Source organism: Odontesthes bonariensis, chromosome 21, assembly GCF_027942865.1.
Source record: "Odontesthes bonariensis isolate fOdoBon6 chromosome 21, fOdoBon6.hap1, whole genome shotgun sequence".
NCBI lineage: Eukaryota > Metazoa > Chordata > Actinopteri > Atheriniformes > Atherinopsidae > Odontesthes > Odontesthes bonariensis.
Window position 1 is genome coordinate 14413552 of NC_134526.1, and position 141852 is coordinate 14555403.

The 141852-nt window shown below is 41.5% G+C and overlaps 9 protein-coding genes across 17 annotated transcripts; 3 read left to right on the forward strand and 6 right to left on the reverse strand.

The window, feature by feature from the left end:
* Positions 1 to 3257: 3257 nt before the first annotated feature.
* On the reverse strand, positions 3258 to 40316 carry cyth1a (cytohesin 1a). Of its 4 annotated transcripts, none has more exons than XM_075454874.1 (13): positions 40068 to 40316; positions 16659 to 16741; positions 14744 to 14808; positions 13517 to 13583; positions 13302 to 13420; positions 12049 to 12129; positions 11659 to 11771; positions 10791 to 10939; positions 10580 to 10692; positions 7053 to 7131; positions 6906 to 6974; positions 6585 to 6739; positions 3258 to 5182 (listed from the first exon to the last, which is right to left on the reverse strand). In XM_075454874.1, the coding sequence occupies exons 1-13, from the start codon at positions 40084 to 40086 to the stop codon at positions 5104 to 5106; spliced, it is 1191 nt and encodes a 396-aa protein (XP_075310989.1). In that variant the 5' UTR covers positions 40087 to 40316; the 3' UTR covers positions 3258 to 5103. The 4 variants fall into 4 exon arrangements, with proteins under 4 accessions (XP_075310989.1, XP_075310987.1, XP_075310988.1 ...); XM_075454872.1 differs by lacking the exon at positions 40068 to 40316 and adding an exon at positions 35339 to 35834 and having other exon boundaries at positions 7053 to 7129; positions 10581 to 10692; XM_075454873.1 differs by lacking the exon at positions 40068 to 40316 and adding an exon at positions 27824 to 28070.
* A 1079-nt stretch (positions 40317 to 41395) lies between these two features.
* Positions 41396 to 57616, reverse strand: usp36 (ubiquitin specific peptidase 36). 3 transcript variants are annotated; one of them, XM_075453487.1, is made up of 20 exons: positions 57525 to 57616; positions 53844 to 54109; positions 53520 to 53741; positions 52240 to 52350; positions 50754 to 50856; positions 50607 to 50674; positions 50066 to 50136; positions 49870 to 49952; positions 49624 to 49735; positions 49393 to 49533; positions 49187 to 49287; positions 48952 to 49090; positions 48456 to 48818; positions 47170 to 47394; positions 46635 to 46759; positions 45828 to 46517; positions 45384 to 45592; positions 43825 to 44013; positions 43572 to 43687; positions 41396 to 43443 (listed from the first exon to the last, which is right to left on the reverse strand). In XM_075453487.1, the coding sequence occupies exons 2-20, from the start codon at positions 54094 to 54096 to the stop codon at positions 43312 to 43314; spliced, it is 3453 nt and encodes a 1150-aa protein (XP_075309602.1). In that variant the 5' UTR covers positions 54097 to 54109; positions 57525 to 57616; the 3' UTR covers positions 41396 to 43311. The 3 variants fall into 3 exon arrangements, 2 of the variants coding, with proteins under 2 accessions (XP_075309602.1, XP_075309601.1); XM_075453486.1 differs by having other exon boundaries at positions 48456 to 48836; XR_012767930.1 differs by lacking the exons at positions 41396 to 43443; positions 43572 to 43687 and adding an exon at positions 44340 to 44571 and having other exon boundaries at positions 43935 to 44013; positions 48456 to 48836.
* A 676-nt stretch (positions 57617 to 58292) lies between these two features.
* On the reverse strand, positions 58293 to 65894 carry timp2b (TIMP metallopeptidase inhibitor 2b). The gene is made up of 5 exons (XM_075454128.1): positions 65547 to 65894; positions 60435 to 60535; positions 60241 to 60349; positions 60009 to 60133; positions 58293 to 59887 (listed from the first exon to the last, which is right to left on the reverse strand). The coding sequence occupies exons 1-5, from the start codon at positions 65674 to 65676 to the stop codon at positions 59690 to 59692; spliced, it is 663 nt and encodes a 220-aa protein (XP_075310243.1). The 5' UTR covers positions 65677 to 65894; the 3' UTR covers positions 58293 to 59689.
* Positions 65895 to 73461: 7567 nt separating this feature from the next.
* Positions 73462 to 77130, reverse strand: LOC142372197 (galectin-3-binding protein A-like). The gene is made up of 6 exons (XM_075455071.1): positions 76916 to 77130; positions 76605 to 76711; positions 75580 to 75783; positions 75301 to 75435; positions 74885 to 75176; positions 73462 to 74791 (listed from the first exon to the last, which is right to left on the reverse strand). The coding sequence occupies exons 2-6, from the start codon at positions 76687 to 76689 to the stop codon at positions 73690 to 73692; spliced, it is 1818 nt and encodes a 605-aa protein (XP_075311186.1). The 5' UTR covers positions 76690 to 76711; positions 76916 to 77130; the 3' UTR covers positions 73462 to 73689.
* Positions 77131 to 77210: 80 nt separating this feature from the next.
* Positions 77211 to 84178, reverse strand: cant1a (calcium activated nucleotidase 1a). Of its 4 annotated transcripts, none has more exons than XM_075455074.1 (4): positions 84035 to 84178; positions 78511 to 79179; positions 78211 to 78414; positions 77211 to 78130 (listed from the first exon to the last, which is right to left on the reverse strand). In XM_075455074.1, exons 2-4 carry the CDS (start codon positions 79154 to 79156, stop codon positions 77760 to 77762), a joined length of 1221 nt encoding a protein of 406 aa, XP_075311189.1. In that variant the 5' UTR covers positions 79157 to 79179; positions 84035 to 84178; the 3' UTR covers positions 77211 to 77759. The 4 variants fall into 4 exon arrangements, with proteins under 4 accessions (XP_075311189.1, XP_075311191.1, XP_075311187.1 ...); XM_075455076.1 differs by lacking the exon at positions 84035 to 84178 and adding an exon at positions 83891 to 84023; XM_075455072.1 differs by lacking the exon at positions 84035 to 84178 and adding an exon at positions 80220 to 80425.
* A 1240-nt stretch (positions 84179 to 85418) lies between these two features.
* syngr2a (synaptogyrin 2a) lies at positions 85419 to 88344 on the reverse strand. Its single transcript, XM_075454382.1, has 4 exons — positions 88154 to 88344; positions 87009 to 87246; positions 86724 to 86860; positions 85419 to 86613 (listed from the first exon to the last, which is right to left on the reverse strand). The coding sequence occupies exons 1-4, from the start codon at positions 88250 to 88252 to the stop codon at positions 86413 to 86415; spliced, it is 675 nt and encodes a 224-aa protein (XP_075310497.1). The 5' UTR covers positions 88253 to 88344; the 3' UTR covers positions 85419 to 86412.
* Positions 88345 to 89940: 1596 nt separating this feature from the next.
* Positions 89941 to 100556, forward strand: LOC142371109 (transmembrane channel-like protein 6). The gene is made up of 20 exons (XM_075453714.1): positions 89941 to 90150; positions 90884 to 90999; positions 91251 to 91382; positions 91468 to 91581; positions 91863 to 91980; positions 92126 to 92213; positions 92312 to 92578; positions 92671 to 92876; positions 92963 to 93107; positions 93526 to 93669; positions 94230 to 94384; positions 95729 to 95819; positions 95960 to 96057; positions 96155 to 96250; positions 96345 to 96420; positions 96528 to 96661; positions 98910 to 99083; positions 99182 to 99260; positions 99894 to 99975; positions 100102 to 100556. The coding sequence occupies exons 1-19, from the start codon at positions 90095 to 90097 to the stop codon at positions 99972 to 99974; spliced, it is 2370 nt and encodes a 789-aa protein (XP_075309829.1). The 5' UTR covers positions 89941 to 90094; the 3' UTR covers position 99975; positions 100102 to 100556.
* Positions 100557 to 101455: 899 nt separating this feature from the next.
* LOC142371561 (heterogeneous nuclear ribonucleoprotein A0) lies at positions 101456 to 103117 on the forward strand. Its single transcript, XM_075454252.1, has 5 exons — positions 101456 to 101521; positions 101639 to 101727; positions 101838 to 101933; positions 102063 to 102209; positions 102294 to 103117. Exons 1-5 carry the CDS (start codon positions 101512 to 101514, stop codon positions 102405 to 102407), a joined length of 456 nt encoding a protein of 151 aa, XP_075310367.1. The 5' UTR covers positions 101456 to 101511; the 3' UTR covers positions 102408 to 103117.
* A 29544-nt stretch (positions 103118 to 132661) lies between these two features.
* cenpx (centromere protein X) lies at positions 132662 to 134762 on the forward strand. Its single transcript, XM_075454401.1, has 5 exons — positions 132662 to 132745; positions 133732 to 133783; positions 133872 to 133925; positions 134010 to 134098; positions 134631 to 134762. The coding sequence occupies exons 1-5, from the start codon at positions 132710 to 132712 to the stop codon at positions 134643 to 134645; spliced, it is 246 nt and encodes an 81-aa protein (XP_075310516.1). The 5' UTR covers positions 132662 to 132709; the 3' UTR covers positions 134646 to 134762.
* Positions 134763 to 141852: the final 7090 nt, after the last annotated feature.

Sequence of the window (141852 nt, forward strand, 5' to 3'; positions counted from 1 at the left end):
AGTCTTTTAAGTGAGAATGTCCACCAGGCTGTGTTGCACTTTTCATTGCGCGACTGATTGTATATGTCCATATCTGTGCACCCAGCATTCTTTCCGTGCATGAGCCCGTACAAGAAAAGGCTCCTCTCATTCCAGCTGAGGTCATGCCCGGACACCGTGGGGTGCGACCTTCTCACACAGCAATGCGCTGAGAGGCAGGGGGGAGGACTCGGGCGCTTCTGGGAAACAGTCTCGGCCTAATTGGAGCCTGACTGGTCTCACATGTCTCCACTTACTGGAGGCCTGAGACAGCTACCGTAGGGCTAGGCCTCTCCTCTTTATCAACCACAGAGAAGTGAATTCACCAAGCAGGCCTGACATTACACCCCAGCTGAGTGGTAAGGTCTTGCATGTTTTAGAGCAAAGCGCTCAGATGACTTGTGCCCTTTTATACAGTGTTTAAGAAGAATATTCGAGTTCACTGGATGCCCTCGGGGAAAAGCTGTTCCTGGGATCTTCTTTCTGTACAGTATGTGCACCCTCCTGTTTTAGATCAGCTTTTAACTCATTCTGAGTAAGGACTGACGTAACCTCCCCTTGCATGTATCGTGTTCCAGTTCTCACACACAAAAAAGATATGCAAACACTTTCTATTCATGTTTTTCCCCATGCACGCTGCAGTGAGAACAGTGCAGAAAATAAAAAAAACAAAGACTTTCCTGCTTCTGTTTTTGTCTCTTCACAACCACTGCACATTCACGCTTCTTTTTCTCTTCCTGTGGCAACATACCTCTCATTTACCATCAGTCACAGTCACCTCCTCAGACCTCCTGTGTAATTATCATATATATCAATACCATCCTGTTTTGCAATGCAAAATATTGTTCAACTGTTGTTACTCAGATGATTTCAGACGATTTCGACCACTTTTCGTTTTAAACAGCACTATTTCGACTTAGAAATCAAGAACCTTGTTTTGCAAATGTCTTACTGTCATGTCTTCTCAGTGCACATCTGGAACAATTTTTTTCATCATTTGTACCCATGTTCTCAAAAAACACTGCAGGCAATGAGCTGGCTGGAGGGATATATTATACAAAGCAGTCAATCATTTAGGTTTTATTTCAGGCATAATTTGGTGTTGCAGGGAAAAAAGAAGAGTTTAATCTCTGACGGATCTGGATTTACTGCCTTCTTATGTTCAGATAAACACGTTTCAACTTGAGTAAAGTCAGGTATTCATACAGCAACTGATTGCGATTTAACTTTATCAACACATGACTTCTTAAGAACTATGAGTTAGCATAGTTTAGCATTTTTCTGTGAATCTCGAGCTGACCCGAAACAGAATTAGTCTCCCTTAAAGATTGTGGACGCTTTTGTGGCTGAAATATACTCAAATTGCCTTTGTTAAAGCAGTCAACTTTGTTAATTACACAAGAGAGCTGGAAGAGTTTTTCGTCAACAGATAATGTGCAGACATTTGATTTGGACAGGAGAATATATATATATATAAAAAAAAAGGTCATTTTTTAACTGCTGTGAAAAAGTACTGACAGAAACTGTTCCAAGATTTCTATATTTTGCTTTAGAACAGGCACATTCAAAAATGATTTCAATCCAGTTTCTCTCCTAAATTTAATCAATACTCAGTTTTTTGGAGTGTTTTGTATTAGTAAAAGACTGAAACAGCATCTTTTTGTGAGTTCAAACATTTGTGTGGTTTTTTTGGGGGTTAACAGAAGCAGCAGTGGCATTTAAGCCCTCTTGGATCTCCACTTGAAACGCCTTTTCTCTGGAAGTTTTCCCCCCATTGTTCTGTGCAGTATTGTTTAAATATTTTCAAGATCTTTGGCGAAATGCTCAGCTTGGTTCAGCTGCAGACTGATTAGTTTTGAGTAACATACTCAAAACTAATCAGTCTCCTGGCAGTGTGCTTTGTGTATCACTCAGCTGAAATGTATTTTTCCTCAGAAAGTGCTGAGGAAGAGGCTTTAACGCATGGTTGCTCAATGCCCTCCGTGCCCATGATACAGAAAAACATCCGCACACACTGATGCTGCTATTATGTAAAACTGTAGTGGTGTTGAAGAGGTGGTGCTCTGTGGCTGGTCTGCCTCACTCAATCCTTTGAGAATAGTTTGGAAATGTGGACCAAATAGTTCAATCTTTATTCATCAAATAATTTTGCTACTCAGCTGACTGTCAGGTGCCTCTCAATGAGGACTAGCCTCAGTGTGACAATTCTATTGTCATGTCCATTTATAAGGTTTACCCTCATCTACAAGGGAACCCTATTTCATAGTGGCCATTGGTTTGTTGGTTACTGGTCTGACCAAGGCCCTTGGTCTATGATTACTTTGTTTGCATTGGTAGCTAAAGTCTGTTGTCATTTCCAAACGTCCTTCATTTGAGAATAGTGGAGAATTATGAAGTTTAGGGCAGTTCTTTCATTAATATAACACTAAAAAACTGACGAGGACAAACTTTTGGTGCATGCTCTATTTGAAAATTGTTTTATTTCCCCCTCCCCCCCAATAGTAATGCAAGATGACTATAAAGATATAGTTACTTTTCTCCACAGGTGAGGTTCGGGTCATTTCTTTTTCACACAGTAATTTAATACAAATCACAACATGAATCAATCTTAGTAGACAGAAGCCCGTGTGCATTTTAATATAGTATTCATTATATCATGTGCTCCATGACAGTAACACACTCGTGCCCTGTTGTTTCCTGCATACCTAGTCCATTGAGAAAGTCATTTCTATTGATTGCTTTTCCAGGCATCATTGAATATGATACATATTCACTTGTAAATATCGACCTTTCCCTGCTGCCCTGACATTTGTGCCATAAATACTTTACAAGGCGAGCTAGTGAAATAATACGAAATGCGGCTGTAAATAAAGACTGAATTTAAACAGTAACCAGAGGAGGGCTGTTTTGTTTTTTTTTCTTTATAGAGGACAAATGTGGTCGGGGTAGTGCATACTTAGGAAGAGCCTTGTCAGAACAGAAAGGGCATGACTCAGTTTCAAGGCTGCCCTCAAGTGGAACGAATATTCCAAGCTTAGCCCTCAAGTTAATTAGGGACTGATGAACAAACATTGGGATAATCACAAAGGATATTAAAGTCATTTGCTATGAGTGCGGTCGCAGAAGAATTTCTTGGAAGCCCTTATCATATACTGCCACCTGCTGGAGGAATTTGAGAACTGCACCATGAGCTCAACGTGAGCTTGAAGTTGGGTAAATACACTCCATAATAGTCAGTGTTGAGAGAAATGAGGCTTTATTTCAAATTGATTAAATGACATTGATAGAAATCTGAGGTCAAATAACATAACTGACTATCAAATGAAATTGGCAAAAACTAACAAAAATATTAGGATAAAATACCCACTATACATTTAAATATGTACAACTTTGATAAATAAACCAATACTGTCAAGAATTATGATTGTTTTGCATTCTTACTTAGTCCACTGGGAGCAGTGCCTTGTGAGAAGCAGAGAGTAAGAGAAGCGGGAGAAAGAGCAGGCGGGGAGTGATGATTATGAACAGCAGGGACGTATAAAAGCCAGCTGCAGCGTGAGACGTCAGCCATCCTGCCTTCTCTCTTCTGGTTTATAACAGCACATTCCTGATACAAAAAGTAGTTCTTTGTTAATTTGCATTAAACACCCTGAGACAAGGGACAGCCCAATCTTTTTCAGGCATAGTTTCAATGCTCCTTTAAAGCCTCTACAACAATATGTCTTGAACATAAACAACCTGAAGCATACAGTATTGTACAATAGTCAGAGAGCTTGGTTTTACCATATTAAAAAAAAAAAAAAAAAAAAAAAAAAGAGCAGCTCTCTACACAGAAGAAGGGTATGAAAGGCAGAAACAAACATATCTATGCTTGGCTGGGCAAAAGAAAAACTCAGTCACACTCGCTAACCAGCAGCAATTCTCACCACACGACAGAAAGAGCATCAGGCACTGTGCAGCCGTAAAGAACATTTTCTAACATTTAAATGACTTTTGTATGACACACCAATAGTGAGTGATTTTGTTTGAGACAACAAGGCGAGACAAGTGTGGGAAGGAAACAAAAAGGGGCGGACAGTTTTGTTTTCCAGACATCCTAAGACCTCAAAAGCCCACAGTGATAAAGACTTTTTTTTTTTTTTTTTTTTAAATGACAAAAATCCTTAGGTTTCATCTCCAGGGCCTTCAGGAAATGAGCTTTGAAAACGAGATACAACATTACGACCCCATCCAGACAAGCAGACACCCTCACTTTATTTCACATTTCCAAAAACAGCCAAGTCTCAGCTGAGCACTTCATTCCTTGCATTGTTGTCCTGATGTCAACAGGATCCAAGTCAATCCGACATGAAAAGTTTCTGAGCTTCTTTTTTTAGCAATCTCCTGAGTGGCAACTCTTGTTTTTAAACAGTAGATGATTGTTATTTTCCTATAAAAGCACAAACAGTTGGCAAATTATTCCCACTCACCCTCAAAAAATGGCCTCTCTGCAGCTTCTGCGGCAAGACCAATTTATTTTACAAAACCACGTCAACAAAGAGGACTCGAGACGAATCAACAGTAAAAGCTGTAAAAATAGACACGTTGCCAGAACATATTAAAGCACGTCAGAAATTTTCTTAGCTTTTCTTTCAGACAGTGAGGAGTATTTTGGTCAGACCTGCTGAGTTAAAACGACGTGTGCAACAAGGGACTGCATGGGAGTATGCGTGTTTTGTGTGTATACAATGTATATGGGAACTGAGGTTTATCTTTTTTTCTATTAAAGCATCTTCAAGAGGGATTTTGCTTGGTTTAAGAGCAAGATTCCCTTCCTTCCTCTGACAGAGAGAACACGCAAAGCTGTGAGAGAAAGAGAGACATTCAGACGGGGGGATAAGAGATGGCTTGACTCTAAAACAGCATGCTTCCTGTTTTTAAAGGTCTTTACAGGCCCAGAGCCGATCCTGGGATGAGTCTTTAAGAAATCTCTTGAGGAGTTCTGAGGCCCATCTTAACCGCGGCCTCTGCACCAGCCCAGAAAGGGTGGGCAGACACCTGGACCCCCTGCTCTGTCAAGTGCAATGTCAGCAGAGCTGAGCAGCTCTAGTGCCTCTTCATGGATGACACCTTCTTCTTCCTGGCAGCCAACATCTCGTAAAAGGGGTCCCTGCTGATGGCAGATCTGTGAGCACAGAAGCAGAGGAGAATGTCAATGAAAGGAGTGTAATGGAATAAATTGTGCAAATTCATGCACTCATACGTCGCTCTAATGTTAGTGCATCTGCTCGTAAGTGGCTCATTTACGTGAAATAAGCCAGCATTCAAATGAGGCTGTATGAATAACAGCTGGAGGCAATTCATTTTTCATTATTTATTGTCTCAAAAACTTAGAACTTAATCAAAAAGTAACTCAAACTACTAGTTTTGATCATTCTATCTTTTAATTATGATATGAGAAAAAAATGTTTCCAAGTGGCATGAAAAAAAATAAAAAATCTAATTTACTGTATACTAAAGTAATCTGCATGTACAGTGGGTGCTTTTGGAGGATAAAAGTCAGTTAAGCTCACAGCTAAGTTTTTTTTTTTTATTATTTTTTTAAAAAACAAAAATACATTTATATATGAATTTTTTTCTAATATCCAGGGGGGAAAAAAAGGGGTTTCCTTAGAAATCAAGAACCTGAAAGAGCAGACTGTCAAGTTAAAATGAAAATGTATGCTTGTTCTCATCCTGAATGTTTAGCAGGTGCTTCTTATTCCCCAAAACTGCAGAAAAAGCGGACGTGATGAGATTATATAACTAACTTATAGGCTGGATGCAACACATGCATGTATATACTTATCAGGAACATTTTTTTCTTTGATCGTGACAAGGTTTAAACTCTGAAGTGATTTTATTCTATTTAATATTCAAAGTTTCTTCAGCTGGTAAGAAACATGGGTCTCAGTGGACTACCTGGTGACAGACAGCACAGTGAATCAATTTAGCTAAAATTGAAAACCAAGTGATACAGGTTGGTCATCATAAATTCTTTAAATGTGTTTCCATTGCACTTGGTCACATTAAACTTTTACAAAGCGCTTCACTTCTCTGACGTGTAAAAAGATTCTTATATCCATCAGTTTTGAATTATCATTGAAAACAGTTGGATGAAATGTGACTGTCAAGCGAATGAAAATGGTAACCATGATTCACCACATGATTCTCTATAGTCAATTAAGATTAATTGGAATATGAATGGAAATGAACCCCTTTTTTCCAAGTGCTTCATACAAATGTATTGTGAAGAAAAGGTAACATGGTTGTTATGTTGCTGTTTTGGAAAGTAAGAGAAGAATTGGTGGTGGTGGGTCAGTCTCTCTTCCTTACTGAGCTGGTCCAAACTGTAAAAGAAAACCACTGCAGCACTTAACATTCTAAGTTAGCCTGTATGAACAGTGCAGTTGGTTTGCTGCAGATTCACAGACTCACAATTATAAAAAAGAAAAAGAAATCTTCTGTCATAAGACTTGCATTCAAATAACAAAGATACACTGTATCAGGACGGGTCTCTGAAGAGAAATGATTCAATAAATATTTACTTAATGCTGTTCATCCATTCTTCTTTTTCCTCGGCAGTGGGAGCGGAGATGCGGTAGAAGGTGTGGTTGCCCTCGACAACTCGTCCGTCAGCCTCAGTTTTGCATGCTTTTATCACCTGGTCCTTGTTGTCAGGGATGAAAAGCTCGAAGCAGTTCTAAAGATATCAGATATATAAAGGTCAGAAATTACTGGAGGGGTAATATGTTACTGATAAAAAATAAAAAATAAAAACTTCTGATCAAAACGGATGCAGAATCTAAATCTCAGCACTGATTCTGTGTGTAATTCTATAATGAACCAACAGAGGAAGCTGTACATACAGGCTTCTTATCCTCCACCTCCTTGATGCTCAGGTTCTCCAAAGGAATGATTCCTCTGGGCTCTTTGTCCTGTGCAAAAGTAAAATGTGTAAATGACAGAGGCACAACGAGCGACAGCGAGCTGAAACAGAAAAAGACAGTACTCACCGTTGTGTACTCGAAGTAGTAGAGACAGTTATCTGTAAGTATGAACCACCTCCTCTTCCAGGTTTTAACTCGCCCCCCTGTGGAGCAAACAGCCAGCATCAGATCATCTCAACAACAAAAGCAGACAAGGAGAGAGGAACGAGCACCAAAGCACCGGGTCGAGCAGCAGACAGGCAGACAGATGAATGGGAAGACAGACAGATGACGGCTCCAGAGGACTCCTCTTATCCAATGTACTTTTCAACCATGTGCTCCCCATCACCATATCATTTCTTGACTTTAAATCCATGTTAATTTTCTCTTTCCATTTCATTGCCAATTCAAGGACTTAAAAAAAAATATTCTTACAGACATTAAAATACTAAATGACTCATATTTTTGAAGTTGCATATGGAGGGTACTTAAACATGAGAGGAGGATGTTAAACGACGACACTAAGTTTTCTTTAATGACTAATGAATCTTCACATGCCTGGAAGCTGGAAACTAATCCTCGCTTGGCCCTATTATTTTCCCCTATCTGCTAACTTAGACAAATACATCTTGAAAACAAGGATCAATACAAAGTATACAGATCCATGTGCTTTGTGCTTTTGCACTTAAATCAAGTTACCTGAAGACAGTTCTAAATGAGAAGAATGTTTTGGTTTGGAAATGAGAGTTGAATTTAGAAAGTAAGGAGTGGATTAAATTCTGTACTTTCTCACACCCACTGTGGGCTCTTTGGTTAACTCAGAGCTCACCGATCTGTGGCTGACCTTTCGCCCCTTTGTCACCCCTGATTTCTGTGAAGGGAAACCTGATCACAGAAGCAGATGGCAGCTTAACTATGTGAGGATGGGATGCCATCAAACTGAGTAGGACAGGAAGCTCGTTTCAGCTTCTGTGAAAGCATATCAGACTTGAATTTCCTGTTTGGGTTTAGTTGAGCAATTTCTAAGACGTATATAAAAAGTGTCCACTTAACTGCAGGGGGACAGGGCACATGGGTATAAGCCTCGTCTAGACTAGACTATCCCACCACCAATGTTAGTAAAAAGCTGCATTGTGAAACCCACTCCCCGTTTCTGTACAAACATGTGGAACACACTTCCATTATCATATAACAGCAGTGGCACTGTATATGATAACCCATCATATCACAAACACCATGATAGGTCAGACACTCCAGTCTACACTTAGTATCTACAGACACCATCGACAACTGGCAGAAATGAAGATCTGTGGCTCCTCGCCACATTTTGGCTCACCAGCATGTTGCGACAAAAAAAAACAAAAAGAAAAGCAGACCAACAGATAACAAAGACCAATGGCAGAATCACACAGCTGACGGCCTGAGACTTGATTGGGATAATTCAGAGCTGTGATTGGTTTGATTGTCACATCAGTTCTGGTCACTCAAGAGAAAAGAGAGCCCCTGTGCAGTAATGTTGATTGTTGCAGGGGTGATGCTGGGTTGCATTGGAGGGAGACACCCATGCAAGACAGGACCGTGGGAGCATGGACAAGTGGAAGTCAAGAGGGGACAAATTTTTTTGAGATAAATCATATTAGGACTGTTGATGGATTTAATCTTTAAAATCTAGTTCACCGCAATTATTTAGCAAGTGACAACACTTTTTGGGACAGACCATTGCTTTGTAATTAGTACAAAAGGTGCAATCATTAGAAGAATGCATTGTCAAATTAGGAAACTATGTGCACTTTAAGAATTTATGGCTCATACATAAATCAAAAGTCCCTTTCGGCATACTCCTCTGCCCATGCTTTCCTCCCATGGTTTGGTCCAATTCAATCCAGCACCTCAACAGGCCGAAGCCCCAGTGTTACTCTTTAAATCCATTTCTGGCATGAGATAAGAAGTATAGCTACACTGATAAAAAAAAGGTGCAGTATTCCCTTTCCACGCAAGCACAGAACAAAAAAACAATCATCAAATAGTTAATTGGTTCATGATCAATTCTATACGTTCTCCGTTGTGCTTGCTGGATGGAAAAAAAAAGAGGTATACTGCAGCTTCCCAACAAAAAAGGAGATCAAACAGTGTGACCACCAGAGCATATAGAGAGAAAAGGGTCAAGTTGCTCAGTAAAGTGGTCACAAAGCGGCAACTGCCTGAGTCAAGCGCCCAGGGTTGCAAAAGCACCTGGACTGCCCGACACAGTTTGGACAAACCACCAGCTCAATGAGACACTGAAGAGACAAACATCTTAAGTTCAAATGAGCCAATGGAGACACAAAAAAGCAAAAAAATTAAATAAAATAATAAAAATTTTAAAAAAATCTACATACCGAAAAAAATTAAGATAAAAAAGCCATTTTGAACATAATTTGAAATATGACGAAAGAGAACAAAAGCATGGCAGACCACCAAAAGCACCTGAGAGCTGAGAGATGGGCTAGCATTGGAGAGAGCAGGTGTACATACCTCCTGAGGAAAGACAACAGCCAAAATCATGGGAACAAACAAACAAACGAAGAGGAAAAGAAAACATAACAAATCAAATTAAATGATAAGGAATTCTAGCACCACAGTCATGTGGTTCATCTGCTTCAAGTGAGGCTTCAATTGCACTGCTTTAAAACTTTCATGAGCAAGCCTTTCTTTTTCCGTCCACAAGAGGGAGCTCTACTCAACGCAGACATGAATAAGCTTCTGTAAAACAGTTGATGAAAGATCACCTCCACTTAGGTCCATCTCTGTTATTTCAGACGATTGACCTTTCACCCTGATTGTTTAGCTTAAAACTGAAAGTAAGGGGTAAGTATAGAAAAGAGAGATCCAGTCCCTCTGAAAATCTGTTGTAAAGATTAACAGTGATTAGAAAAAAAAATTCTTTCACAACTTGATCAATGTTTTAAATTTCATTGTGAATCTGTACAACGGAGCAAAATCTCAGGGGAAACCAGTTAGAGAGTTGAGGTGTCTTTGTGTTGGCTGAGATCCTGTGGAACATTTCAAGTATGCAGCTGTAGGTTTCCAAAAAATGAGCTTATTTGGAAATGAGCAAATGGTCATCACAAAGTTCAGAATATAAATAGGTAAAAGAAAAATATGAACTAAACATTCTCTGTCCATTTGGGAGTTCCTATAACAAGATAAACTATGACCACCACATCAGCTTCTAAACTTTACAATTTTGCTAAAGTTTGTGCATACATTTGATCTTACAAGTTTTCAAAGTAGGTATTTGTGTGCTAAAGTGCATGTCAGTGTGTGTCTTAAATAATTAAAATGCCTCTACATGTGGTGGTCTGATTTCAAGCCCACATTCACAATACATTAAAGCAGGCTGAAAATGTCTTCAGATGTCACAGGGAGGATGCACACCTATTCGCACATGCTCACGGACATTTTAAAACACCCACACAAATACACACTCACTCTGGAGAAACTTGTTATCCTCCAACATGTGATGCAATAAAGACACAACATAGTCTTGTATCTGAACAGACGTGATAAAAAGGTAGCTTTCTCATTACAGTATGTGCCCAAATAGGAGTCAACATACTAGATACTGTCACTCACCCAGCTTTAGCAGCCAGCCCTCTCTGTCTGGGTTGAAGAAAGTGTGCGTGAGGTCGTTACCGTCGTCTTCCGGAATTTTGAAAGGTTCGTTCTTGATGCTGTCGTACAAATTCTACAATGGATAGTGTTGGACAGGAATACAAAACATGTTTGAGATCAAACAAAAAACGCCAAAGGCCACCAGGTGCAGAGTTTAGAAGTGCTGCTTACCCTGAGCAGGTCTTCAGGTAAGTCTCCTCCATCGTTTATGCCTCTGTTCATAGAGATGAATCGTTCCACTGCTGGCTTGTCCTTCACATTTGGATTGTGGAGGCTGGTGTTGAGCATGATGATGGCAAATGACAGGATGTAACAGGTGTCTGTAACAGAAAGTGTAGGTTTACAAGATAGTATAGGTGTTTAGCATCATTTTATTTATTTTTGTTAAAAAGCAGTGCCAATTTTTAATGTGTTAAAATATGAATGTGAATGTGAATGAGCTGAGCTGAAAGTGCTGCACTTTCGGGACCAAAGTCAAGCAGAGAGGAGCAGACAGATGTTGCTTCGTCAGTGGAGAGAGTGGGCAGACAGCACGTGGGCAGTTAAATATGCATACGCCTTTCTGCACATGCACAGAAAGACACGGCTGACGCAGCAGCACTTTATAAGTACTGTTAGGCCCGAGAAGTTTCATGCAATATTCATATCCATCTGCATCCATGTCAGACTCACTGATAGGAGCATAATATTCCAAAAGCTAGATACAGAGCAGACTTTGTATCAGCTAAATAGAGCAGTTTTGTTATGACTCTCATTGACTTACTATTAGATCTCAAATGCAACATTATGAACTTCAGAGGCACATCTGCTTATCATACAATCTGCATTTTGTGCTGCCAGGGTACACTGTATACATTAAAAGTGCAGAACCCGTAAGGGTTTGGACGTACCCAACTATTCATTTTGAGTATGTGAAAGCGTTTCAATGGTACTGTAAATCCATTTTCACGTTTAGTTTTGGATACTTTCTTTCCCTCTCTCGTGCAGACATCTGCTTGAGGAGTTTATTGAAAAGGTTGAAAGACACTGCTGAAAGTACCTGTGGACTGGAAAACACCAGGGTTGCATTGGCAGTAGCGCTGAGCAAAGGCCTCCATCATACGGTCAATCTTCTGGGCTTCTCCAGGCAGCCGAAAACTCCACAGAAACTGTCTGTCATGGGACACAACTGTCGTCAGCAACAGTATCACTTCCAGTTTAATAAAAAAAAAAAAAAAAAAAAACTATTTTCTCTGCTCAGACACAAAACTGAAACTGACAGCTGCATCCTTGCAAACAAATGAGGTGACTCTTGAAAATGAACTTACTAACACGGTTTTAATTTAATGAGCGGTTAATCTGTGGGGATCAAGCCACAGCTGTATGTTACCATTACCTGCAGCTGAGTGTGTAGCTGCGTATGTTATGAGATGCTTGGAAGACGTCTTACCTTAGTGCCTGCACTAGGTTGAGGTCTGTGAACTCATGAAGCTCCACAAAAGCATGGAGGACTTGGATATTAAAATCATCTCTGAAGGAGACAAAACTTGACAAATTACTAACCAGTAAACATATTCAATTTCTAATCCCATAAGAAAAAGAGACACAACAATTTCTGACGACAACGCTGCGAACAGAGTAAAAGAATACAACTTCAATTCTGTTTCAGTTATTGCTTAAAAAAATATTAATCTAGCATTACAATAGAAAAAAAAACAACTGGATCATCTATGAATTGTTGTAGGATCTTTTAAGTATTCTTACTGACAAGCTAATTGCTGAAAATGAATTTTAGGCAATGATTTAATTTTTGCTAAGGAAGGTTAAAGAATGCTCATGCAGTAGTGGTTGGCCTAACATGGTGTGCAGATGTCAGAGGACCTAATAGAAATGTGTTGGACATATCAGGTTTGTGATCTGGCTCAAAAGAGTTAACGAGGTCAATGATACAATAGATGCTCCCCTCAAACACCCCCCCCCCCCCCCCAAAAAAAAAAAAACCCCACCCCCTCATACTTATCATCTAATCTACATCATGAGATCATCCGCGACCTTTAAGTCCTTCAGAGTAAATGATCTGTCCTATGGGATCATGGGAAGGCTCTGTGGAGCTCAGAGTCATATCCAGTCACCACGCTTTTTAGTAGACAAATAGCCACGCTAATCCCAAGGCTCCCTTGCCGTTATGGCCCCTCCTTACAGAATCTAAATCATCTAGAGAGCTTGATAGCAATCCAGTAGAGAGCATCCACTTCCTGGTCTGACCTTACAGGAGAGCACACCCTGACTGTACCAATGACCTACCCTATAGTCCGTCAGCAGTGTAGACTGTACATCAAGTCCAATATTTCCTGCATTATGTGTTCAACACAACACAAATGATGAGTGCTCTCCAGTGGAATCCATGCATTCCTGAATTGTGAGTCTCTTGGTCATGTTACTCATGAATGAGTAAGATAACCAAAGACAGATGGAGGCCTTTGAGTAACGGACATCGTCTTGAAAGGATAGTTTAGATGTGGAACCAATAATCCTTGTTTGGAAAAGGATGGGCGTGTGTCTGACCAAGAGGAAACAGCAATAGGGAAAATATGCACCCTCCATTTGATGCTTTCATCAGCCACGTGGATGGGTGCTCATGAATGAAGATGGGGAGTATAAAACAGATAGTAAGATAGAGGAAAAGAGAATTGTTCTCCTGACCTTTCTCCGAGGTAATCTCCAATTGCTGTTTTATTGAGGCCCTCGCCTTTGTAAAGGAATTGAGCAATGTCATCACTGGTATTTTTCAGCAAGTCATTCTCAATCAGGAACTGGATCCCCTGAGAAAGAGAGCAGGCGGATGGTTACACACTGGCTATAAAAATAAGTGTGACAACTCACATTTCTGGAGAGTAAAAAGCATTACTTCCACCTACCTTTTTGGGGTCCATGTTAAATTTCTTACGACCCATGGCCACCTGTTTATTCCTCTGCATGTTTTTCCTGTAGAGTAACAATGTAAATGTTAAAAATGAAAAAGCACATAATCATATAATATTTTGTTTCATATGTCACAATGTTACAAGCATAGGAATTATATGTCAGGACTCCAAATATGAATTATAAATGTTATCAATCTAACTGGTGATGGGATACTCGATGTCTCATTTGGGCGATATGTCAGAAAACTGTATAAAACACCTTAAGGTTTTGGGCTGTTACAATTAAAAACAATCAACAAACATTAGCTAAATGCAGGTTTATCTCACACATACCATACATGAGTGAGTAGGAACAAGAAATTGCAGTGAAAATATGGCAGACCAGTTGAAATAATTTGGAGGTTGGGGAGATAAACTCAAACTGTCAACATCAAAAACTTTCCTGATCAAAGAACACGGACTCTGATGATAAAAAAGAAAAATATGTTAAAAAATGGATTCCAAAACTGGCCTTAAATCTAATATAAACATGAAAGGACGTTGATCAAGTGAGATGCTAAACAGTTGAGATGTATGTAGGAATGTTTAATTTCTCAGGGCTTGAATAATTCAGGGGTCAAAGAGCACCCCTAGAGTCTGCCATTGCCATGGTTACATTCCCAGTTGATAAGACGTCACAAGCACTTCCCACAGACACCCGCGCACAAGCATTCCATTGGTTTTTATCTGCCAAGTCCAGCAATCATCTGGCAAGTGATAATACAAACAACCACTTGCTGTATTCAATAAATGGATCACATGAAAATCCGATCACAAGCAGGTACTTGGACCTTTAATGGGCGTTCAGATGCAAGTGAAAGAGTGTTTCTGGACATTGCAGTAGAGGATAGGATCCCTTTGCACTTGAGTAGGCCAAACCAAACCCAAGCTCTCCCTCTCCTGAGACCATCTATTGTCTGGCTCTGCCAGTACACCCACTGCATTATTCAATGAGGCCTCCCATCATCAGGGTGTGCCTGATGAAAGATTTAAACTGCCTTAAAAGCAAAACCAATTTGGGCAGGGTACTTGGTGTGATGGAAGGCTCAGTTTGGCCATCAAACATGAATAATTGACAGCTACATTTTGCTAAGTTAATAGCAGGGAAACAAAGAGCCAACTTAGGCAAAACAGAGGGGGAAATGTGTGAGCAGGGAAGGGAAATCTGTCCGGTTTTGTTACCTCTCCTCAGTGGAACCCAGGTTCTCAATCTCAGTGGTCACTTCTGCTATCTCATCCTTCAGCCGCTGCAAAGAAAACCAGTATGTGTGTTAAAATGTTATAAGAATGACCAGAAAATGCGTGAATCATCTGTCCACAGAGGGTGCAGCCACAGCCAACAACGAGCAAACTATTCACATGAGGAAAAAAAGAGGGAGAGGTTGAATCACCTGTTTGTTTGTAAGCCAGGTGGCTAGTTTAATACGCAGAGCTAACAGTTCAACAAAGAAAGAAACCATTTCTGGTTTCAAACAGTGCTGCACATTCAGCACTACCCAGTTCCTTTTAACTTAAAAAAAAATGACAATGACTCATGTTGTTAGCATGTGTACTCTCCCCAACAGTCCTCTCAATCTGAATTTCACTTGGAAGAGCCCATTAGGGGAATAACCACGATACAAATGGCATAAGACAGCGTGTAAGTGGATTATATTTTGTGTGGCATTATAGTGATTAAAGGCCTTCAAGCCAGATTTAGTCGATAAAGCCAGGCCTGATGGTGCCAGTCTGGTGCAGTAAGGGTATTGGGAATGAAAGGAGATGAGGAAAATGACATAATCTTGATGAAAGTGTGAAATAAAAAGCGAGAAGCATCAGAAAATTCTTATATATAGAATTTAAAATTTAGGCTGCTGTCCAGTGATAATCTATAGTACTTAAGTACCCCTTTTCTTACCCTGATACAGTGTCTGTGTATCATTTCTTGTGCACAATACTAACTTACTATAGACAAAACCACAAAGAAAACATCCATCTTTTCAAGGGCTGTGCAATCACAACACATTCCTCAGATGCTTGCCTCCACAAACAAAGACTGTGCTCATAAAGAAAAGAGGGGGGGGGGCTTGACATGCAGCCCCAGGAGAGGAGGGTGTGGGAGTCACAGAGGAGAAGAGGGGTCAGTATGCAGACCACTGTGGAGGTGAGGAGTGGAAGATATGGGCATTAGTGGTGGTCAGAGGGGGGGGGGGGCAGCAAAGGTGTCCCAGGCTCATAACAAAGTGATGGATCGCACCACGAGAGTCCATCAGGGCCAGCGGAAGTCGAGTCATGCACAGTCTGTGCCCTGTGTGAGTTACTGACTTACTACTGCCGGTTACTGAGTGACAGATCTAAACTGAGCAGCTACCTAGAATAATCAGCTGCGTTCTGGGATAAAGTCAACAGTCAAAAGAGAAAAAAAAATATCTCCATGGATTATGGACAGGAATCACATAAACCCCTTTCAGAAAATTGAGCAGCTCTGATTTGAATCCAGGGCTTTGCTTAGACAGTGAAGGGGATGTTCCACTGGCTGCTTTCATGCATGCAATCACAGGGGCCTCGTCATGTTCTGTATGAAGAGTCTTCTGCTTGTCTCATTTTTACAGTCGCGAATATTCAAAACTTCATTTAAATCAAACACCTGAAAAAGATCAACTTGTATCTACAAATATAGGTCTCAGACTTTTGGCACGGCACACTTTGAGAATATAAAAGGCAAAACAATGAGCAGAAATTATTTGTAGAGGAAGTGAGCACTTGATGGGAAATACCTCACATTCCACTCGGAGTGCAATGTTGAAAAATCTCCTTGGAAAGGAAGAATTGAGGCACAAACAAAGCCACAAAGTCTCATGCTGAGACAAACTGAAAAGATTTTTTTTTGTAACTGTGATAGAACGCCTTTTTAGAGCCAAGCAATATAGCTAATATTCTATTCATTAGAGTTTATATTCCAAAGTAAAAGCAACATTAAATGTGTTTTCACAATCAAATACAATCATATTTCTAATATTATTACACGTTTGCTTTTTGTACCCCTTCTACCATTTGTTGCTTTTCAGATCTGTGCAATTATAGTTACATAAAACCACATATTCTCCTCCAGAATTACCTGAATGTCCTCCAGCAGCTCTTGCTTGCGCCGGCGGATATTCTCCAGCTCCTGCTGCTCCTCTGGAGTGAGGTCGTCTGGCACTGGAGAGAGATAAAAGAAAAGATGAAGAGATAGCACCTTTACTCTTGTCTGTGCACATCTATTCTTGCAGCATGTCCCAAAGGGGGTTGCAGTGCACTGAAATCTGATTATACTTTATAATATTACTTAAAGTGTAATTGCATGCTCATGACAAAGGATGTGGACAACGCCACAACAGTACAAAAGAGGTTACAGCAAGAAAGAGTAGAGAAGGGTTATCTAGTAAAGAATTATTCCAACACATCTTCACAAACATTTTAAACACAAAGGCACGCAGGACACCCGCGGAAACTTTGACCCAAGTCTGCCGCAGCCAGGTGCAACCAAAACTTTTAAGTGACTAAATTAAAACGCTCAGATCAGCCAAGACTCTCTTCAGAGCCTGAGCAGCACAAAACGTGACAGATCTCGACGACGTGCTGTCCGTGTTCCTGTCACTCACACAATAGGTAGTTATAATTAGCTCAATCTGTGCCAACCACTGAGGAGTGAGCAATGTGTCCCGGTTGAAAGATAATGTGCTAGCACAGGCCCTTCCTGCTCTAAAAGCACAGGGGGGGAGGTGGGGGGGGGGGGGGGGGGGGGCATCAGCAGAATCTGCTATGGCAATGCAACGATAATTTTGAAAAATGTATTCTGCTAATATTTCAGTTCAGATTTTTTTTAAGCAGGTTTAGTCATTGGCTGGACTGCATCTGACACCAATCATTCAGATGTAGTGCATCAAAGTGTTTCTTGGGAAACACTTTGAATTAATGGAATTACAGAACTTATCATGTGAAGCATTTTCTTTAATTACCCAAGTGGCCAAGCGTAGGCTTCGTCCTGTGACCTCTGCTCCTTTCTTCTTTACCACAACGGCTGAGCTTAAAGGTTAAAAGGGCTTGAACAGAAGGTTAACTCTGTGGAACGCCAGAAACTATTAACGAGGTATGAGTTAAAGAGTGGAGGAAGCTGAGAACAGAGAAATCTTCAACACCAGAGCTCCACAAATTACTATGATAAAAGACATCTCAGCTCTCGTTTCCTCTGTTGGTCTCCATCTTTTAAATAGAAACTTATATTTGGTATTTACCCCATGTCGTCTGAACATAACTGCAGAGTAGTCGCAAACACTCACACCTGCAGTTATCCAGTGCTATCAAACTTTTCCCATTCTGTGTATTCTGCATAATAGATGTCAATTACTTTATTAACACAGGGCATATGGGCTTCAACATCTTGAAGCAAATACCCATGCCATTCTATGGAATGTCTGTTAATATTCAATGCTGGGATAATAGACAATGGAGGCAAAAGCAGGAGCCTTACGGCAGCTCGTTGAGAAGCGCCAGAACAAAGCAATGTTGTCTTCCTATCTTGCTTTCAGACAGCTGGGGGAACACAGCAGTCCACTCGAGGTTGACCTTTAACACATCGTACCTCACCGCCAACTGCATCCCTTGTGAACCAGCAGCATCCAAATGTTCAAAGTATCCATGGAAACCATGGCTGGATCTACAAAAACCTTCTTGCTCAAGTGGGAGAGTTGACAGGATGGTGCTGAGCAAAGACAGACACCAAAATACATACGCGTGCAATTTTTTTTTTTAAATATTTGTTCCCTTCAGGGCATTTCATCAGGGAAGACATGAATGTTTTGGAATAATACACCACAACATGCACACAGAGAAAGCGCTGAAAGCCCAAATCATTCTGATCTCCTGGACAAGTGAATTCAGAGCGCGTCCCTGTGACGAACAGTGCAAACAAGAGAAACAGGGAGGATGAGCTTAAGACAGGAAGTCAATTCCTCTTTCTGGAAACATAATATAAATTTGGGTGGTTACAAACACTGAGGGGAGCCCCACCACCCAACGCAGGACAGCAGGGACCAACACAAAACAACCACAGCATTCCTGGCTTAAAGGAGGACCACAAAGTGCAGGGACTGAGTGAAGGGACGAGCTGCATAAAGCACTATAATTTATCTCCAAGGAGGAGATAGAGAAGAACTGAGCAAAGTGGTCATTTAAGGATGGAATCTGTTCATTTGCCATCTGTTCATTCAAGAGCACAAACAAGGAGCTTGTGCAAACTCAGTTGGACAGATGGAAAAAAAGCACCAAGATCTTGCAATTAAAGGCCTAGGTTTCGACTTAAATGCCACCCTGCATCCCCGCACATCATCCGACACGATCAGAATTAGTCAAGAAGCTGGCCCTCCTTGCTCCAACCAAAATATTCAAGACCAGATCAGGGGAGGGGAAGACCCCACCCACAAATGTGCCAGAGGTGGGCACAGAGTGGGTGTCACTTTCAAAAGAAGAGCAGAGGAGGGGGGAGCCCATCCACTTACACAAATGCTGAGAAACGTCTCCTCTCTGTTTTACAGTGTTGCTCGACTCATTCTGCAAAACCTTGCCAATGGAAAGTGGCTGTCATCAGAAAAAGACAGGAAATGAAAGAAGAAAGAAGAAAGGTAAACGAGGCAGTTACAGGTTGATTAGGAGTATCCGTTTTTAGAAAAGCCACAAGACAAATTTTCTGATGCAAGATTATTAATTATTTTTTTTAATGTTTATTTAAGGGAAATTATGGAGTTTTCTGTTCCGTTCTCAATTCTGATTTCATGTGACTCTCAGATGCCTGAGATGGAGAATAGAGTGAGCCTACGTGAAGTGATTCCCACAAGCTGAAAGAGAAACAGCGGATTGCCCCATCTTCAGGGACTGACACCGGGGAATTACATAGACATGCACATGAAGGCGTGCATGAGCGTAGCCATGCACATAGACCAGGTTACAGTCACATTCGCTCATGTAATCCTTGTGTGGCGCCCATACACTGATGCTGGCACACTGCGTTTCCCCACTGTTCTTGACACTGACATGAATCAGCAACTTGTTTTTTGTTTCACATCTAACCATCAACACCCACTGTGTCCAAACTCTAACGTTCACTGAGAATCTCTACTACAACAAAGGTCACTGGACCTATTTGTTTTCAATTAACAAGCTTATTAAACCAAAATACAAACAAAAACAAAGTAATAGATTTAATGAAATAAAATAAACAGGCACTTTAGATAGGCTTTGCTGACAAAGTCCAGTTTTTATTAGGTCTGTATGAATTGGACTAATCTGAAATTTAATGAACTGGATTTGATTGTGTTTGGATTACAAAGAATTGGACTGTAACTGGCTTGAATTCAACTGTATCTTAGAAGTGCCTCGAGATGACATTTGTTGTGATTTGGCGTTATATAAATAAAACTGAATGGAATTGAACTCAATTGAAACTTTAATAAAAGATTGACAAATATAACAAAAACTTTGCGAAGAAAAAAATAAAATCTGATCTGATAAAACATTGGCACAAGCATTCATTTGCTAAACCGGGGAAAGTATAATCCAAGTTGTGTCCTGGCCTCCATCACACACGTCCTCTACTAAATTCAGATTTATGACTCAAACAATCAATACTTTCCCTTTGAGAGTAATGAAGGTGCCTTCTTCAGCACTGCAGCACTCTGCCTGCTTTAGACTGCTTTCTACACTGAAATTGCAGTACTTTTACTGCGCTTTTGAACTTTTTAACTCACCCAAATACCCCTCCATTTGAGCCGTGAGTCCCTTTTGTCAAACAACTGTATACATGTCCTTATGTTTCGCCTCTGTGAGGATCTGAGGAGCTTCTACAAGGACAAAGCTGTTTTTAGTGAAGGCTGGATCAGCAGAGAGCACCAGGGAGGGGACATCAAGGGAGATAGCAATTAAAGTTCCCTCTCCCACAGCGGCAGAACCCACAAATACACATACTGATTGCCATCCTGGCATAAAAGGCAGACATCTCATTTCCACCTAGATCACTGAAGAATTCTCCTTGGAAAATAAGGAAATTAGAATTCTCTGTGCTTGTAGGATTTAACAGCCCCTCCTCCCTGCAGATGTGACCCAAATTAGGAAGCACCTCTCAGCACTCAATAACTCAAGAATATTATATATATCTAGTGATAGAGATAGATAGATATGCATACATGCACTAAGACTAGATGATTTCTAGCAGACACAAACATCAGAAACTTAGCTGAAAAAAGACAGTTTGTTCCACCATAAACATCTATGGCTGTGTATCTTGAAGGGTTAAAGGACTGAAGATGCATGAATAATTTTTGTTTTGATGGTTCACAGCAGCAGATGGAGATATGAGTGAATATGTTTGCATCGCAACACTGCCTAAAATCTGCTGAGGGAGCGAATATGCAGAGACACAAATCTACTCTGATTACGTTTGCTTCAAGTACACACAGTGATGGAAGCAAATAAATGACAATGGAAGAAACAATTGCCCCACTGTAATCATTTGTTTTGCGTCTTAAATTTTTTCTTAATATATTTCTAAGGAAACACCTCTGCCTGACCCCCAGTGCACTATCCATTGAGCTTGATTACCCTCCTCCTCTTCCTACTTTATCATGTTTCTTGACTCTTCCTCCCGTCTCCCTTTTCTATCCATTTTAATTCCCACTTGAGCCAAAATTATCATTAAAAAAAGGTAACTGAAAACATCACTTCATCAAGCTTTTGAAGCAGTTAATCAAGCCTTCTCTGCGCCTTTAAGGCAGTTGATGCAGATTTCTCTATAGTGGCACTAATAGTTTCTTTAAAACTTGCTAAAAGGCACCCTCCATCTCCAAGGTCCCTGGAGGCTCCAATCAATCGACCCCCTTGCCAGAACCAATAACTAGCCCAACAGTAAGAAGAGGCAGTCTACTTCATGATTAGGTTTAATGCATTCAGCGCAAAACATGCAGAATTAATCAATACTGTTTGCTGTGATGGACGAAAGAAAAAAAAAAAAAAGCTTTCTGCTCCTTCTAGCTTTTAGCTGCTTTAACAGCAAACATATTACTTGAAATATGAACTATAACTACTGATCTCTGATCTAAGATTGAATCTCATTACTAAAACAAATCCCAAGGGTGCTCTCTAACATACAGACTACATACAAACACACACACATGCACACACATACACAAATATAAAACTCTTGTACCACAAATCATAGAACAAAGCAGAGCTAAGGAATTCCAGCCATTGATGTGGTCACCCAGAGGAACTTGTCCATCTATGACCTCCCGATTCACTACACCACAAACATATTAAAAAAAAAAACATCCATCGCCATTCTCAAAAGGAGCACCAGTTATGGATCAAACTTCTAAGGAGCATCCAACCTGTGGGCAGGAGAAGGTGAAGGGGGTCTGAGGGAGGAGAAGGAGCCTTGTGTTTAGCCAGGGAGGCGTGGGAAGGCGAATGGCAGGGGAACACAGAGACAGTGGGAAGAGTGGTGGGATGATCACAGCTCTCCCTTTGTGTCTGCAAGCAGCATCGTTCCTCCACAAGGCCCAAACACAGAGGCTGAGGTCTACGGCATGCTCGGTTTTAACTTTGCTGAGTCCTTGCTTCCTGAAGCTATGATAAGTTATCATCCCATTTATCCATAATGTATCCTTATGATGATAAACTCCTACCTTACTTCTACATGCGGGCTTAGTCGCTGGGACAACTTATGCACTTATTGCTAACATGCACGATCATATGAAGTCAGACAAAATGCATCTGCGCCACCACATCCCCATTGATGACACACTGCTACACCAATACCCAAGTCATTGAAGCTTCATTCCCTGGACTTCACAAGGGTGCAACATGCATCATCTCCAGCATAATTCATTTAACACGGTCTAATACAATGAAAGCATACCAAGGTTGGGGGGGTCTCAGAGTACACAAACAGTGTTTTGGGGGAGTAAATGAACCAAACAAATAAAATTCAGTGCAAACCTGAATAAGAAACTCTCCAGTCACTTTCTTTCTTTCCACAGAGCTCCTCTTCTTCTTTTCACTCCACCTTGATGTCTAAAAAAACATAGACCCAGCTGTCCCCTCTTCTCTTAGGTCCCATCGCTCATTGTAAGCCAGTCAGACATCCACATTTCAAGCAGCAGAGGGAAGGAGCCTGCTCCCCAGCCGGGAAGAGACACTGTTGAATTTTCCTCAGCTGCACAGCTATCAGCCTGCTCGCAGCACACTGACACTGACACAATCCATTTGAGAAGGAGCCTTACTCACTTCCTCACTCCCTCCTCTCCCTCCCTCCCTCTACACGCTCTGAGCTGTCACAACCATTAACATGGAGGCTCCACCCAGCGGTCATTCCTTTCTCTGCTGCCTCCTCTCTAACAAGAACACACATCACCAAGGCTAAACAGTATGGGACAACCATACAGGCAGATGTAGCTATAACATCATAGCTTTTCTTTGTGCCAGTGATTACATACATTGCACTGAGGCTACACAAGCAGCATGTTTTCAAACTGTGTTCAGATTTTATTTCTTTGTGGCAGAGTTGCACTTACTGATTTATATCACAGCTCATGAATGATATGATACGGTGGCGATCATTTATATCCTCAAACCATTAAAACCATTGATTACACCAGCAAACATTTACTGATGCTGTGGCCGACCCACAGTTGGGAAATATTTCAAGATAAAATGTTAAACCAAATGGCCAACACTACTCTTCCACTCATCGAGCAAGTCATAAATTCAAGTGTGAGCTGTTGTTATGAGTCAGCGATTCAAGCTCGTCTTAAACTCTCCTGACCAGTCATGTGGCCGGTCATACTGACACGATCACCTCCAAAACTTTAGTTTCTGTGCTGGAGACAATTCTGTGTTTTTATTATGGCAAGTGTGTGAGTGTAATCCTGAGGATATTGATACTCATTAAGAGACAGTTCCCAGCTTTCCTCCTTGTAAGTCTGTGTTTTTGGAGCATGACTGTACACTTGTGCCGGGTGTGTCTGCTGCACAGAGCAGACGTAAGAGCTCGCCTCATGTCTGAGTGGAGTCAGATGAGTCAACGTGGAGCCCTCTGCTGTGCTGGCTAGACTCTGCCACCCTAGAGTTACAGAGCTTCCTCCACCTGGTGTCAGCATGGGATCCAGGCATTAGAGAAGTTATAGCCAGCTCTAATGTCAAACACTACTTTATCCGGCATTATGTGGGATATTTATGTGGTAATAGCAACTGTCTCGAGATGGTCTGAAAAAGTCATCGGAATAATAAAGACGCTCACCTGCATATATTTTCCATTAAAAGAGAAAGAGGTTCCGTTTTCCATACAAACAACTGTCTGAAGAGATAATAATGAATTCAGATGTCGAGTGAAGTGTTAAAAACAACATATACAATTCGTATGTGCTGTGTATTTAAAAAAGAAAATGCAGTTCAAGATCAAACATGCTTACAAAGATTCTTTTTCTTAGGAAAACACAGAACAAAGTGCGAGCCTAAATATCAGGATCAAAAAGTAACTATGTATAAAGCCCCTGTTCATTACACAGTGTGCTTCCCTGGCCTTTTTTAGCTTGTGACCCCTCATCAAAGGGTTTAAAAGACACATTCAGGGTTTGGGGACATATGTATTTAAAAGCATAAACAAAATTTTTGAGGTTGTTTAAGTTGGATACTTTTTTTCAGCAATGACCTGAGGTAAAAGAAGGCAGCATTTCATAAATAAGCTACAATAAAGACTTAAAAAGAATTGCCACAAAAGAAAGCTTCTTCAACAGAAATGAGGCCGTGCCTCCTCCGACGTCATATCCCAACGCGGTTTAGAGTCAGCGCAGGAATGTCAGGACCAGAGGATGTGGGTGGGTGGGAACTGTTCTGGTGAATGTATAGTTAGGCCTGCCACTGTACAGCTCCAGTCTAAAGCAAACACACAGATGGCTCAACAGCACAAACATCCTGCAGAGGCATACACACACACACACACACACACACTTACCTGAACAATACATCATTAGAAACACAAAGGGGCAGCTTTCTTTATTAATCTGCTTTCTGTGTTTTTGGTAATAATTGTTTTGATGGGCCGCAGTCTAAGGCTTCACTATGTTTTCCCTCAGAAGCGGAAGTGCCGTTTCTTCCCACAGTGCATGCCTTTGTCTTCTGATGCCGTTAGCCTTGATTCTTATCGGGGCTGTCCTATTGTCAACATCCTCTCTTCCCAATTGACCACACGTCCTAAACACATGATGGGAAAGCTGAGAGAGCTACACAACCTTTGCGTATTCAACTTCCATAAAAATGTAGTTGCAGTCCTTTCGGCATCTTTATTTTTGTCTCACTTTTTGTGTGTGTAGGATGTCACTTCCTTTCAAGCATACCGTCGAACTCTTGGCTTCCTGTTTGTGAGCTGCTCTCTTCGATAAGTGGAGGAGTGAAAGCTTAGGTTTGACCTACTAAAGCTCAGAGAAAGGCAATAAAATAGCCATTCTTTCTTCTTCCTGAGGTGAAAGAATGGATATTTTACACAGAATCCCTGCATCCATCTTCCACTGCATGTTCGAAACAATGCACCAACACCAGGGGCTGCAAAACCCCTCAAGCAAAGCAGCAATGCACCTCAGCATTGCTCAACTGTTTGTCATGCTGACAAAGTCTCCATGGTGCAAGCAATTTCTCAACGCCTTATTTGTCACTAAAAGAAACAATAGACTCAAATACAGACTATAACTATCATTTGCTAAAAAAAATAATAATTAAATCAGTGCGAGAGATCACATCTGCAAAAACAACAAAAAAAAAACAACAAGCTTTTCCCAAGTAAGAAAGAGCATAATGTTGAAGAAAAGAGCCATGGCTGAAAAGTTATGAACAAATAATGCTGAACTGCCTCAGCGAGCAGTACTTGAGTCTTTATAAAGCCTGATCTGCTCCACAGCCATTTTACTCATAACCCCGACAACTCCTTTCAAATGCTTTTTCTTTGGAGTTGCTCCCAGCTGCCGTTTAAAATTTCTAACACCTTATCAACAAAAGATCACGGGGTGTTTGGTCTCGTATGCGGAAAAGAACGAGAGGCATGTCTTTACCTGCTGATGACAAACCTGAAAGTCAAGACACATAAATGCTTTGAGAGATGAGTAAAGTAATCAGCTGTATGCAAAAAAAAAAAAAAAAGGTGCAGGACCAGAAGACAAAGACAGAGGTGAAAGTGACAGATTTTCATTCCTGGAGGAAGAAAAACCGAAGCTCAGATGTATGTGTGTAGATTCAAAACCTTTCCGACTATGAAAAACAGATACATGCAAACTTAACACCAGTTAAATGCTTCAGACCAGGAACATGCACTTCAGGACCTCTCACAGATCTGCACGTTGACATTAATGCAGTGGCACGAAGAGCTCGGCCGGTAAATTCTACCGTTGTTGCTCTGACACTGATACATGCCACTAAATTCATACTTCAGTCAGCTTTAGACCCGATTCAGCTGCATAACTACAAATAACAATCACGTGGGGGCCCAGTTTAAGAAATAACTTTCCAGACTTCTTACCTCTTGACATAAACACCAAATAATTAGACCAATTTTGAACTGTTATTAAAAAATAAAAAATAACTGGGGAAAATGTGTTGGTCGTCTCGTCACCAAGGTTTCGTGAAAGGTGTCACACATGTGAGAGGGTAAAAAAGATTTCAGGATGCGTTTGAACCGGGATGGGACTATGAAACACTGCAAGGAATAACCCGACAACGTCCTGTACCTAATGCCAGTTTTGGGTGTGAGCTCCCAGCATCTTTAAGATCAGACATTTTCCAGGTTGATATCACATCATTTGAACAAGCATAAGGCTTTCCTGACACATAACTTGAGATTTTTACATATGTTGTGCTCTCAGCGAGTGCTTCCAGGTGACTTAAATACTCTCATGTCACAGCGGTCGGCTACGCCTCTGCCCTGAATATGTATTACTGAGCTGTTAGGCACCAAACTTACAACAATACCCCACTGCTCTGTACTACAAGTCCAATTCCCATTACATCACTAACTGCACTGAGTGAATGATGGTCTGACAGGAGAGAAAGGCCGCAACTGATGCAGAAAGAAGGCTACAATATGATTATGGGGGAGATGATGACGATTATCAAACTGCCAAGGCATCAGTGCCAGGCAGGGTGCACCGTACAACTGGGCCCATTAGAGCTTTCAGCACCACTCATTAGGGAACCATTAGTGACAACTACTTTGACTTCCCAGACCACCCACCTCTAAGTGGCAGAGACAAATTAACTCAAAAAAGGAATCGACTTGCTCCTGAGTCTCGCTGCCTGCGAAAACAAGGCAGCAGTGTGCCAGCCAGGCCGAGCCACGACCGCTGAGGGAAGAGATGTTCAGCAGAACAAAGGAGTGAAGGCAGCCAGACCACCGTTATCCAACATGATTAACAGTGACGCAAGTCAAGGGTGCTAATTAATGCTGCCAGGCCCAGCAACACAGGCCTTCTGTTTCACACCAAAGGCTGCACGCTCATTTTTACTCTGCAATAACACTCTCAGCTATCATCCAAAGTAAGAGAACTACAACCAGCATGCAGCACAGTTGTGGCATTAGAGTTGTGGAATGAGCTTCTGGGGGTAACATTGCCATCTTTTCAACAGGAGGGACACTGAAAGTCGAACTGCAATTATGCTGACACTGTGGGTGTCTGTCTGCTGTCACACCTGTTGCTCAGTATCCAGTGAAAGAAATGACAGTGAAGACCTTCACTGAGGTTCAGGCTGTTCAACATAGCGCTAAAACAGAATCCCAAAAGTATAAAGCTACAATTCTGTAGCTTTATATCTATAATATTTTATAATTCTGTAAAAAATATGCGCTCAAATCTGATCATGTCACTGGAAAAAGGGCGGGCAGGCATGAATCGGACCACCTAACTGTACATTGACAACACAAGAAATCCAGCTACATTATGTTCTTCAACCTCCTTTTTTAGCATGTGCTCTGAAACTGGGCAAACAGAGCAATGAACACGGGCCAAGTTGACCCAAGACATAACGTGGTCGCAGTAACACTGGCAGAGTGATGCACTGTAAACAAGGCCAGAAGCAGCAGTCTGAATATTTGGAGGTTTAAGTCTACAAAGTCAACAGCAACTTAACCGTGTTTCCCCAACAACTCATAGGGCCCGGCAGCCGTCGGATCGATGCGGGTCGAAGTAAGACGGTTTCTCCTTCACTCACCCACTCCGTCTTCGGATTTCAACACCATGCTGACTGCGTCTCAACCGTTCTCAAATAAAGTTTCTGGAGGTTTCCACGAGCCGAAACTTTGTCGTTTACTGCCGTGCGATGAATGTACTGGGCTTTAGGGTTTTCACGTCAAAGTTTGCGAAGTCTACAGCGATACAACCGCCTCGGCAGAGGAAGCGCGTTTCTACTGACAAGCTCAAGGGAGTGGTGTGAAAATCCTGGACGGACTTTAACCAGCCTTCCCTCGGATTGAGCTACTGTCAAGTCAAACAAGATGGAAACAACGTGCTTCCGGCTACGCCTTTCACACTAAAGGGCGCGTTTCAGCGCGACACTCCAGCTGACTTGTTGAAACTGGTTTTAATGAAATAATGGCTCAGCACATCTTAGTTTGAGGGTCGGATGCTACTCCGGCGTTTTCACAGGGACCCTAAATAAAAAAATGCAGAGCTGGTTCCGAGACTGAGGACTTTGTGTCGCTCAAAGCAACATTAACGTGGAATGTGGATGAGGAAACAGTCACAGCAACAGAAAAAAAATGAAATAATGACATGACATGCTTTCCTTTAGAGATTAGAACTTTTCACATAGTCTGCTTCAAAGCGGGTCAGATGCCCCTTTATGCACGTCGCGTCTTGTGTGAAAGTACAGAGGTGGAATGGTGGGGTTCAAGTCAATCCACCACTGGTGTGCCTGTGTGCGTAAGTGTCAACAAGCTGATTTCATGCCCCAGTTTGCCATCTTTGCATGCACGCTGATGCAGCACTGAGCCACCTCTGTTTGGACTGTGTGTACCAAAGGAGAACAACAGCATAAATAAGAATGTCTTTCTTTTCTTTTCTTTTTTTTGCATCTAAAAGGTGCAACCGCTGAGTGAAAACAGATATAGAACGCAGGACATTGGAAACGGGACATGTTGGCTTTCGGTGTACACACATGCAGTGTTGACAGCCAGCACCTCAAAGTTAGCAGAAATAGTCCCCCCGCGAGAAAACCAATGGTAGATTCATGTGGATTGCATGGAAACAATAAAAGGGCAGATAGCACCGGAGCTTTTTGATGAAGAGCTGGAAGGCAGGCTTGATTATGAATCAGCCCTCACCTAAAGTCATGAGGTTTGGGTAGTGAGAAAAATAATGATGAAAAAAAAAAAAAAAAAAGATCATGGAATCCAAACAGATCAAATTGTCTGGTCTCAGACAAGAACAGCACAGCAAGGTTGTTACATTGAAAGGTTTGTGGGTGGAGTTTCAGATGGGAAAATGACTAAATTGCATTCACTTTGTTCTCCCACCACCGCTTACTCACAGACTGCAGAGCAGTGGGGCTGTTTACTGAAACATGGAAGTCTAGTCATTCTAACACCGTCATATTTGACCTGACCTGTCCTTTATTTTACCCAGGTTTGTGCACGTTAGAATTTGCAGCTTTATAGTAGCCCAGCTACACTGAGTACTGAGGTAACAGATAAACCTCTCTCAGACCTGCATTTCTGTCAGTTTAATGTAGAATCTGTGTCTTTTTCTATACTTTTCAAAACTAAATACTCCAATCTATCTCTTTGGAATATTGTAGTCTATTCACGATACTCACTACAGTCAAGTCATCTTCATGACCAAGACTGATCCACTTGGAGTGCACCCTGGGGTGCACAAAGTGGTGCGATCATGCATCTTCTAAGGCCTGGATGTAACAGGAATAGAAATGCACGTAAATCATAAAATCCTGCAGAGCATATATTACATGTAACACAACTTACTGCAAATAAAAGACAGCACTCATTCCTTTTCAACGATGACGATAAAGCGTGAGGCCAAAAAATGAAAAAACGCAAATAAACCATGTTTTATAAGCTAGACTTTTAATTTGAAGTCAAGGTTATTCTATTTCCGGTGCTGGTCTGGGTTCAGAAATTTTTATGTAACACTGAAACTGCAGTTAACCGGTGAGAACGCCCCCGCATTGCCACCCTGTTGCCTTGAGCTCTGTCACACTAACACACGCGCGCGCACACGCACACGCACGCACGCACACACACAGATCTGTTGTCGGGACAGGCTTGAGTGGGGGCAGGGAATTAGTGATTGACACACACAGACATAGCAGCTCACTGCTGCTGAGCTTGCTCGTGTTGTTGCTTTTGATTCACCACATCCGCCAAGAGCAGACGTGGGCTGTGAAAGCTTCAACCATGAAAACAAATGTAAAACGTTGTGGAGAATATGGCAGCAACACCTGTGTTGGGCAGGGACAACACTCAGTGCTTAGAAACACTTCTGAACACCTGTTGAATATTAAATCCCACTGGACAGCCTGATCCATATGATAGCAACTCTTTAAAGTCCCCCTCCGCTAACAAATCAAGTTTTAAACCTTTTTAACTTGTCCATAAGATGCTATTTATGTGTACAAGACACATCAGGAGCAAATGTTACAAGTTTCTGCTTTAATCTGAGGAGCACCACTGAAAGTCTCACTTTGGCACGGCCATGCAGCCCATGTGATCTACCTAAACTATTTGGAACCCGCACAAACCAATCCTGACTTGAAAAGTGGGGCTGCACAGCTAATTTGATCCTTCCATATTTTGAGATTTCATTAAAAGGGATTGGTTCAGGGCTTCTGCTAAAATTTGAAAGCCAGTTATTATTACTCAGATAAATCCAGCAACACCCCAACCGCATATTGTTTGGCTTTGTTTGTAGTGGTAAAACTGGCTCCACGAACTCCTGCTGAGAATGACCAACACGCTGTATACCTGGCACAACTTTAAAGTTCCAAATGAAAGCTCATGAATCATCAACCATCAACATACGATACATTCAGGTTCTTTGCTGCCTGTGATCAAAGATGGAGTCGTTTCTTATTCCACTAGTGGGAAAACTTTGAGGGCTCTCCATCCCCTTCTTAAAAGTGAATAAATCTGTCTTTTTTGTAATACTTGCAACACTGTACTGCTCTCAGATTGGAAAGAGTTGAGCTTGTCTCTGCCTGTTCATGAATACAGGACAGCCAAGAGGAATGCAGCTCTCACAGCCAATGTGAGGCCAGGTAGAGGTAGAAAATAGCTCCTCTCTGTTTTTGTTCCCCTCTCTCAAGCATTTGATGGATCAAGGTACTGTCCTGGGGCAACTGAGTTGTATTAACCCAGGTCTCAAGACCCACTACTAATATTTAACCCCCTTTCCAAAGATGAAACTAAAACTCAGCATGGCATGGTCAAGCTGTGACCCATGAATGCCTCAATTGTGTGTGTCACACACTCAACAACTGACAATGCAGCCTGTGTCAAATGAACTCTGTTCACACAAAGTTTCAATTCATTGTTACTAGTTCATCCATTCCCCCGAGCACTGCAGTACATCTGCCTTTAAGAACCCAGAACTAATGAAACCAGAGAGCTATTTGACCTTTAGATCAGGAGTTGATATCAACACACAAAGTGAACTGTTGTCTGCAGATTCCTGATTCCTAACACAGAAGTGTCCCTCGAATAAATGTGATGTCAATGCAGTGTTTAATGAAAGCATATAATCAACATAATTCTGCATTGGGATCAAATAGGATATTGTTCAAACAAGTTCAAAGATGTAGCTTGTTTCTTGTTTAAATTACTAAGAGGCATTCCTCAGAAGAACTTTCTTTTTGTTTAGTTTTTTGCTGTCCAGGGTCCTTGGTGTCAGCCAGCATCCCACAATTCCTCTGTCTACGTACTACGTGGAACTGAAAGTGAGCTTCACTCGCTTCTTGGCAGAAATGTAGAATATATTGGGGGAAAAAAAATCGCATACTAGGTGCTAATTCTAGGAAAATCAAGACGGAATGTTGTTTAACAAATTTACAGTAGCAGGGAAATACTCTATGTGCTTGCATTTCTGTATAAGCATGGATTACAGTGTGGTGTTAGAGTGTAGTGACTCAGTCGTCTAACAGTAGTCTATTTAACTGATGACAGGCCTGTGATGATGCATGTCAGTAGTAAGTTGAGGAAACATTTGCACATCTATCACTCTGTCCAGCTTATACTAGTCAATGTATTTACAGAATATAACAATCAGATCCAACACTTACAAGCTTTTCTCCAGTGGTGGTACGTGAGAAAGTAAATTTACTCAAGTTAAGTGTGTCATGTTGAGATTTTGACATAAAATCAGTGAAATGGTCATTTCTTGCCTAAGATTGGGTGTGCCTAAGTATTGATTTTCAACTGAAATCACATGTTGTTGTGCAAAGAAACTGATGCACAGGCTGTTCCTTCCTATGTGCATTTGCATTTGTCGTTAAACTAGCTTGAAATTGGTGGGAAATTTTTCAATATGAGAAAAGAAAAAAAAAATGCCAACTGTGACCCCTGCTGATCATTTCTATGAATAACAGGAGGACAAAGAAACAAACACACAAACAAACAAACAAAAAAAACGTGTTAAGTGTATTGTAAATCATTATTACCCAACTGCTTACATATCTGCCTGATAGTTCCAGACATTTGGAGGTTATTATGTGATAAATGATTACAAAATAATTATTTATTCATTGCTAAAGGGAAATCATGGTGTTGCAGTGGTATTATTAACAGAGACCCTCTTTTTACCAATATAGAATGAAAACCTGTGGCAAAGTCTTTGTATCTCTCTGCCTGTAGCTTCCAAACAAAATCTCCAGAAACCTCCAGAAAGGTGCTTCTTGAGAAAATACTTGAGAAACAAGTAAACACCAGGCATGAAAAATAATCCTGTTACCGTGACGATTACCACATGCACGAGAGACATTCTTTGGTATTAGCTCAGCCTGGAGCAATGCGGCCCTGCGCATGACTCACTGCACAAGTTGATTTTGAAACCACTGTTCTGCATTTGTAAGTGCAGGCGGTGGTTAATGAGACCTTTGGATCAATGTATCCTATAATTTTCTGGGTGAGAGGGAGAGCAGATCTGAAATAAGAGAACACATCTAACCCCAGTATGAGTGTCACTTAGGTGATTTCAAATTGCACAATGTGGGCGACCAGTCACATTGCAATGAACTTAAATATGAAGCTCCCAACACATTACAGAAGAACCTCATCGCACAGCACAAATATTCAGAGGTACCAGGGGTACCTCTGAATATTTTACCCAACTGTGGGTAAATTATATCAAGGAGGAGGGTGTGAAATGCAGAGAGCTCCAGCTAAAGCACCTCAAATGTCACCTCGAGTTTGCATTTAAATGGTCTCTCCAACAAGCACAATCGAAAGTGGACAATAGAACTGTTAATATTTAATGAATAATTCATGAGTCTGACTAATAAACAGACTCAAGAGAAGATTAAATAAACACCTGACTTGTTGCAGATGGATTCGGTGCAGTCATAAAGACCTGATTAGTCTGTTTCTCTCATTAAATTTGTCACGACAGAAGTGTCTACCAGGGAAACCAAATCCATCCAGAGGGATGATATGTTGCTAGAGCTGTGTGGATTTAATCCATTTAGATACCCACACACTCCTCCTCCTACGTCTCATTAATAATCGAAAACACGTCAGACTAGATGTTAACAATGAACAAATGTTCTTTGTCTTGACTCTCCAGAAGAGGAAAAATATATGCGATCTGTATGGTGACATCATCGTGTCCTTTAATGTAAAGTAATGCGTGTGCACAAGCTTACTGATTAATATGCATTGGATTTACTGAATCATTAAGAAAATTTAGGAGTTCATCTCCAAACACTTTAAGAAAATGTGAAGTGCACTTTAGGACAAATTAACAGAAAGTAAAAAATATACTTTTTCTTGGCATTTAATGTTAATTGAAAAACAACAAGAGGTGGGAGCATCACCTTTTTTTTACCTTCTCTCAGCTCGTTCAGATATGAGGCCTGCTGCTGTTTTTCGATTGATGAATCTAGCTTTATTGCCATATCCATGTGAAAGATGATATTTAGAAACATTTATATCCAATCTCTTTATGAAATTAACAGAACTTTTTAAAGAAGTATAGCTTATGTTTGAGTCACATAACTACAGTGTTGGACCAACAGTAGCATTTACAGTTAGAAAGGGCGTGAACACACTGTATCTGTAATCAGTTAATATGATGGAAAGGGGAAGTTAAAAAGAAGATTGAGACATCAGTTTGATTTGTCATCCAGCAAAATAACTTTGTTTTAGCTACTCTGTTATGTTTACTATTAGCTCCTTTCACAGCAACGTCCATTGGATGTAAATTAAGTGATTTTATAGTGTTGCTCATGCAATTTGAGCTCACTGGACAACCATTAGATGAGTCACACATGAATCATTTGTGTGATTCATGATTGAAAAAAAGAAAAAAGAAACACAAATACTTACAGTACCCCAATCACAACATAAGAGACCTGACATGTGATGCCTGCCATCACGGTTTAAGGTCAAATGTGTCACAGTGGAGGTGCATGGCAATGTGTTGCTTTGCTCTCAGCCCACATCTCTGAGAAAAGGCTGAAAATGTAAACGGCAAACCTGCAATAAAGCTACAGTAAGTCACTAAAAGGCCTGACATGTTTTTCGGTTTTGTTGGCAAAAATTCCTGAAACTCAGCAGAACAATCCAGACGACTTCCCCCTTGAATATCCAAAGCGAAAAAGAAAGAAAGAAAAAAAAAAAAAGACATCATCTCTTTTCACACATAACCCTGTTGCTGATTCAGGGGCTTTGAAATCACTGAGACAGCACTGTTTCCCCTTGGTACACACTCAGTCAGCTGATTCACCACAACCCAACAAAGCCAGCACACGGTTTAAACACTCCCAATGGAAACCTGCCCACCACCCTGAAGCAAAATCTAACACAGCTGCAACACTTAACAACCGATCCAAAACAACACATCAGCTCCATCACTATTCTGATCGTGTTATCACCGAGGATTTAAAGTAGAAATGTGAGCTCAACATCAGGGCCAGTGTAACGCCATCTCTCTCCTTTATGTGTAATCAAACTAGAAAGTACTGAGCCATTTGTCCAGGTTTAGGACGCAATCTCCTGTCAACACAACACTGCACTCCTGTTTATCACAGAGGTGCGAAGACGTGACTGAAAAGCTGTATTTTCACTTCAGGTGTCAGCGTTGTCAGACAGTGCGAGGATCCGCTATCTGCTATGCGTTTTCATGAATGTGGAGATTGGATCTGCACTGTAAGTGGCTTATGTCACACTCTCGGCATATGAGAGCAAAGGGCAGAGGTTTAAAAGGTGCTAAATGAAAGCTGACTTGAGCCACAGCAAGCTGCTTCTATTTCTGTCCAACTGTTTGTTTCCGTCTTTGGTGGAGCCCTGTGTTCATGCCAGGGGTCACACAAGTATACTGTCAAACAACAGGATACCCGACAGATAGAAGGAACTAAGAAATATTGTTGGGTTTTTTTAGTGTTCAGTGTTAGAGGATTACAGTGATGAAGGAACACGTATTAACCAACCAGCAAAAAAAAACAAAACACTACGTTACTGCAATCCAGCATGCAATTCAAAGTTGACAGTTGTGACTTTACCTGGAGGTTGCTTATGTGTCTCCACAGCTGGACACAAGAACGTCTGAAGGCTCGATACACACAGTTCACTCACTGTCCCCATAGCTCCAGCTCCAGAATGGAATTTGCCTATCTGCGTCTGAAGGCACGTCTCTGTTAGATGTTGAGTTAAGTGGCTGAGTTACTCCTTCCTCACGACGCACTCTGAGCTGAAGGGAAGTTGCGGAGTCCCAGGCTCCCCACTGCGGGTGTTTACAGTCACTCAGCCACTGAGACTCCCGACTGTGAGGTCCCGCTTTCTTGAGTCATTTGGATGACTTCTCAGCTCCCCGGCAAGTCTCTCGCGCATCTCACACACCTACTTTCTCTTCCCCTTTGATTAGAATGTGCAACTTGCTGGGATGCTGAAATCACTTCTGCTTTCCTCCCTGTTCCCCTTTTTGTGCTGTCGTCTCAGCCTTCTCTCCTCTCTCGTTCTCCTTCACATGCGCTCTCCTGCTATTCCACATACTGTTTTGTAGCAGCCAGTCCTCAACTTAATAGACTGAGCACGCGGAGAGAAACGTCAGGAATATAAAAGCATATATGCATCTGTGACATTCACACAGAATCACCATGAACTGCACCAAGTTGGCGTTTTCTCGTGCAGCGCCGCAGATTTTGAATCCCTTTCCCTCTCTCTCAAAGCTTCTAGCCACCCATACATTTTTAGCTTGAAAAAGCTTTGTACAAAAATGAAAATAAAAGACGTTAAAAATTCAAGATTGCATTGTTGCTTGGCAACAGGAGAGAAGAAAAGATCTGCTCCCGGGCAAAATATTGCAAGCCATTTGTTTTGATTAGGCTATATTGACTCTTGGTGAGGGTCATTTGCCACAAAACAACCACACGTTGGGGTCTTGGCACACAGGCTCATAAACTCTTGAAATCGCAACAAAACAAACAGGTCTGATTATTCCTCTAATGTTGTTACAATCAGCAGCAGTTCATTTCATTTTGGATTTTCACTTCCTCCTGTGGATAGCTGAAATGTTTACCTTCACTCTTGAATTGGCATTACATCACCTGCCACTGTAATTTAGCCCACTCGTCAGTCACACAAAGTGCCTCTCGCTCTTTAACAACTGCCTCTCTCTGCCAGTGTCATTCGTTAATCAGTTCTTCAACTCTACTTTCTTTGTCAATCACACTTAAGTCGAGGGTCCCACAGCAGAGACCAGAGTTAAGTGGCAATTACTGGTCACAACATTTGTATTTGTGAGGTTTGCATGGCTATGACATCAGCTTTGATCTACCAAAGCACCACGCAGCTTATTTTTCACAGGGTCAAACGCTTCAAACTGACCGTTCTGTGAAGTTCAGTGTCAGTCATGGCTGCTTTAAATGCTGCAGCTGCACATCACCCAGAGGGATTACCCTGTCTCTGGAGGAACAACACACAGCAGAGTCAGCAATTATGTTTAGACTTTTTTTTTTTCCTAGGGTGCACATTAGTCATTACCTTCTCCAAAGACAGCGTCAGCAAATCACAGTACGCCTGGAAAAAGTAAGCAGATAGCTAGATTGATAGTTATTACACGCAACTGTTTCACAATTACTTGTGAATGATCCCTCAAGTATCAAATGTAGTAATTTAAGGGTAGGGCTCATAGCCACCCAAACTATTCCAAAAAAACCTTTGCAAGTGATTTTTAAAACATGTAGTTCTTGACTAATCACTGTTTTGGTGCACACAACACGTTCAGCCCATTATCATGCTGTATTTATCATAAAACTTTGCTAAATCAACACTGTGGAACAAAACTCAACTCAAATTCAGTCTGTTTTTACAGATGAAAAGTAGGAAGTAAAGACTCCTCCCTGAAGAAATCCCCTAAGTTTCACATTATAAATGTAATTTGATGCAGCCGTGCCTTTGTAACTAATGTGTAGCTGCACTATAAGACAACCGTCTTCATTAAGCTAGATCAGCGGTGACTAATGTGTGATGGAATGCTGTGTAGGGTGTGAAGGCCCCCTACTTGAACCTGACTGAGAGTAGAGAGCAGCTTCCTTGAGCGATATATGCCACCATGTGGACATTGAATGCAACAGCACCTTTACTCTTGGTACACAATCAAGCTAAATAGCCTCTGAAATGTAGCAGGTAGCTTGAAATGGGCTATAAATATTAGGTGGGTTCAACATCCTACAGCAACTTCCATTACAAGCAGAAAACTGCTGTAGACATTCTCTGTAGTCTTTCTACAAGAAATTCTGATGAAAACCAGTCATGCGTTTGTCAAACAGTCACGCAGGTATGGAATTTTCTTCCCAAGCTGAATATAATGTAAAATCTACAGAGAGCTTACTGACAGGAACTCCTACACAGCAGGCGAATTTTAGCATCACCTCTGGTGACTAACAACAGGCAGAGAGAAGGCAGCCCTTCTGCTGATAAAACTAACTGAATACACTCACCACAAAGAATAAATCTCTTGCACCTAAATATAGACCGAACGTGCTTCACAGAATTTTTTCGTGATAGTAATTTGAGCTGCCTTAAAGCTTCAGATGCTGTTTTTTTGTGTGTGTGCTTCTCTTTATCTGAATCTTTTTGAGACTGGTGAAGATTTATCAACGGACAACAAAGGGAGCGTGTTTTCTTAATCACGATGAGGATCAAGTTTATTTTTACAGTTTTATCTGACATGACTAAGAAAGATTTGCTGAAGCTACAAATCATTTGATTATTCATGTCACGTTTTTTTTTTTGTTTTTTGTTTTTTTAAACAATCCCACAAGATGTGTCTGCTTTATTCCTCTGAGATTTTGTTGCTGCTGCAGTGACAGGCTGAGTATACTTTGAACTTGAGAGGAGCTCAGAGCTGGAGAAAACTTTCCTTATCATCACAAAGATAGACAAACAGCAGGAGGACATCATATTACAGAACAGTGGAAGGATCTATATTTCTCACATGCCAATCACTTTGCCAAAGAGGAGGGATCAAACTGAGAGAGATCACACCCATAACCACATCAACCTGCGGATGTAGAGCACCACGCCTCTGAGCAGATGCACTGCTTCCTTTGTTAAATGCACATCTGATTGTGCAAATAGAGACCAAGCTGCACTGAGAGGTGCAGGGAGATTGAGAAATGTACCAAAAAAAAAAAAAAGAAGATAAAGAGATTTATACACTGTGCAGTTTAAAGCCTTCAAAGTGATTCTTGAAACAGAGCCGCACCCAACAAATCCCCAGATAGCAGGTTTAGGGCACCTGCATCTAGCAACATCACTCTAGAACAGAGTGCAAAAACACTGTATGGTAATCCTCTCATAAATTTTAGACGGTGACTGAACATATGACTGCAAGGTTATAAAATTTACAGATTGCCCACATACATATTGCAAGCCTCAAAACAGTTGTAGCATTGGTCTTCATTAAGATTCAAGTGTTTGTTGAATTTAAAGTATGATGCTAGAGTTATGACAGCAGATGGATTACTTCCAACCTGTCCTCTCTGGCTTTAATTATGCTTAGCAGTCATGGTGCAGGGACAGAAGAGATGATATGGCTTGCACTTGCTCGTTCAGATCCACAAGCTGTCGCTTTGATGAAGGAGGTGTCAGGGTCCTGAGTGAATCTCTTTTCTTGTATCAAACACTTTGTCTGGTAATTACAAGATAATCAATTGATTCCTCAGCTGCAAAGAGAAAATGAATGGCAAAGGAAGATACCCGGAAATGAAAGTTATTAGCCTGTTTTGAGGCAAACCCCACCCCTCCAAAAATAACCATGTTGTATAGGGTGTCACTCCTAAACCATGCAGGGAAACGCTAAGCGGCAAAAAAAAAAAAAATGTATGCATGCAAAGATCACTCTTATAAAAGTCACACTTCTGCCTTATATTTCACCAAAGGTTTCTCTCATTTGTGAGAACCAGTTGTTGATTCCCATTCTTCACTCCTTTCACCAGATGAAATCCTGCAATGAGGCCACCTCTGGAGGTTCTATTTTGAGATGCATTAAGCTCTCAGAAACTTTAAATTGCTAAATAATTGAGATGAAGCCTCAATCAGAGCCTTTGCTGAGACATCAGCGGGCTCATCGTTGGCCTGACATCATCAGAGAGCTCATCTTATAGATGATGTCAGGACTTCAATTTCCAGTAAGGACTATACATTTTCTGGCAGTGAGAGCGTTTTGGAAAACTGTGTCATCTAATAAGCCAACAAGGCCGCACATGATGTCAACATGGTCTGGATGATGTAAATTCCCTTAAGAGAAAAAACTTTTTTTTATGGTTTCTCACTGCATTTTTTGAGCTAAACACGTCGAATCCATCATGTTGTCATAGCTGCGGTGTGATGCTCAATAATTCATCATGCTGATCTTTTTATATCTCCTTAGCTTGCCAGTGAATACCACAGAGGCCAGAGGTTTTAAAGCAAGCTTCTGGAAAAAACCATCATGGAACAGTCTGCCATGAGAGTGCTTTTAACTTTAACACACCCCATAATACAATGCAGACAACATGATTAAACGAAGACGCAGACTCAGTTTTTAGTATGTCAGGCTGGTTTCTATCAGTTCCACCAAGCTCTCAGTCTGGCTGCAGTACGAACACAGCTTAGACTACAGTCTGGCATATATTTGGCATCGCATAATAGGCTACGCACACGGAAATACAAAAAAAGAAAAAAAAGCATGCACTTGTGTTAAGTGTTTCAAAGTGTCCGCTAAATGCCAAGCAGTCAGAGACAAACCGTGATTCTCCCCCTCCATTCTGGTGGTCCTGATGCTGCCGCAAGCGTGGCTGGTCGGGGATGTTTCTCACCGAGCGCCCGGTGCAATCCGGATACCTTCCTTCCTTTTTATCCTCCCTTTCCTCGTCTCACTCACCTCCCAGCCGCTCGGAGATGCAAGCTCACTTCTGCGTGCTACTTTTCAGCTTGTTGCCGTTTCGATTGCTCTCGCTTGCCATTTGAAATGGAGATGCGAGTGTGTTGGCTGCTGTCGGCTGGTCACAGATAAGCGTCCAGAAAAGCCGGTGCACATGATGGCCCCTCCCTCCCTCCCGTCCCAGGTGTGATGTCACGGTCCAACTCACCTTTAACTTTGCTCGGTAGTTTATTGCTGAGATTTATACTCATTTAACTTATAAGCACACATTATAAAAACACATTTTGTATTTGTAAAAGACGTGGGAAATCTTATTTTACAATTATTATACAATTATTTTTTTTTAAAGCAAGTATACACCAATTAGCAAATATATACTAACCTTAATTTAAGATGGTCATTAGCAATAGCACTATTTTCCCACTTTTGAGACAGCAGAGAACAAACCTGACACATCATAACCTGATTGGTTGAATGTCTCACATTCACTACCTGTTTACTGCAACTTTGTCTCTTCCAAGTCCTAAAAAAAAAACCATACGAGTCTTAAGCTGCAAAATGCATCAGCTCCCAGGTGCCGAATTAAAGGAAAGACTAAACACAATGGATGCAGACGTTTCTACACGTGTGCACTGCAAGTAGTAAACATCCGGTCGTGCTCTGTGGAACGAATTCAAATTCAGAGCAGGCGTAGCCGATTTTGACTTCATGTTGTCCAGAAGAAACCCGTCTTTGACCGAGGATTCATTGTTGGGGCATAGATGGAGGAATCTTGAGCTGCAAAGATTGCTCAACTAGCTCTTTGTTGAGGACAAAGCACATTTGCCTGTGCACGCTTGTGCATTCGTGCAACGTTTAAGGAAAAACCCTTCCTCGGGTTCCTCATACCACAAGTGCAAGATGCAGTCAGACAAGAACTGGTTAACAATACCTGCGAAAGCTAAGACAACAGGGCAGGGCAGAAGTGCATAAACTGCTGGTAGAAACCCAGCTGAGATCATATGGGGGAGCATAGATGAACCTGTTAGATAGCGCTCTCAAAACATCAGTCGAGTTGAGTTTTTTTTTTTTAGAGGATGTTGTTGTATAGACCATAAGAGTCAATAACCAGGTTAACCCACTAATTTCCACAATGGAAACACTTAAAATTGCTAAACTGAAGCAGAACAAGACAGAAAAGTACACAGTCAACTCACAAAAGTCACAACTTTATTGCACCTTATAGTTAACTATAACATGGCAAGAGCAACTTTCACTATGAAAGTTCTCTCCACTGCTCAGAAAAGATGGTGCAAAATACAGAATCGTCAATGCAAACATGGGAACTGTCCATTCGCTCTAGTAAGAGTTCCTCTGTTCCACTTTGAGAGTCACACCCTAGTTTCAGTTTAACAGTCAACGAACCTCCAACGGAAATTAGACTGCCATTTCCTCTCTTGTACTGTACACACTAGTGACGCAGAGGTCTCGCGTAAAAACAAACAACTCTCTTATACACAAACAAACACATTTGCAGATAAATTCTCAAGTTAACGTCCACCAACTAATCTGAGTATTAGTAGCACATTAAAGATCGGCGTCTTTTCTTCTTTAAATTATATATTTATAACATTAAATCCTATATCTTTTTATAGCCAATTCAAGGCAACATCTCTAGAATGAAAAATGCATGGGCAAATCTTTACAGCACTGGAGGGGGAAAACACAGGTGGCACGAGATGGACTGTACAGTCTTCTGCAGTGGCAAAGCAGTTTGTTATAACATTAGCTTTTCTGTGCCCAAAGTGGTGGAGGATGTTCCCATGGTTCCCACACCTGAAATACTTTGTATAAAACAGTTTGTACAGGATGCAACTTGGTGGTCCAAGCAGACGGGCTACAATGATATGAAACAACGGGGGTTTGATCTGAACAGAGGAATAGATGAGATACGAGAGGTCTGGGTTCCTGAGTCTAAGCCCAGTTTCTTGGTGACCAGTGTGATGGTCAGAAAATTGCATAGAGATAAAAGATACACAAGGACAGTAAATGATCATGTGGCAGTCCCATTCTGACACAGTGCCTTCAGTATAAAACGTAACCCCTTTATTTCAGGACATTGGTGAAAAGTTTGTGGTGAAGTTCGTTCGCAGAGTATCAAACGGGTCCAGTCTCCAAGACCGGATGCTTCCAAATGAAAAACAGACGAGATGCTCAGATTAATATCTGCACCGCCGACAACTACTGCCTCTATCAGAGTTCCCTCAGAAACCCCAACTTCAACGACATAAAATTGCACGTTGCACTATGAGCCGTTTGAGAACGACACAAACAAACAGATATTTAAAGCTTGTATAAATTGGCAGACCGTATTTTTGTGGTCCAGATTTTCATAAATCTGAAATAAATTTGGTGAGGAGCAAAAAAAAAAAAAAAAAAAAAGCACAAAATCAGGATTTGCAGAACTAAAAACAAAATTAGGCTTCGTCAATTTTCCCGCCCGAAGCAGTTGAGACGTGCATATTTGGAGAAGGGTGAATATTTAAAGCTCTATGTTACCAACATATTATGCAGGCAAAATTTGGTCCTAAAAAGAAAAGCCGCGGGGCAGACAGTGCGGCAAATAAAAACACAGCGAGGGGAAAGGGCCATAAAAATACAATTTAGGAAGCTTAAAATACATGTTTTTCAAATCATTTCGAATCTTTGTAATTTGGTATAGAATAACATCAAAAGAAGCCAAAGAGTTACAGCTTACTTCTCACAGTTGTGGTGCATTTTTATTTCATTTCATAGTAGCTTTTGGAGCAACAACTAAGGCTCAAAGGGACGTCGGCACTCAATAAACTTGCGACATGGACGTGTAATGGTTTTGGGACACTCACTGTGGCATTCAGATTAAACTGGGTTCCAATCCGGCTTGCCAATGAAGAAAACATTTCCTGTTTAAGCGGAACCTGATCGATGAAGGGGCTGTCGGTCAAACCGTCAGCGGCACATATCTCACACTTAAAATTGGGAAAACCAAAGTGAACCCAATGTGGAGGTGGGGAATAAAAAGAAAACAGAAATTTGATGTAGAATATTGTCTTGATTTCCAGTAGGCGAGACGTCCGCAGCGATCTGGGCTCAGCGACGGACTCCAAACACCCGCTTCCCTCCAGGTGTTACAGACCACTTGTTCCGCCTGTCCTGGATCTTCTGGAAGATGCTGCCGGCACTTCTCCACTTTTCTGGTTTATAGTTCTTCACTTTCTTTACCTAAACATACATAACAATGCAAATCAAACGGACCATAAACACTGAATAAACAAAGGTGGCCTATAGCTGGCAGTGACTGATTTGTGTTTTATTACATATATAATATGCGTGTTCGGTTTTCCTCTCACCTTCCCACTGTCAAATTCTTCATCCCATTCATCAATCACAGTGTCACTCCTGGCATTGTAGACATCTTCAATAGCATCTCTGCTGATAGCAGAGACCTCGCCATCCCAACTGAGGACTAGGTAAGAAATACAAAAAAAAACAACAAAAAAAAACTTGTTCATGCATTTGAGGATGCATTTTCCACAAAGCAGCATGATCTGAAATCAGAGTCCTCAGGCAAACATTTAGATGTACATATCATCTTTGTCTCACCGTTGGCTCCATAGGCTTTATCTGTGGCGTTCTGGAGTAGTTCTTCCACCACATCACTGGTCTTTTTTCCGTCCCAGGCTACGCGAGCTGCACGGCTCGGGGCGTCGCCTAACGCACCTCCATCTGCCGCTGGCGCCTGGCTGCGTTTGTAGCCATCTTTCACTTGGCTGTCCCACACTACCACTGTGGCTGGAAACCATCAGAAAAAAAAAAAAACAGAAATGAAGAAACTGAACTAATATTCAATCAGTCTCTCCCAAAACATAACAATACATCCTCTGCAGAATAGTGAAGTGAAGCTGGGTTGCTGCAGAGTACGTTTAGAATTCGCTTACACTTCAAAGTTTTTACAAAAAAAAAAAATATATATATTTACAAGCTTTAATATCTGTATGTTTATGTGCTGTTTTTGGTTTAGCTCTGGTGCTTCACAACATAGTATCTGTCTTCAATGTAATACCTGTCTAAATAGCTCAATATATATAGATATATATATACACACACATCTTCCGTACCTATTCTATTATCCGTGCCGCCGCTGTCAGTAACGTCAGGAAGAGCAAAGTGCTGGACGCCACAGAGAGGTGGAGACTGCTTGGCTTAGCTCATTCTAAACGTCCTGTCTAACCAAGGGAAGGCTGCAGAGATGGTCCGACTCAAGGTGAAAATGACTGGACCGGCCCATTGGGATGCGACAGGCCAAATTATAGTGTCTCTCTTGACTTGAGAAGGGAGACGCACGTAGAGCTGAAAGAAACTGCTGTGAGTGACTCCAGTGCAATGAGGGAGTCTGAACTGACCCACTTCTCCGGTCTGTTGTGTTTCCTTTTGCAACCGAATCTTTATCTTCTACGTTTCTTCCTACTTATTCTCACTAATGTAACGGTGCACGTGCAGATGGTGCATGTCACTTGTCTACTAAATTTTGTGTGCCAAAAGCCTTTCAATCAAAGTAAAGTACATTCGACCAGACAGAGTTTTAATTCTGGAACACGCAGCAAAAAAAAAAAAAAAAAGTAGCTGCATGAGTTAACCTGCCTTTATTGACATTGCAGGGCTATGGCATATGTATGGTTCTTAATGTCACCGTCAGACCAAATACACCTCTGAAGCGGTGGTCTGTGCACTACTAACAACAGTCAAGTAACATAAAACATCTTCGAAGGAAGACCTTAATTATCATAAATAATCCTCATTTAAAACTGGTTCGATGCCAGATTTTTAGCAGCTCAAAAGTTACAGTCAGTTATTATCATCATAATAAATGTTGCATTTGCACACAGAAATTTACCACATCAATAACTTGGCCAAAAAGACAAAAAGCCAAATGACACAAATTCCCTTCTGGATCAATAAAGTATCCATCTACATGGCTATCATTGCACTGAATTAATGTGAGAAATATTCCTTGTGCCTTGGTTAAGCATATTCATCTGGCTTGGGAATGGTGTCATTTCTTGTGGTATCATTATACAATGCAACACTGGTTGGCATGGACCACAAGATTACACAGTCCCCGCTACAGTTCCCCTGGCTCACAGGAGCCCATGCTCACATACCTGTGCTTTGTTTGCCTATTTGGTTGCTCTCTGTGGTGGTCTTTGTGGAGGGGGGTTCGGCTGCTTCAGGCTCAGCATCAGCATGCTTGCTCTCCTCCCGCTGTCGCATCTCTTCTTTTAGTCTCTTCTTCTTCATTTTTAACTTCTTTTTCATCGTTATTAAATCGGTTGTGTCGTTAGAAATGTCTGTGGTCTTCGTGTCGGGATTACTGTTGGGGGAGGGGGGTGCAGATAGTGGCAGAGGTTAGAAAAGCTACAAAGCAGACATCTTTTTTAACTGCATGTCACTACTTTTACAACGCAAAGCAAATAAAGTATTTAGAGAGGAGAACACATGATGTGCATTCCTACAAAGAAGTATGTAGTTTGCTGTAAGCAAAGGTGGATAAACTAAGAAACGCAGCCGGATGTCTTAAATGACTGAAAAACAGAACTCCAGCCCACCTTTTTGATGTGGGGTACGCAGAAGTTGTTTCCTGCAGAGCCTCTTCAAGTTCAACCATCTTTTTCTTCTTCTTCTTCTTCTTTTTCTTCACAGAGTTCCTGCTTTCCTCCGTCTGATTGGACTCGCACTGGGTTGGGCTTGCTGGAGATAACTGAGGCTGTTCCTTTGACAGTTCCGCATCTGAATTAGACGTTAGGCTCCATAAGCCTCCCTGACACCAATCCTCCTCCTGGCTTGATCCGTCCAAATGAGACGGGACGCACTTCCTTTCGTTCCCCTCTCCGTCCTCGCTCTCCCGCTTTCGCTTTTTCTTCTTCTTCTTGCGCTTCTTCTCGTTTGCCGACTCAGCGGGGCTGGACTGCGTGACGGGAGCTGCGGGGGCATCCGGCTGCGTGTCGCCTTCCACCTCAGAATGCCTTCGCTTCTTCTTCTTCTTCTTCTTCTTCTGGCCGGCTTTTTGAGCTGAAGAGTTGAAGTCTGGCTCTTGAGACACAGAGCTGAGGCTGTTGGAAGACTTGGGACTCTTTGGGGCCGGACTTTGAAGCCCGTTGGTTTTATAAAAAAGGCTGGCATTTGGCTTTTGCGGTGTGGAGAGAAGAGACCGTTTCTGTGGGCTCTGCTGTACCAAGGATCCACGTGAGTGGGCAGAAGTAGATGACTGGGCTTTAGTTGAATGAAATGGGCTGACTCTGGGAAGAAAAAAAATAATAATTATCACGACAAACCCGATATTTGAATCAAGTCAGATGGACAACTCTCAGTTTTGAATTGCATTTCCTCAGTAAAATCAGGTTCATATTTCATACCTGTGAATGTGAGTGGGCGAAGCAACAATGATGGAGTTAAGTTGATTGTGATGCATGGGGTCACTGGACAGCTGGTGTGGCAAATGGGGCAGAGCATCAGTGCTGCTCAGACTCCGGCTGCGAGCCTGCAGTTATCGACATAAATAAAAACTTGGTGGTCTAAAGAAAATAGCCATGAATGTGACCAAAAATACGGAAGAAAATCAAATAAGGAAAGGGATGGAAGGAAAAGATGGAAGGGGGGGGAAATAAAGAGGAAAGGGTATGGCAGAGAAGAATTAGAAATGGTTAGAAAAAAAGAGAAACTAAAGAAAAGGAAGACAAGTGCTGACATGGTTGATTAGACAGGTCACACTGGAAAAATAACATCACACAGAACAGAAAAGAAAACTAGCAGAAATGTGAGTTTAATTGCCTTTATACAACCAATCAATGACAACATTTTGGATAGCAGTAAGAAGTGACACGAATCACTATGAGCGTGCATTACAGCAGGAAGTGGTTTAGCTAACGTGGATGGAAATGGCGCTTTTACCTTCTTGGCTGACAGCGCCAGTTTCTTGGCAGGTGGTGGTGACATGGTGCTGGTGGCTTCAGATGTGATGTTGTTGAGAGCCGGGGGTTTTATTTTTGCCATCTTCTGCTCTTCTGTGCTCTGAGAGCGTTCAATGCTCCTGGCTGGAGATGCCAGGCCACTGGAGCCTTTGCGAGGAGTGGAAGGAGTCTCTCCCACTGGAGCACTTTTGGGACCGACAGAGTCCTGGCCAACATAAAAGACGATCACTGGTTAGGATCACAGCTTTGGCTTCCCACACAACTTGAAATGGCTGATACGCATCTTTTGAAATCCTATGTTAAAAACATATGGTAATAACTGGACTGCAAGCAGAGCATATACTTGCTAGGTTTATACAAATGGTTAAAAATGATCAGTTTCAATATGAACAAAGCACAGCGAGTTACTGGGGGGTGTGAGGAATTGCCTTGCAGTGCGTCTCTTTGGACCTCTGTACCAATTACATTTAGCTGTTGCCGAGAAGCACTGGGCTGCAACTTAGTTGCTAATAAAGTTTGCTTTTATCTACAGAGTCTACAGTGAGGGCAAAAGTCTGGACGCCCTCCGGATTCTGCAGTGTTTTCCGGGAGGAGCGAGCAGGACGTGACTCATTAAATATACATAGTGAAGAAAGTTACACCTCAGCTGTACAAAGATACGATTGGAAGAGGAAGCCTTGACTTAAAGCTTTGACTTTTGCTGCTTAAGAACTGCTGGACATCCACGCCAAAGTTACTGCAGATGTTTCAGCACTTGAAGTTATTGTCTCACAAATATGTCTGAGAATTATACAAGTGGTAGGTTTAACTTACAATTAAACATACTCTGCAGCAGAAGGATGAGTGCAGTCACTGAAATGGACATTCAACACTGTGATTCTGATTTATTTTCACATGAAATTTTTTATATTTCTTTATTTCTTTATTCTTATGCGAGAACCTTAGAGCTGTGGATGAACATTAACATTAAGTAAAAGGGAGATACTAGCCAAAGCTTGATAATTCTATGAAAAAGTACTTTTTGTTTTGTTGAGGATCCTTTTTTCACCCTATTCTGTTTCAAATTTCTTGTATACAATTTGTAGATTAGCTTTCCTGCACTGTAAGGATTTCTATCACAGCCAAAATCTAACTTCTAGTTCTGAATGTCATCTTCAGCATCATGTCTGCTGCCTAAGCCAATACAAATGCTGTCTTAAGATTAAAAAGTTACCGTAAATACACCTCAAAGTAGGATTAGTATTAGTTTTCCATTGGTTATTGTACCTTTGAGTCAGAGGTGTCAGCAGAGGAAGAGTCAGACAAAGACTTAAATGAGGTAGACGCTGCCATGCCTCTGCCCTCGCCACCTTGTTTTTTATCCCCCTCCGTCCTGCTGACCCCGTTGTTGGAGGGAGTCGGCGTGGTGCTGCGGGACTGCACCTGACTCTGGGGAGAGGGCTTCTTCACCTTCTTGGAAGGTTCCTCGATAACCGTGGGTCCACCGGGCAGCTTCGGTGGACCGTTGGAGGATGATGTCCAGTTGGAAAGTCTGGACTGTGGCTGAGTGCTCGCACCGTTCCTGGAAATGGGCAAACCCAAACCACCATCCATAGACTGGATCTTACGCAGCTGTGAAGGCTCCAGTTTCTGCCAAGAAGTATTGAACTTTAATGGAAAATGATGTATTTAGTTCGACTAAAAATCAAAAGGCGCCACACCAGACGAACACTTTATCAATTTCAAAATAATGAATAAGATCAAACATCATCTCTTCCGTTACCTTTGTGACCTGCGGAGAGGAGAGAGGCCCATTCAGACTGGCCCTCTTTATTTGCTCTGATGATGCACTATTCTTCCCAGAATGCAACATCCCCTGCTTTGTGGCCTGCCCATCTGTATTCTTCCTCGTTTCAGGGATCCTTCATGATACAATTCAAAAAAATCTATTTATGTAATGATACACTCAGGAGGTGCAGACTTCTCTCTTTTTTATATATAAATCAGCAGCGTCTTACCTCAGATAGAAAAGGACATAAGCCTGCTGGTTCAAAACCACTTTGATGTTACTCGAGTGCACCATTGAATCATTCATTTGGTACCATTGTCCATTACTTGCCTACAACGGAAAGAGATAAACAATTCAAATAAAGCCCAAACAATGCCTGTCCATTTCAAGTAGATATTCTAAAATGAATACATAAGACGGTGGTGGTCGCCTTACCTTGACGTAGCAGTAGTAGTGGCCGGCATGACAGCTGTAGCCGGAATGCACCAGGACAGCATAGAGGCCGTACATAACAGGGTCACCTGAGCTCTGAGACATGTAGGGACGGATGTTCAGGAATTCTGGGTAACCAACATCCTGGAAAATGAAACAAAAGAGAGTTTAGACATACAGAGGAAGGAGAAGGCTCTTTTACAACAGTCACTGGTGTGCAGATCAACCGCTAACCTTTGTTATTTTTCCTCCGCTGAAGTTGGCAAACCTCTTCAGTGAGAGGGTCAGCACGTTAGATGTTCGATGGACAGTGAAGCGCTTGGTGGCCGGCACTTTCTTTTTGCACCTGCGGCAACAGAGAGATTCATGATCATCTCCTACCTGAATAAATGTTTCGCGGTAACAACAACAACCCAGTCATTCACACCCAGCAGACGCGGATACTTGGATGATGTCAGAGAGAATATAAATTACACTCACTTGGCGCACATATAGGCATTCTCTCCACTTAAAACATCTGGTTTGACAAATAGCTCCAGGGCTCGCACTATGTTTGCAGCTTGCTGCAAAAAATAAAAAATAAATAAATAAATAAATAAAAAGAGAGAAATACTTCAGTGCGGCTTGGTTTTTATTCCGTCTAATAAAAGCCATTTTGAGTTGTTGTGCAACATACCCGTATCTCAACGGCGATGTCCAGGTAAGGGTCATACGTGTCCGACACACTTTTACAAATGGAGCATTTCACTGAAAGACCAAATAACAAATCTGACTTGTGTGGATAAAAGCAGCCTGAAAATCCCTTAACATTTAACCATCACTAGTTTCAGACCTGAGAGCATATTTTAGGCCAATGTGACACTTGAAATGTAAGGAAGGGCCTCCAACTTAACAAGCTGCTCCTCAATCTGAAGACGATAAAAGTACGCAGAAACGTCTGCCATGACTGTTCGATGATCGTCATTAACCGCTTTCTTCAAAGCGCCCAATTTAGAAAATCCCAAAGACCGACAAGCAAAATAGCAACAGCGATTCTGACCCCACGCATCACTGTTCCAGAATAAATACCAAACCCAAATCAGTTTTTTTGTTTGTTCTTTTGTTGACACCGACTTAATTGTTTTCTGCGAGAGAAATTGTTCAACAATGCATTGCCGAAAGCAAAACATCTGAAAATCTGCACAGTTCTAGAAAAAAAAAAAAAAAAGAGTGAATACCTCTCGACCTGAGGTAACCTCCAAAGATCTGGTGAACCAATGTCGTGGCCTGAGTCTGCCTATCGAGCCTAAGAACAGAGAGAAAAACAGGTTAGCGACCACATCGTAGTTTTCGGAACAACGCCCCCAATAAGCGGAAAAACTTACTTGGGGTAGCCATTGAGGCAGGCTTTCTGCATGGCGTCAATTGTGTATCGCAAAAACTCGTGGGCGTCCTCTTGGCTCCCGAAACGAAAATGTCTGGCGATTTCTGTGGGAGACAAATATATGACAATAATACTTTACCAAAAGCTAAAATCAGTGAGTCATTCATTGCAATATGGGTTCCATTTACTGCTCAAATCTTTTAAGCTTCTCTAACGTCCCTTAAATGTTGTGATTACTAACAAATAAACAGCGACGTAAAAGACAGAATTAAAAAAATAAATACATTTTGTTCTGCCGGCATGGTTGTTCTCTGAAAATTAAGGCGACATGTAGGAACATTGATGAAGCAAAAATAAATAAGAGCATTTCTGCTCGGTTAATATACTGTGAAGTTAACAGAGTGCTCTTAAATGGCTACTTAAAGCTGGCCTCCAATGTTAGCACACCATCAATCTGAAGCTCAGCTATGATCATATAGAAAGCTTATGATCGGTAACTTCAGCAGGCTGGCGTCTCGTCTACAGCAAGAGTCGAGCATTAAAGCTAATGCAGCTGTAAACACTTTGGCCCGTGTGATTTCTTAATGGGAAAGGGGAGAGTGTAGGCTGGTAGATTTCTGATGTGGTCATCACTACATTCCCAGCACAGCATCCTTACTCACTGAGGATAATTGAGTCACATCAAAAAGGGTGGGGGGGGCAAGACCCCATGCACTTATGACTAATTCCAGGCACTTATAGGAGGGAGATAGCTTCTTGGAAACAAGTATCTTTGGGCATTAGATTGGTGTGTTGCGTTTCAATTTTGTTCATGAAACTCTGGAATTGCCTTAGGATCCAACAGCCAATCAGCTGAGCTGATCAGTGAGCTCTTATATATGTTGTGTGCGACATATTATCATTTTTTGGAGGTAGTACTGAGAATAAGCACAGGATTTTTTTTCACTGCACAGCCTTTACGCTGTTCCAGATGTAATGGTAGATTTCTAGGACGTACAGGAAAAACAAACAGGGAGAGAAAAGAGGCCGGTGGGCTCGTACATTTTTGTGCTAAAGCTGCTCCTCTCAGCCCGCAGTCGCAAGGAGACAGAGAGGGCATTGGGGAAGGAGGGAGGGAGGAGATAAAGGAGGGGGGGACAGAAAAAGAAGTACAGGAGGTAGAGAGTGCAGCAGCATGCAACGAAGAAGTACGCAGGAAGGGAGGGAGGGGACGAGGACGCAATGAGACTACAGCACAGCATGTCAGAGCCCAACTCCAGCCTCAGCTTTACAGTCGATGAATGATTCATTCACCACCTCCACTCTCACTACTCCACTGACATACTGCAGTTACTGGTTGTTGTTGTTGTTGCTGCAACAGTGGAAAAGTTTGGCGTCACAGTGTCAGCTGGTTTTACAACTAAATATCTGACTCCTGGCACAACCTGCGCTGAAAATGCAAACCGCTCAGACACAGCCACACGGTGTTTAAAGGGAGGAGGGCTTACTTTTTAGGTCTCTGATGAAGGACACGGGCTTAATGGCGTTGCCTGTGTTGGCAAAGGCTTGGATTATATGGTTCTGCATTACGCAGATCATGCAAAAGCCTGACTGGTGACCTGAAACACAAACAAGATTACAAAAGCTTTATATGAGACACTTCCTCCATTTAATTTTTTTTTTCTTTTTTTTCCTTTGTAAATACATGTAATTAAATAAAAAAAAGGAAACTCTTTCCAATTTTCACTTTAAAGCATCAACATGGTATACGGTTGAATGAAAAAAGAAAATAGATCACGCTAAATATGTGGGTAAAAGACAACTATGCGGCAAAGACATTCTCACTCCTATTACATTTCTTATGAAGTTGTTTTTTTAAAGGCAAGGCAAGGCAAGTTTATTTGTACAGCACAATTCAACTACAAGGCGATTCAAAGTGCTTTACAGATACATTAAAACAGTAGAAATAAAAAGCATGATCTAAATTTTAAACAGAAAAGAAAGAAATAAGAACAATAGATAGATAAAATCAGTAGTTAAAATGTGATTAAGTTTTGAGCTTTATTCAAACGTAGCTGAAAATAGGTGTGTCTTCAACCTGGACATAAATACACTGAGTGTTTCGGCTGATCTGAGGCTTTCTGGGAGTTTGTTCCAGACATGTGGAGCATAGAAGCTGAATGCAGCTTCTCCATGTCTGGTTCTGACTCTGGGAACTGATAAAAGACCGGATCCAGATGACCTGAGGGGTCTGGAAGTTCCATACTGAGTCAGGAGGTCACTGATGTATTTTGGTCCTAGACCATATTAGAGCTTAATAGAGCAGCATCAGAACTTTAAAGTCTATCCTCTGGTGGAAAGGCAGCCAATGTAAAGACCTCAGAGCTGGACTGATGTGGTCCACAAAAAAAAGGAGGGAAAGATACCAAATACTTAGATAATCTGAAAATAGCTCAGCAATGCAATTACCATCGTGTTTATTGCAGAGGCTAATGTTCAACGCCCCATAAAGGCTTTTGGAAGACCACAAAGTTAAAACAATACAACAGATACATTTATTCATATCAGATAAAAACAGAAAAGGGTCAGAATCAGGTTGAAGTAAATCACCAACAACACCAAAAGGATCAAGTTATTTAAAAAAAAGCAACTTTGGTTTGCACCCCACAATGCCATTCTGCTCCGTGTCTGCACATAAGCGAGTTAGCAGTTATTTTACAAACTGCGACTTGTGCATACTGTTCAGGATAATCTGAGAGAATGAAAGTAAATCTGGCAAGGTACTCACAGGCACGACTGTGCTCCTTTGAGAGTAAGTAGTTGGCAAGCGGCGGGGTGTAGGTGAGACACTGCACGGTGGAATTGAGGAAGCAAGTGTTTCCGAGGTTGTGGAGGCCGGCTCCCACCCTGTACACACGCTCCCACTTAAGGGTCAGCTTGTTCCCTGGAAAGAGCATCTTCTGCGGGGCCGGGATCCCATCACTCTGACCCCCAACCACATTCTCTGAGACTGAGGGTGCAGGTAAACACAGCTATCATCTCAAGTTAAGAGAAGAACGTCGGAAAAAATATCAAACCAGAGAAAAATTTCCAGTTACATTTGAGAGCTTACCTTGCCTCTTTATTTGAGGAGGCTCGGTAGCCTTCTGCCCAGTGGCCCCCTCAGTTCTGGGATTGAGGATCACATATTTGTTCTTTAGGCTGTCCAGCTGATAGGAGAAGCCCTTGCTGGCAGGCTCAAACTCGATTTTCTGCAGAAGGACCTTCTTAGCAGAAGAGGCCAAGAGTTTGTTGAGGTCACCCTCATCACCTGCCTCTTTTCGACCAGGTTTTAATGCCTCCTTGAGTTTATCTACTATAGGCATCGTTGGAACATCACTGAAGAGAAAGACAAAAAGCCATCGTCACAGGTTAATGTTTCACCTTATTACATAAACACCCGATTCAAAAGCACTCTGCGGTGACTCAAGTGACATTGCGGCACGATTGAAAACAATGTTGTTCAAATAGATTCTAAATTTGTCTCTTAGCTAAAAATATTAGAGAGATGGAACTTTATTGTTCCCTTGGGAGCTGCCCTCTGGGAAATTAAGGTGCATATTAACAGTCCTGTTTGAATGTGCTTCAGTAGGTACTTCTACAGGCTGCATTTCCTGACGTTGCCTCACAAGTGAAGAGGACAAAGCACATCTGAGAAGCCAGCTGGGTCTTGGCAGCTGTCCCCACTGTTACGCAACACATTAGAGTAACATGGGATGGGGAAGTGTATAGAATAGAAGAGGATGAGCACATCATAAGGTGCAAGCAGCTGTTGTCAAGCCACACTTAAACCAGATAATCTTTTCCCTCTTTGCCTTTCAGTAGAAATGAGGCATTCGAAAGAAATCGTGGTTGATCTATGCGGCTTTAAAAAGATAAAAAAAAAAACATTTTGTGGTCTGGTGTTCCTTAAGACACTAAAAAGACTATTTCAGAGCAAATGTGTACATTTCCAGAGCCGAAATTCATCTGTCGGGGTAGGTGAATGACTTCTGATGTTCCATTTTCTCTTAAAAAACATGTTCAGTGCTGTGAATACAGCGTTCATCCTTCATTGATTTTCAAGGTACCTGTGAGATGCCTTAAACACAGCCAACCTTCAGAAAAAAAAAAAAAAGAAAAAAAAACTTTCAATGAACTGCCCCGTGTAGATGTGTCAGTGGTGCAATAAAAGAGCAAAGACACATTTCCACAAGAGCCGTGCTCATCAGTGGGCAGTGACGTCATGAAGAGGAAGGAGAGCTGAACATGCATTGTATGCACAAGGACACACTGACCTTCCAATGCTGCTGATACTGATAAAACTAAGAACGACGAAGCCCACTGGGACACAGCTAACCGCAGGGATGGAACTACAGGAGCTGACAGAAATACTGATAAACACACCCCGACATGGTGATCAATCAGATTATAATTGCATTAATTAACAGTCTTCTGATTTTTTTGGCATTTGTAACAACCACAATGCCAAATGACTTGAGATCCCGTCATGAATGGGCTTCTTTTAAGCAAACTACTAAAATCCATGCTTAAATTCCAGATTGCGGTTCTGTCGTGTGACGGGTGACACAAAGCAGGTCATCTTTATCTTTTTATCTACCCCACCTCACATGTAAAAACTACCCCGGTGATGCCTTATTAGCCAAGATGGCAAATGAAAGCCTGATGTCGAGTATCAATTACAGGGGTCAAAAACATACAAATCGTCTCTTTGGTGTCATTTCTCACGCTATTAATATTCGATCGTCTACATGATGCGATTGTCTGTTTCCCCATTAGTGGCAGTTAAGACATTTTCATACAAATAATTCGTCTTTGTTCATTTTTAATCACCATTATAAAGGGAATGTGCTCATTGTGCAATAAGAAACAACTTCTAATGAATAAATACTTATTCTGCAACAAAAGCAGATCTGTTTTCCTTTGAGGCTTTTTAACATTAACTGCATATATAGCTTCAAGAAGCTGTAAACGTTCAGTGCCTCAAGTCTATCAAGATATGGAGGGAAAAAGAAAGCTGGGATTGAGGCGATTGTGAAGACATGATCTTGATGATCTCTAATTACTGTGTAATACAACAAATTGTCAATCGTGACCGGTGTAGTGGGGACCACTGACATGCAGTCTCCCTTATCATAGTGACCGTATGTAGGATGCTTTTATTCATGTGGCGAAAGGTAAGCCCGACATGCATGCTGCACATAAATTAAATGTTTTACACAAGAAATTAGCACGTACGTCCACACAGAACCTCATAGGCACTCGTTAATAACGGCACGTATTCAATGCAAAGCAGAGCAGACTTGTGTGCACCGCCAAATAAGTAAAACGCGAGACCTGCACAAAAACAGCCGAGTCACCTACAACTCAAAAATATGCAAATTGTTCAAGTTTATCATTAGGATAAGTCCAAACTGTTTCTTACAATATGCAAATGTCAGGACGTGTCTTGTAACTCCTATTATTATTTACATTTGTTATTTACGATAAACTGCAAAGGATAAATGTGCAGACCATCTACAAACTACCATTTGCAGCCAATCTGCTCCATGACCCACTCCACAGCCAGATATCTTTTATATTGAAACGGTAATATTTTGATCTACATCAATCTTTCGTATGATATCCATTAGAACGGATCTTAATTGCACGTCTATTGGAAAATTAACAGAGAAATTAAATATGCAACTATTTTGCTGACAATTTCCAAGAAAAAGCCTCTGGAAGATGAGGATCTTCTGCTTTTTCTTCTTCTTTTTTTTTATACATATGGTTGAAAATGTTAAAGTATTTATTGTTCATGTACTGGGAAAATGGGGTGTGCATTTTAAAACTTAATTTACAAAAAATGTTGCTGGTGAATATCAGATTAACCTGCAGTTGTTACCTTCTTCCGAGTTAAAAAAAATAAAATAAAAAGGATATTAGAAATCACTCAGAAGGTGATTATTTATACTTTTAAGACCTAACACAGACAGGTTTGTATAATGTTTTAAACGATCCTCCCCGCCAGAAAAAGAAAGCGACAATACAGGTCAGGACAGGTTACAAACAGAGGCTAATCTTAAAGTTAAAGTATCGAGGTAGGCCTCTTATTTATTCCATATTCGTTGCGAATGAAACAGTGTCACTGAAACAAACCTTCAAAAGGGCAACAGCAACTGGAAACACAAATCGATGGACTTTATTAGCGTTACGTGAGCGCAGCATCACCGCTGTTGTCACTCGAACAACGCAGACGGAGTTCAAGCTGGTTTTAGAAAAGTAGCTAGCTCGCTGATTTCCCAGATTATCAGTTGGTGTGGATCGTTTACTTCGAGATCAGACTCACACAGCAGACTGAGCAGCTGGACTCAACACTTGGGACCAGTCATCAACGCTTACATGCTAGGTTGCTAACCTCGGTCACAGCCATTTTCAGTCTGGATGGTTTAGATTTTAAGTCAAACAAGGGAGACTATATTCACTAAATAGCTTAACTATTCGATATTTATTTTTTTATTCACCCCATATTGTCGAAGTTTTCTTGTTGTGCAATTGTATGTTATAAACCAGCAATGACAAATTAGCCAGCGAGCTAACTTAACGTGGCGAGAGCCTCAGTCTTCCTCAATGCTGCAATGTGGGTTAGCATCTCAGAATCCAGGTGGCTAACAATCCCTAACTGCTACATCCTTGCTTCCAGTCTGGCGCCATCGGTATTAACAGACGTAAGCCACATTATTTACATGAACACTTGCATTTGTTCACTCACCTTTCTCTCGATCAGCCAAATTATTTAACAATAGAAGGGTCTGCTCACTCAGCTGAAGCTACCGAGTCTGGTATTTTCCCCCATGCTGCATTATCAGAGGGCGGTAACAACAATGACAGACAGTGATCATGCACCAATCACAGCGCAGGTCATACCGTCACAGAAAGGTTCAGCCAATCGACGCTTAGAGTGACGTCTTGCTGTCGACAGAGGACGACACGTGACTTTTAGGCAGCGCTGTTTACCATTGATGCAATCGGCACTGTAGATTTTGAACAATTTCTAATAAGACAACACAGCAAAACATCACTAAATATATATTAATCATCAACGTGACAGGGACTCAGCAGCTTTCCTTTGACATTTAAAAAACCTACCAAACCTTCCAAGACAGTAAAATGTAAAAGCTTATTTCGAGGTCCAATGCAGCTTTTTACAGGATAATATGATAAAAACTTTGAACTGATATAAATTAATCTAATATGTTACTGCTATGTGTGGTTTCTCACTGGGAAATTGTTTCTTTTTTCTTTTAAGATGAAAGAAAATCCAAAATCTTAAAGCATTGTTACTTTTAATTGACACAAAATTAATCCATATTATGAAATCCTGCGAGTATCGTGCTTGAAAAACTGCTCGTCACATGGATTGGCCTCGTGGACCCGTGAATGTCCCATGCGATTCTCTCCGCTAAGTGGCAGCAGTTTGCCTCTGTAGTGGCAGTGCCTCGTCTGTTATGTTCTGATTAAGGAAAGTAATTCTACTGCATGAGTTCAAACTAATTTATTCTTAACGTCCATCTAATTCAATCCTTTGTAACTGGTGATGACCGATGTCTGCTTCATTTCATATACAGTTGTGAAAATAATCAGTATATAAAGTACATCAAAACAGAGTTTGGCATTTAATAGTCAAATATACAGAAATGTTTCGAAAGGATATGCATGCAAAAATCATCTAATCTCAACAGTCCAATGTGAAAACCAGCACAAGACATCATACTTGATTACAGTTTCAAATGCAGCGTGTTTTTACACTCAGTCACATGACAGTTGTTTGACAGTCATTTCAGTGTCTCTGCAGGACAATTTTATTACAATATGTTCTTCATACTGTCCTAAAGGATGAGCCAGTGAGACAACTGACAGGCCAAAAATTGATCGTTTGCTGTACACAGCGTCGGCATACTTTTCCAAAACTCTTATCATTTTTGGTCTTCTAAAATAACAGTAGTTCCATATAAAATATCAGTGGTGTAATTTGTCACAAAAAATCTAAAAACGTGGGCTTTTTTTCTTTTTCCATTTATGAACAAAACTTTAAATAAAATGTTCTCTTACACACACACACAACAGCAATATAACGAAAGAAGCTATGCTATCAAAGTAAAAAGTGGAGGATCCAATACTCATTTTCAATTCCCCATAGTTTTCCCATATGAGACTGCTGTGACAGTTGTGTTCAGAGTGCATTCTTGTCTATTCAGGATTACTTGAATAAAACAGTTGCACAACAAAATCAATTACTGCAATAATTGGGTGACAGCTTGTGATCAGCAGCATGCCTCTTTTACATTTCTGTCTCATAGCAATTAAAGGAGAAAAAAAAATATATAAGGGAAATGAGATTCTGAAGTAAAGCAGGGAAGAGGATGCATCGTTACCTCTGATAGCACCGTGTCAGAGATGAGGATGACGACTGCGAGCTGGTGTTAACAGTTTCCCATACCTTCCTTGTTAAGATTTATATATACGATGCATTCATGGCTTGCAGTTCACTTTAAACACTACATTTGCTTTAAGACACAACTGAAAATTCAGTTCAAACACACACGTGTAGCACAGGAAGCCAAACACCATGACCAGGAATACTGAATTGTGATGATTGTTCATTTATTTCAGCTGAAAGTGGTTTATGTAGAAGTGCTTCAAAGTTAGGAGTAAAAGTGGCAGAAAGTGCTGAGTTCATAAGACTGTTAATTGAAAACATGAACTGCAATAATAAACGTTTCCTCACAATGGAGTGCCCATACTACTGCTTTTTGGGAAAAAAAAACAAAAACAAAAAATTAAAATAAGACATTTTAAATCTTTATTTCTGGTTTGGATGTTCGTGTTAGAACATTTCAACTGCAGCCACCCCTCCGACTTCAAACAGTGAAGGAGTTACGGGTCTTCGATGTCCAGGAAATCCTTTTTGGGTGGTGCACTGCCTCTGTACCAGGCGCATGAGTCGTCGCTCCTTTTGATACAAGCAAAGTGTTTGGCTTGCTCTCCGTAGACCATCTTCTCGATCACCCAGTCTGTCCAAAGGCACTCGGCCGGGCCGCTGATCATGCAGGGGATGGAGGTGCAGCGGGTGATCTGAGGATTAAAGAGTAAACAGAAGTGAGGAACCAAATATACCACAAAGAATGACCTTTTGTGGTAAACTTGAACGTGTTAAATTCTAACTTTTACTTCCATGTAGAAAGGACATTTCTACCTTGCAATCGCAGCCCGTCTCATAACGCTGTGTTAAGCTCTTCTTCTGGGTCTCAGACAAGGAATCCCACACTTCAATCAAGTCGCACAGTGTGACATGCATCGTCCCATCAGTCTCCAGTTTGCCTACAGAACAGTGAAAAAGATGTGAGATGATGTCCAAACTGATAAGATGCAGTAAGGAACGTTATTTCTTTCAGAATGAATAATTGCCAATGTGGTTAAGGCTATACCTGTGATAAGATACTCTTTCTTGGCATTAGTGTCAAGAGTGACTCCACACACTGCAGAGGAGGGACCAGTGTAGATGGCATCAATATACTGAGTGGGACCTTTGAACATCTAATGATTCAAACAAAGAAATGCCATTACAATTTACATTGCATTGAAGTTCATGTGTAAACATGGAAATGGATTTATCCCATACCTTGATCTGTTTGATGTCATACTTGATCCGTTTGATGGGATTTCCGTAGACGTCATTGCCAGCCTCAACTTCCTGCCCTCCTACAACTTTTGCCCTGATGACTGAAAAACACACAAAAACAAAAACACAAATAATGTATTTGAAGACATGACTGTTATGTTCAAACCGAAATGAATCCGTCTGTATCTGATCTAAGCCCTGCCCAGGTTTGGCACGCTAAAGTTGGTCACAGCACATTGCTGTGGCTTGGATCTGAGAAGCTTGCATGTGCCAGGTGCTGGGAAGACAGAAGCACATGAGTGTTTCATCAGCTGCAATCAGAGGGAGGAATGTGCACTGCCTGTTCCCAGGTTCCTGCGCCAACACAGGAGGAAGCCAGTCAGCAATCTTTGAAAAGCCGAACTAGAAATCTCCCCCTTGCCTCCAGGCCTCTCTCTGCCGGCCTCTGTCTGGATAGAGGTGCTGACATGCAAATCAGCTCCGCTCTTTCGTGTGCTACCTCCCACTTTCCTTTCTTGGACTCTGAAGATACATCTCCCAAATTCAGAGAGATTTACATGGAGTAAAAATAAACAGTTCCATCGGAAAAATATATTTTCAGTGTCATTATCTCAAATCCAGAATAATGAACAAAAAGGTGTTTCAAATAACTTTGTTTGCTCCTCATGAGAATCCAAATATTAAAGCACAGTGTGGCAGGAGCATAGCTGAATGCATATGCATTACCAGCACATTGCAAGGGTTCTCTGTAAAGTCACAATGCTACAACAGTGAAAAGCATTTACACGAGTTTTTAAGTGAAGGAGTCTAGCAACAGAGCTAATGCTGACCAGATGTTCTCTTTCTCTCAAGCTCCACTTCAGTCTTTTGCATTCTCATGGTGGCAGCTACTAACGCTCTTTTACTGCCCCTAGCCTGCTTCCTAATGAAGAGAAATGAACCTTTAGATTGGCTTTGTATACAGCGATTAAGCTGCAAGCCATGGGTATCAATTTGATAAATTGTGAGTGGACAGATTGAATGTTTACTCTCAGCAGGCATTCAAACAGAAAAGAGCAGCAATCATGCTGCAAAAAACCACAATCTTCTGTATATACCGGCAGAAAAAAAGTCCTCCAAAAGCAGCACTGTCACAAACACTCAGGGAGAAGAGGTGGAATCAACTGTACCGAGGGATAATCTATACCAGTCAAGAATTTCTGGCCTAAAAATCCTTCACTTACTGAGGTGCTGAGAACCTCTTAAAGTTCTCAAGCTGAACAGTGGATTAGTGATAATCCCCTTTTGCTCGAGTGTGCAGAATAACAGATCACTTCTACTGGAGTAAAGTAGGGCAGGTGAAAATAACCACAATATGCGAAAAAAAGAAACACTGCCACATGAGGATCGCATGAGTAAGGATTTACAGCACTGAATCTGCAAGGGTTGGCATTTCAAGTTTCCCTTTACAGAGGGTGTACACTAATGAAAACATGTAGCTTATATACAATCATCTCCAATCTACTATGTATACATCCTAGCAATAATCACCAAAATCCATAAAAATTCCATCTTAGCAGTGCCCATTCCACTGAAGCCTCCACTGTTACTGCTTGAAGGATTTGATTTTCTGTGCCGATGCTCAGTTTATACCCAATTCTCCCAGGATGTGAGGTTTTTACTGGAAGAGGCTGACAAAGCCTTTTAAAAAGCTGCGAGTTTCACAAAACTGGGAACTGAAGGAACAATCTGATTTTCCAGTTACTCAAACAATAAACAACATTCTGCACAAAGTGAGTGGTCAAGGGAGTGCTTTGACAAAACAAAGAGGGGGAAAAAAAAGCAAAACACGTGTCATGTAATTGCAGAGTCTGTACATCCACTTTCCTCTGAGAAGCCACAAACTGGTCAGAGTTTGAATAAGGAAAAACTAAAATACAAAGTCAACTGACAGGCTCCTCTGTAGATGCTGTCCAAGGATGCGTAGACAAACATAATCTATCGTATTCAAGATCTCTGTGATAGGTTTACATTGAAGAGCCCTAGTGTTTTTAAGAAAAAAAAAAAAAAGAAAAAAAGTATTTCCTACTACGTTACAGTGCTACAACACCTCTTCTCGCTTTCTGTCATCATGCTTTGCTTTAGCTCCTGTCACTTTAAGGGCTTTTATACACCAAACACCGAACCCACGCCAAGAACAAGCAGCTGCAGCAGCATTTAAATTCAGAACATCACATCAAATTATTTTTTTAACATGCATGCTTTCATTAAGCATTTAGGCTTACTGCATTGGAAACTAACAGTTAATGTCACATTAATGTACCACATAGTTCATGCACTACGCTGAACAGCCAATCAGAGTCATCTCTCACAACGACCGACAGCCAGCCTTAAAACATGACGTCTCCCTGAAAAAGAAGGCTTGGTGGGCCGACGGTGCATTACACCAAAAGACATTAGAGAAAGGTGTTCCCAATGGTCAACTTTCCGCTGGGTGTATAAAAGCTATGAGACTCCCCTCCATGTCCGTTATGATTGGTCCACTGGTTGATTCAAAATTAAATTGCCTAGCGCGCCAGGCAGCTTCCCGTGTTAAGTTTTAAGTCTGGCAAACGTGCCACTGTGCAGACATTAAGCAAATGTGTTTCGTGCCAAGATATTTTGGTAAAGTTAGAAAAACCAAGACTATCGACGAGATATTTTAAGCTGCTCAAGAGTGGCACCTTTAGTGTAAAGTCTGGGCTTTGAGAATGAAAGTTACATTTTAGGGGGGGGAAAAAAAATATAATAAAAGCCCAATACAACCTATTCAATGGTCTGTTTTTTCCCCAAACTGCACACAATGGAGGATGTGAACAAATGTTCACACACACATAGTTTTAACTAGGGAGATGCTCTGCAAGTTAAATTTGCTTCAGGAGGCACACAGCATCTGCTGGATGGATCGATCCGTGCATTATTGCTGGTGATGCTGGACTTTAAAGCAGCTGTTGAGACTGTGCACATTTCAGGCTGGCTAAGGAAAGGAAAAAATAAATCTGGTTTCAGTGTCAGTTCTGTTTAAACAACTTGCAGGGCTGCGTTTCATCCAAGTCAAGTTTAGGCCAGCTTTCCCTTTGAAGGTTTTAAATGATTCACTTTCCTTCTTGAACAAAAAGGCAGCACAGATGCCCTTTTAATTGCCAAAAACACTGAAATAAAAAAGCAAAGGCATAATGAGGACAGCATATGACTGCCCAAACATTCCTCTGCCTCAGCAGAACACTCAGGGGATGGATTTCAATGTAAGAGGAATAACTCTTTTGTTCATGCTTCATCCATTTTGACAAGATAAATGTTGCTCAAGGTTGAGAACTAAACCGGACCTGGGATTTTGTTTACTGCAGCAGTGGGAGAAATGAGCCATGCTCAGGTGAGAAAAAAAAAAAAAAAAAAAAAAAAAAAAACACAAGTGAGAGCTACCGGGAGTTAAACGAGGAGCAGAGGAAGAAAGTCTTCAGTTTAAACTACCGCCTGCAGCAGTAATCTTGTCTGATCAATTTCTACTCTACCCTCCATTATTCACTGCATCTCAACTTCGCCACACACAAAGAGTTAAGGGTTGCATGAAGCGCAATCATGACCTTCAAGTGACGCACTGATGCAAGGCTCTTACACAGTGGAAACTCTGCACTTCTGTTATTTTCCATTTTAAAAGATCCTCTTGGGACAAACTAGCTATGCAAGATATTTGAGCAACTCCTCTTACGTAATCTTCTGTCGACACTTTGGCCTATGCTACATCTGTGCAACTTAATACCAGGGATTCTGCAAGGCCAACAAATACAATATCCAATGATTTATCATGGTCATCAGCACAAAATCCCCTGCACTGCAGAAACGCCTCGGTTTTGCCATATTCAGCTCGCAATGCCATTTCACTTGAGGTTATACTTAAAAAAATTGAGTTGATGTACTTTTACCCATTACCAAACATTGCTACGCAATAATTAACGCATTGTAAGCTTTTCCCTGGCACAGAAAATCCCCTTTTTTTGGCAATACACTTCACGTGTTTCTCAAACAAAGGGCAAAGCAACACATCTAAGGAACTCAAAAATCTGAGGAATTTACACAAAATGACACAAGCATATTGAAGAGTGAAATCATCCTCGTATCAAAAGGTTTTCTGCATCTATGATTCAATGGAGTTTAGTTTTTTTTGCTTTACTCCCTGTGATTTTATACTGCTGTATTATGCCAAAATGACTAGAGCCAAACTAAGTGAGCTATTAGCCTCTTACAGTTCTCCTGTTTGCTGGATTAGCTGCAAGCTGTATGATCTGTGTGGGAAATAAACAAATAACCAGCTTTTTCTCAGGAGCAAATGATCCAGCGGAGGAATAAAGTCCCTATATATTCTCTCGAGTCAAGGAATTCCATGGCAAAGAAAAATCTTTGAATAAGTCACCTTCTGTATAAATGCCACACACTCAGGCTTCTCACAAGCCAGGGGAAAGGGAAAAAAAAAGAGCACAGCATACCCCAATTTAAATAGCTGCACAAGCTGGTCACTGTTGAGACTCTTGTTAGTTTAAAGCTTATCTGGAAGGCAGCAACAAGCAGAGTTTTGTAAAAAGCAGGATAAAGGGGGGGGGGAATTCATGCAGACTTTGAGAAAGGTCGGTCTGAATGGCCATCCAAGAATCGTTCAATAAGTGCACCTAAACCTCTCGATCACTTCTTTTGCATATAGGAGCACACTGCGAAATACTGTAATGTCGTTTTCTGATGAAACAAACTTCGCTTTTCATATTAAACGGGGAATATATTACAATAAAGACAGAAAAGAAAAAAAATAGCTACTGAATCCATCTCCTGAACAAACAATGTGACAAACGTCACACTTATGGATGGAAAATGATTGTAGAGACTCATCAGGGGGTTTCCACACAGAGATGGGCTGTAATAAAGGTCTGCAGGTCAAGAGATCCAACAGATGATCAGAGGGAAAAGGGGAGGGCAGTGGAGAAAATAGGAAAATTCCATCACCGTCCCCTAAAAGCAACAGATTTCTTCTAATTCTATGCAGTTTCTTTGTCAAAGGAGGGCGAACTCAGCTCTACTGATTCCTTGTCAGAAAAATCAACTTACCGACGTCTGAGTTGCAAAACGCTTGCTGAGGATGTGCAGGGGAGCAGCTGCAGGCTTCTGCCATTTCTTCCACTCGCCAAAGAAACAGGATGGCCAGAGTGACAAAACAGCTGTTCACCGTCCAGGTCATGTTTGAAAAAGTTCTAACAGAAAGCAGCGATGGAGGGGGGAAATGAGAAAGTTGTGCAGTGGAGCAGTCTGGAAGGAAAAGAAAGCAAGAGTATCCCGAGCTTCAAATTAAGAAAAGACGGTCCAGCTGTCAGAGACGCACAAGACAAGAGCAGCAGACCATTCCTGTCGCAGACTGCACTCCCTCGACTCTCAAGTTTTGTTTTCCACTCCGGTGAGGAGCAGGCGCCTTTTATTGCCGCAGATGGCATCAAGCTCCGCCCCCCGCTGAGCTCTCCGGCTGCAGCTCAGCAGCGCCGCGAGGTCAGGGGCTCCCGACCTTTCGCGTGTGCCGGCCAACTCCGTCATCAGCTGTGTGACACACATCTGTCACACTTGCACTTCCTCAATATTTTTCCATAGAAATGACCATCTTTTCAACCCTCAGATGCAATACACTGAACCCTTTCGAACCCAAGATTAACTTAACCTGAAATTTTCCTAAATCTTAGTCATCTTGGCCCCCAATACCCCAAAATTACCTGCTTTACTCACAATATTACCCTATCATCATGATGCATGATTTCATCTCATCTTTTTTTATCATCTTTCATTTTTTCATCTTTCATCGTTTATGTGTTTTATGGTGCCGTAACCTCCCTGTCTCCGAGACAAATTTCTCCTTTGTGGAGACTAATAAAGAAACCTAACCTAACCTAATCTCAGTGTTATGTAATGTTATCATCTTAATAAAAGATCATACCTCAGGTACGTTAGAGAGGGTCACACCCTTGCATTATTCCTGTTATAGAAATTGAGGAGATTTGATATTAGATGTATTCATTCATTGCAAGCTTGAGGAGGAAACTGCAATTTGGGATATATACTGTATATACATATATTTGTGCACTATCAGCTATGAAGGTACCATACAAACAGCAGCTTATGGAGAAACAATATGAGACAAGAAAATCTAGATTCAGTTTCAGAGCTAATTAAATTTCCATCATCATCATCATCATCAAACTTTATTATATAGCCTTTTAACACAGCCGTAGCTGAAACAAAGTGCTGTACAACACAAAATAAAACAAGGCTTAAAACACAAGAACAATGTAAAAACAACAACAATATTAAAATAATAAAAACAATAAAACAATACTAGAAACAGCGTCTCATGCTGGGTTAAAAGCCAGGGAATAAAAATGGGTCTTAAGACGGGTTTTAAAAATTGGCAGTGCAGTTCCATAAAAAAGTCTCTCTGACACTCAAATCTACGATAATAACTTGTGACTTTGTGACAAAGCTTTTCTCAACAGTTCCACTTAGCGTGCTAATGATTGTAGTACTTTTGTGAAGACAAGCCAATAATTTGAAGGAAGAGACCAAGGGCTGTGGTTATTTCATACATGTCTATAATAACAGCCAGACAGAGAGGCGTTAACTCTGTGGAAGATTTCTGATTTCAGGGATTATAACCTGAAATTTGATATAGTGACAGAATTGAGAGTTTAGATGTCACATCCAGGTCAACTGCTGTCTCACTAGCCTCTGTGATAACAGTAATGGACCGATTTAACTGGATTTCAGGGGATTTTCTTCTCATGTTCTACTTTCCAAAATCTAAGATAGACCTCCATCCACTAACATTACACACGAGAGACATGTTCACATGCTAACTGATTGTCAATGTTTGCTGACTAATAGCTCTGATTTTAGTCTCTGGATTGAAACATCAAGCTGGTGACTGTCAAGAGGAGCTCCTTATTAGATTGTCATTTCATATCATTGTAAAAGTTTTAATTGTCGCTGCAGTGCTTAGAAGATGTGGGCTGATGTTAATGGACATTTTGAGACATGGGTCATGTGGAGCAATCCTGTATCTGTGGCTTTATTCAGTGAGAGTTTATTCATGATCAGTCACTTTCGGAAACCACTGAAATTCTGAGGAAGTGTGAAGGAGGAGTGACATCATGCCCTTACACTTAATAGATTCAATCTGGCGGCTATTCCCGCAGCGTAAACTACCCAAACCCCTCCATTACTCTGTGAAAGAAACATTATGCTAAAGTCACATTCTTGAGCTCTTTGTCATCCCTCACTCTTGCACAAAAATAGATGGCTCTTTTATTGGAAATTAAACCACTCCAACACCAACTAAGGAAGCTTAGGATCTCAAGAGTTTTGGGGTTTTGGGCCCCTGTGTTGACTTTGGCTTAGAAGAGAAAGATCACAGGCAAGGCATAGTCTGTTTGATGATTAGTGCTGATGACTGATAATGAAAAGTATTGATGTAAAATAAAAAGGGGGGAGAGAGAGGACTGTAGCTGCCACATTCCCTGACATCATATTTGGCCACCGACTGTCAGTCGTCTGGCCACTCTGAGAAATATTTCCACTGTTTTCCATAGTTTAGCAGTTTTGCCTGCTTTCTTTTCCACAGGTCTCTGACTAGATCTCTCATTTAAAAACACGCACAGAGAGAGCGAGGGAAGACGGAAAAAGATTCAACAGATTTATCTGTAATGAACATCCCTTTTGTGTTTTTCCTGACGGGAAATGATTTAAACTTTATCTTTTCCCTAAAATGGAAAGTAAAAGTGGTCTCGGTGAGATAAGGAAAAAATTCCAAACAGTGTGTCATTTTGCAAGAAGGAATGACTCGTAAGCAGACTGGAGGTTACCAGAAACAAAAGATGTAATGTGGACAACAACGCAGATGTTGAGAAACCAAGACCCATGAAAGGAAGTGACACATCCAAGATGAAATGGGTGGGAATTTGTTTCCTGCAGTTTACCAGAGGTAGCGGAGGAACAGCAGATACCTTCTTCTGGGCAAAGTCTTCCGCCCCTTGTCCAAACAGTTGGCTTCCTTTGCGCTGAGATGCTGACTGATGTGGTGGGCTCTGTTCAGACTGCAACCGTATCCATCGCTCCTGGGCATATTTCAAATGACCTTGCAACATGACCATTCTGAGCCGTTTCCCACATTGCAACTCTCCCTTTAGAACAATGTTTCCCTCACCAATTAAGATCTGGATTATTGTGTCAACATTTGGTTTGAATTTGTTGAAGGAGGGTGGATTTGTCAGAGAAGTGCAATGTAAGCAGGCCCCCCGTCTACCCACTACAAATGCCAAAAGGTGTTTAAAAATGGCCTGAACCTCCATCCTCTAAATTACAGACTTGCAAGGCCGAGAATACTCTCTGAAGGAAGGGCCCAGTAAGGCAGAAAACGAGGGTCTCATTGTGGGAACTGGTGGGTGCTGTGGCAGTGACCCACATCCTCTGCTCACTGACTCCCACACCTGTTCTTGGTTGCCAGCACACATTGCACATGACCCGACCATCACGCAACTTTGTGGTGCTCGGGAGCCACAGTCCAGGGGTATTTCCCCAAATTTTTCCATTCATCAGTGAAGCTATTCACATATCACTGGTGACAATGTAAGGCAGTGAATCAACATTGACAAACAGCTCCGGGGACAACAAGGAGGAGGAAAACACATGCTTGAATTAAAAACCACACCAGAGACTGTAGGGTCAGATGGTCTGAACTGTCCACAGGGTGGTGTCAAAATGTACCAGTTAGTCACCGTGAGTCTGCTAAATGTCCACAAAGTTTGTCTGCTAAGTTTCCTGACTGTCATGAGTGTTTCATAATGGAACTATTGTTGCTTTGAGTAACTTACACTTACTTTCACGGGATCCGTCACTTTTACTTATCAGACCCCGATTTCTTCAAAATTAAATCTGGAGTCATTTCCTTCACAGATGGCAAAGCTACCAGCCCTGTGACTTGCGGTATTGTCATGGGAACAGAGCAGTTTAAACAGAAGCTGAGTGTTGCACAAGAGTTTAATCTCTTCAGAGCAACGGGCCATTTGACCTTTTTGCATTACACAATTTTGTAGTGTTTAATTTTGTTAGTTTCTGAATCAACTCGGAGTGGATTTTCTCTCTGATTTTCTCTCCGACTCTGCTCTTTTTACAGCAATGTGTATATAAAGACAGTATTGATTGGTCTCACTCTCGCAAACAACTGTTTTGTTCTTGTGCGTCTTCTGTTATAATAGCACACGAGTTTGGTTTTCTGGCATGAGGGCAAATTGAGAAATTTTGGAATACACATGATGTGGAGTTGGTCATAAAAACTGTTCAGTGAAATTTCAAAACTCTGGGGTAAATCAAACAATTAAAGTGTGTCATAACTGGTGGGATGAAATATTTTGTAGCTGAAATGACACAAGAATGAAAATACAACCACCATTTAGACAATACAAGTCTACGCCATGAAGAAATATCTAAACTTTTCCTTCTGGCAAATGTTTGACTTCACTGAGCATAAAGCCTGGCATACGTGTGAGTGACTCACAATAAATGTACACATCAAGCATACTCTTCCCTTTTTTTGACTGAGCTACTGCTGTGAGTTTGTCCAGTAATAAAGAGCAATTACAGAAGAGTCACCTTTGATTTTACACACTGATTACGCAATCTTTGCACCTGATCAGCTGCTTTGGCACTGCCACAGACAGACGCTCTGAGTCACTGTTTGCCACACTTTAAGTCGCCTGCCCAGGCACGAAGACCTACAAATTGTCAAAGTGTTACTCTCAGCTGTGTGAAGACGAGAAGTCTGGTGTGTGGTGAAAATGCAAACGCTTGGGAGGATTCCATGATTCACGAAGAGGAAATTATCGTCCTTAGTCAACACAAATCTGTTCAAACTCAATATCTTATCTGATGATGTCAGATGAAGCGTACACGCTTTCGATTCAGGGAAACGTGCTCTGATAAACATCCCTTGGAATGAACACTTCTTGAAGTATAGGTCTACATATTTCTCTCCTAAAGTTTTATATACACATTGCAACTGCACACTGCAATATAAAACTGTAGCAAGTAGGCCCACAACTTAACTCCACTGTGGACAAAGTATTCATGTCATACACCTCAGTGAACATGCTTTGAAAATACTCCTTGAGTAAAAACATGTACAGTGTAAACTCCAATAATAGTCGGGGAAGTTAACAAAAGCAGAAAATCCTCTGTGAGACAGCTAACTCTTGTTTTCTGTTGTTTTTTCTTTCTTTTTTGTACAAAAATATAAAGTGTGCTAACAAGGGACTTTTTACAATTAACTGGAAACTGGTTGCCAGCTTAGACATGCAAACGTCCAGCCGGACCCATAGATGATCCGATGGGTATCTGTATTTGCCACCCAGGTCGGATGAGTAGTCGTCTTCAACTGCACTGTAATCATGAGGTGATATTGTCTACACATCAAAACAAGACAAGTTCTGACACTTAATTGGGGGATGTATTCTCCAGAATGATCTTTTCCCAGACAGACGTTAATTTCCTTGCTCATACAAATGATATTTGTCCTGGAAAACTTCCCCTTCCCTGAGCTGTACTGGAACAGTGTCAAAGTTTATGTCTGAGTCAGTGCAGTCTGTATTTTGGCTCCACCTGGAGGGAGCACACTGTATATTAACACATGAACTGGCCCTCCTCCAGACAGAATGATCAGCTTGTGTTAGGTCTATTGGGTCGTGGCTCTCTTTGTTCTTTGATTTGATGTCCCTCTTATCTGTCCAATCTCCAGATTTTAATCAGGATTTTCTTTGAAAAACAAGAGCCAACAAACAAAAATGATCTTGAATCACCTTACTTGTTTGCCAAATAGATTTGAGAGAGCATACAGATATTCATTAAGACAAAGTCATATGAAATATTTGTCACAAATTCAGTCAAAAAGATTATAGTTGAAGTGTTTGCAATCTACTGAAAAATAAGGAAACAAAGTGATTATGGAGCTGTGTTATTATGTCATTTATCTATTTATTTATTCTCTTATTCATTTGCTTGGCCCTAATCTTGGATCAGACACTTTCTACCTTCACTTCTGCACAATAGGTGGAAAATTGCTGTTAAGAACTATTTTGAGTAGTGAGGAAATACCAGATGCCAAGTCCTGTGATATACGTCTCATATGAGACCAATTCAAATCATCTTTTGTAATTTGTGCACTGGAGCGCTGTGGCGAAAGAATTTCCCGCAAGGGATAAAAAAAAAAAAAAGTATATTCAATTCAATTCACAGTTGAAACTTTGTGAGGGTGAAATTTACATTAAATTCCCCCGAACAGAACAAATATATTATTTATGATTCAAATATCTCCCTGAATTCATAAACAACAGGACAGCATGAATTAATTGAAATACTCTTCATAAATCTATTCTCTAAGAAACATCTTTAGAGATGGCAGGCAGCTCACTCAGGTGAGGCTGTCCCTGTTTTTACTGTACAAGAATCCACAGATGTGACACACTCAGACACTCAAAAGTGTCCCATTACTTAATGGATCACTTTTCATAATCAAAGCACATCGAGACCGCTGCTCTGCTCTGATAAAATCTGTGTGAGTGACTACAGGAGAAAATGAACATTTAAATTGTTTAAAAATAACATCTGTGAAACGATTTCAGCGGTGATCACATATACGATGGAATCCCAGAGAGAGAGAAGCACGATGTCTCCAACATTTTCTCACTCAGCCCATAGCCTCATACACGTGATGTCAGGCATCTTTGGGTTACGCCACTAAATGGCAAAATGACAGCCGACCCAATGACTGTGCTTTGTTGGCGAAGGGCAAGATGTAGAGATTGGGACTGGTTGGCTGACTGTCAGACTGTGAGATTTGATATTTGGACCAGGTAGATGAAGAAGGATAGAGAGCAGAATCTTCTTCAGAGGGAAACAGACTAACTTCAGACAAACTGGGAAATCGAATATCAGGTGGAGATGTCAGTGGAGCATGCAACTGCTCCATGAATGGATCAGAGGTAGAGACATGGGCAGAAATGGATTATTATTAAGAAATATGATGAGAAGATGACAAGTATGAGTGGAAAATAAGTGGCCAGAGGAACGAAGAGAGAAAAAAAAAGAGTCTTTGTTCTGGGACAACTCTGGGACATAAGATAGATTAGATCCTGTGTACTAAGGTTGTTAATGAAGTCAATTAGCAGCTGTGCAAATAAGGAACAACTTGAGAAGCCACTCAAACCGAAAGTTGAAGAAACAAAACAATGTGGAAAGGACAAGAATGGTGGGAGCTCAATAAGGTGGCGGGAGTAAAGGGGTGATTACAGGAGTGCAGACGAGCCTGTCATAGAAGTTGTTGAATTTCAAGGAGAGAGATAGCCAAGCAAGGTATTCCTGTTTTTTTGTTTTTTTAAAGTATCCAATCAAAATGTTTTCAACTGTCAAAGATTTGGACACAGCCAGTGTGCTAGATAGGGTGGTGATTATGAGTATTAAAAAGGTGGAGCGGGGGTGCAACTGAAATGTAACTGATGGGACCATAATGTAACATATTAAAGGGTGTTTGATTATAAGAAAGAGAGTGAAAAAAAATAGAGTAGATGTAGAGGAAGATGTATGGAAGCCAGTCAAGTCAGTGGTGTAAAGCGTGTATGTGTGTAAAATATAAGTTTTGCAATGTGCAAACATATCGCACAAATTTAATCTAGCCTCGCATCTAGTCAGTTTCGGGCTCAACCATTATTGAAAAAAATTTGGTTTGAACCTCTTAAAGAGCACACTTTATGTCAACACCACATCAGACCCTTCTCGTGCCAGAAAGCTCAGCACATTGAAGCGAAGATATAAACACACTCGTGATTATATCAACTTGGCTCTATCGACACATTGATTTCCTGTGTCTCATACCTGGATAAATCTTAGATTCAAATGTGTCTTTTCTTTAACAAGAGAAAACAAGGACCGACACACATAAAGTTGCAAATCTCTTTATTTGTTTGCCGCTTATGCAGTAAAGGACACACATATTCATTAAGAAAAAGTCAGATAACATATTCGCAACTTATCAAAAGAATCATGAAAGAATCACTAAGGTGGATAATAGTTGACGTTTTTGATTGCAGTGTATTGAGAATTAATGAGACAAAGTGATTACGCTTATTTGCAATTGTTATTTTTTTTGAACGGCCCTGACGTTGGTTCAGACGTACTCTGGTCTCACTACAAACATGTAGGCATACAGGTCATTAGGACACGGATAGGTCAGGGCCTGAGTATCATTTGTAGGGATGTACGCCAGGTTGCCTTTGAAGCTCTGAATGTGAGACACGTACTTGTCTTGGCAGATCAGCAGCAGGCGGTTACGAAAGAGGATGTTGCTCGGCGGGGTGAAGTAGTATCCGTGAGCCAGCCGTGCTGCAGGAACTGACTCACACCGCAGACCTTTATTTGAACACTCGGTGTTCGTGCTGAGGACATCTGCTTCCCAGGTGGAGGTGTTGCCCTGCAAAAACAGGCTGCTGTGGAGAGGTGTTACAAATGACCTGGATGCAGTGCGTGATGGAGGAGTGGGTTGATAATAGCCATAATATTGGTCATACGAGCCCCTGTAGTTGTTGTATGGTCGCTGTTGTCTTCGATATGGTGATGATGAAGTTTTGGTTGAAGGGCTAAGAACAGTGCTCCAAGGCACAGCCGTGTAGATCCTGGGCTTGTAGTCATCATTTTCTGTGTCGAGTCTTGGACTGGTCAAAAGATTGCTGAAGAGTAGAACATTAAACTGAAATGCTTTCAAGATACCGTCACGATACGTATTCTCATGAGTTTTGTAAAGAGAGGAGCTGGACTCTATGCCATACAGTTTCTCAGCAGAGATCATGGGGAAGCGGATGAGACTCAACAGTTTAGCCTGGGTTTCCAAACTGATGGAGTTGGCCTTCTGTGTGATCCAGCTCTCCACAGTCTTAAGAACAAAATGCTCATCTGGCACCACCAAATCTGAGCGGGTAAGAAGGGCTTGAAGGAGCTCCAGTGGAAGGCTGGTCCAAGCTACAGAGTCGGTCAGGTTTTGGTAGTTCCAGGCCAGGAACTGGATGCAGTTTTCCTCGAGGATTAAATCATCGGTCTGCACTGCATATTGGTAAAGGGAAACCTGGGAGGAGAAGGAGGTGTCTTCTGGGATGATTTTGGAGAACAGCCGGCCGATGTCCTCCATCAGCTGCTTTAATCCAAACTTGGAGGCCATTTGATGGAAACATAGCGCAGAGCTAAAGGTCACATCAATCTTATGGGTGTAAAAGTACCTAACGAAAAGCAGAATGTTAAACATCTGTTGGGTGTTTTTAAAAATGGCTACGTTATACGTTTCAAAAAATGCCTCGTTAGATTGAACATACCTGATGAAGGTTGTGTAATGTGGTTGGCAGGACATGCTGATGTCGACTGTGATGTTAGTCATCCCAGAGGAAATGTTAAAGGTTGGGAATAGCGAGAGGACCATTTTGTGTGCACAGATTGTTGTCACAACCATTTCAGGGCTGCCATCCTCCTGATTGTTTCCCATTGGAGTCTGGAGTGTGATCAGGAAGTCACAGCCAGTTCCGCTGTCGAAGATTTGGCCAAGTTCCTCTGACAGACCGATGCTGTGATCCAGTGAGTGTGTAGTATCGCTGATGGTCCAATTATTGTCTGGAATCATAAGATCATGAAGCGAATATTTGAAAGAAAAATAGGAATGTGCAGCGATCACACACTTTGGATGTAATTTAGTGGTTGGCATAAAGGGACTTTTTCTTTTAAAGAGTTCACTTACTTCCTGTTTCACAAATAACTCCAACATCCTCCTTGTGGCTGCAGTCTGTTATTCCCCAGCCTTTAAATTCACAAGACACGAGCTGCTTCTCCGTGCCTTTGCAAGTGATGTCGTCCAGCCAAATGGGTCCAGGTGCTACGATTAAAAGGAGACAACAGCAAAAATTGACACATTTTTTTCAAATCTTCTTCATAGAACAGTGGAGAGGTGTACTGAAGTCCACCGACTCCACTGACTTTCACTGCCATCTGGTGGAGAATGAATAGAAGTAAGGGGCACCTTTTCCGTAATCCTTCCCAGTGACAACAGATTTTGCACCGGGGAAGTTGAGCTGCCGACACACCACGTGGGCCTCATTCAGGTCCCATTCGTCGTCACACACTGTTCCCCATTTCCCGTCATGGTAGACCTCAACACGGCCCTCTGAAACACTCTTTGACCCAGACAGCCTCACATCACCTTCCCGTTTCTGTGAGTTTTGTTCTGTAAGCAATGACAGGGCAAGGCCACGACAACAGAGAAGTTCAACAAATATCTACTGAACCCAAAGTTACAAAACAGTCAAGGTTCATTTTTTTACAGTCAGACAAAAGTAAATACATAGCAATGCATGCGTAACATAGCCACTGCATAGTGCAAAAGTTTTGAGCCATCGTTAATTGAATTTATTTATTTATTTTTCGGGGGCTTTTTTTTATGCCTTTAATGGACAGGACAGTTCAAGAGAGACAGGAAGCAGGGGGCAGAGAGAGGGGGAAAAACATGCAGCAAAGGGCCGTCCGATGCAGGACTCGAACCGGGGCCAGCTGCAGCAAGGACTGTAGCCTCTGTACATGGGGCGTCTGCTTAACCCACTACAAAGCCGACCACTCCAATTGAATTTATTTTAATAGGTTTTGAAAAAGGAAATTGGGTGCAGCAATTTACTGAAACATGTGTAAACAAAAATATAGATACAGAATATAAGGCAACAACAGAATTTGTACAATTCTTAAAAGTCAGTATTTGGTACTTCTTGTTATCTTTAAGTAATCTTCAGGAATAGTTCTCCAGACTTCTTTAAGGACATCCCGAAGCACTTCTTTGGGAATCATCTTGTCACAAAAAATACTATTCTATGGCTGTAAAACTTAAAAATTTTTTTTTTTTTTTGTAGATGCAACTAAGGAAATATGAAGAAAAGAGGGGTGGCTCAAAGCTTCTGTACGGTACTGTACATGCAGTATTCTGGTATTAGCATTATTTCATTTGCATGAAACATTATTTTAGGTTTTTCCTGCAAATTAGTATTCTGGACGACTCACTGAACATGTCGAGCCTGTACGCACTCCCAGATACGACAAGAAGTAGAAGAAGCCAAAGAGTGTGTAGATTTCGATGTGCAAGCATTTTCAACTGCCAGTGTAGTGATCTGACAGAAGAAAAACAAAATGGGATAAGAAACAAGCTGTGTCCGCACGCATTTAATGTGCAAATATCACATTTAGTTTTGCAAAGGCCAAATCTTTTCTAACATTGACACTAAGGCGAAGTGCAATACAATGAAACACCTGTTAAAATGCACTCATCATATCCTAATATCTTAATCTTCAATACTAATAATAAAGCCACGAACCTTCAACCCTGTAGTTTTGAGCCGTGCCGTTCTGAAAATGCGCTCCCCCGTCCAGTCTGCAAAACAAACCTTCTAAAGTCCAGCTTAAAAAGAACTTCAAATATATAGTCACTGCACTCCTCTACGCCCACAGCTTTCCCTCAGTTTCATTTCACGATAAAACAGAACAATCCAGTTGTTGCACAACTCTTTGTGGACCTGTGGAAACATGTCTGAGGACAGCATCTAGCTTCTTTTTTTTTTTTAAGTTTCGTTTAGAGATCCAGAGGTGAATTAAAAGACACGACTCAGCAAATAGGAATCAAGATTTTACTGTCAGCCCCCTCGATCCCCATTCCAAAAAATATTACATACATTAGAATTCCTTCTGTCGTCAAAACACGCTTCAGATTTCGTAAAGATAAAAACAGGTCGGTTGTGCATAAAAAGGATTTTGTTCAACATGGAACAGTGAGAGAAAAAAAACCTTCTGAGAGTGTACAGTACGTGCATGAAAAGGCATCTTTTAAGGGACAAAAAAAATGACTCACAGTCTTACAGATCAATTCTATGTACATTCATTAGAAGAAAGGCTACAGAACTGTTGAAGCCCACATTTGGCTTACAAAGACCTTTCACCACGACTCTGTTGACACTGTTTGCCTTGACTTTTACTTCCTCAGAACCCAAACGAGGATCACATGTTCAAGCCTCAGTTTGTACTGAAGACGATCCTTTAAGAGTTGGAGTTATGCATTTCACAGGGAGCAGCAAGTGCAGTAAGTTCAACAGTGACCAATTTGTAAACTAAATAGAACTACAGTGCAGTGGCGTCAAAGAGTGCGTCTTTCCGTCTCCAAACGCTCTATATAAACTCCAGGCCCTCATATTTCACATCCCCGATCTTGCTTTCAGGTAAAAGAATGCGTCCGTCGAGCGTGAAGGCCGTGATGTATGTCGCGATCGTTCCAGCATCTTCCTCCGACTTGAGCGCCAGAATGATTTGATCATCTGTGTTGGGGACAAACTTGAAGGTGGAGAAACCATGAGTGGGGTTATGAGGCCCCACCTGGCTTACTTTAATGTCTTTGAAATCCGGCGAGCAGCTGAGGACAATGTTTGCACCTCGACGCTCGTCTGCCGTCTCCTCGTAGCGCTCTTTGCTCGCGCGGCGAGGCAGGAAAAACCAGCGCTGCAGGGTGTCGCTCCAAGCTGCAGACTCGTGAATAAAATAACCTGCGGAGACGCAGAGGGACTCAGTAAAACGAAGACAGAAGGGAAGCCAATTGTAAGACACAAAAAGTCTGCATCCTCACCTGGTGGCTCGATCCCCGCAGCAGATTTCATAGCTTTGTACTTGGGGACCCAGTTTTCATGTTGTACGTCCCCCTTGAAGCCCACCACTTTCACCCACTCGGGGTTGTTGTTGACAAACACGCCCTCTGTGGTGGTCCACTCTTTCCCCAGACCACCGACATATAGGTGCTCATCCTTCACTGCTAGCCACTCAGCTTTAAACCCTATCAAGAGAAAGCACATCAGGTCATCTTTACTTCATTACTATTAAAAGACAATCACCAGTTTCAGTTTGCCGCTGACATGTGAGGAACACAAACCTTTGGCAACACTCCCGTCACCGTCAGCCAAGATAACCCAGGGCACAGCCTTGTTCCCGTCGATATGGTACACGACACCCGTTCTGTCGTCAACGCTGTAGAGCTTCCCATTGAACACCACTAGGTCAGATAGCTCCATCCCCCTGCCTTTCTCTGACAGGTGGCTCTCCAGCACCACCCTGTCTGCGTCCCATTCTACTGCTACCTTGTCACCACTCTGCGACACCAGCAGGTACCCCTGCCGCATGTAGCTGAACCACGTCAGCTTCTTGTCACTGAGAGAGTTCGTGTCCAAGTCCGCGATGACCCCAATGCGGTAGCGGGTGCCCTGCGGCGTGCGCTCAGGCGAACTAAGAGGGTAGGTGTCGTTGTAATGGGTATCGGACTGCTGAGCGTCACTGCGACTGGCTCTCCAGCTGTGTGGACTGTAGGAGTGGTAGCGCAGGCCTGAGTTCAAGTGCATGACAAGGAGCAGGACAAAGGCCAGGGAGAGGACCACGGCCACGATGGGCCTCCATTTAAGGCGGAAACGAGGGTCGGTGGGGTTGGCCATAGAAGCCAGTATGGGGAGGCCTCCTACAGAGATACGCAGCGGGTTCATAGGATCATCCTGCTCCAGTCGAGTGAAGCCCAGGGGAGCCGGCATGGAGGACGGAGGGCCGGAGTGACCTACAGAAAAACAGAGAGAGAGAGAGATAGTTACGGGTATTTACTCTCAGACAGGTTGTCATAAAAAGATAAGGTTGCGTATTAGGTAAAAACATTTATATCACAGCATCCGCCAATCAGCCATAACATCAAAACCCACTGACAGATCAAGTGAGAAACACCACTCACCTTGTTACAATGAAACAAGCTGGGGAAAACCTACATCCTAAATGTTACTTTTTACAACCGTCACCAACGTAAACATTTTTTGCAGAGCGGTCACATCTCCATGTGGGAACAGCACTGCCCTGCAGAGGCAGTCTCCTCCAACAGGACAGCAGCTAGCCCCACCAAACCCCCCCCAAAAAACCTTAGGATGGGCTCATAAAAGAGTCTAAGGAGTATCCTGGTCCTAAAACTACCCAGATAACAATCTGATGGGATCTAATGGCATTTGGGGAACGAAAACCCAATCTACAGAGACTCCTCCCCGCATCCCACAGGACACAAAGGACCTATTATTAATATCCCGGCACCAGACACTTGACTACACCCTTAGACATTCTTTGCTCATAACCCAACTGATCAGAGCTCAGCTTTTGGCAAGTTGAGGAGGAACTCAACAGCATAAGTCATACTGTCATGGCTGAACGGTATTACTCTACAATCAGTTAGAACACAAGCTCTCTGGCATTACAAAACAGGTTAAACAAGTTATTTTTCTCTCTTGTCCAGCTACAACAGTTCCAAAGAAAGTTGGCCTGGATAGAAAAAAAAAGACTCCACACTTCTGTTGGTGAACTAGGATGGAAATAGCTCTCACATCTGTTTCTGCCATGTGAACAAATAACTAATGATGCAATAAATCCTGAGATATACAGTGAATCTACATAAACCAGAGACGACTATCTCAGAATAATTTCTAACACAGCTTGAAGTTTGTGTGGCTAAAATTCAAGCATGACAATTCGGATTGTAACAAGCAGGGCTCTTCAAAAGGAAAAAAAAAAGAAGATTCTCTGAACCCATCAACAACACAGTGACATGAATTACTTACATACTTGTCATAGGTAGACTCTCCTCTCTCTAAGAAACAGCTTTAGTCCAGATGGCAGGCAGCTCACTCAACTCAGGCTGTATTCTTTTTATTAAATTTTTTTTTTCGATTAAGAGTTCAGATCAGTTAGAGAACAGAGTTAAACCATGACTAGAAGCAGGAAGAAGTCCGGCTTTAGGTGGAGTAAATGATCAATAGGCCACCGGCGTGCCCGGTCTACGTGGAAGCTGGGAGGACGTCATAAAATGACACCGACTATGAACAGGTTATTCAGGATCAACACAGCCAGCACCCTGCCACTGCTATGGTTACAACACTGACTTGTTGAGTACTGATACAAAAATGACAAGTTTAATAAAGACACAACTAGTTACCAATAATTTCCATATTCACTTTGTTGCCAAGATTCCAGCTTGTCAGATGTGGACATTTCTTGCTTTTTTTATTTTTTTATTTATTCACGTGAAATTCGGTTGTTGTTCAAACAAACTTAGACATGTTAAGAAATCTCAAAGTAACACACTCTGCTGCCTTGTTATAAATCTACGCTTAAGAAAAGGACTTGTAATTACATGGAAACGAGTGGAATCTCAATCAACAACAAATATAAACCCCAGTCACAGTTTCACTTCAGTTAGACTTTCAGAGACAGACAGAAACTTCCCAGACGTGATATTACCAGGTCGAGAGACGATGAAAATATGCTGATATTTGCTTCAACAACCAATAAACTGAAGTGGCCTTTCAGCTGAGTCAACAGTCCCAACAATACCCAAACACAGTCTAATATAAAAGTGTCACCCCATGGCTCTACTCTTCATGCAAATTCCAGCAAGCTCTAAGGTTCACTTCAGGAGCTTCACAGCAGACCCCAACATGGTGCTTTTTTTTTTTTTTTTTTTTTTTTCCTTTCTGTGGGACCACGAGCTGAAAGACTCTTTCATTCGAGGGTCAAAAAAGTAGAGAAAGCAGAGAAATCAGGGCTTACACTTAGAAGCCACGTCTCAGAACTACGCTAACTTTTGCTGACATCCCCTTTCCCAAAACACAACAACAACAACAACAACAACAACAACAACAACAACAAAAGGACTTGGTTTTACCTCTTCGCCTCTTCCGGCCAGAACGCTGAGCTTGTGTCATTACAACTACCTCACAGAATCCCCACAACCGGCCCCGAGAACCAAACTCTCCGTCTGCTTGCCGATTATCTGCTGAGCAACCATGACTACAAGTTCTTTCAGTACAATGCTTGTGAACTTTATCTACACTTGGAAGATTACGATCCAGTCCAAAGGGGCAAATCGTGCAGGAGGCCGACCCAGCTTAATGAGTGCTCATTCATCAGAGTAATCTATTAGTGGCCATGGGTTAGGAAAACATTTATGGGTTGAATAATAGCACAACCAGGTGAAAGTGAAGGCCATGAACTGCTAAACAGAAGTTTACCTAACAAAGGCGATGCGGCGATGCAACCAGTACTCTGAATTGTTTGAATAGAGTCCAGAGATCAGTCTTTTGATAACTAAAGAGCCGTTACACTGAGCCACAAAGCTGGAGAAGCCTGAATATACTTTTCTTCGTTGTAAGATCACTTACTTACTGACTAAATACTTCTAAGTTTGACTTCAAAAAGGGTATTTCATGCAGCCACCTGTTGGCTTTTCAAAGGTTTCGGATGGTTTCTCCTCAGAATGTTGCGCAGTCAAAGGTCATAAAGTGCAAGGGAGTGGGACCGAGTGATATGAAGACAGGACGCTACAAATTTACCATCAAACAAAACTTCTGTCGAACCTCTTTTCTGTAGTAGCTTAAGTACATCAGTTCACTGTGGGCACCATTTCACGCCAGGGAAAACTCCATCCCTGCAGCCTAAACTGGGCCCACATCAGATCCAAAAACCTAAAGTCGGGTCAGTTTACCTTTAAAAGCATCAGTGGAATAGTCTCAGCCGAATTCGAGTTTACTGCACAGATCAGCCGCAACATTAGCAATGATTGACAGGCGAAGCGAGCGACATTGATCATATCACTGTCTGCTGGGAAATGTTGGACTCAGCGGTGTACATTTGTCTTAACAATGAAATCTATTAAAAAAAAGTTGAGGGGGGGTGCGCTCATTTCTACAGCTCCAGTTGATATTGGACATTGATTATTATTACCATATCTTAGGAGATGGGGTGGAGCACAATGATGTATTCCCTGAAATGCACTGTTCATAAATACAACACAGTTTTTACTCGAACTGTAACACTGTACGGATATCCCGTCGTATTACCTGTAGAAAAAAAGTATCAGACAGTATCTGCATTTATTATTTTCATTATATAAACAAATGCGATTATTGTCGTGGTTACTAAAATCAACAGTTTAGTCAATAAACAATAGAAACCTGTTTTAAAAAAGGCCGATAACAAATTTAAAAAAGTTCAAGCTAGCACCCAAAATACAAATATTAAAACAAAAAAACTGTCCCTGCTTGAACTAAATCAGCCTGTCACTTATAAACTAGCCACAATACGATACAGAACACGTTTCAACGTTCTAAAAGGGTTTCAATCGACAGATTTAGGGCGCAAAGTGTGTCTGGGATTAAACAACATTATCTGAGATGGGAACAAAAAAGAAAAAGGGGGGGAGAGCTCAACGATTGCCTTGGGAAAAATAACAAACAAAAAAATATACGAGTAGTTCTCAATCTACTAATATTATAGATATTTATGTTTCCAGTTTAAATGCTCCTTCACATATACCAACAACTACCAACCTTCCTTCCATTTTCTACACCTGCTGAATTCAACTCGGGGTTCAAGCACAGCTCCCAACTGCCATTAGGTGAGAGTCAGAGTCAGGGTGCATCTTGGACAGCAACAGCTACTACCCATCCCAACTTAAATATTTGCCAAAGGCGCGCACACAGTAGCTGCACCCATCTCTTTAAAGGAAGATACAAATCATGGTCTGACCCAGAAGATCAAAACAGGAACACTTTTTATTTTTGGCAAACATTGTGTGACACTCTAGCTAGCACCCAAAACACAAATATCAAAACAAAAACACAACATCTTGGACATGTGTTAACAGGCAGAATTAAAAACAGACACCACTTGACTCCCGGGCTGTCCTCTCTCCGCTGGCTTGAAGTTCACTGCCGGATTGATTCTTTTATATCCGTCAGTGGACTAGTGGCCCTGTACCAGAGAGCTGAGCTCACCCGGCCTCCTGCTCTTTGCATGTTCCTGAAACCAAAGGTGATGGAGACTTTGTACCACCTCAAATGAGCGCTGCCCCCACCCTCCAAAACTTTAAATTAACTTTCAGCAGTTTTCATGTTGAGTGTTGGCAGTAGCAGTCAGTGTTGTACACTTTTTTTTTAAAACTTTGTCCTGCACTTTAAATGTGCCATGTACAGAAACCTGACCTGACTAATATGTCAGGGAACTTGTCTAACAGGGGGAGTCTGTATGCTGCGTGTCCTCGGGGCCAGCAGAATCCCTTTGATTCCCTTGGTTTACAGGCCTTTAAGTCAATCAACCTTTGAGCTCTAAAACCTTAACTTAGCTTGGGGAGGGCAGCACAGTGATGTTAGTTTGATCCATGACTGTTTATCAGCAGAGTTTAGTTTGTAGACGACGGTAATGATTTCAGGTGTAAGCGTTCTGAGTGACACACAAACCTATATGCGAGGGCGTTTGGCTCGTGTTCGTGTCCTGTCAGGAGCTCAGAGGTTAACACACAGATGCCATCACAAATGTCTGCGCTCAGGGGCGAGCTGACTGCGTCTCTGTTCCGGCAGCTTCCCACTCCGCCTCGGACTCACCTCGGATGTTAGAGCTTCAGCTGGTGGCTGATGTCCGCTGGAGGCTGCAGCTCAGATATCATCACTCTGCCGCCTCATTTTCCTTATTCATTTACGTTATCCAGACAGACGACCATTACTTCCTGTGTGTGCTGATGACGACGGCATTGCGTCGTGTCTACGTCACTGTTGATGCCAAGGGGGACCAAACGTTGCCTTCATGTGCTGTCGGAAATATGCGTTTACAGTAACATGTAAGGCCTGTGAACTGTCCCTGCTTGATCTAAATCAGCCTGTCACTTATAAACTAGCCACAATCAGGGGCGTGGCTACGGGGGGGGGGGCAGGGGAGGGGGGTGCACTGTCCCCCCAGGAACAAGTCCTGCCCCCCTGAGAAATGCCCTGTCCATCCAAAGAAAACTGGCCAGAAAAAAGTTTGTGTCTTGTATTGATAGAATAAATGCAGGTGGTGATTTTTTAAAAAAAGCATATATCTGCAAAGTTTATAGCTTTATTTATTTTTCTGTTATCGTGTTTCCCCCCCCCTCCGTAACCTTAACCCCTTGCTGCTGAAAAAAAAAGGCGGTTTTCACATTTTCGGATGTTTTTGTTGTATATAATGACCTTAAATGTGGACTTAATGAAGGTAATAAAAAGCTGGAGTTGGCTGTTCTACATTTCTTTACAAAAAAAAAAAAAAAACTTCATAAAAAAATTCCACACCGTTAACAAAATTGACAGTCATGATTTATGCTAGTGTGACCATATTTTCATTACCGAATTGAATTATTACTATTATTATTTTTATTATTATTATTATGCTTGAAGTTGTAGTAGTGGTTTTCCACCAATTTTTTTCATGTATTGTTTTCTTCCCCCCCAAGATGAGCTAACCGCCCACCCACACTTGCCATTCTGGTCACACCTCTGGCCACAATACGATACAGAACACGTTTCAACGTTCTAAAAGGGTTTCAATTGACAGATTTAGGGCACTAAGTGTGTCTGGGATTAAACAACATTATCTGAGATGGGAACAAAAAAAAAAAAAAAAGGGGGGGGGGGGGGGAGAGCTCAACGATTGCCTTGGGAAAAATAACAAAAAAAAAATATACGAGTAGTAGCTCAATCTACTAATATTATAGATATTTATGTTTCCAGTTTAAATGCTCCTTCACATATACCAACAACTACCAACCTTCCTTCCATTTTCTACACCTGCTGAATTCAACTCGGGGTTCAAGCACAGCTCCCAACTGCCATTAGGTGAGAGTCAGAGTCAGGGTGCATCCTGGACAGCAACAGCTACTACCCATCCCAACTTAAATATTTGCCAAAGGAGCGCACACAGTAGCTGCACCCATCTCTTTAAAGGAAGATACAAATCATGGTCTGACCCAGAAAATCAAAACAGGAACACTTTTTATTTTTGGCAAACATTGTGTGTGACACTCGGCACTGTGTAAGGCACTTGAATGAAAAATGACCTCAAGGTCACAGAGTGAAACAGTGAAGATGTACAACAGTCCGAGAGGAAAGGAAAAGCGAGAGGAAATATGTGCTGCAGGAAAACAGTGGTTTGATTGTCGCGTGCCTGTACTGAACAGGGTGAAGCAAGGTAATAAATATGAATTCAATTTACCACAATATCAAAAGAACTCAAAAATTCACGTCTCGATAATTTGCTTAAAAAAAAACTCTCTGAACTACAAAAGCCGGATTAAAGTTCTTTTGAAGGAATCAATATCCCAACAACGTTCATGTAAAAATGAAGATACAGCCGAAGGAGACTAAACTGCAAAAGAGAAATGAACTGGTTTTCAGTGCATAAAAGCTTCTTTCAAGTGCTTCATAAAAAAAATAAACAAAACGTGGCATTACAGTAGTTACTGAGATAATATTTCCCCCCAAAAACCTGTTAATTAAAGAATTTATTTTGCCTTGTGATCAAATATTTCCTTAACTACAAACCAAACGGCAAGAATAGGAAAGAAAAATGCTGAACACATTCCCCAAACAAAAAATAAAAACCTTTGTCGATTATTAGTTTTCACATTAAGAGCTCAAAGGAGCACGGAAACTCCCACGCATGTTTTCGCACAAAGCAAACCACGGCGCCGTTATTCTCTTCTCTTCCGACAATAACCTTCTAACATTTCACCCGCGTGAAACTTCAAACAACACAGCAAATATCGAGCTGACGATGTGCAGTTAGGATGAAACAAACCGAGACTCAGTGAGGCCTAAAATATGCAAAAAAAAAAAAAAAAAAACAAAGGAAAGAAAAGAAGAAAGTTACACAGGAAGAAAATGAGAGAGCGGAGAACGGCCCAAACTATTAGCACATGTCTTGATTTAAAAAGAAAACCCCCACATTCATGTGTCTGAATCGCAGTCCTTCAGTAAGATGGAGGCTGGTACTGTCCCGGGGTTTCCTGGTTGGAGAAAGGCGACTGCTGGTAGCCCGTAGGGTCACTGCTGTTCCCATACTGGGCAGGTGGGTACGGAGTGTTGTGGTCGTTAGCTGGGTCTGTGTAATCTGGGCTAAAATCACTTACTCCTTGGCGATACCTTCCAAACGCAAAGTAGGACAAAAGCCCCTGTTGAAAGAAGTTGGATTGATTACAAAATCAAAGGCAGCTTAGTGTGCGTTTTGTTACAGTTTTGTGAGGCAAATTCTGGCGACACATAAAGGTCGTCGGAGGCTCACCCAGGTGATGTTTGAGAAGAAGGAGAAGGCCACGACAGCCCGGGCAGCGTCGGCCACAATGAAAGGTTCAAGCTTGGTTTTGGACCATTGGTTGGCCACGACGCAGAAGCAGATGAACCACAGGAACGTCCAAACAACTGCCCGATGTTAAAAGCAAGGAAACAAGAAGGTAAGGGCTAACATGAACCTTAGTGACAGAATCAGTTTCAACTAAGTAACACTTCCTGTTTTGGGGGAACAATTCTTTTGTTGTTGAATGTGATATCCAACGAAGCAGACTCTCACCTGAGAACACCAGATCTCCCAAGACGATGTATTTTCTCTCATTGGCATTGCTGATTTTTGGAAAGTAGGCGTCCAAGATGAGGAACACGACACAGCCCAAAAAGGCCAGAATTCCAACTCCCACTCCGTAGTTGCAAGCCTGGTCGTTGGAGTTGAACATGCACTTGAACTCTTCTTCTGTGCTCGGGTTAGTGTAGCCTTCTGCTGTGATGGTGGCAAAAACCACGATGGAAAATACCTGCGAAGAACGGACACGGTTTCACTTCCTTTATCCCCAGGTGCATTGCTTATCATTCAACTATTCAACAGACCTTTAATCAGCATCTTTCATGCATTGATGTGGGGGTCAGAGGAGCTGTCAACACTAAAACATGAAGTGGCATTAAAAAAAAATAAAAAAAAATACCAGAAACAATAAATAAACAGTTCATCTTCTTTTGCTGTTGTTGTTTGCAGCTTAAGTATCAGGCTGCAGCTGGTTCATCTGATATCATTCACCGCAGAGAAAATGCACAAATTGCTTCTTTATCAAAGCATTTAGTTTCAACGTTGCCACTTGCCCGTATTATATGAATACTGTATAGAATTTAGCTGGGAGGCGCGATGGAAGCGTGCCATTTAACCTCTGCACAACACTTTCAACCGATCAGTTGGATCCTCGCTTTAATGTTGCGCGTTTACAAAAGACAAGTGGAGAGCAACAGATGACGTTGAAGTTCCAGTTCCTGGTATTTACAGGCACAGCTCACAGATACCTCTCCATAAAGTGAAGCCACGTATAGTTTTTAGTTTTTAAACCGTCACTGGCCCAGTTTATGTTCAACTTAAACCACAGGAGCACCCCCAGGTGGTGCTTGGGTCAGGTGGTTAGTTATCTGCGGTGACACAGCAGTGGACATGCTAACTACCGCAGGTTGGAATCAACTGCTACTTAAATAATTTATTGGCACTTTATTTAAAGTTTATTAAACTTTTTTTTAACTTACGCCCTCCTAATGTCCCGTTCTAGCAGCACATAACGCTAAAGTTACACATTATTAGCAGATTTGTGTGGGCCCTGACAGCGCACATATGTTAACAGAAAATGATGTGACAGCTGCTGGCTAACTCGATGCTAACGGTAACGTCTCGCTGTAATCACTCACCCAGCTCAGGCAGCGCAAAATAGTCTGAGGCTGTTTCACAAAGTTCTCTAAATCAAAGGCACCGCCGGCCAAAGACGCCCCGTAAGCGCTGCTCTGCATTTTTCACACACAAAAAGAGGCTGTCAGACACTGTAGAGACGAGATGTTGACTCTTCCTGTCACAGTTTGGGGGAGTTTCGATTTTTCAAAACAACTTCCTGAAAACTTTTCAAAGACCTCCCTGCACTGATGCGTTAAGGAACTCCTCGGAAACGGCTAGAGTTTGGTTTATGATACAAAGACCAAAAGAAAGCCACACGAAAAATGTTTTGGTAGTTTTCAGACTTTCGTTACTTTTAGTAATACGAAAGCGAGAAACCTGCTATAAGATTGCTTTTTTTTTGTCCAAAAATGTTATTTATTCTATTTCTTGGAATCTGTCCCGTGAGGTAAATTTGATTTTTTTTTTCATGTAGAGTTCTATAAAAACTAAGGTGTCAAGAAGGAAATGTGTCACCTTCTGGTTTGTAAAATAGGCTAAATTTAATTTAAAATTTAAGGCTTACAATATCATCTATAAGAATGATCCAATACGTGTTGGGGTATGTGTGTGTATGTTTCACGGTTAGTTCAATCTTCCTCTTTTTTTTTCTTTTGTTGCTATGACAATTATGCCTGATCATTATGGGGACCTTAATTTGAATCACTTTTGGAGACATCCTCCTTTACTAAACTCCACTCAACTCAACTTTATTTATAAAGACCTTTAAAAACAGCCGTGGCTGAAACAAAGTGCTGAACATGAATAGCAACACAAATTATAAGACATAAAACACAAGAACAATATATTAAAACAATAACAACAATAAAGCAAAAACAGAAACAGAAACAGAGTCTCATGCTGGGTTAAAATCCAGGGAATAAAAATAGGTTTTAAGACGAGTTTTAAAAATAGACAGTGAAGGAGTCTGTCTAATGTGCAATTTATTACACGAAAACACATTACCTGCAAAGTTCTAAATCCATTCCTACTTGTGCGGTACAGACTTACTAAATGTGCGTGGGGGTGAAAATAAAGTCAGTAATTTTACGTATGTTTGTAGTGTAGATTAGAGTGAACATTTGTGACAGTAACAATGACAAAATATGATGCTGTCATTACCTGTAAAACTTGACAATTTCAGCGATAACATCATACGTGTAATACGTTGCCACCTCTTGTTCTCTGGCGGTTTTGACATGTGAACTTTAAATTGTTTGCAATCTCCAAATGTTTACGTTCAAAAACCCATGTTGTTCACTAATTCATGACCATGCATTTTGCAGTTCTGCAGTGCGACCACTGGAGAGCAGTGAATACTCATGATTCAGTTCAGGGCAGACTAAAATAAAAAACACTTGCAGTGAAACAGACATATTAGACATACATCTGCTTGAAATAATGATTATACTGTATTGTTTTTCTGTCTACTTATGATTGTCTCACACAACGCAATTTCTAGATGTTACACCACATGTCATCAGGCATGCAGCTTTGTGCTAATTGCAAATAAGTCTCAGCTGTGAAAGAGGAAGGGGAAGTATGTCATAATGTTTCTAGATTATTTTGATGTCATTTCTGAGATATTTTCCTTATCTCTACTTTTCATTCATTTGCATATTTCTGTTAATTTTTTTTTTTTTCACATTTTGCTCATTTGTGAGGAAGTTGCTTATGCCCCAGTAGCTGTGTGTGATAAAGGCAGAGTGGAGGAGGTGTTCTGCGAGACAATTTCACAGGAAACAAAGCAACGCTCTCTGTTGGGTTTCTTTCAAGCAGTGGCTCTGCATTATGGGAGGGTAAATAACAGACGGCTTTGACAGCCACTGTTATTCTCAGGATCAGAGATAACCCACTGTGGAGCTAATGCAGAACACCAATGTGAGCTGGGTACATGCAATAAGTTGTGGTCATCGGGAACTATGGCACACAGTGCCAGCTTCAGTATCAACGTTTGTGAGATGGATTCTGACTATGAGTAAGTTCAGTTTTTTTTCCTTTCTTTAAATTTTTGTCTGAAATTAAAGTCGTGGATAAAGTCTTTGAAAGTTTCTCCTACGATTCAAGCTTGTTTTCTTACTTATATTGAATAGACAAGTCTTCCTATGAACACTCAATAAGATTGTGCTCTTGCAATCAACATATCATGGGAAAGATGATTATTAAAGACATAATGTGTAATATTTCACGTTGTCTATTAACAAATTTGAGTCTTATCATTCACAAGTATTACCTCAATCGTTATTAATTACCTCCATCACAAAAGTGCAGTGTTCTTATATTCTTTATATTCAGCATACGAATGTACATAAGAGTGTTACACTCCAATGAATGTCTCCATGTTGCTCCGCCATTTTAAAATCAGCATCAGCTTCGCATTTTCCGTTTCCACATTGGAAACGGAAAATGCGAAGCTGATGACATGTCCTTCTACAAATCCCGTAGTTTTAAAATGGCGGAGCGACATGGAGACATTCATTGTCCGTGAAATATTACACATTATAGCTTTAAATATAGTTAGGAGTATTTTGAGGTGAAGTAGTAGTAGTAGTGGAACGGCTAATTTTGTTGCTGGAAAGTAAGGCTCTTCAAAATAATAAAACCTGGTATTTTACTTTGGAAGAATACAGATATCTTGTATACAGGCGGCTGCAGTGATGGTGCTTGATTGAAAGCCTTTTGGACTTTTTGGGGCATTTGCTCCTTTGCAGGGACCTGGGAGAAGAAGGGCCAGGCGAGGGCTCTTTCAAGATCTTCACAGAGCCAGAAATCGCTGCTCAGAGGTGTCCTGAATCCATAAAGATGGCTGTGTTTATGGAGTGCACGGGTACAAGTTTGAGATTTTACTGAAACAAAAATCACTAATCCCATTTCTTTTCAACTTTTGTTTAAATATTGATATATTTAGATGTGTAAAGCCTCTGTTTTATAATGGTTCAGTTGACCTGGAGGCATTCCTAGGCTTCCTTCAAATGTACGTTACATAAAAAAAAACTAAGAAATGTTGTGATTGTCATAAGCCAGTGAAACTTACAATACAGTTGTAGTTTTATGAGAATTCATAACTGCCCCTTTCAGACAGCGACTCAACCAGCAGCAGTGAAATGACAGAAGAAGTATATGACCGAGGGCAAAAGTACTCTCTGCAGAGACACAACTGGTCAGCTGCTACACTAAAAGTGCTCTCCACAATGCCCAGTCGCACTGCTGGTGAGCTGAAATCTCCTTTAACCTCCTTTAATATTTTTTTTGCACACATGTGAGCTGTTCGATTTGCATTTTGTCCTCCACACAGGGCAACAAATTTCTGCAGGCATTTCAGTGCAAGCCAGACGCTCACCTCTGCTAGTCCGACATCAGACCGACTCCCCCCACACCTCCAGAGTCCAGGCAGAAGCGGAGGAAATCGGTACTGAAGGTTGATTAAACATGCTAAACCATATGTGTGAAGGGGAAAATAAAGTAATGCGTACTACCATTACTTTATTTCCCCCTTCACACTAGTATCACAAACCCATGACTTGATATCTCACAAATGCTGTGAAGATGAGTACATGTCAATTTTGAGACTTGGAGAGTCTTTTGGTAAAAATTGACTTTCATAGCTCACAAAATCTGACAGAAGTGTTTTTAGTTCTTCCTTGTAAAGGATTTTTCATTGCAATGAGACCTCATCTATTTCTCTGCTAGGAGTTGCTGGAAACGATATGGAGCACTTGGTGTCAAACCTTCGAGGCCTCTCACTAAGTGACGGCACGCGCAAGCTGCGAGCCATGCCGCTTAGTCTGGCAGAGAAGAAGAAAGCGAGGTAGATGTGCGACTGTAACCATGAGATTGAATTAGATAGGATTTGGAAGCTTATAAGACACTATTTTGATGTGCTGTCACCACTTTTAGTAGCAACTCGCACATCTGTTCACCTATTTTTGTCAACGTTTTTTTTTTTTTCCCAGGCAACTCGCGTTCGGTACCGTCGCTGATAGTTCACTCATTAGTAGAAATATTCTATGCTACAGTCATCTACGAGCGTACCTTTCAAGGGTGAGTTCAAACGGTTACAAGATGATAAAGTGTGAACATTTGTGTGTGTCTATGTATCAGTCGTGCTCTTGTAAATTAATTTTTTTTTTCATCTTTAGACTTGGCGCCACTGCACATTCAGCTGCCTTCCTATCGTGAGCTCCCTACAGCTGTGGCATTCACCCATGAAGAGGCTGAGCGGCCGTTACGGAACCGGAGTGCTCTCTTACTTCCTTTTTCTCAGGACCCTCCTGTTCCTTAACCTCCTCCTCAGTATTATCAATGGCCTGTTCTTGATCTTTCCCCAAGCCATCTATCCTCCTCCTCCAGCTCCTGTCATATCTGACCTCAACAGTTTCACTGGCCTTGAGCTTCTCACTGGCACGGTGAGATGGCTGCATTATATTTGCACATTTGTATTTCTTTTCTGTGGCACTAATTTAATCCAGAATTCGCTTGGACTTCTGATCTTTGGCAGGGCTACTTCTCTCACAGCTTGATGTTTTATGGTTACTACTCAAATGCCACCATCAAAACTTGTCAAGCTGCTGTTTCAAGTTTAAATGGGGATCAGGCAGGCTGCAACAGTCATGAGCCACAGATGGTGCCTTACAGCATACCCACGGCCTATTTCTTTACAATTGCTGTTACCTTTTTCATTATTTGCGTCATCCTAGTGTACAGGTTGGATAATAAATTAATTACTTAAGCATTCCTTTTACTTTAATCCATCATTTTGTATGTTTTATGGTCATTCTGTTCTCTTGCAGCATGTCCAAGTCCTTTGGGAAAAGTTTTCATGTCCTCAAGTCTAATGGGAATCTGGCTGAAAAAGTTTTCTGCATATGGGACTTTAAAGTCAGCAAGAAGTCATCTGTCAGACTTCAGTCTGAGAAAATCAGCACTCAGCTCAAAGTGAGTAATCATTTGAATAACCACACTAACCATTTGAAGCATGAAACTCAAAAAGGTGCCTTTAACCAGTGAATGATTGATAATAATTTCATTACTATCCACGGATGAAAACATGGAACACACAAGCAAGAAGTGTACATGTTTGGTCACTGCCTTGCAGTTGTTTCTGTATAGCTGATTCACACATTGGTAGCGTTTTCTCACCCCCGGGTTTCATTTACTGCATTGTCCTCAGCATGTGCGCATCTGCTTAGTTTGACAACTTTCAAGTTTAGGAAGGTTTTAAAAATCTGTTGTATATACACACACACACACATAAAGTTTTGCCATTAAAATCTAACCAGTGCCAGTAACATGATCATTAAATTGTAACATGACCACTAAATATTATCCTCTATCCACTATCCTCTTTCAACAGGAGCAGCTGTCTGAGATGGTCAGTGGAGAAGAGGAAAAGAGCTGCATGCAGAAACTCTGCCACCTCATAGTCCATATGGTGGCATGGGTCTCATGTCTGGCAAGCATCTTCTTTGGTGCCATGGGAGTCCACATCCTGTCAGAGGTTAGAGTGAAACTCGAGCAAATGCCGTGTAACAGGCCATGATAAATTTCATGCATGGGACGCATAGTGAGTCTCAGTAAATTTATCTCAAGACTGCCACAAAATTACCCTTCCCACCACATTTACTGACTTCTGCTTTTTCTTTCCTGCCACATGCTTAAGACATGTTTTGGCTGCTTTTGTTTTAAGACAAGAAGCAAGAGCATGACAAACCGTGTTTTTTTTTTTTTTCCCCCCTGTAGGTTGAGGAATTTGTTTGCTTTAATGTGCAGCAGTTTCTTTCTACGTTTCAAGTCTCTCTTCTCTTTCTGGATAAATATTTGTGAACCAAATCAGCGGCGCTACACTTTTTGGATACATAACTTTAGATCAGACCTTTAAACTCCTTGTATCAAGAAAACGGGTGGGATATTAACATTTATAATGTTGCAGTCTACCAATAAATGCAATATAATCTGGCAGGTAATGAAGCTGAGTTGAACTCTAGTTTCTTCATGTTTTTCTGGTTTATGACATGTTGGACGGCAGCCCTCACAGGTATTTTGTCTAATCCTTCACAGAGGACCATCTGTGAGGATCCATCAGACACAGAGCTGCTGCTTTTGTCTGCAGTGGTATCGGGCTTTAATTTATTACTCCCAGGCGTCTTCAACATGTGTGCTTGGATAGAGAATCATGACTCGCCGAGTACACGTGTGTATGTCTCCATCTTCAGGTGAGAGGAAGTATTGAAATGAAACAAAATGGTTTAAAAACAAACTGAGCATTCCTAATGACTTCCTTGGAACTTAATTCATATAATTAAACCATATCAGATAGAGTCTGGCAGCTAGTTGAAACCTCAGATTTAGGGGCAGCAATGGAGTTTAGAGCTTTGCAAGTATTCTGGAGAGTGAGCAAAAGTTTATACAACCAGTATGAATGTATTTTATGGAACAAAATTCACAAGCATGTCCCTAGAGGTGTCCTGTGGGAGTTCCTGCAGTAGGGATAGTGGGCCATTTGTTCCTTGTACTCAACAAGAGTAAGAGGTTGTTTTTCATTGTCTGCTGTAAGTCAGACTTGCATGTTGGACTCTGTCAGGGCTCTCCTTTGTCATCAGTTCTGGTCATAAACTTTATGGACAGCCTTTCTAGGCATAGCCAAGGGCTGAGGAGTTTCTAGTTCGGTCGACTTCGGATTGCATCGTTGCTTTTTTGCAGATGATGCAGACGTGTTGACTTCTTCAAGATGAAACTTCCATTACACACTTGGGCGGTATGCAGCTGAGTGTGGAGAAGCTAGGTTGAGAATTGGCACCTCCAAGTCTGAAAAGGATGGGAGTCACTGCCTCGTGATGAGGAGTTTAAGTACAGCAGAGGTTTTGTTGACAAATTGGGGTAGGATTGAGGAGATTGACAAGCAGTTATTGGTGCAGAGTCACTGCAGACACTGTCACAATCTGCCTAAGAGAGAGCTGAGCCAAAAGTTGAAGCTGGCAATTTACAGTCAAGCTATGTTTCAGCTTTCACTATGAACACTTATGACATACAGGACTCACTGGAGAGCTTAAATCTCTAACCTGGCATGAGAATACTGCGGTGTCCTTAGGAAAGATCAAGAGGAGGTGGCTGGTGAGAGGGAGAACGGGGATCTCTGCTCGGATTGACTCCATGAACTGGTCTTGTACATCTGGGGGAAAAAAAAAAAATGGATATCAGCTTCTGAATATACTGTCTGGTTCCTAAATTCAGTTAATCTATACATGACAAACTCAAATTTCTCAGGGCCTACAATAGGGAAAGATGATTTAAAACTGAAGTTAATTATGAATCAGTGACCACAAATGTAACAGCATTTACTGAGCAGTCCTGCATTGTTTTTATATAGTTACTCTGTAAGTGTTGTCTTCAAATGTACAAATTTTTTTTACCAATGTGTGCTTAAGGAAACGATATATTCAGTATATACAGATTGGTTGATAATTATAGGACAAAAAAAAAAATATAGACCCTAACAGTCAACACATTCCAAACAGTTTTTACCATGGTGGTTAAATGGAAAATTCTTGATTTCTCAGAAACTTGTTGTTGAAGATCAGCATTGTTGGAGTGCTGTGTTATCGCTGGCTTGGGATAATTGCTGTGGAACCAGAAAGTCGACATTTACTGGTAACAAATATGTTCGAGCTTTAACCTTTCATAATGGGTAATAATGGTAAAGCTATGTGCAAACTTTTTAATTTTTCTGTACATATGACGGAGGTCAAATCCTGTTTGGTAGATTCTTAACATTTTTTCTATGTAAGCAGTGTTGGGAGAGTTTTGTGGGCCAAGAACTTTATCGTCTGCTCCTGATGGACTTCATCTTCACAGTACTTTACACTTTTTCAGGGGAATTTCTATGGAGGTGAGTTGGTGCTTTACCAGTCATGTAACTCAGTTCAAATGTTTCCCCCCCTAAAAGCATTCGCTGTCAACCCATCAACCCCTCATTTTTGGTCAAGGTTGTTCTCTCAGAAAATGTTGAAAAGGAAAAGGAAGCCAGTATTTGATATTGCCCGTAATGTCCTGGAGCTCTTTTATGGACAAACTCTTACTTGGTAATTATATTTTCTTAACTCCATACTTGTAAAATGTGTCATAATCTTAAGCAAAATAAATAAAAAGAATGAAATGGTCTTTTGTTGTTCTCAGGCTAGGTGTGCTGTTTGCTCCACTGCTTCCTGCAGTCCAAATCATAAAACTGTTTGTGTTGTTTTACATGAAGAAGGTAGGTTTAGTCCATGCAGCCATGTCACTATCCTGAAGTTTTCCTAAATTCCGGGACACACATTTTTATATATATATATTTTTTTTCCCCTCTCATTTCTTTTCCAGAGCAGTCTGATGCTCAACTGTCAGGCATCCAAAAAGCTGTGGAGAGCCACTCAAATGTCAACATTATTCATCACTCTTTTGTGGTTCCCCTCATTTCTCGGTGCCGCCGTGTCCGTCACGTATACAGTTTGGATGTAAGTGCAACGATTTTCTCCATTTATTAATGCTGACACAGAGGCATACAGGCACTGCACAACATCAAACCTCAAACGATGACAGTTTGACTTGTACAAATGGAAAGGAACTAGTGGTTTACTGTGACTTTAAAGCCTGGCCTTCTGTGCCATGCGTCAATAGAATAATAACAAACATAAATGAGCCATGCTATCGCAGGCTGGTTTGATTAAGCTCAGCTCATTATTGGTCAATCATTTGTCAGTCCACAGTTGGAGTTAAGTCAGAGTAGTACTGATTCCTGTGAGACAGTGCAATGAGTTTCTTTCAAGATGATATAAATGTTATTTTATTTATTTATTTTTTTGTCAAGATTATATCATAATGAAATTTTGATATTTTGACAGCACTACAGCTTTATTTACTTAATACAACTGTTATAAAAAAAAATAGTCAAACACTTAGAGGATAACCATTCAGCCTCATTTAGTATAAAAATAAATCCCAACAGACATGACACAAAACAAATTTACTTAATAACTGAATATTCTGGCTTTGATATTTTTTTCAGAGAATTATGGAATCGTGAACCAAAAAATTCAGTTTGTATTTTGTTTGACCTCTTCTGGATCTTTATATGTGCATGAAAACGTTGCGGCATGGACTTCACTGATTGGGGGGGAAGAAGGATTTCCTCACCAATCAGGTTCCAACTTCCTTGTGTAGCAGTTGACAGATCGGCTTTGCAGGATAGTCTGATCATAAACCTTTTTTTTTTTTTTTTTTTTTGAGAGCCAGACTGTTTTCTGGCCATGTCATTGAATTGATGTGTAGAGACTTTGAATATACTTTGCCCACTGGCAAGATGTATCATCGTCCTAAAGATGGCTTCGGGAACACCAAACCTCTTTTCAGCCATCATCTTTTTGTTCCGATGGACCTGGACCAAACAGAAGTTCTGGAATCATCTCCTTGCCACATTTGTGATTCATCACTTTCATCCATTCATCCACAGTCAATGACTGCTTCTTTTTAGGCCACTGTAAACTTGTTTTCTTTTAAGGTGTCATTTACATTTGGCTTCTCTGTATAATATGTTAATCCAATTTCCTTATGGTTTCTTACAGTTCAGAGACAAACACTGACTCCTGTTTCTGCTCGTTTGCTTTTCATTTCTTTTGTTGTCCATTTTCTAGTTGCACGGCATATTGCTTTGAGTTTCCTGCTCTGATATTTTGATGTCTTCCTATGCCGACCTGTGTGTTTGGGAACAATCAACATTTTTTACCACACTCTGAGTAAAATGACCTTGACAGGTTTTTACTCCTCTCCATTGTTTCTACTGACAGCTTTATTGTCGTCATATTTCCTGCCAGGTGACAACAGCTCCTTAAACGTGACAAGCACACTCTTTTTAACTGGAGACTTATTTGCATATTTAGTCCTGAGCTGGAATTCCATCATGGTCTTCTCTTTTGTTGTAATACTGTAAGTTTGCACAATAAGAGTTGCCTTTAAAGGTGGGGTCTGAGATCTTGGAAAAACGGTTCCTGCAAGCTATATTGAAAATACACAACCTTGCCTCTCCCTTCAGCCCACCCCTTGAAACCAGGCCTTCAAAACACATGAACGAGTCACGAGTCTGTGAACGCGCAGGGGGGAGGGGTGAGGGGGGCTGACGGTTGATTGGCATGTCAGAATCCAATAGAAGTAACTCTCATCATTACTTCTATTGGTCAGACATTTCCTCTTGCTACACCCTCTACAATGGACTAAAAGATTTAGTTTTTTTTCCCCAAACATTCTATTTTAGTGTGTGCAATGGGGTCGTGAAGAGGTTTTCAGACAATATGATAAAAAATGCTCCAGAAAACATCACAGACCCCACCTTTAAGCTTGCACACAGATATATTTGCCTGTAAAAGACAAAAAACAGCCCAGACACACAGTCTTTAAGCTTGACGTACTTTTCGTCTCTTGTCTCTTTGCATAGTTAGGCTAACCCTCTGCTTGCTGTAGTGTTTTAGTTTACGATCCAAATTGTTGACATTTCTTCTCAGTTTGTGGGGCTCAGTGTCGAGTTTCAGGCACACTAATATGGAAAGTATTTCAATGTCAGCCAATGCATTCATGACAGATTTCATGGGATTTTCTGAATGTAAGGAAAAAAATACAGAATAGCTTAGCTGACCTTTTTTGGATATAGGTGGTTATGATGCAGACCTTTTTCGGACAGGATGTTTGAAACCACCTTTTCATCACGCACAGGATTAAACCCTCATCAACGTGCGGCCCTTTCAGGAATTTGCCCACAATGTATGAGTCAGGGCTGCTGGATGAGGAGCTGAAGAACTCTCACAAGATTCTGTACTGGCTCAGCCAGGCCTACAACTCTCTGATAGAGAATCCACTCGTCTTATTTTTGGCTACAGGGGTCTTTCTGTAAGTGGGGATGATTGCAATATTATTGAATTATTCATCAACATTACTATTATTTCTTTAGTCCGTTTGTCACTGATCTGTGTATTTTTTTCTTTCAGATTGGTGATATATTTTCACACTCAAGTTGTTGATGGCCAAAGGAAAATCATCAATCGGCTTGAAAAGCAAATTGAAAATGTATGCAAAACACTTTTTTCCTCACTTTTTAAGTTTATAGCCACGTGAGCCATCTGTGAGAGGCTGAATGTAGACATTGTATCCGTGCAATGCAGTTCAGCAATGGAAATGTGTTTTGAAGCACAACTATAGTAAATTTAGACATTGTTTTTTTTTTATGCTAGCAGCAGTGTTGTGCAGGTTCCCACTTCACAACAAACTTGTTCTAGTTCAAAGTTTACCATTTAAAATTCTGAGCTCAGTTCACAGTCCCTAAAGAGGAAAGTATGCTTTTATCAGCGTCTCTGAATTATCTTTTTCAGGGCCCATGGGAGTGCAAATACTTCCACATCTCTGCATTTATGTATTCAGTCAGTAACCACCAGGTTACTCAACATCAAACACTGGTTAAGAAATGAGATGGGTTAAGAATGTTGTTTTTGCACTTTTTGACATTATTTGGAATCTGTAAAACTGACTTCCGCAGAAGATGAGCTGTAAAGCTTGAACAGTTTCCAACACGCGTGTCCTCAGGGCACTATGAATTCCAATGTAATCATCCAACCACAGACTCTTTGAGCCAAGAAAAAAACAAAGCTTAATACTGTTTATCTTACAGTACATTGTTTTGTTTTGCCTTTTCATCTCACACAGGAGGGTAAGGATAAGAAGTTCCTCATCACCCAGCTGCAAAATCTATGTGAACAGAATAGTGTGCTTTCTCCACAGAGATGAGGTAGGTGCTGGATAGTCAAGTTTTTTTTTTTTTTTTTTTTTTTTGTTTGTTTAAAACAAAAAAAAAATGCATTCATGGAACGCTTTTCTTCCATGTAAAAATGTTTCCTTTTTCCTTCCCCGACAGGTTTGCTGACATTGATGCTCATCATACCGAGATGCTTATCAACATCAAATACATTCCCCACAGGCATAGGAAAGAATGGAGGAAAGCTATACATGCAACTGTGATGTAATAATAAATAAAACATTAACTTTTCTTTTTTATTGTTTAGAGACCTTGTTCTTGAACGTTTGTATAAAAAAACTAAATAAATCTGAGCATATACTGTGTTTTTTGAATGAGGAAACCTGACTGGCAACTTCTTCTGATTGGCCCAAATATGACAAGTTATCTTCTGCCATTCATCCAGCCACACAGAGTGAATGAAGGTCTGCAACATGATAGCAGTTTTGTTCTGTGAATGTCTAAGCGACTTGGACTCTTGATCCGGTATCGGATGGGCTTCTTGTGCATACTGTGTAAATTTTTAACAACAGTTGTAAGGCAGCAGAAATGTTTAATAAAAACAAAGTGCAGTGATGAGGGAATCCACAAAATCCAATCTTCAAGTGGAAAATATTACAAAAAAGAGCAGCTGAAAGATCATCAGACAGATTGTTAGACATGTGATTTTCTTTCTTTTGGAATTTTGCCTTTAGATACTAGCTAAAGATTATTTAACACGTTACCTTGATATCACAATTATCTTAAAGTTAATTTTCTCATCAAAACAAGGTAATCACGTTGCAGCCGAGAATATACAAAAGGATGTTCTTCAGTGGTTAGCAGAGATGAGACATAGAAGTGTTAACCAGCATGTGTGGATGAATTCAAAGTGTATGCAGCTCATTTCAGCTTAAAATATTAGATGGAAATAGAGTATGGCCTTATTTCTGGAATGATTTACTTGAAAAGCTGCTGGCTGAGGAAGAACAAGGTCAGTTGGCTGATTTAAGAATATGCTGTCTTCTGTAATACAAGCAGCTAACAGGACAACACACTTGTGCTCTGACTCTTTGTGCAGATTTGCCACCTTCCCCCCTTTTTTTCCTCTATAAAACTGGATTTAAAAAAAAAAAACATGGTAAGATTATTAATTATTTCAATATCAAACCGTACACTTGTCAGTCATTCAGACAGTTAACCATGAAACCTGTTAACTTTCCAAAGTCAATTTGCTGGTACAAAAAAACTTGAGTGACTTCTTTCCGTGTACCACCAAGTGAGGTCTGACTTCCAAAGAACATATTTTACTTTACTCAAGTTATGTCATCAATTTCTTGATGCAAACAATTTTAGTCCTGGCTGCTAAACAAGTTTGTTGACTTCGACAACATCTTCTTGAGAACACAAAGTGAAACAACAAACTCTACGTGGGAGGAGCTCGACTTGTGAACAGTATATATAAATGCTCCTGGAGTCCACTCCATGTGAAGTTCTCCCCTTTGAGCTTTAAAGAAGAGGTTAGTTTCACATCTGATCTGCATCTGAGTCATGGCCTCTGGTGAGTAAAATCTTCCTGTGATCTCATAGTTCATTGCAATTTTTTTTTTTTTGACCTTTCACTTTACACAAAATTAGAGTTACAAAATTTTGCTGACTCTTTTTTTGTTTTTCCCAGATAATGCAAAAACAGAACTGGGGAAAAAAAAAATTTACATCAGTCTTCCAAAGAAATTTTTGCCCAGTTTGGCCCAACATTACCCTTTGGTAATATTTCTCTAACTTAAAAGGGAGCAACTTGATTTCTTTTTACTCAATTTTAGCATTTTTGCTGAAAAAACTATACCATGAGATGATTTTTTTTTATCTTGTAACAGGATCATGGAGTGCTTATCAGGGATCTAAATCCCTGCATAAATGACGGATACCTAAAGGCTTTCTTCAGAGAATGGGGCACTGTTACATCTTGCAAGGTAAAGATGAAAAAGTACTGCTTTTATTTCTGTATTTGTCCTATGTATTTTGACATGAATGGTTGAAAAAAAAAAATTAAAGATAACCTTATGAAAAAAAATCCTTTTGTGTTTTAAATCTAATCGCAGATCAAGAAAAATCCAGATTCCGGGATTGATACAACATTGGCCTTTTTGAAGTTTTCTACAGAAGAAGAAGCAGACCAAGCAGACTGGGCTGGTCCTCACTTTATTGCAGGGACTGAGGTGAAAACGAAACGGTTCGTCTGTCCCAAGGTGAGAATAAGCCAGTTTATTGTTCTGTCGGAGAAAATTTTCTGCCTGCTCCCTCATCACCTAATTTCAAAATCTGTCTCGCAGAATGAAGGGGATTCAGATGATGAGATGGATGCAGCTCCTGCTAAACCTGCACCAATGCGGTCAGTGGGTCTGGGCTACTTACTGGAAGATGCTCAGTGGTTAGAAAATGAATGAATGAATAAAGACACAACAATACCCCCGATTTTCTCTAGTATGATACATATAGTTGCATCTACATAAATGCACTACTCGTTATAGCTTTGTAGTCACTGTTTGTGAATGCCATATGAATTGTCTTTGTATAAAATCATACATTACAGCAACATTATGCACACACACACGTGCACACGCACACATGCACAAACAAACACGTGTGCACACACACAAACGTGCACACACACACGTGCATTATTACACACAAGTGCAAACGCACACACACACATGCACATGCACACATACACATGCACACACGTGTACACGCACACATAAACACACAAACACACACACACACGTGCACACACACAAGTGCACACACGTGCACACTTACACACACGTGCACACGCATACACGTGCACACAAATACACGTGCATACGCACGCATACACACGTGCACACACACGAACGTGCACACACAAACGTGCACTATCACGTGCACACACGCACACGTGCACACGCACACATGAACAAACACACATGAACAAACACACATGCACACACGTGCACACGTACACACACATGCACACAAACATGCACGTGCACACAGAAAACGTACACACACACACGTGCACACACAAAAGTACACACACACGTGCACACGCACAAACGTAAACACGCACACATACACAAACACGTGCAGACACGCACGGACGTGCACACACACACGTGCACTAGCGCGTGCACACGCACGCACACGTGCTACACACACACGTGCTACACACACACGCGCACACGCGCACACACACACACACAAGTGCACACACACGTGCACACACAAACGTACACACACACACGCACACACACACACGTGCACCCACATGCACACACACGCACATGTGCACTAGTACGTGCACACACAAAAGTACACACACGTGCACACACAAGTGCACACTTACACACACACGTGCACGTGCACACATGCACAAACACACACGTGCACACAGACGTACATGTGCACTAGCACGTGCACACACAAAAGTACACACACACGTGCACACGCACACACAAGTGCACACTTACACACACACGTGCACATGCACGTGCACACATGCACAAACACACACGTGCACACAGACGTGCACACGCACATGCACACACAAGCGTACACACACACGTGCACACGCACACACGTACAAACACTCGTGCACTAGCACGTGCACACGCGCACACACACATGCACATGCACACACAAACACGTGCACACGCACACACACACACACACACACACACACACACACACACACACACACACACATACACAGTATGTATCTATTGTCCAAGTTGCAGATATGACACAAGCTTTTTATTTATTTACATTATTTATTTACATTGTATTTTTATTTACATGACATTAATTGATTTTTTTAAATTGACATACATTATTTACATTCATGTGTAATATTTTTTATACATGACATTTGATGTGCCGACAGTTGTCACATTAATCGTTTTCTTTGCTCAGTGAATTACACTCTGCAGACCACCGGGTCTGTTCTAGTTCCTTCTGCTCTCGTTTGGTGTGGTCTGCTTTGTCCACCTTTCACTTATACCTTTTTTGCCAAACGATCTGCAGAGAATGACTTGGTTTTGTCAACAAAATGAATCAGGAAAGACCTGAAACTTGTTTTGGCAGAAGGAATTAATTTTATAGCAAAAATCCGTATTTCGTCTTAACTCCGCAAAAGAAGGCTATTCCTGTGTTTCTTTCTCAAAAAATGTCATTTAAAGGGGTTTATGCATGGAACCTACTTAGAATGGATAAATATGAAGGAAAAAGGAGTTTGAACTTGTTTTGACTGCATGTGTGTGAGTGTGCTTGTGCACGTGTGTGCGTGTGTGTGTGTGTGTGTCTGTGCGTGTGCGTGTGCATGTGTGTGCGCTTATGCAAATGCACGTGTCTGTGTGTGTGTTTGTGTCTGTGAACGTGTGTGTGCATGTGTGTGCATGTGCACGTGTGTGTGCGTATGCACGTGTGTGTGTGTGCTTGTGTGTGTGTGTCTGTGCATGTGTGTGTGTGCATGTGTGTGCGTTTGCACGTGTGTGCACGTTGTGTGTGTGCTTGTGCACCTGCGTGTGTGTATGTGCACGTGCGTATGCATGTGTGTGTGCGTGTGTGTTTGTGTCTGTGCACGTGTGTGTGCATGTTTGTGTGTGCATGTGTGTTTGTGTGGTTGCACGTGCGTTTGCACGTGTGTGTGTGCATGTTTTTGTGCGTGTGCACGTGTATGTGCATGTGTGTGTGTGCATGTGTGTGTGTGCTAACCTGCACTTTTGTTAGCTAGCTAAACCTGTACTGTTGTCAAAATGACTGCTATGGTCATTTTTTGTATATAATTTGGATTATCATTAATAAATTGGTGGAATAGGTAAAAAACACAACAGGAGACTAAATGAAAACTATAATGTTTGAGCTTCTTCCAGACACCAAGAGACATCACTCTCTGAACCTGCTCCTCTGTCGGATTCTTCCTCATCAAGGCTCTGAAGCTTCGCTAAAGCCTCATAACTTTCATATCTTTCTACTTGTCATTTTTGTCTCTCTAGGGTTTAGAGTGAAGTCATAATTATAACTTCACTAGGTTTTAGACTCACAAAGCATAAAAAACAAAGAGACAATGGAGCAGGACAAAAGAGCGGGAAAATGTGGCAAATAGTCAAATATGACACCCCATGTAAAAAGCATGCAGTCAATTTGACTGCTATGGTCATTCGAGGTAGCAATACTCAGATCTTTTTTGTGGTTTGAAATTTTAATGGTAAAACAATGTTAGAATAAAATATACACACGTTTAGGAAAAGTCAGGGTCCTATTGGTATTCGTGTGTGCATGTGCACGTGTGTGTGCGTGTGCACCTGCTAGTGCACGTGTGTGCATGTGCACGTTTGTGTGTGTGTGTGCATGTGTGTGTTTGTGCATGTGCACGTGTGTGTGCGTGTCTGTGTGCATGTGTGTTTGTGTGCGCACGTGCGTGCGTGCGTGTGCACGTGTGTGTGCATGTGTATGTGTGCTTGTGCACGTGTGTGTGCGTGTGCACGTGTGTGTTTATGCTTGTGTGTGCATGTGCGTGTGCACATGTGTGTGTAAGTGTGCACTTGTGTGTGTGCGCGTGTGTTTGTGTGTGCGTGTGTGTGTGTGTGTGAGTTGTGCCGTTTTGCTGAATGTATGGAAGAGCTATATGGCTGATATATGTGCAATGGTGTGTATATTGCCTTGTGTATTTTGTAGTGATATATGTTTGCTACTAGACACCTTAATTTCCTTCGGGATTAATAAATGATACTCCACTCTACAACTGTGGGTGCTACAAGGGGGCGGGCTTAAACACTCACCTGGCAGGCCCCTAACCCCCTAACCCTAACCCCAGCCCTAACCCTAACCCTATCCCAAACGGCTCCCCATATATTTATATATATATATATATATATATATTTTTTTTTTTTACATTATTAATTAATTGATAGCTTAAACCTAATTTTATAACATTCTGTTTCATTATTGACATTGTTAAGTACTTATGATGAGTAAAAATGCTGCATAACAATGCTTTATAAATAAAAGTTTTATTCAATGATCACAAAATAGCACCACTTCCACAAAAACAACTTCAAATCAATTCAACAGTTATAAATACAAACACCTAGCCTGGGCGAAAGTCAAACAGTCTGGAAAAACCCAAGAGGAATCCGTTCTCATGGAGGGTGGGACCTTACTCAGCAACTTAAATTCATTGGAGTTCCCTTAACCAATCAGTAATGTTTAGAAATGACGTAGGTTATGCGCCGAGGTTCATGCTTACTCTCGCGAGGCTCTAGCTCACGAATCACGCCAGTTGGAAGGAGAGCTACGACATCCTTGCCACTAACAAAATTGACGAGGCATTCCCCTTGCTCTTGTTTTAATTGTGTAATGCTCTCCAGAGTTGAGACAACTTCATGGATAGCTTCTAGTATGGGGGAAATTTTGGGTCAAAAAAATTAATATAAATATGAACGAATTTATAAATGTATATATAATTAATATAAATATAAAAATGTGATCGAGATATATGTGAGTAAAAATTAATATAAATATGAACGAATTTATAAATGTATATATATAAATATAAAAATGTGACAAATAAATTTATATATGTATATAAATATACATACATTTGTAAATATATTTTCAAGATTTTAAAATAAATATGCTTGACTGTGTGTGCAGTCTGCATTTGTGGATCCATTGTTTGCATTTGTGGATCCATTTTTTTGCTCTCGTGTCCATGGCGTAATTTTGACACACTCCTACTGTGCTGCAAGATAAACAAACAAATGCATGCCGATTTGAATGTGAACAGCGGCACAGCCCTCTATTCACGGAGCATCCACCAGATAGCAGTGTGCAAGGCACAGGGCAATGGCAGTGCCTTGCAGTCCAAGACAGAGGCTTTGGACGATCAATATGGAGTCGACAAGTGGAACAACTGGATGGGTATGACTAGCAGTTTAATCATTTATAACTTTTCCTGCACTTTTTTGCCTGCACTTGGTTGTGTGTAGATTTGAAGTGTATTTGACCTTCAAAGTTTACCAAAATATAAAAAAATGTCATTCAAACTGCATTTGCCTTGTTTACTTTTTACTTATACTTTTCATGACATTACTTAAGTACATCTATTTTTACAGTAATTCTCATACTTAAGTACAAGACGTTTCGGATACTTTAAGACTTTAACTCAAGTAACATTTCAGTCAGTGACTTGGACTTTTACCAAAGTCATATTTTGGAGGGGTACCTATACTTTTACTTGAGTGTGAGATTTCAGTACTTTATACAACACTGGAAGCCTTTCAGCTGTGGTCAGTGTGGGGCAGCTTTCACTCGATTATCTAATCTAAAGACACACCAACGTAGTCACACAGGAGATAAGCCTTTCAGCTGTGGTCAAGTTTAAACATACGGTTAAACTTGCGGGATTTAAACTCCCTTTCTGCTCTTAAGACTAAGCTAAAACTGTACATTTTTGATATAGCTTTTACTCAAGCTGTTGAGCTTTTTTTTCTCTATTTTATCATTGCTGTTCATGTTGATGTTCTACTGCTGTTGCCGAGTTGGTATCAGCAGTGACTGCAGAGTAACGGCCTCTGTGAGTAATATTACGTTTGCCTTTGTGCACGCTCCGCATTTCTTGTCTCAATACCAGCACCCGTTGTTTTTTGTTCACATGCAGGATGGAGACATAATTGCACCTGAGCTGACCCCTCTGAAAGCCAGCTGGTGCAACAACAACAACGAAGGCGAAGATGCTGACGTTGGTGGCTCCCAAATAACAAACTGTGCTCTTGTGAATGGACACAAGAAGGCCAAAACTCAGCTGTTTAAGTAAGGAGGAGACGGAGAGAACAGCCCATATTGCACATGTAGAGATGGAAAAGATGAGTGTGAGGTCAGGAGTAAATTTTTGTACGAGGTGATTGTGTTGATGAGCACAGTAAACTGTTTTTATTACAACCCCTACCCCTTGAATTATGCTGTTCAGAATCCTTCTATTATGTTCTAAACGACATATCACTGCCTAAATACCTAAAAAAAAATAAAAATGTATATTTATGGGTTTTGTGTTTTTTGTTTTTTTTTATTGTACTGGTACCGCTGATGTGTTACAAATATTTCAGTTGTTATTTCATAAACAATTCAAAGACTGCTACCATTTAAACAATTTCTCATATTTTAAGAGTTTTTATTTATGATTATTTGGAAGATTTGGTTTCAGATCCCTTTGTATCTCTTTTTCTTTGGTCTTTTGGTTTCTTTGGTCTTTTGATTTTGCTGTGCTTTATTTATTGCTCCATACCTCAGCAAACCCTTTGCTGGCTTCACCTCACAGTTCTGTACAACATTTGAATTGGTATTTAGGATATCTCTTTGAAATGTTGTCCAATTACCCAAAAAATGGTGTATCCTCATCAAAATGTTTTGCTCAATGTGTATTTGAAAAAGAAAAACATGATTCTGAAAGTGTGTAATGATGCGAGTGGAAACCTATTAAAAGGTTTGAGAAGATCTTGTCTCGGCGAACTCTTTGACATCATCTATGATTTCAATTTTTGGTAAACACCAGAAGGCACCTTGAATTTGAATAAAGACTATGGATGTACAGAATATGTAAGGTAAGTAAAAAGTAGGGCTGGGCATTTGTACGCATCCATCCATCCATCATCTTCCGCTTCTCCGGGGGTCGGGTCGCGGGGCAGCAGCTTGAGCAGAGAAACCCAGACGTCCCTGTCACCGCCCACTTCCTCCAGCTCTTCTGGGGGGACCCCGAGGCGTTCCCAGGCCAGCCGAGAAATCTATCGTCACTGCAGACGCCGCACCGATCCGTCTGTCAATCTCCTGCTCCATTCGTCCCTCACTCGTGAACAAGACCCCGAGATACTTGAACTCCTCCACTTGGGGAAGGATCTCGTTCCCGACCGGGAGAGGGCATTCCACCCTTTTCCGGCCGAGGACCATGGTCTCAGATTTGTACGCAAAATCCAAAAATGAATTCAAAAGTAGTGTATAGCTTTTAGCATTTAGTTTTATTTTAAATGTGCTGCCATATGAATGAAAGTGCCATAACATTTGTTGTGCAAATACATTTTTAACATCAGCATCTTTATGTAGTTTTTATGTAGAAGCCTCGCTCCACTGTCTGTTTCGTTGAATGACTTGCTGGTATCAACTGTGTGTTTTGCCTTTAAGTGATATTTTAGACAATTCAACTTGGCAGTGTTTGCAGATGACTTTGGTTCTGTCGACTCAACAGACTTTTACAAAATAAAAGCCTGTGAGCAACAGAGTTTTAGAATAATAAAATAAATGGTAAAACAGGGGTGGTCTGTGGCGTAGTGGGTTGAGTAAGCGCCCCATTTCCAATAGCCTTTCCTAAGCCTGCTTTTTTCCTTGGTTCTTTCCTTTGCGGGATGTTTATAGTTTTCAAGTTTTCAACTTTTGTTGCATGTTTATTACTGACAGTTGTAACCTTTCTGTTACCTTTAAGTGCTCGTTTCAAGTTTGTAATGGATGTTCCGTTCATACTTAGACTTTCCGTGTCTGTTACATAACGCTCCACTGTTGCTTTCTCTAGCTGGGACTCCATCATGTTTGTGTGTGCTCGGCTTACATCGAAGCCGTGAGCAAGGTGTTTTATTGTTATAAATTGATGACCAAGCGCTTCGCTTGGCGTGATCCTTTTCCTTGGATTTATATGCAGCATCTGCTTGAGGAGGCTAATGAAAGCGTGAGTGTCCTTGTCCTCTGTGAGATCTTCAACTCCAAAGTGCAGTTTTGGCAGCTCATCTAGAGTCCTTATCTTATCACAAAGGCCCAGATGTGCTTTTTTCCCCGTTGTTTTAGCATATTCCGCTGATGTATTCAGCTCTGCTCCCCAACTCTGGAACTCACTCCCACGAGACATCCGCAACACTGACTCTTTACCCCTCTTCAAATCAAAACTCAAAACCCATCTGTTTCAAGCTGCATTCTCCCTCTAGCCTCTTTTTTAACTTGTGTTATTTTATTTATTGTGTTTTTAATGTCTTGGAAAGTGTCCTTGAGCGTTGAGAAAGGCGCTTTTTTTTTAATTAAATGTATTATTATAGTCCTCGCTGCAGCTGGCCCCGGTTTGAGTCCTGCATCAGACGGCCCTGTGCTGTGTGTCGTTCCCCCTCTCTCTGCCCCCTATTTCCACAGCACAGAAAAGCTTACTTTAAAGTGCTTACCTTATTTTTTATTTTTTTTTATGTACAACAAAGATTCAGGTAAGTCTTTTTTTCTTTTGATCTAAGATTTAGTTTTTAAGAATTGAGCCGGAATGGCATGTTAAAGTTTAAATGGAAGATCAATTGTGTGGTGGCAGAAAGCGTTGTGTTTTCAGTTCATTGTGACGCTCCACATGTTATGCCCTTCCATATCCTGGAAAAGAATTTTTTAATCCTCTTGACATACTTTCCACTGGATTTGACCTCGACAGGATGCGAGGGGTCTTCTGTCTTAGAAGGGGTGATTTTGTCCATGTTCTTTATGGCAAGAGATTTCTTACAGTGTCCATCAGCTTTAGCCTTTCCTAAACCTGCTTCTTTCCTTGGTTCTTTCCTTTGCGGGATGTTTATAGTTTTCAAGTTTTCAACTTTTGTTGCATGTTTATTACTGACAGTTGTAACCTTTCTGTTACCTTTAAGTGCTCGTTTCAAGTTTGTAATGGATGTTCCGTTCATACTTAGACTTTCCGTGTCTGTTACATAACGCTCCACTGTTGCTTTCTCTAGCTGGGACTCCATCATGTTTGTGTGTGCTCGGCTTACATCGAAGCCGTGAGCAAGGTGTTTTATTGTTATAAATTGATGACCAAGCGCTTCGCTTGGCGTGATCCTTTTCCTTGGATTTATATGCAGCATCTGCTTGAGGAGGCTAATGAAAGCGTGAGTGTCCTTGTCCTCTGTGAGATCTTCAACTCCAAAGTGCAGTTTTGGCAGCTCATCTAGAGTCCTTATCTTATCACAAAGGCCCAGATGTGCTTTTTTCCCCGTTGTTTTAGCATATTCCGCTGATGTATTCAGCTCTGCTCCCCAACTCTGGAACTCACTCCCACGAGACATCCGCAACATTGACTCTTTACCCCTCTTCAAATCAAAACTCAAAACCCATCTGTTTCAAGCTGCATTCTCCCTCTAGCCTCTTTTTTAACTTGTGTTATTTTATTTATTGTGTTTTTAATGTCTTGGAAAGTGTCCTTGAGCGTTGAGAAAGGCGCTTTTTTTAAAATTAAATGTATTATTATAGTCCTCGCTGCAGCTGGCCCCGGTTTGAGTCCTGCATCAGACGGCCCTGTGCTGTGTGTCGTTCCCCTTCTCTCTGCCCCCTATTTCCACAGCACAGAAAAGCTTACTTTAAAGTGCTTACCTTATTTATTTATTTTTTTTTTATGTACAACAAAGATTCAGGTAAGTCTTTTTTTCTTTTGATGTAAGATTTAGTTTTTAAGAATTGAGCCGGAATGGCATGTTAAAGTTTAAATGGAAGATCAATTGTGTGGTGGCAGAAAGCGTTGTGTTTTCAGTTCATTGTGACACTCCACATGTTATGCCCTTCCATATCCTGGAAAAGAATTTTTTAATCCTCTTGACATACTTTCCATTGGATTTGACCTCAACAAGATGTGAGGGGTCTTCTCTCTTAGAAGGGGTGATTTTGTCCATGTTCTTTATGGCAAGAGATTTCTGACAGTGTCCATCAGCTTTAGCCTTTCCTAAGCCTGCTTCTTTCCTTGGTTCTTTCCTTTGAGGGATGTTTATAGTTTTCAAGTTTTCAACTTTTGTTGCATGTTTATTACTGACAGTTGTAAGCTTTCTGTTACCTTTAAGTGCTCGTTTCAAGTTTGTAATGGATGTTCCGTTCATACTTAGACTTTCCGTGTCTGTTACATTACGCTCCACTGTTGCTTTCTCTAGCTGGGACTCCATCATGTTTGTGTGTGCTCGGCTTACATCGAAGCCGTGAGCAAGGTGTTTTATTGTTATAAATTGATGACCAAGCGCTTCGCTTGGCGTGATCCTTTTCCTTGGATTCATATGCAGCACCTGCTTGAGGAGGCTAATGAAAGCGTGAGTGTCCTTGTCCTCTGTGAGATCTTCAGCTCCAAAGTGCAGTTTTGGCAGCTCATCTAGAGTCCTTATCTTATCACAAAGGCCCAGATATGCTGCTTCCCCCGTTGTTTTAGCATATTCCGCTGATGTATTCAGCCTCCAAGAGTTCTGGGTACGAGTAAAAAAGAGTTCTTTGTCCAATGCTTCATTCAGAAGATCCTTGTGAGGCATCCCTAGCCACCGCACCATAGCTCTAATGGAACCATATGTGTTCCCAGGAAACAAGTTTCGGCCAATGAACAAGAAGGCCAAAACGCACCCAAGAGACCACAAGTCAATACCTTCGTCCATTGGGAGGCCCAGGATGACTTCTGGAGCCCTGTAACCAAGAGCCTGAATGGTAGTTCCCGTAACAAGTTTTGATGTATTCATTGCCATACCAAAATCAATCAGCTTCACATGTAATGGTTGTGACTGATGGTTGACCAGCATTACATTGTCTGGCTTTATATCTGTGTGAACAATTTTAATTCTTTTCAGTTCCTTTAAGGCCACCAGCATCTGCTGAGCAATAACGCTGATCTCAGACACATTCAGTGGCATGAAATCCCTTCCGCAGAGTAGGTCCAATAAGCTTTTGTCAAGCTTTTCAAAAACTAAGCAAATGTGACCCATGTATTTGAAATGTTCATGAAAAGTAACCAAGTTGTTCTTTTCAAGATCAAGCTGTCTGAGTTTTTTTAAGATTTTACGTTCTCTTCTTCCCATGCCCCATGTGCCTCTTCTCACTATTTTGACTGCCACAACTTCTTGTGTGTGCAGATTTGTACACTTAGCCACTTTCCCATAAACACCCTCACCCAAGAATTCGTCGATGAGATAACCACCGCTTTCAGTGGGCATAAACACTTTTTTCTCAACGTTGTATTTTTTAGACGGGGCATTTAATGATAAGTTGAACATTCCGGTCGCCATTTCTGTTCAATGTTGTCTCCAAAAAAAAAAAATGGATTCAGTATATAATGTCCAAATCTCCAAAAAAATGTTCGAGAACAAACTAAAAACAGGAAAAAGAAGTGAACTTGGTGTTGGACAACACTCTGATCCAGGGAACCATGGATAAATATGTGAAGTGATAAAATTCAGTAAATGCTGAAGCTATCCGTTTCATTTAATTGAAAAACGATACAAATGGCATTTAGATGATACTCTTCATAAAAGTGAAATACCTGTACTGTAATACAAATTCGGTTTTGGTAATCAACCACTTATAGTGTTCAAATTGGCTCTGGACCAACGTCACTATGACGTCATCCTCTGTTCTGCCTATGATCTCATTGAAAAAGAAAAAAAAAAGTCGAATAGGAGGGTTTCAGTTACGTCATCACGGGAGCGCGCGAATTTAAGCTGGTGGGAAGGAAGCTTGACTACCATAACAACAACATGGAGATGAGTAAACATTGTAGTGGTTTGGAGCCGGCATATAGGGAAAGGTATTTGGCTTTAATAGGGAAATACATTGGTCGTGACCCATATTTAATGAAAATGTCTGAATTTTCGCAAGACCGGAACGATTTGCCGAGTAAAGAGGCTGTGGACATAACGAGCTACCTGGTTCTTCAGACGTCTGAAGGCCCACAAAAGTTTGAAGGCATACAAGTATTACCACAGCGGATGGATCAGCAAACTCGGAGTAAAACGTCTACAGAATGATTGTGTTTTGGTGTTCGCCAGGGTAAGTTTGTTTTCTGTGTTGTTTATGGTGCATTATCCCAATGGAAAATGCAGTGTGTAGTGCAGGGCTGGGCAGTAAAGCAGAACTTAACATGTTGAATGCCGAGCTGTGAATGTTGGCACTCAAATAACAATCAAAAATGTGTATTTTTTTATAAAATGCCGAGATCCAAATATCCAAATGCTGACATTGTGTCTTTGTTAACCTAATAGACAAGGCAGAGAGAGAGAGAGAGAGAGAGATTCTGTCGTCAAGAACTTGGGAGCTATTACATACTGTTGTTTGGCATTTAACAACATAACACTGCACTACTACTAAACAGTTAGATTTCGTACCTTTGACGAAGAGGTCACCGCAGACACGAGCATTTGCAGATTCAGCTCCTCCAGTCTGTAAACGTAGGTTAGCTATCCACTTTTTGCGGCGTTGTTCTGTGAGTTTTTTCCATTTCTCACCTCTATGGGCGATTACCTTAGGAGTAACCCTTTCCCTTCTCTCGGTTAGACCGATTGCAACATCCAAAAACGGCACAAAACTGAGGCATTTTGGGCAAAAAAGTGGCAGACAAAACAGTGTTTTCGAAGCTTGAGCTATTGTTGCTGAAATTTGGGAATTTATGATGAGGAATTAGAGGGAAAAATACAAAAGGGGAAAAAAAAAAACGGATCCGAGACCTTCCATCAACGCTATCTGACAGGATCAAGAAGCTCATTTGTTACTAACAAAATGCCCCATTCCAACTGCTTTTAAAGACTTCCCACGTATCTGTTTGTTCTGTTAAGTACTGTGTTAAGGCACGTATTGTATGGCATATGTGGTGTAAAGTTGGCTAAGCATTTGAGTGAAGTTCTTTTGATGGGAAAACTCAGTAGTACTGAGTCTGCACTACTGTGTGGTTGTTCGCTTGGGTTTGTCGTTTGTCACAATTCATGCAACACAACTCTTTATCAGCAGTGCATTTCTGATATCTGCTTTACAGTAGCTCTTTTGTCAGCTCAGTGAAATACTAAAAAATATTGAACTCAAATACAATCATGACTAGTATTTGTAGTCGTAAAGATCGGGCTAACTTCATTGCAGTGCCAATTCATCATCACGCTTCAATTATTGTTCAGAAGACTCTTAAGTAAGACCTCTCGCGTTTTATTTGTCATTACAACAATTATCACTCAAAGAACTGAGAAAATTAGTCTGTTTTCCTTAATGTTACATCTTGAATTTAGCTTTGAGCATCTTTATGGTCTTCACTGTTATAAAGTCTTCTATTGTTGACAAAGCCAAGTATGTCCTCGTAAACTTTGTTTTTCTCTTCATAAAACAACGATCAGCAGGATGGTTTTATTTGGATAGCCGTGTCGTATTAGTATTTCTGTCTGAAGGTGACTGAAAGTGGCTTTTCTTGTACAAAAGCCATTCAATCTGTGATCATTCTGACCGTACCATGTTAGGATACAGGTGGCTTATCACCTCACCTATTTGGTCATGAACTTTTATTCTTTTTCTTTTCTTCTGTCTTGCTATTTTCCAACTAAAAGAGGTCTTCATTGTCCTTGTCTCCTTCCCCTGTCCCCAGGTGTCGCTTCCCTCACTTTTTACATGTTCTGAAATCAGCATGCTTGCATCCACGTACCTGATCATCCCCAGTTGTATTCAAACTTCCAGCTTTCTATCAGTCCTTTGTGCAGTTTCCTCCTGGCTACCCAGTTTTGTATTGAAATGGAATGGAATGCAATAGAATGAAATGGAATAGAATAGAATAAAATAGAATAGAATGAAATGATATTTTATCAACACAAGAGGGAAATTCTAATGTTGTTGTTTCATTGCATGGAATTATTGCTGCTGGCAGGAAACACCGCCCCTATCGTTCCATGTTGCAGCAAAGCTGAAGAAGCCTCTGACAGAACGCACGTCACTCTTTAATTACTATGAAGAGAGCGTGTAGCGTTGTTCTTTATGTTGAGCAGCTTTTGCAACATTCTCCTGTGCACAACCTGCTCCAGGGCAGTACCCAGCACAAAGTCAGTCTTCTTTATTAGTTAGTTCAGTTTCTTTGAGCCACTGGCTCGGACATTCAAGATAAACTAATTGTTTCCATGCCATGCATGGGACGACCAGTTCACAGTACTCAGCCTCTTGTCCATCACCAACACGTTCCCATGACTGCAACTTTTTTTGGATTAATGAGCCCTTGACATGATTTCAACGATACATCTAGTATCGTACCTCATCCAGGCATAAATATCTGTCCACATCTAAATTGAGACTACATTTACCCCTAAGCAGTAGTTTACTCATTATTTCTTCTTCATGTAAACCATGTTTCAATCATAAAATCTTTTTCATCCACTTTTCAGTCACCAAAATTAGATAAGCAGACAGTGGTAACCAAGCAGCCTGTGGAAGTAAATGAGAGGACGGCAACTCATGCATCTTGGTCATGCTTCTGTAACTAAGATGCCGAAGCAAACTGGAAAAGTGTTTCTTTGTCCACGTTTCTGTTTAGAATGTAACTACTGTTCACTTTGTTGTCACTGCAGTCTGTGGCCGCCAGCATGAACTAGAAATTGACCGCTACTAGGTCTTCTTTGGATGGTTATAAACAAAAAACAGAGAGGATGTAACTTTATTCTTTCAGTTAGTGTTGTGTGCATCTTGGGCGCATGAAAGAAGTTAAACTCATGTCTTTATTAGCAAAGGTGGAATTGATTGATATGCTCACAATTCTGTAAGTGGGTGACATTCCTTCTTTATCTATTATATTTGGAATTGATATTCTTCAAAGTATATACATATATGTACTGTTTCTGTATGTTTTCAATTTAGTTCCACAGCTCGTCCGAGGTGTCCATAAATGTGATGTGCTGAATTTGAATGAACTGGAATTTTACAGCAGTACCTTTACTTCTACACAGGTAAAATATCAGCAAAGAAAGATACTGCAAGCAGATGGTGGTTCCAGGTTTGACTTCATGGTGACACCTCCTGACAGGAACTGCAGCTTTCAAATAATCAAAGCCTAAGAGATTGTTTTACAGTATAATAGGGACACACAAAAGAGCGTAGATATGTCAATTTTGTTTGTTTATTTCACCAGGAAGCCCAACTAAGATGTAGTTTGTGCCACAGACTGCAGTACTAAGTGCGTCAACAGTAGGTGGCGGCAGAGTACCGCACAATCTGCTGATAAAGAGAAAGAAACTAAACTACAGTACTTTCTTGTCAGTGGTTGGATCAGGTCCTGCATTTGGCAGGGATATAGGTACTTGGCCTCTGCCAAGTGTTCAGTAGTCTTCAAAGCTGTGTCTTCTTGCTGAGGGAGAATTAACTCTTATTTCTTATTTGTGTGTGTGTGTGTGTGTGATTTTTAGACTTTGTATCATCAGCAAAACCTTAAATGAATACCACATATTGTTAAAGCGGCAGTAGGCAACTTTTTTTTAGTCATATTAGCTTGAACTGTCATGGGATTCTGGAAGTAGAATATTAAATAGGCTGTTTAGGAAAAATAACGAATTCTGTAGCTCCCTCTGAAGCCTGTAATCATGCTTACAAAAACCGAGCGCTCCCGGCTGTTTTTAACCAATCAAGTTAGGGTGGAGGAATCCTACCTGTCAATCACAGCTTGTGCACACGCTGCTGAGCGTGAGTCTTCCCCAGCTTGTGTGCGCTCACACTGGTGTGAACTCACGTGCACAACCTCGTCCACAGAGGGGGAGGGGTTTGGGGGGCGATTCGGAGCTTGTTAGAGGTTGGGGGAGGGACCTGAAAGTTGTATCAGTTCGAATTTTCCGACTTTAGACTCGCAATTTTGAAAACTTGCCTACTGCAGCTTTAAAATCTATCAGAATTACTGAGTCACTAATTTCAGTCCTTGGTATCACACTGAAATATCACCTCAAAGGATATCTGGAGAAACACAGCAATCTGACCCATAATGGGGGGCACACATTTGCACACTCTTCCACATCCTGTGGCACTGTGGCAGGCTAGACATATCCACCACACACTTGCACTGTGCACCGGCAGACCAGCCCGTCTGGCACCAACAATGCCATGCCACGTTCAAAGTCACTTTAATCCCTGTTCTTCTCCATTCTGATGCTCGGGTTGAACTTCAGCAGGTTGTCTTGTCACCTCTACATGCCTAAATGCACTGAGTTGCGACTGTGGAGGCCATTGGAGTACAGGGAACTCATTGTTATGTTCAGGAAACCCTGAGCATCCCTGGTGCTTGAGTTCGGGTGAGTGTGCCTGGACCAGGCAGCCTGGTGACTTTAAAAATTTTCAAAGTGTTTTATAGTACCAGGGGTGCGGAGCTCCGGCGGGGAGGGGTGCACGTGCACATGCACACTGTTACGACCCCTGGCTCAAAAGGTGCAACATAAAAGGAATCCACACGCAGACGGGATGACGGTTTTGGGATATTTATTAAATAAGGAGAATAAAAGATGATGTAGGTGCAAAGTCAGTAATCGTGTAGTGTATGCAAAAGATGTCTAGGGGTCACCAAACAAAACCAAAACGGAAAAGGGGAGGCCCCGCCATGCCAGTGTGCTGGGGATATATACTCATGCTCATCAGGGCGCACACCTGTGCTCCATCAGATGATGAGCAAGAGCCTAACGCACCAACAATACACAACTGACAGTGGGCGGAGCAGTCCCAGGACTAACCAGTCGGTCACAACACACATGCACACACACGTGCACACGCAGGTGCACAAGCACACGCACAACGTGCACACACGTGCAAATGCACACACACACACACACACATGCACAGACACAACGTGCACACACACGTGCATACGCACACACACGTGCACACGCACACACATGCACACACACGTTCACAGACACAAACACACACACATGCACACACATGCACACGCACGTGCACAGACACACACACACACGCACACACGTGCACAAGCACACTCACACACATGCAGTCAAAACAAGTTCAAACTCCTTTGTCCTTCTTATTTATCCATTCTAAGTAGGTTCCACGCATAAACCTCTTTAAATGACCTTGTATGAGAAAGAAACATAGGAATAGCCTTCTTTTGCGGAGTTAAGACGAAATACGTTGTTTTGCTTATGAACACAAATTCCTTCAGCCAAAACAAGTTTCAGGTCTTTCCTGATTCATTTTGTTGACAAAACCAAGTCATTCTCTGCAGATCGTTTGGCAAAAAAGGTATAAGTGAAAGGTGGACAAAGCAGACCACACCAAACGAGAGCAGAAGGAACTAGAACAGACCCGGTGGTCTGCAGAGTGTAATTCACTGAGCCAAGAAAACGATTGCTGTGACAACTGTCTGCACATCAAATGTCATGTATAAAAAATATTACACATGAATGTAAATAATGTATGTCAATTTAAAAAAATCAAATAATGTCATGTAAATAAATAAAAAGCTTGTTGCATATCTGCAACTTGGACAATAGATACATACTGTGTGTGTGTGTGTGTGTGTGTGTGTGTGTGAGTTGTGCTGTTTTGTTGAATGTATGGAAGAGCTATATGGCTGATATTTTTTTTTACATTATTAATTAATTGATAGCTTAAACCTAATTTTATAGCATTCTGTTTCATTATTGACATTGTTAAGCACTTATGATGAGTAAAAATGCTGCATAACAATGCTTTATAAATAAAAGTTTTATTCAATGATCACAAAATAGCACCACTTCCACAAAAACAACTTCAAATCAATTCAACAGTTATAAATACAAACACCCCCCACAATACGAAAAAGTATCAAAGCAGCTCCATCACCAAAAAAAGGGGCCACGCTACAATGATCCAATACGGTGCTGCTGCTATTAAATGAAAGGATGATGGATAAAAAACGTGTGAACAACACCAGTTTTGAACCACCAGAGATGAAGAAGTCACTGTATGAAATCACTCAAAGACTTGCAGATCAGGGGGGTATTCCTAGAAGCTGGCTTAGCGGAAAGCCTGGCTTATTTCGCTACTTCTGGCTAAATTTAGCGAGTTCCGTTTCATAAACGTGGCTTTTTTGAACACCCGCTGAGTAACCATGGTAATTTATGCTGCTGAACTAGCCTGGTCCCGGGCAGGCTAAAGTTGAAGCTTAGCTTAGCTGCAACTCAAAAAATGTCTGACCGGCTGAAACGGACTCCGGAAAGAAATGTTCACCAAGAATTCTGCGCTCCCGCAACTCATGTCTTGTCTAAAAAACGAAACAAAAACTGTGGTTATCATATCACCACTTTCACTGTCTCGAAAAATCAATCAGTCGGTGCCAGTGCAACTAAAGAAACGCAACTATACACACGTATTGAAGATGAAATTAAATGAGAGAGAACATGGTATTCATTAAAACTAATCAATACCTAACAAACATCCGATCTACACCCACGTAGGTCCAGACTCAGAAAAATTGGGGACAGGTAATAATGTTAATGATACAAATTATTGACAGCTCCTTTCAAAACAGTCAAGGACACTGTACAAACAAGATATTAGATAAAACGCAGGAATTAAAACATCATACCATATTAAAAATACACAGAACGGAGCAATAAATGGAGGTAAGCAAAGTTAAACGGATGGGTTTTGAGTTAAGACTTGAACAGAGGGAGTGTGTCAGTATTGCGAATGTCAGGCTGCTGCTCCACATTTACAGTAGCCGATAATGTAAAACAACCGACTGGCTGAAGTATTTGAATTAAGTTCATCATCTCCCTCAGGCTTCCCTAATGTTATCGGTGCACTACACTGTGCCCATGTACGCATCCAAGGCAAGGCAATTTGTAGAGCACAATTCGTACACAAGGCAATTCAAAGTGCTTTACAGCTACATAAAATCACAATAAGGCAATAAAATCATTCCAAAAAACAAAAAAATCATTAATTAATTAATCTAAAAGTGAAGAGTGCAGATAAAATACTTTCAGGTGTCATATGCACATCTAAATAGAACTGTTTTCAGTCTGGATTTAAACATTGTCACATTGTCCAGGCCCCTGCTGGACCCGTGGAGGCTGACTATGTGAACCGAACATTTTTCCATATCCTAAATGTACAGGTACACTTGGGGATAATTGTCCATAGACTCTGAACTGGATTTCTCATTTTGAAAAATACCACATCAACCCCTTTGAGTAATGCTGAGCAATGTTACATTTACGCCCTGTGAAACCTCATCATTGAGTCCTATCCTCCGACCATACAGATGATCTGTGATGGAGGTCATTTCATTTCCAACATTGAGGCTAAATGGCCGGGATCAGTTCATGATTCTAGGATCTTCCGAGCATCCTCACTGGCACAGAGGTTTGCACATGGCGCGAGAATTTTACTTACCCGAAGGAGTGTACTTTTGAAGTAAGGTGTAGCATAGGCAGAATTTTGGTAATGTAATGAGAGGTCAGGTGTAGAGGTCATCTTAAGGAATTTAAAGTGCTCGTCATACTTTATTATAGATAGCCATATAAGGCACATATTGCATCAAATTGCCTAAAGTCTTAACACATGTATATCCATCCAACATTTCTCTTATTCTGCAGGAGAGTTCAATGGTGTCCTGCTTGGGGATAAAGGCTATGCATGCTGGCCGTACCTCCTCACGCCATATCCTGATCCAGGAATCTTTTCTTCGTTGAGTTCCAGTGCCTGAAAGGACTCAGTTTCTGACACAGTGAGGGACATATACAGGGACACATATTTCCTTTGATCCTTATTGTTGGGACCTTTGAGTTAGAACTTCTTTTCATAATTTAGCATTGACACAGTAGCAGTTTAAGTCAGAGCAAGTGTAAGAAGGCTAAATGGACAGAGATGATTTATAACTTTCCACACATTTAGGTCATGGCACCCCACTGTGAACATAAATGTAAAAAACAGATTTCTAACACTTTGCATGAACCGTACAATAATGACAAGTTTGAGTTCAAGTTGTGTTGAATTGTTTAATTATTATTATTACATGTTTCTCAAGTTCACAACACGAAATTCTCCTTTATCTGAATTTATACTAACATCCCTCTCCAGTTTCATAATCTCTAGCTTGATCTTTTTTATTTTCAGTTTCTTGTATTCCATATCTATTTTGTCGCTCTCTTTATTGGACAAACACATTTCTTCAAAGGCTACTTACCACTCTGAAATATTTTCCTGTACTTTACCTTCACCTGCTGCCAGGTACGCTTTTGGCTGTTAAGATAGCTCCTGTTGAGATGTAACAGTGAAAAAATAATATGTGGGTCACACACACAGGATAATATAGTCACAAAGTATGATAATGCGTGTCGATTATTGGGTTATTAATAAACTGAGCAGGGCCAGTATATGTGTGCTGTACATCTCATACAGAGACAATTCAGCATGCTTTATGTAAACAAATTATAACACAAAGAGGAGAGCATAAATACATGAGGACAGTGAAATGAATGTCAATGGTATGAAACTTTCACTACTTACGCGTTTAGTCTGTCGGCAGTTGTTAAGCCTGATTCTTACTCGGCGCAACCTCGCTTTGACCCATTCTTACTAGCTGGTCGCAAATGGCGCAAACGGTCACGTGACCCAAAATTCCGCCACGCCCCCCGTCGCAAGCTAAAAAATCCTTGCGCGTCGCAAGGTCGCGCACACAACTTTTTTTCTGACTTCACGCGAGCTCAACTGGAAACAGCTGACCAAGAGAAAGGAAACATGAACACTGCAGAGACCGCGGTGACCGAGAGGGTGCGCCTCTACAAACATCTGTACGACACGTCTATGAAGTTACACTGGGACAACGTTGTCCCAAAGCCAGGACAACGTTTGACAACGTTTGACAAAGTTCGTCTTGTTGCAAAGGACGAACATTCCACCTTCTCTTCTGTTTTTGCCGCAGCCGCTTAGCTCTGAGATACATATACAGTTCTACACCCAGAGTAAATTCATTCCGCATCAGATGTGCCAGCCTCTGCTGACGTGACACCACAGGTGGCATTGTGTATGCTTTCTTCGTATGCTTTTCTTCGTCCGGTTCTTCAGCTTGTTTCCTCAACAGTGACGCCTGCTGGTCTGGAGAGAACTGCAAATGTGACGCATACTCGGCGCAAACTGCGCTTATGAGCTGAAGGAACTGTGAAGGGGCTGGCGCTTTCGATGATGTCATTAATGGTTCTCGAGCCAGAACAGTTGCGCGGTTGCGCCGAGTAAGAATCAGGCTTCAAGGCTTAAATGGGAGATGGCGCTAGTTCAAGCGACGCTTACCGGCTATAGCCTGGCTTTTTTTAGCTACTTTCTAGGAATACCCCCCAGGTGTTGAGAAACACCAGCTGTTTAGGCTAGGAGGGAGAAGAAGGAAGAGGAGGAGGAGGAGGGAGAAAGAGACTCAGAGCGTGACGTAGTGATTTGTCGAGCCGGCTCAGCGAGACACATATCACTACGTCACACTCAGAGACACGCCTCTGCGCGTGCCGTGCGTGTCCACAGTTGCCGCTCGCTCTACTTATCTGCCTCTGAGCTGCCACCCTTCTCACTCGCGGTTGCGTTTATTTTGCGGAAAAAGGCTACAAACTGCCTTTTAACAGCTGGAAAACGGCAGGAAAACAGCTGGGCTGCTGGCGCTCCCTCCTCTCCCCCAGCTGGGAGGACCCCTCCCTGCTCTCTGGCACTCAGGCTGCTGCTGCTGCTGCTCCCTGCTCTCCCCCAGCTGGGAGGACCCCTCCCTGCTCTCTGGCACTCAGGCTGCTGCTGCTGCTGCTGCTCCTCCACCGGCATCCACCGGCAGCCAGAGGCATGATGGGAAATGTGGGCCGGCTTTGTCTCTTCTTCTCTTCTTCCTTTACTTTCTTTATTATTATATATGACTCACACAACATGTGCTTCACAAAGCTGTTTATTACATTATTTACAATTACATCCACGTCAACATGGTTTGTATTTGAGTCGTACATTATGCTTACAGCTGTGGTCAGTGTGGGGCAGCTTTCACTGCATTATCTAATCTAAAGACACACCAATGTAGTCACACTGCAGAGAAATGATTAGCTTAAATCAACAACAATTTTTACGGCAGATAAGCAAACATTCACCTGAGAGCAGCAAGAGGAACTACCAATCAGAAGCCTTGCATTTGTTCAGATTAAAAATCTTCTTTGTGGATTACCACCTTCTCTTGTTAGGACTTCAGTTCTGAATGTTCTGTGGGGAGCACATGTTTGAAGAACGATTGAAAGTGCTTTATAATTTGTTGGGATTGTTTTAACTGGGGACGGATCTCCCGATGTGAATTCGAGCTTTACGCTTGTTTGTATTTCATTGTTCATTAAAGGTCAGATGTTAACTTTTCTCATGCTTTTCCTGTTCTTGCTACACAGATATTTTTTGAAGAAAATGTGTGTTTGGTTACGAGGGAAAGTTGACCCTTATCATCTTCCCCAAAGACCCAGAAATCTTTAACGCAGTCTGAAAAAGTTCAAGTCCTGTGAGAGCTGCTTAAAGAGTTTAAATGTCTCCAGGTTTTAGAGGCCAAAGCAAAGAGTGAAAAGCTTTAAGGTGGAAAGTTTCATTCTCTGATTTAATGGCTCAAACTGGTACTAAGCAGCTTTTAGTTTGTCAAGATGAGGGATGAAAGCTCCTAAAGAAATAAAGTCTGCAGTTCAGCATCCAAACAGAAGAATGGAAGCAGCTCAGAAAGGAGGCTGAAGCTGTGATTGGGTGGTTCAGGCAGATGCAGAGCAGCTTCTGGAAGCAGAGGGAGGGGCTTCAGCTCCTGTGGATGCTGATGGCTGTTAGGAAAGGAAGGGCAGGTTGTTCAGCTCAGAGCAGGCTGGGATTTATGAAGCCAAAATGAAAAGAGAAACTTTAGAATTCAACCCTTCAGTGCGGAGTTGAACAGCTCAGGCTGTCGGCTGAAAGCTCTGAGCCTCCGAGAACGTGGAAACTACGACCATACGACTTTTAAAGTTCAACAACGCCACTCACAAGGAGCAGCTCAGGATGATGGGACGCTGCCTGGGGTTGGACTCATCATGGGTTCAATTCCCTCAGATGCTCTGAGTCACAGCTGTCTTTCAGCTCGCAGCCCAAGCCGTGCGTCCAGATGCTCAGTTATACATCAGCTAAAGGTAGATGATTTATCTGATCTGATTATTTACCACGTTTATTCAGCTTTGGACATATTTCCACAGCACAGAAAAGCTTACTTTAAAGTGCTTACCTTATTTTTTATTTTTTTTATGTACAAAAAAGATTCAGGTAAGTCTTTTTTTCTTTTGATCTAAGATTTAGTTTTTAAGAATTGAGCCGGAATGGCATGTTAAAGTTTAAATGGAAGATCAATTGTGTGGTGGCAGAAAGCGTTGTGTTTTCAGTTCATTGTGACGCTCCACATGTTATGCCCTTCCATATCCTGGAAAAGAATTTTTTAATCCTCTTGACATACTTTCCACTGGATATTGACCTCGACAGGATGCGAGGGGTCTTCTCTCTTAGAAGGGGTGATTTTGTCCATGTCCTTTATGGCAAGAGATTTCTTACAGTGTCCATCAGCTTTAGCCTTTCCTAAACCTGCTTCTTTCCTTGGTTCTTTCCTTGGCGGGATGTTTATAGTTTTCAAGTTTTCAACTTTTGTTGCATGTTTATTACTGACAGTTGTAACCTTTCTGTTACCTTTAAGTGCTCGTTTCAAGTTTGTAATGGATGTTCCGTTCATACTTAGACTTTCCGTGTCTGTTACATAACGCTTGCTGTAGTGTTTTAGTTTATGATCCAAATTGTTGACATTTCTTCTCAGTTTGTGGGGCTCAGTGTCGAGTTTCAGGCACACTAATATGGAAAGTATTTCAATGTCAGCCAATGCATTCATGACAGATTTCATGGGATTTTCTGAATGTAAGGAAAAAAATACAGAATAGCTTAGCTGACCTTTTTTTGGTTATAGGTGGTTATGATGCAGACCTTTTTCAGACAGGATGTTTGAAACCACCTTTTCATCACGCACAGGATTAAACCCTCATCAACGTGCGGCCCTTTCAGGAATTTGCCCACAATGTATGAGTCAGGGCTGCTGGATGAGGAGCTGAAGAACTCTCACAAGATTCTTTACTGGCTCAGCCAGGCCTACAACTCTCTGATAGAGAATCCACTTGTGTTATTTTTGGCTACAGGGGTCTTTCTGTAAGTGGGGATGATTGCAATATTATTGAATTATTCATCAACATTACTATTATTTCTTTAGTCTGTTTGTCACTGATCTGTGTATTTTTTTTTCTTTCAGATTGGTGATATATTTTCACACTCAAGTTGTTGATGGCCAAAGGAAAATCTTCAGTCGACTTGAAAATCAAATTGAAAATGTATGCAAAACCCTTTTTTCCCTCCCTTTTTTAAGTTTATAGTTTATAGCCATGTGAGCCATCTGTGAGAGGCTGAATGTAGACATTGTATCCGCGCAATGCAGTTCAGCAATGGAAATGTGTTTTGAAGCACAACTATAGTAAATTTAGACATTGTTTTTTTTATGCTAGCAGCAGTGTTGTGCAGGTTCCCACTTCACAACAAACTTGTTCTAGTTAAGCTAAGTTCACAGTCCCTAAAGAGGAAAGTATGCTTTTATCAGCGTCTCTGAATTATCTTTTTCAGGGCCCATGGGAGTGCAAATACTTCCACATCTCTGCATTTATGTATTCAGTCAGTAACCACCAGGTTACTCCACATCAAACACTGGTTAAGAAATGAGATGGGTTAAGAATGTTGTTTTTGCACTTTTTGACATTATTTGGAATCTGTAAAACTGACTTCCGCAGAAGATGAGCTGTAAAGCTTGAACAGTTTTCAACACACGTGTGCTCAGGGCACTATGAATTCCAATGTAATTATCCAACCACAGACTCTTTGAGCCAAGAAAAAAAACAAAGCTTAATACTGTTTATCTTGGAACGTCACCTCTCTGCTGGGGAAGGAGCCTGAGTTGGTGCGCGAGGCTGAGCGGTTCCGGCTAGATATAGTCTCACCTTGACGCATGGCTTGGGCTCCGGAACCAGCCTCCTCGAGAGGGGTTGGACTCTCTTCCACTCTGGAGTTGCCCGCGGTAAGAGGCGTAGAGCAGGTGTGGGCATACTTATTGCCCCCCGGCTGTGCGCCTGTACATTGGGGTTTACCCCGGTAGACGAGAGGGTAGCCTCCCTCCGCCTTAGGGTCGGGGGACGGGTCCTATTTGTGCTTATGCACCAAGCAGCAGTTCAGAGTACCCACCCTTTTTGGAGTCCCTGGAGGAGGCACTGGAGTGCTCCTCCGGGAGACTCCCTCGTCCTGCTGGGGGATTTCAATGCTCACGTGGGCAATGACAGTGAGACCTGGAGGGGCGTGATTGGGAGGAACGGCCCCCCCGATCTGAATCAGAGTGGTGTTTTGTTATTGGACTTCTGTGCACATCATGGACTGTCCAAAACGAACACCATGTTCAGGCATAAGGGTGTCCATATGTGCACTTGGCACCAGGACATCCTAGGCCGCAGCTCGATGATCGACTTTGTGGTTGTATCGTTGGACTTGCGGCCGCATGTCCTGGACACTCGGGTGAAGAGAGGGACGGAGCTGTCAACTGATCACCACCTGGTGGTGAGTTGGCTCCGCTGGTGGGGGAGGAAGCCGGTCAGACCTGGCAGGCCCAAACGTATTGTGAGGGTCTGTTGGGAACGGCTGGCGGAATCCCCTGTAAGGAGGAGTTTCAACTCCCACCTCCGGCAGAGCTTCAACCATGTCCCGGGGGAGGTGGGGGACATTGAGCCCGAATGGGCCATGTTCCGTGCCTCCATTGTTGAGGCGGCCGACCACAGCTGTGGCCGCAAGGTGGTCGGTGCCTGTCGTGGCGGCAACCCCCGAACCCGCTGGTGGACACCAGTGGTGAGGGAAGCCGTCAAGCTGAAGAAGGAGTCCTATTGGGCCTTTTTGGCCAGTGGGACTCTGGAAGCAGCTGATGGGTACCGACAGGCCAAGCGGAATGCGGCCTCGGCAGTTGCTGAGGCAAAAATTCGGGCTTGGGAGGAGTTCGGGGAGGCCATGGAGAATGATTTCCGGACGGCCTCGAAGAGTTTCTGGTCCACCATCCGGCGGCTCGGGGGGTGGGGGGGGAGCGGTGCACCGTCAACACTGTGTATGGTGAGGGCGGGGCTCCGCTGACCTCAACTAGGGACGTCGTGAGTCGGTGGGGATAATAATTCGAGGGCCTCCTCAATCCTACCGACACGCCTTCCGATGAGGAAGCAGAGTTGGGGAACTCGGACGTGGGGCCTCCGATTTCTGGGACTGAGGTTGCCGAGGTGGTCAAAAAACTCCTCGGTGACAAGGCCCCGGGGGTGGATGAGATCCGTCCTGAGTTCCTCAAGGCTCTGGATGTTGTAGGGCTGTCTTGGTTGACACGCCTCTGCAGCATCGCGTGGACATCGGGGGCAGTGAATCTGGACTGGCAGATCGGGGTGGTGGTCCCCCTCTTTAAAAAGGGGGACCGGAGGGTGTGTTCCAACTATAGGGGGATCACACTCCTCAGCCTCCCTGGTAAGGTCTATTCGGGGGTACTGGAGAGGAGGATCCGCCGGATAGTCAAATCTCGGATTCAGGAGGTGCAGTGTGGTTTTCGTCCTGGCTGTAGAACAGTGGACCAGCTCTATACCCTCGGCAGGATCCTGGAGGGTGCATGGGAGTTCGACCAACCGGTCTACATGTGTTTTGTGGACTTGGAGAAGGCGTTCGACCGTGTCCCTCGGGGACTCTAGTGGGGGGTGCTCCGGGAGTATGGAGTGCCGGACTCCTTGATATGGGCTGTTCGGTCTCTGTATGACCGGTGTCAGCGTTTGGTCCGCATTGCCGGCAGTAAGTCGGACATGTTTCCTGTGAGGGTTGGACTCCGTCAGGGCTGCCCTTTGTCACAAATTCTGTTCATAATTATTATGGACAGAATTTCTAGGCGCAGCCAGGGCCAGGCGACCTCAGAATCGGGTCTCTGCTTTTTGCGGACGATGCGGTTCTGTTGGCGTCGTCGGGCCGTGACCTTCAGCTCTCACTGGAGCGGTTCGCAGCCGAGTGTGAAGCGGCTGGGATGAGAATCAGCACCTCCAAATCTGAGAACATGGTCCTCGGCCGTAGAAGGGTGGAATGCCCTCTCCGGGTCGGGTCGTGGTGAAGAAGGAGCTGAGCCAGAAGGCGAAGCTCTCGATTTACCGGTCAATCTATGTTCCTACCCTCACCTATGGTCACGAGCTGTGGGTAGTGACTAAAAGAACGAGATCGCGAATACAAGCGGCCGAAATGAGTTTCCTCCGCAGGGTGTCTGGGCTCTCCCTTAGAGATAGGGTGAGAAGCTCGGTCATCCGAGAGGGGCTCGGAGTAGAACCGCTGCTCCTCCGCATCGAGAGGAGTCAGATGAGGTGGCTTGGGCATCTGGTTAGGATGCCTCCTGGACGCCTCCCTGGTGAGGTGTTCCGGGCCCATCCCACTGGGAGGAGGCCCCGGGGAAGACCCAGGACACGTTGGAGAGACTATGTCTCTCGGCTGGCCTGGGAACGCCTCGGGGTCCCCCCAGAAGAGCTGGAGGAAGTGGCCGGGGACAGGGACGTGTGGGTTTCTCTGTTCAAGCTGCTGCCCCCGCGACCCGATCCCCAGACAAGCGGAAGATGATGGATGACTGTTTATCTTACAGTACATTGTTTTGTTTTGCCTTTTCATCTCACACAGGAGGGTATGGATAAGAAGTTCCTCATCACCCAGCTGCAAAATCTATGTGAACAGAATAGTGTGCTTTCTCCACAGAGATGAGGTAGGTGCTGGATAGTCATGTTGTCGTTGTTTTTTGTTTGTTTAAAACAAAAAAAATGCATTCACGGAACGCTTTTCTTCCATGTAAAAATGTTTCCTCTTTCCTTCCCCGACAAAATCTTATCAGTGTCAGGTTTGCTGACATTGATGCTCATCATACCGAGATGCTTATCAACATCAAATACATTCCCCACTGGCATCAGAAAGAATGGAGGAAAGCTATACAAGCAACTGTGCCGTCTGTAAATTTGTTACATGTTTTGGCATCTTGCCGACCAGACTAGAAAGTATGGATACATAATAAAGAACGTTTAAAAAAAAAAAAAAAAAAAATTTACTTTTCTTTTTTATTGTTTAGAGACCTTGTTCTTGAACGTTTGTATAAAAAAACTAAATAAATCTGAGCATATACTGTGTTTTTTGAATGAGGAAACCTGACTGGCAACTTCTTCTGATTGGCCCAAATATGACAAGTTATCTTCTGCCGTTCATCCAGCCACACAGAGTGAATGAAGGTCTGCAACATGATAGCAGTTTTGTTCTGTGAATGTCTAAGCGACTTGGACTCTTGATCCGGTATCGGATGGGCTTCTTGTGCATACTGTGTAAATTTTTAACAACAGTTGTAAGGCAGCAGAAATGTTTAATAAAAACAGAGTGCAGTGACGAGTGAATCCACAAAATTCAATCTTCAAGTAGAAAATATTACAAAAAAGAGCAGCTGAAAGATTATCAGACAGATTGTTAGACATGTTATTACGGTTTTCTTTCTTTTTGAATTTTGCCTTTAGATGCTAGCTAAAAATTCTTTAACATTCTGATATCACAATTATCTTAAAGTTAATTTAGTCATAAAAACAAGGTAATCACGTTGCAGCCGAGAATATACAAAAGGATGTTCTTCAGTGGTTAGCAGAGATGAGACATAGAAGTGTTAACCAGCATGTGTGGATGAATTCAAAGTGTATGCAGCTCATTTCAGCTTAAAATATTAGATGGAAATAGAGTATGGCCTTATTTCTGGAATGATTTACTTGAAAAGCTGCTGGCTGAGGAATAACAAGGTCAGTTGCTAACCTCTCGTATTTGGCTGATTTAAGAATACGCTATCTTCTGTAATACAAACAGCTAACAGGACAACACACTTGTGCTTTGACTCTGCGCAGATTTGGCACCTTCCCCAAAAAACTAAACGGATATTCAAACTTAAAATCAAGGGGGAGCAAATAAACCTGATTGCCTCTGACTGGTTTGTAATCTTGAAATCAGTTTTTTTTCTCTCTATAAAACTGGATTAAAAAAAAAAAAAAAACATGGTAAGATTATTAATTATTTCAATATCTGAAGTAAGAGTCTGAAGGTTATTTAAACCGTACACTTGTCAGTCATTCAGACAGTTAACCATGAAACCTGTTAACTTTCCAAAGTCAATTTGCTGGTACAAAAAAACTTGAGTGACTTCCTTCCGTGTACCACCAAGTGAGGTCTGACTTCCAAAGAACATGTTTTACTTTACTCAAGTTATGTCATCAATTTCTTGATGCAAACAATTTTAGTCCTGGCTGCTAAACAAGTTTGTTGACTTCAACAACATCTTCTTGAGAACAGAAATTAAAAGAACAAACTCTACGTGGGAGGAGCTCGACTTGTTGTGAACAGTATATATAAATGCTCCTGGAGTCCACTCCATGTGAAGTTCTCCCCTTTGAGCTTTAAAGAAGAGGTTAGTTTCACATCTGATCTGCATCTGAGTCATGGCCTCTGGTGAGTAAAATCTTCCTGTGATCTCATAGTTCATTGCAATTTTTTTTTTTTTGACCTTTCACTTTACACAAAATTAGAGTTACAAAATTTTGCTGACTCTTTTTTTGTTTTTCCCAGATAACGCAAAAACAGAACCGGGGGGAAAAAAAATTTACATCAGTCTTCCAAAGAAATTTGCAGCCAGTTTGGCCCAACATTACATTTTGGTAATATTTCTCTAACTTAAAAGGAGCAACTTGATTTCTTTTTACTCAATTTTAGCATTTTTGCTGAAAAAACTATACCATGAGATGATTTTTTTTTTTATCATGTAACAGGATCATGGAGTGCTTATCATGGATCTAAATCCCTGCATAAATGACGGATACCTAAAGGCTTTCTTCAGAGAATGGGGCACTGTTACATCTTGCAAGGTAAAGATGGAAAGGTACTGCTTTTATTACTGTATTTGTCCTATGTATTTTGACATGAATGGTTGAAAATCTTTTTTTAAAGATAACCTTATGAAAAAAAATCCTTTTGTGTTTTAAATCTAATCGCAGATCAAGAAAAATCCAGATTCTGGGATTGATACAACATTGGCCTTTTTGATGTTTTCTACAGAAGAAGAAGCAGACCAAGCAGACTGGGCTGGTCCTCACTTTATTGCAGGGACTGAGGTGAAAACGAAACGGTTCGTCTGTCCCAAGGTGAGAATAAGCCAGTTTATTGTTCTGTCGGAGAAAATTTTCTGCCTGCTCCCTCATCACCTAATTTCAAAATCTGTCTCGCAGAATGAAGGAGATTCAGATGATGAGATGGATCCAGCTCCTGCTTAACCTGAACCAATGCGGTCAGTGGGTCTGGGCTACTTACTGGAAGATGCTCAGTGGTTAGACGATGAATGAATGAATAAAGACACAACAATACCCCCGATTTTCTCTAGTATGATACATATAGTTGCATCTACATAAATGCACTACTCGTTATAGCTTTGTAGTCACTGTTTGTGAATGCCATATGAATTGTCTTTTTATAAAATCATACATTACAGCAACACTATGTACCTATAACCCACACAAATTGTACTCAAAAATTACATAAAATCATCATTGTGTCCTATCATTTTTCTTTTAAGTTTTTATTCAAATGACCAGAAAATCAATGAGAACAATCAAACGTCTTATGCTGTAACCGTGCTGCATGGTAAATGTTATTTCATGAAATAAAGGAGACAGTTAACCTTAACAGTTGAAGTTTTCATTGACACAAACGGAAATGATCAATCCCATTTAAAGAGACGTTTCCTCGTATGCGCTGCGGTTCGACTGACGTCACAGAGCAACAGCCAATGCCTGCGCAGAGCGCCAAGTTTCTTCCATAGCGTCAAAACATGGCGGAGAAGGGAGAAGAAATTTGCTTTAAGAAGGTAGGAGCCGACACATCACTACCATCGTTGTGTGAGTGTTTTCGCTGAGAATATACCAAGCGAACACGGACTCATCTTGCGTTTCGTGCTTTTACGCCCACCGTAAAGGTTTTCAAACGACACATCAGACTTGACCTCGTTCAGTACTCAGCTATTCAGGCTGAAATGTAACTGAACGTTATGCGCCGAATGGAAGAGGGGCTCACAATGGCTCCATAAAGTGTCCCGCAGCCAAAAATGTTGTAAAAAATAGTTACTTAGCATAATTAATAACAACAACACAAGGATTCTGTTTCAAAATCAAGCTTCCCGGCTCGTCGTTCCACAGAGGCGGGGCACAAGTTGCTTCTCCGGTGACCGGGTTAACGTGCCCGGGGATCGTTGTTGCTGACGCTGCAGCAGCAGGTGTGGTGTCACTGATGCTGCTGACAGCTTCTGAATTACGTCTTTGTTTTTCCTTTGCCTTGAAAAAAGTTCGTATATCCATTTTATGCTTTTTCCAAAATAACGCGGCAGCGCAGTTCGAAAAGCCGGATGTTTACAATGCCACCCATTTACCCATATCACCTTGGGCCAGGTCGGTGACGACATTGTTGTATTGTCACCTGACCTGATTGTCACCTGGGGGCTGCAGCGACAACACACACACACACACACACACACACACACACACACACACACACACACACACACACACACACACACACACACAATATAATAGCCTATATAACTTGCAAAATTCCCAGCATAACATTTGGGAAGGCACAGCCTGCCCGAGCCTTTATTACCCGCCGCCCATGCGCAGCCGCTGTTTTCTGTGAAAACGTTTGGAAATATCGCTGATATTTTAGAGAACAGGATTTTTCAAAGGCATTTTGGAGGCGGAAGGTGCGCGTGAGAAAAGAATCTCGCAAGATCATCATCATTATAATGTAAATCATTGTTGTTTCATACACTGCATTATCATGCTCTATTCATGCTTACAGGAAACAATAAGCAAACTCCTGTCCAGTTTCTTCAAGGAGGACAAAACCAAGCGTGAGTTTTTTGTGTGTGCAACACGACTGTTATTGTCTGTGTCTTTTTAAAATTTTCAGTTTTGTGATTACATCTCTCTGTGTTACAGTAAGCGGGGATGCTGCTCTACTCATGACAGAGATGCTGAAAGTGTTTGTGCAAGGTATTGAGTTTTCTTGTGGTTTTATTCAACTGTGAGACACTGTTCAGCTGCATGACGATGATAACACTCTTCTCCCATTCCCAGAGGCTGCTGTGAGATCGCAGAAACAAGCTGAATCAGAGGACTGTGACCAAGTAGAGATTGAGCACTTTGAAAAGATCCTACCACAGCTGGTGCGCAGCTCAGCATTCCCTTTCTTTGATTATTGTTTTTAAATCATTATTTATTCATTTGAATTGTGTTTTGTGTAAATACAGCCTTGGTTATCAAAACCTAGGAGCTGGTTTACCCACATATTACATCAGGTCGTGATGGTTCAGTAAAATTAAGACATTTTATTATTTGCATTACTTTTTATCATCAGCCTTTGTTACAGTTATCACAAGGACAGTAATTACAAGAAAAGTCCCTCAGTGGTTTTAAAGACAGTTATTCAGGCTCAACTGAGTTGATTATGTGAGATTTTACTTGTGTTTTGAAGTAATTGAATCCAAGTTTACTAAATGTTTCAGCAACTCTAGTAGTCCAGCTGCTAATAAGGTTTTACAATAAAATGCTGGTTGAAAGTAAGAAGCAATGTGGACATATGACAAATCTTACTTGAGCGCCATTACACCAGAAACTTTGTCAGAGCTATCAAATGAGTTATTTTTAGAAAGAGCTAATTGGATTAACATACATTCTTGTTTTCTTTCTCTGTTGCAGCTCCTGGACTTTTAACACCGCCACAAGATGGCGCCAGAGTGCTGCCAACGTGTTTTTCAGAAGTTTTGTTTTTACAGATGTTTATTTTTTTGTCCTCTATCACTGCAATTTCAGAATTATCCAAATCCGAGTTCACAATAAAATCTTCATTCGTGTTTGAATTTGAATTTTAAGATTTTGTGAAAGTGAAAAACAGCAGCGTTGTCCACATGCTTCGCCACCACTTTCACCAATAAGGGCCACCTGTGCTCCTCTCTGCAACAACAGGTGCTTCCAGCATGCTCCATGGCTCCCTTCATCAAAGCTTCCAGGAGCAGTTGGAAGCAATTAGAGTAATAAGGGGAGCAGCCAGTCCCTTAGATGATGACAAGTACCAGGAAAAAAAGAAGTACCCCCTCCGGCCACTTTGAAGTTCCCTTTTGCTGTCCTGCGATGTTTGGTTAGGGGAAGGGGGAAGGGCAAAGGGGGTCTCTGGCACAGAGGGAAAGTTGAATGGGAGTGTGTGTGCACATATGTGTGCATGTACTAGCTAAACATGACCAGAGACCACACGCATAGATATTCTGTTTGAAAGGAAACATAACAAAACACATCGGAACATGGTCCAAGAGGAGCAGGGTGTAATTCTGAAGGTAAATAAACAGAAGAGGCGAGTAGTAGAGGTGCTTTCTCTACTTTCATCACAGCAGAGGGGGGAGTTAGGCCTACAAGGGAGAGGGTAATGTGGGGTTTCCTAACCCAAGTAGCTCTCTGGTTTTCCACCAGCAATGTGTTTGACCAAAGTGTCGTTTCTGTGAGTCAGCATAGCTCTACAGGACATCACACCATTTCTGTGTGTGGCTGTGAGGTGATTCACAGTGCTCACACACAACTGGAAGCAACTCGAGCAACAGTCATGAATTCAGGCTCGCATAGGTGCTCAAGGACACGGCACCTGGAATTTGACCCAGCACCTTATTTAGTAAGGCCCGGGCTGGATTTGTGTTTCCCAGGGGTGACTTCCAAAGCGGGCTGTCAGGAGCAGCTGAGTTTGGTTGAGTGATGTTTAGTTTAATAATGCCACAATGATTATTGGGGCAGAAAACGAATTCTTGTTCAGTGCATTATTTGGTGGGCTAATAATGAATCTGTAACAGTAGCATGTCATGCTCACTCCCCCTCTTGTATTTAGCAGATATTAAAGTAAATGATGTTAAGTGAGTGTAATACATCCTTGCTCATTATGACTCATAAGGAGCAGATCGGTACCTTTGTGCTCAGTTGCTACAGTTTATAGCCTTTGTGGAAGTTTGATTGAATTGAAATCGTTCCAATCTGTTATTAATTTTTGGGCATGGGATGAAAATGTGCATATTATCTTGGATCTCCCTTTTATTTTTTATTTTATTTTCTGTAATATGAGTTGTTGGATGATTCTCTATTGGCAAAGCAGAGCACTACTGTATGACTTTCCTCCTGATGCATCTTAAGGGAACAAATTACATCTGAAGGCAGTATTATTAAACATACGAAAGCAGTTAGGACAAGAATGAGGAGGGGCGCTCATGAGGGTAATGAGTTAAAGCTTTTCTTGATCATACATTAAAGGCAGGGAGTGTCGACAGCCAGTCCAGACGCTTTGGAGAAGCTCCGCAGTGAGAAGTCTTTCCCAGGAGTCGGAGGCTGATCTGTCTCCAGCTTTCTGGCTGGTCGTTGGACAGTGCTCCACATGGGATCAGGTCCTCAGCATTACATTGACATATTTGCCTGATTGCAGTTATTCAATTTAAGACCAATTTTGCAGAAGGCAAATTTATCTGCCAAGATTAATCCTAATCTTTAAACTGTATGTTAAGTTAAATTTGGTGTAAAAAATAAATGATGTGATTGTGTAAATGACAGGAACTTGACCTTCACAATGAAATAACCCTATATGGCTATATATATCGGTGAGGTTTAAGTAATCATTTGGGGTGGAGTTGTCTGCATTACTCTGAAAAGTCTTACAATGTATGTTAGGATTATATCATTTTGATCCTTCTCCCTTCACTTGTCTGTGTTTTTTTTTAATAAGACTGACGCAGCCTCTCCATGTCTCCATGTCATCTCTAAGCTCTTCTCCTTTCAGGTCCAAACCAAAGTTCTATGGCAAGCCATTTTTTCTGACTGCTTTCTGGGATGGCAGTGACAGCCTTTCAACTGCCAAATCCTGGGAGCTACATTGAAGTGTCAGACTTATATGGCACATAAAATGCTCACTCCATGAATGTGTGCATAAAAATATTTACGGTACCCTATACAACATTGTCACAAGTAATGCCATAAGTCTGCTATTTTTAACCTTAAGCATTTGGTTGACTATACGAAGCTTTAGAAAATCAATGCAATTATGCAGATGTTTTCTAATTTTGTAAGTCTCTCCACAGACAGCAGACATCATGGAATCATAATCCTTGACACAGCAACAGGTGGCATCTGCCATATGTGTTACCTTTACCCTCATCACCTCAACAACTGCACATTTGAAAGTACTTACAAATAAATATGTGATGCCATGCATCTGTTCTCGAATGTATGTGCATGCATGAATGTTGTGCTTCATCTGGGGCTGTGATGCATTAGTGCTCAGGAGACAAGAGGCCCTTGTGGCCCCCTCGTGGGCATGGAACTGTCTAACCATGGAGGAATGCTGGAGGGGACACGGAGTGAGAGCATTCCTCTTAGATGCCCCAGGCACTCACACACATGAACAGTTGCTAACCTTTATGGTCCTGTCTACAAAAACAAAACTCTCCAGCAGATGTTTAGTGCGCATGCGTTCTGCAGGAAGCTTGCGTGTGTGGAGAGAATGCAAACATAGAGACAGCCTCTTGGCTGAATATATACACTGCTGTGACATACGGGTTTCTGGGAGGCCCCAGGCCTCTATAAGGGGCCTGGGGTCCTCAGGCTAAGCTTTGTTAAGGAGCCACGAAGCCCACACTGGGGATGATTAGAACATACCTGGCAGTTTGAGCCACTTGGGTGCTCTACTGGGATCATTTCTAAATGGTTGTGGCGCTTGGCTGTTAGTCTGAGGCTGGAGAGGGTCTGCTGCTGTGCTCTGTGTATTGGCCGGAGCTCTGCTCGCCACGGGGGGCGGAAAGGATTCTTCCGGGAACCAGTGAGGTGGATGATAAGGTCAAAGACCTTGGCACGCAGCTGAAGAGGGAACTGGGGGCAAGAGAGATGTACAATTAGGCCTGCAGCTGGGTTATTTCTGGAGCACTGTACTACTACCTTAACTGCATTACCCTCAAGTCCCCGCTACTCTCCATTTCCACCTCCCCTTTCTGTGTGGTGTCCTACATGGTCAGGGCAGGGATAGACAGTAAACACAGGGTAATCCCCTTACATAATTTTGTCCAAGACCGTTTAATTAATTTTTTGGGCAACTAAAAATAAAGACGCAGTTCAGTCCAGGTGACGTCAAAAGATGTGCGGGAGGTGGAGTTCAGCCGATTGCTCTATTTTTAGGTCCCATCAAAAGCAGTGATATGGAAATACTCCCAATATCTGTCAGTCATGCTTAAAGAAGCTGTGAACTCAAAGGTCACACATTAGGAATGATGAAAGGGCCAATGTTTGATGATATTTAAAAAGAAGCCAAGTAATGACCCAAATCTCTTTAGCTTGTGGCAGGTGGCACAGTGTGAGGTTGGCCTCTGTGAGACTTGTTAAAGGACTTCATCAGCAGGCATGTGAGGCCCTCGTTGACAGACTAATATTTGCTGCAGTAGCGCCATACATGCACTGGACCAAACTGGTAAACATGGCTTATGATTACTTGACTTAATTGCCTGTCCAATTTAAATAAGAATGGAGTTCAGCCCATCAGGATGATGTCTGAATACTTAGGATCAGCACGCAATCTCAACTGTCTCAAATCTCAAGCCTATGGGAAGCCAATGTAAACAAGAGTTAGTATTACGTCAAACAAGTCTGTCTTAAGTTTCTTCCACTCATTCAGAGGCCAGCATGTTAGCTGTCTGTCCTCACAGTGGTCGGAGGCACTGGAATTCTAAATTAGCCCCAGTGAGTCAACAGGACAGCTTTCATGTAGACAAGGGCTCATGTAAGATTGCAGGAGAGGTCAGGATGTAAGGGTGAGAGGTCAGGACGCAGTGTTGGTCCTTGTCTTTAACAGCTTCCTCTCTGCTGTGTTGTGCAAACCTGAGCTGTAATCCCTTGTGATGCAGTTCAAAGCAAAGAGATTGCCTCACCCTCTGGTACAGGACTGGGACTCCACTCAACTTGTATTAGTCACATAGATCCTTTGTTTGTGAAGCAATGCTGTGCCAAACACGGGCAGATCAAGGCTATTTTATGTCTCCAAAACCTGATCGGTCGCTGATTAGTTTGTCTTTCTATGATATATAGCAGTAGTTTACCTCAACAAATCCTGAACTAACTCATGGTTTCATGGTTTGCTTTTGACAATATATGGTATTTACATTAATGTATAATTTCAAAATATAAAAAAAAAGAAAACGTGGCAATGCTCCAACTCACTCTCTGCCTTTGAAAGTGCACCTGTTTCTGCACATATGTAGCTTTATATTGGAGGGAAGTTGAAACTCTAGAGTCAATCCGCAACACAGCGGGGTATTACTGCAGCGAGGTGTCTTTTTCATTTTAAAACCCCTTCAGACCCTGCGTCCATTGGAATGGACATGACATATTTCTGTCTCTAAACCAATAAATACTCTGTAATTTAATGATGCCAGCAGTGCATGTTACTGATTGGATCCTGATTATCCAATCACAATCATTTCATGACATTGAGCAAGCTCTGAGAGAGTGACAGACATCAGACAAGACAAGCATGGCTGAGCGACTGCAGAGAGGGAAGAGTATGTGTCCATTTTCAATCAAAAATATCAATGTATGTTCATGCTGGCCAATTAAATTTGCTCTCAGTATAATTGTAACAGTTACAAGTGATAATATTTGAAGTTATTTTGAATATATATCATATCATTAATTCATAGGATTTTTTCAAAGTCTGATGTCCATTGCAATGGACATCAGGAGTTGGGCGGGTTCAGCTAACACTAAAAGTGTCAGTATGTAAAGATACAACATACCTGTAAGTTTTTCATTTTCATACAGTTTACTATGGGAAAAACAGATTTTTCAGGTAATCTTATCTGCAGTCACACATCTATTGTGATCATGTGCATGTTCAGATTGCTTTATTTCTGTATCTTCTTGCAGGCTCCAGGTTTTACTGGTGATGACCTCACTACTGTTCCCTACCAACTCTGTGATACACCATAAAGTTAATGTGCATGTTAAAAACTGTACACAGACTCAAAACCATGCAAACATCCAGTTCCAGATGTTTAGGTCATACCATATTGGTTACCATGTGGAAAAACTCAGCATTATTTTCCTTAGGTTTTTCTGACATTTTACGCCCATTTTGTCGTGGCGTCCATTGGAATGGACATGAAAAAATACTATTAAAAACATGAGATATCAAAAATGTGTTTTTTGCACTTTGTTTTTGTGTTGGAGAGAAGTCAGAATCAGTTTGAATTTATTTATTTTTTTTCAGCCAAAAAAATGCAGGTCTGAAGGGGATAAGAAGGAGAGAAATACAAGATGCATTTGGGGCTCTTTTTGTTTCCTTGGCATAAAAGATTGCGACCAAGAGAGGTGATTTACTGTAGGCTGTCTTAATATCAGACTAGAAATAAACCAGAGCTTCTGGAAAGATGTTCGCCTGGAGAGGAGAAGAACGGAGTTAATGCACTGTTTCACATTGCACAACTGGACTTTGGATGATGTATGGGTGCGACTTTAGGGGACAGCTGGCTCCGAGATGTCTGCAAACCTCATGCTTCATTCCTCAGTGAAAATTTCTTGTAATCAGGGTGCCAATACAAGCGACCTCTGACCTTTGGAGGCAGGTACATTGCACCACTCTTTCCCAGGATTGTTCTACCTTCATCTGACAGAGTGGTGAGGGTAATGCTCATTTCCAGACAGAAAACGTAAACCCTCTCCAAAAACAGCAAAGGAGCAGATCCACTCCCAATGAGCTGTCATTTAAAAAAAAAAAACGCTTCTCCTGGAAAAACAACAATAAATTTGAAAGGGCTTCAAAGGCGCCGCTGGTGCCGTACTTCTCTGTGCATAAAACAAAGCACCGGCACGCTCAAAAACCACTCAATTGCTCAGGCCGCGATGAAACACACATCCAACAACAAAGTAAGACAGAGTTAGAGGCTCCTTTGAATTTTCATTTACTGTGCAGAGGCTTTTATGGTGTCTGACTGTTGGCTAAACAGTTAATTGTCTTTTCCTTTCACCCTTCACCATTTCAACCGGTTTGCAGTCATCCTCAATTTGGTGACATTTTCCACACAAAAGACACATAAGAGCCCCTTGTTTGTCAGCAAATCAGCAAGATCCTAAATAACCAATATATGGGTTCCTAACATGACCTTAAAAGTAATCTTTCCTCATAAATGTAAGCACAGACCATTGCCACTAAATATCATGGTAGAGCTGTTGCACTGATATACAACACAGACGGAAGAGCTTCAGTGGAAGGACAATATCCTGCATCCTGTTTCTGTCAGGAGGCTCAGCCATGATACGTCTGAGTGGCCAAAGAGAAAAGACCAGGTGTCCCCTTGTGTTCCTCCATTCTCCCTATCCAGTACTGATCTCACTAACTAACAGCACCAGGGAGCAGCTTTCTCTGGCACAGGAACCTGAATCACTGAGCTGAAAAGCTGCATGGAAATGAGCTCCTAGTTGACTCTCAATTGCTGACTGAATGAAGAACTCAGATCAAAAGAAGAAAACAGGTGATTTATGGTCAGTGTTACAACAGGATGCGTGGTGATCATCAACACTGATTAAATCTACCCATCGAACCATAAAACTGCACAAAATTGGCCTCTTACTCCATACTATTGGTAAACATTAAACATGCAGGGCTGACATGCATAGTGGTGTTATTCGTGATTAAATATGCTTTTGATTAAGGTCTCTGAGGTGAGCTGCTGGTTTTCATTTTCTGGGCCAGATGAAGACCTTCAAAAGAAGATGCGTTTGACGGAAACATGTTTCAGGAGGATGACGTGAAATGTATCAACTGAAGAAAAAAAAATCAAAGGAAAGAAATTGCTGAAATGCCTTTACATTATCCGCTCAAGATTTTTTAGGTGATCTTCCTCACTGTGACAGA

Coding starts and splice junctions, on each gene's coding strand:
- cyth1a (XM_075454872.1), bottom strand. CDS start 35,420: ATGGGGACAGTGAGTGAACTGTGTGTATCGAGCCTTCAGACGTTCTTG. Junction 11,772..12,048: donor AACCTAGTGCAGGCACTAAG/GTAAGACGTCTT, acceptor GTCCCATGACAG/ACAGTTTCTGTGGAGTTTTC. Junction 5,183..6,584: donor GAATGGATGAACAGCATTAA/GTAAATATTTAT, acceptor CTGTGCTCACAG/ATCTGCCATCAGCAGGGACC.
- usp36 (XM_075453486.1), bottom strand. CDS start 54,096: ATGCCTATAGTAGATAAACTCAAGGAGGCATTAAAACCTGGTCGAAAA. Junction 50,857..52,239: donor CTTCATCAGAGACCTAAAAA/GTAAGCCCTCCT, acceptor TGTCTCCCACAG/AAATCGCCAGACATTTTCGT. Junction 49,091..49,186: donor TATGTCCTTTTCTATCTGAG/GTAAGACGCTGC, acceptor TGTATCATGAAG/GATCCCTGAAACGAGGAAGA.
- timp2b (XM_075454128.1), bottom strand. CDS start 65,676: ATGACCTGGACGGTGAACAGCTGTTTTGTCACTCTGGCCATCCTGTTT. Junction 60,350..60,434: donor ATGACATCAAACAGATCAAG/GTATGGGATAAA, acceptor TTGAATCATTAG/ATGTTCAAAGGTCCCACTCA. Junction 60,134..60,240: donor GAAAGAGTATCTTATCACAG/GTATAGCCTTAA, acceptor ACTGTTCTGTAG/GCAAACTGGAGACTGATGGG.
- LOC142372197 (XM_075455071.1), bottom strand. CDS start 76,689: ATGCTTGCACATCGAAATCTACACACTCTTTGGCTTCTTCTACTTCTT. Junction 75,177..75,300: donor AGTTATTTGTGAAACAGGAA/GTAAGTGAACTC, acceptor TTATGATTCCAG/ACAATAATTGGACCATCAGC. Junction 74,792..74,884: donor CATTACACAACCTTCATCAG/GTATGTTCAATC, acceptor GCTTTTCGTTAG/GTACTTTTACACCCATAAGA.
- cant1a (XM_075455072.1), bottom strand. Junction 78,415..78,510: donor TGACGGGAGTGTTGCCAAAG/GTTTGTGTTCCT, acceptor TTCTCTTGATAG/GGTTTAAAGCTGAGTGGCTA. Junction 78,131..78,210: donor TGCGGGGATCGAGCCACCAG/GTGAGGATGCAG, acceptor GCGTCTCCGCAG/GTTATTTTATTCACGAGTCT.
- syngr2a (XM_075454382.1), bottom strand. CDS start 88,252: ATGCAGAGCAGCGCTTACGGGGCGTCTTTGGCCGGCGGTGCCTTTGAT. Junction 87,247..88,153: donor TTTTGCGCTGCCTGAGCTGG/GTGAGTGATTAC, acceptor CGTTCTTCGCAG/GTATTTTCCATCGTGGTTTT. Junction 86,614..86,723: donor TCTTCTCAAACATCACCTGG/GTGAGCCTCCGA, acceptor TTCTTTCAACAG/GGGCTTTTGTCCTACTTTGC.
- LOC142371109 (XM_075453714.1), top strand. CDS start 90,095: ATGGCACACAGTGCCAGCTTCAGTATCAACGTTTGTGAGATGGATTCT. Junction 92,877..92,962: donor TGCGTCATCCTAGTGTACAG/GTTGGATAATAA, acceptor GTTCTCTTGCAG/CATGTCCAAGTCCTTTGGGA. Junction 95,820..95,959: donor CAGAAAGTCGACATTTACTG/GTAACAAATATG, acceptor CTATGTAAGCAG/TGTTGGGAGAGTTTTGTGGG.
- LOC142371561 (XM_075454252.1), top strand. Junction 101,728..101,837: donor TGGCCCAACATTACCCTTTG/GTAATATTTCTC, acceptor ATCTTGTAACAG/GATCATGGAGTGCTTATCAG. Junction 102,210..102,293: donor AACGGTTCGTCTGTCCCAAG/GTGAGAATAAGC, acceptor TCTGTCTCGCAG/AATGAAGGGGATTCAGATGA.
- cenpx (XM_075454401.1), top strand. CDS start 132,710: ATGGCGGAGAAGGGAGAAGAAATTTGCTTTAAGAAG. Junction 132,746..133,731: donor AAGAAATTTGCTTTAAGAAG/GTAGGAGCCGAC, acceptor TCATGCTTACAG/GAAACAATAAGCAAACTCCT. Junction 133,926..134,009: donor GCTGAAAGTGTTTGTGCAAG/GTATTGAGTTTT, acceptor TCCCATTCCCAG/AGGCTGCTGTGAGATCGCAG.